This window comes from Brassica napus, chromosome C6, assembly GCF_020379485.1.
Source record: "Brassica napus cultivar Da-Ae chromosome C6, Da-Ae, whole genome shotgun sequence".
Classification (NCBI taxonomy): domain Eukaryota; kingdom Viridiplantae; phylum Streptophyta; class Magnoliopsida; order Brassicales; family Brassicaceae; genus Brassica; species Brassica napus.
Window position 1 is genome coordinate 24,006,047 of NC_063449.1, and position 144,179 is coordinate 24,150,225.

The following is a 144,179-nucleotide window of genomic DNA, read 5'->3' on the forward strand; positions in this document are numbered from 1 at the left end:
GATTACTACCTAATATCTCTACAAATCTCCCATTAATCTTCTCTAATCTACCTTTAATCTCTCAATACCTACTCTATTCTCTAAAATCATATGGTATCAGAGCCAGGTTGGGTTGTTGATGACATTGGATCCTTGCTACAAGGATGTCATCAAACACATCTTGAGATCGCCTAACCTACCATCCATGGAGAAAGTATGCGCGCAACTTCAGAAGGAAAAGGGATCTCTTGGCCTGTTTGGAGGCAAGGGTGAGCTCACTATAGCTCATCAACATCAGCCGTGTGTTTGAGCTGAAGAGAGCCATTAACTCCATGAAGCAAGATGGAGGAGAGCTCACCAAACACATGGGAAAGTTTGGATCATTATGGTCTGAACTTGAAAGTCTAAGACCTAACACCACTGATCAAGCAGTTATTATGGAAAGAAGAGAACAAGATCAAGTGTTTGGGTTGTTGATGACATTGGATCCTTGCTACAAGGATGTCATCAAACACATCTTGAGATCGCCTAACCTACCATCCATGGAGGAAGTATGCGCACAACTTCAAAAGGAAGAGGGATCTCTTGGCCTGTTTGGAGGCTATGGTGAGCTCACTATGGCTCATCAAGCTGAAGGAATGCAAGCAAACAAGGCTGCATACAGAGGCTCATAAAGGAAGTATGAAAAGTATGAGGGAAGCTGTGAGCATTGCAAGAGGACCTGTCACAAGAAGAGTGAGTGTTGGATCCTACATCCTCACCTCAGGCCACGCGGGTTCAACAGGGATAGGAAAGTAAAGGCTCATCTTTCTGCTGAAGCAAATGATGCTGGTTCATCCGGAGCTAGCTCAGGCGCTAAGGTGGGTGAAAGTGAAGGTAGAGCCTTGGCATCTCATCAACTAATTGGAACGGGTATGGATCAGGAGGTATTCAAGAGATCTGACCTTGAAGCCTTCTTCAAAGCTCTTAAGGAGTCTGGTAACACTCTCGAAAACACCCTTGGATACTCATATGCTGCTTATACATTGCCTAGTACTACTGATAAGTTACTAGACATTTTTAAAAGCTCTTACACTGCTGCTAGTAATCCTAGTAATACTGATAAGTTACTAGACATGTTTAAAAGCGCTTACACTGCTACTAGTGAGCCGAGTATAACTAGTAAGATGTTAGGATTACTAGGAAACCTGATAAAACAAAATGAGCCATCAAGGACTGAGATTATTAGAAACATGCATAAACCTTTGATCATTGATTCTGGTGCATCTCATCATATGATTAGTGATAATAACTTGATTAAAAACATAGAACCGGCTCATGGACATGTTATGATTGCTAATGGAGATAGAATTCCTATTAGAGGAATTGGTAAACTGAAACTGTTTAATAAGGACTCTAAAGCATTTTTCATGCATGAGTTTACTTCTAATCTTTTATCTGTCAAAAGATGCACCATTGATCTTCAATGGAATGTTATCTTTAGTCCTGATGATGTTAAGTTTCAGGATATTAAGAGCAGTAAGTTGATTGGGCAAGGAGCAACCAAAGGAGACCTTTATATGCTTGAAGATCTTAGTCTCATCTCTAGTTCTTGCTTCTCATTTAGTTCTGTTTCTTCCTTAAGTAAAGATGCATTGTGGCATGCTAGACTTGGACATCCACATGTTAGGGCTTTAAGCATTATGTTACCAGGTATCATGTTTAAAAATAATGATTGTGAGGCATGTATTTTGGGTAAACATTGTAAGACTGTGTTTCAAAGATTATCCAATATTTTATGAGAATTGCTTTGATTTGATTCACTCTGATGTTTGGATTGCACCTTGTTTATCTAGGGATGATTATAAGTATTATGTCACATTCATTGATGAAAAATCAAAATACACCTGGTTAACACTCATTAAAACAAAAGATATCTTGATGCATTTAAAAATTTTCAAAGCTATGTTACTAACCATTATCATGCCAAGATTAAGATTTTCAGGTCAGATAATGGTGGGGAATACATAGGCCACACATTCAAAGATCACATAGCTCAACATGAGATTCTACATCAGACTAGCTGTCCTTACACTCCACAATAGAATGGAGTTGCTGAAAGGAAGAACAGACACCTCATGGAAGTGGCCTGTTCAATGATGTTCCACAAGAGTGTCCCTAAGAGATTTTGGAGTGATGCTGTGATGACTGCTTGCTATCTGATCAACAGGATACCAATCAGAATCCTAGAGGATCAGTCTCCATTTGAGGTACTCAACAAGAGTCGACCAGTTCTGGATCACTTGTGGACATTTGGGTGTGTGTGTGCTATGTACTGGTTCAGGAGAGATGAAAAACAAACTTGAAGCAAAGAGCACCAAGGCTATGCTTATTGGATATTCCGCATCTCAAAAGGGATACAAGTGCTTTGATCCCACTGCTAGAAGAGTCTTGGTGTCTAGGGATGTGAAGTTCATGGAAGATAAAGGGTATTGTGAAGAAAAGAATTGGGAAGAGCTTGAAGAGCTTTCTCAACCATCAGATAGAGCTGCTAGTTTGAGAAACATACTAGAAGAACTCAGTATTGGTGTGTCCCAAGATCAGAGCAGGCGTGAAGAGCCTACTCAAGTGGCCGCTGAAGAACCATCCACTTTGAACATGAGGGGGGAAGTGAATATGAAGCTGAAGGGTTAAAAGATCAAGGCTCAGAAGAAGCTGGAGGTCTAGAAGATCAAGGCTCAGATTCTCATGTCCAATGTGGAGATGAATCAGTAAGAGAAGTTCAGAATGAAGGTCAGGAAGCTGTAGAAGAAATCCAGATACAAGAAGAAGCTGTTGAGGAACAAGTAGAAGTTCCTTTGAGAAGAAGCACACGGGTAATGATATGATCATGGACCAGTCAAACAAAGAAGATAATGAGAGCATGGATGATCCAGCTGATGGAGGAGCTCTAGCCATATCTGAAGGTCCTATGACTCGAGCCAGAAGCAAGCAACTCAAAGAAGCCATTGGAGGATTACTTAAGACATCACTGAAGCTTAGAAGAGAGTCTTGGAAGAAGCTTGATCAACCAAGACATACTTGCCACAATTCAAGCCATCTCTGCTCCAAGATAGACATCAAATGAGCAAGTAACATATGTGTGCTCTTTTTCCCTATCTTTGGTTTTGTCCCACTGGGTTTTCCAAAGATAGGTTTTTAATGAGGTCATATGTTGCTTTCCTATCACTCATTTGATGATCTCCGTTCAAGACTTTATTTTAATTATTTATCTTTGTTGACATGAAGCAGAATTAGGCTGCTAGACTTGAGAATTAAGCTGCTAGACTTGAGAATTAAGCTGCTAGACTTGAGAATTAAGCTGCCAGACTTGAAAACCCTTATAAGGTTTTATAAGGTTTTATAAGGTTTTATAAGGTTTATTTTTAAGGCCTATTTAGAGACCAAGGAGCCTGTTCCTTGCCTTCTCTATAAATATGTGTCTGAAAACCCTAATAGAACTATCCATCTTTTTATCAAAAACCCTTGTTTTCTCTTTTCTTCTTGCTTGTCGAGTCGATTGAGTGTTGGTGTGAAATATCCAACTTCTGGTGTGTAATATCCACAGTCTAAGGGCTTCTTATTTGGTGTGTCATATCCAGATCAGTCGCCTAGGAGTATCAAGAGATCATCCATCCCTCTTGTGTCACCATTCGATCCACATACCTTGAGAAACTTGAGTCTTTTGATTCGTTTCTGCAAGGATTATCCCATCTGTTCCAGAGCATCATCCTAGGATCTCATTATATGGTATCAGAGCAACTCTGGAAGGGAAGTGTTTTGATTTCTAACTGTTGTCAATTTGATCTCTTCATATTCTGTTGTGATTTTGATCGATCTGTGTTTCGATTGTTTAAATCTGTTAGATCTAAGTGTTTTTATCACGAATCTGTTGAAGTCTCTTCATATACTCTTTGATTTCGTGTAGATCTGTGTTCCTTGTGAAGAAATCTATCGAATTTGGGTTGATTAGATCTTGTTTTGGGTATTAGACTGTTCGGATCCTTGTTTATCAAGTTATCCGATTGCTTGATCTGAATCTGTTTGTTGATTGCAGTCGATCTGTTCTTATTGTTTTAGATCTGTTCTTGCTTGATCTAAATCTCATTATCTGTTATCATATCATCTCTGATCGTGTGTTGATTGATCTTTTGAAACCTGATCCGTGTAGTGCAAGTTTGATTGATTTCGTTTTGATATTTTTCTTTTGAAAAATCTGTGCTTGAATCTGAAATCGAAATCTATCTCTCCATTTTTTGTGTTCTAGTTTTGAAATCAATCTGATCTGATAGGCTTAACATTTATCAATTCCGTTCTGATTAGTTTTGATCTGTTTTAAATCATTGGTTGAGTTTGAATTTGTTCTGAGAATTGTCTAAAGTTTTAAGCTTCAATTTGAATCTCTGATTTTGCAATTGGTTGTTTGTTTTCTCTGTAGAACTACTTCTTTCTTTTGTCTCAGGTACCATGGCAGGAGATCAAAAAGGAGAACTCAGCAAGAAAGAAAAGCTTTTTCTTGAAGAATTCACAGCCAGTCTGGATAAAGCCTGCAAAGATCAATTGAGAAAATTCAGACAACACATACAGCAGCAAAGGAAAGGCAGATCATCCAGAGATGAGTACAAGAAAAAGGAGTTTGATCAGATGGACAGAAACCGGAAGCATGCTGGATTGAAATATCAAATTCCTTCTTTTCATGGCAAGGCTGATCCTGCTGCATATGTGGAATGGGAAGAGAAGATGAAGTTGATTTTCGACTATCAAAGCTATCATGAAGTAAAGAAGGTTCAATTAGCCACTGCTGAGTTTTTTGGTTATGCTTCAAGCTGGTGGAATCAATTGGTGTCATCTAGGAGACACTATGGAAAAGAACCTGTTGTAACCTGGCTTAAATTAAGGGCTTTGATGCGTCATAAGTATGTTCCAAGACAGTACCACAAGGAAGTGCTTCGAAAACAGTCTGAAACAAAGCCATGCTCTGCAAACTCAGTCCAGGAACAACAAGGCAGAATGAGATCAAGATCAACCGGTGTTATTGGTTTACCTAGCAAGACAACGAGCTGGTTCAGTAAGGAGGACATAAAGAAGCTGTCTCAAGTGATTATGGATGTGGAGAAACAATTCAGGGAGACCCACACTACACGTCCATCCTTAGAAGAACAGAACCAGGAGTTAATCACTTCAGTCTCAGAACTTATTTCAGCAGAGCCGGTATCATCTACATCTATTCAAGGAGATCAAGCCAAAGAATCATCAGCTGCCATTCAGAAAGATGAGCAGCCTGTTCAGAACGTCATGGTTCCTTTCAAACAAGCCATAGTACCAGAAGAGACACCCAGGGAACCACAGACAGCTTGCAAAAAGGGACAACTGATTGTCTTTGATCCGTGTGATTTCCAAAAGACATTCTTGGGTACTTTTCTGATCAATCCCTTTGTTTGGAACAAGACCAGAGAAGTAGAGCTTTCAAGACACGAACTGGGCATGGAAAATGTTGTATTTGAGCCTGGAGGAGAGTTGTGGAATCACAGGAACAATCCCAAAATGATTGAGAAGAAATCGGCAGCAACAACAATTGTTTTTGGTGATCTTTTACCATCTGAAGTTAAGGTGTTGCACGTCTCATCTCAGCAAGAGTTTCACTACGAAACCAATTGAAGAATGTTACCCACTCTTTCCTGGATCCAACAAATCAGACAACGCAGCAAATGGCCACCTGATCATCAAGATATTGTCAATTTTGCAAAACATATCGGTTTGGCTAAATTCTGTGAGCTGCTTATATCAGATTGGGCTGGAAGGTTACAGATCTACTTGTGGAAACCTGGAGCATATGACAGCATACTTATCATCTTTGGAGAGTGCTCTGCTCGTGCTAGAACCAGATTGGGTAATAAGGAGTAGGAAGCTGATCAAAATGCCTTGCTTCTTGATCATGTCAAGGTGTGGAAGCCACCAGATTTGCAAAAGCTTCAATACCATTTCAGAGATTGTAAAACCAAGAGTGGAAATGGAGATTTCACTAGAGGAAATGGTGAAGTGATTACTGGAGCAGGAGGAAAACTCATGTTTTCTTCTCAAATCAAGGAGAAACCACCATATGGACTCAGTCTAAAACAATCTCCAAATAAACCAACCCGAGGAAATTATCTAGATTCAAAGAAACGCATGAAACCTGATTTGCTTTCTATCGGTACAGGTCAAACAGTTTTGCGTGCTATACTTTTCGAAAGGAGAAGCTATGGTAATGATCAGAGTACCAAGAATGGATCCTTGGCTAAATTGGAGATGCAACAATCAAATCTTGGAAGCTGTCTAGCCACCAGCTTTGACATAGGAGCAGTCCGAGGATCATATCTCAGCAACCAGAAGGAAATAAGCAACAAAATCAACGGCAATGGAAACCTAACTCATGAGGGTCTCACATAGAATTGGAATCAGGTCCAAAACTTCTCAAATGAAAGAGTTATGGGTTCTACAAGTCGGGTGATTCTGTGTTTGCTTTGTCTGAACTTTTCTGAGTTTAGAACATCTCAATCCTATCTATGACGACCAGGTGAGCATGCTAAGGTAACTAATCATGTTTTCAAGAGTTATTTTATTAATTACACAGATATGATGCACTTGTTTTTGTCAAAAGAGTCATGTGCAGATTATATAGAAGCTTTGAAGCATGCAAAGACAAAGAACAAACGTGAGGAAGACAAACGTTTCAAGCCTCCTAATCTAACCCAGGAGAGACATCAGGACGTCAATTGCTTCATCCTCATCAAAGAAGTACCTCCATATGCAGCATACAAGCCAAAACCGAGAAAATACAACTTTGGGATAAGACTCTTACTCTATGATGATTTTGCTTGTGTTCACTTGTTTTGTTTCAATGTATCAGGTTTAAGTAATGCCTCAGGAGTAAGGAGAGCCAAATGGATCAGTCCCTTCTACATAATATAACCAGTCAGCGATAATGCCTATCAAAGAGGCTTGCAAGGTAAGTGTAATCTGATTATAAACTTTAATGTTACTGACTTGGCTCCTTTTGTTGCAGATGAGCTAGATTTGAGGACAAATCCTTTTCAAGAGGGAGGGGATGATATGATCATGGACCAGTCAAACAAAGAAGATAATGAGAGCATGGATGATCCAGCTGATGGAGGAGCTCTAGCCATATCTGAAGGTCCTATGACTCGAGCCAGAAGCAAGCAACTCAAAGAAGCCATTGGAGGATTACTTAAGACATCACTGAAGCAAGAAGAGAGTCTTGGAAGAAGCTTGATCAACCAAGACATACTTGCCACAATTCAAGCCATCTCAGCTCCAAGATAGACATCAAATGAGCAAGTAACATATGTGTGCTCTTTTTCCCTATCTTTGGTTTTGTCCCACTGGGTTTTCTAAAGATAGGTTTTTAATGAGGTCATATGTTGCTTTCCTATCACTCATTTGATGATCTCCGTTCAAGACTTTATTTTAATTATTTATCTTTGTTGACATGAAGCAGAATTAAGCTGCTAGACTTGAGAATTAAGCTGTCAGACTTGAAAACCCTTATAAGGTTTTATAAGGTTTATTTTTAAGGCCCATTTAGAGACCAATGAGCATGTTCCTTGCCTTCTCTATAAATATGTGTCTGAAAACCCTAATAGAACTATCCATCTTTTTTATCAAAAACCCTTGTTTTCTCTTTTCTTCTTGCTTGTGGAGTCGATTGAGTGTTGGTGTGTAATATCCAACTTCTGGTGTGTAATATCCACAGTCTAAGGGCTTCTTATTTGGTGTGTCATATCCAGATCAGTCGCCTAGGAGTATCAAGAGATCATCCATCCCTCTTGTGTCACCATTCGATCCACATACCTTGAGAAACTTGAGTCTTTTGATTCGTTTCTGCAAGGATTATCCCATCTGTTCCAGAGCATCATCCTAGGATCTCATTAGTGTGTCATATCCATTGGTCAAAACTTTTATGATTGTTGGTGTGTAATATCCTTCAGTCTAGCTTGGTCTAATCTAGTGTGTCATATCTAGAGGCGGCCATTCTAGGGTAGTATCAAGAGACTTTCCGCCCCTCTTGTGTCACCTTTTGATCCACATCCCTTGATCGTTTGTTGCTTTCTAGCTCATTCGGTGCAAGGCTTATCCCTTACCAATTTCAGAGTGTATTCCTTGGGAGGTTTTTTTATCATTTGGTATCAGAGCCACTCTGAAAGCGATATTCACTTCTGTTATCCACCATTCTCATCTATCCATCTTCTCAGAAAAAAAGAAAAAAAAAGTTTTGTTATTTATGTTCTACAAATCTGCTAGATTGTTTGGGAAGTGTATATTCAAGTTTTTATTTCTTTGGAGAGCAAGATTTGAGGACAAATCTTTTTGAAGAGGAGGAGTATGATGTGATCATGGGCTGGTATATGAAGCTATAGGCATGAAAGACATTCAGAATTTGATCCATGATGTTAGATATCATGTCCAACCCATTTTTTATCAATTACAAGCCCAAAAAGATTCATAAACAAGTGGTTTATTTGCTGTCCAAGAGGAGTTACGAAAATTTGGTGTTTCATTGCATGGAAAGCTTCTCTCTCTTGCATGCAAGGAATGCTTGTTTCAAGAACATTTTCTCTCCTCCATGCACTCATTTTATCATTTTCCATGTAATAAGTATTTAGCTTTCACACCAAGTTTAGTATCCTATAAATAAGTTGTAATCTTCATGAAATAAAATAAGAGTTGAGTTTATATTTTTGGAACTGTGAGAATGATTCTCAAACCTGTTTTCGATCATGGTGTGTCATATCCATTGGTCAAAACTTTTATGATTGTTGGTGTGTAATATCCTTCAGTCTAGCTTGGTCTAATCTAGTGTGTCATATCTAGAGGCGGCCATTATAGGGTAGTATCAAGAGACTTTCCGCCCCTCTTGTGTCACCTTTTGATCCACATCCCTTGATCGTTTGTTGCTTTCTAGCTCATTCGGTGCAAGGCTTATCCCTTACCAATTTCAGAGTGTATTCCTTGGGAGGTTTTTTTATCAGGTAAGGAGGGATGCTTCCGAGTGGGCAAACACGAGAAACTGGGTAAACACGAGAGTGTACTACAATGCCCAGGCTGTGGAGCATCCTTCCCAAGCTGTGTGCTCATTTGCTGAGTTTCCGGAAGAGCACTACTTCTTTATGGTAAGCTTAGATGAAAGCTATGTGCCAAGAAGCTATGAAGTAGCAATGCTGATTCAAGAGTGGAGGGATTCAGTCAATGATAAGGCTGATGCCATGATTAGAAATGATACATGGTATGAGAGTGAGTTGCCTAAGGGGAAGAGCACTGTGTCATGCAAGTGGATCGTCACCATCAAGTATTTACCTAATGGGAAGATTGATAGGCGCAAGACAAGGCTGGTAGCAAGAGGTTTCACACAAACCTATGGAGAGGATTATATTGATACTTTTGCACCTGTTACAAAGCTCCATACCATTTAGGATTGTACTATCAGTTGCAACCAACCTTGGGTGGGATCTTTGGCAAATGGATGTGAAGAATGCTTTCCTTCAAGGAGAGCTAGAAGATGAAGTCTATATGCTACCACCTCCGGATCTTGAAGGAATGGTGAAGCCAGGAAATGTTCTTAGACTGAAGAAAGCCATCTATGGATTGAAACAATCACCTAGAGCATGGTACAATAAGCTAAGCACAACACTGAATGGTAGAGGCTTCAGGAAGTCCGAGCTTGATCACACCCTCTTTACCCTCAATACTCCCTCATGCATCATTGTTTTGCTTGTGTATGTGGATGACATCATCATAACAGACAGTGATAAGGAAGGAATCCGAGCCACCAAGGAGTTTCTGAAATCAGTATTTGATATAAAGGATTTGGGAGAGATGAAGTATTTTCTTGGGATTGAGCTGTGCAGATCCAAGGAAGGGTTATTCATCTCTCAAAGGAAGTATGCATTGGATCTCTTGAAGGATGCTGGTGCGTATGGAGGAAGAACAGCCAAGATGCCCATGGAAGATGGGTACAAGGTTCCACGTGAGGCGGAGATTGAAGACAACAAGTTGTTCTATGATCCAAAGCTGTATAGGAAGCTTGTGGGGAAGCTGATATACTTGACTATCACCAGGCCAGACATATGCTTTGCTATTAACCAAGTAAGCCAGCATATGCAAGCTCCACGAGAGCATCACTGGCGCATGGTGGAGAGAGTTCTCATGTACCTGAATGGAACTCAAGGGCTTGGTATATGGATGGGAGTCAATAAGAGCACTGAAGTTGTGGGTTATTGTGATGCTGATTGGGCTGGAGATAGAGCAGATAGAAGGTCTACAACAGGCTATTGCACTTTCATTAGTGGAAACATGGTTACTTGGAAGAGTAAGAAGCATAAGGTTGTATCATGCTCTAGTGCTGAAGCTGAGTATAGAGCTATGCTAAAGCTTACCAACGAGTTGGTATGGATCAAAGGGATTCTTAGGCACTTGGAGATTGAGCAAGCAACACCAATGACTATACATTGTGACAATCATGCAGCTATTCACACTGCTACAAACTCAGTGTTTCATGAGAGGACAAAGTACATTGAAGTAGACTGCCACAAGGTGAGACAGATGATAGTCTTGGGAGTGATCTTGCCATGTTATTCAAGAAGTGAAGATCGGTTGGCAGGTGTGTTCACCAAGGCAGCAAGACAAAAGACTATGAAGTCCATTCACATCAGATTGGGACTCATAGATCTTGGGAAGAGAAGGAGCTGATCCCCTAAGTCATGAGGTCTTTACTCTTTTTCCCTCATCAAGGTTTTGTTCCAATGGGTTTTCCTTGGTGAGGTTTTTAATGAGGAAGATCTCATGGCTATCCAAGCTTAGACTTTCACAAAGCTAAGCTTGAGGGGGAGTGTTGAGATGAGATCAATATATGGGAAGAGAAAGATATGAGGAGTTGAGTATGATGAAGAGGCCGTACATGGCGTAGTAATACTAGTTACCCGAGTAACTTCCAAAGGTTAAACCAAAGTTACCCTAGTTATCCTAGTATACTAGTTATACTAGTTACCCGGGTAACTTTGGATGAAGAAGAGAAGCCCTATTCCCTTTGCTAAGGCATCAGACCGTTGCAAGGGAAGAGGAGGCGCGTGTGACAGGCTGGAGAAAAGCTGGATAAAGCAAAAGGAGCTTTATGCACAAGGAATAAGCTCATTGGATGGTTTGAATTAAAGCAAACCTTATCTCTTGTAATAGTGCATCTTTATGAAACTCTCATCCTAGTGTTGCCTCCTCATATATATTTTAAACTCTGATCAGATTGATAATTAAGAAGTTTGAGATTATCTCTCTAGACTCTATCTCTTGTTCATGATGATTCTTAAATACTCTTAAACATGATTACTACCTAATCTCTCTACAAATCTCCCATTAATCTTCTCTAATCTACCTTTAATCTCTCAATACCTACTCTATTCTTTAAAATCATAATTGTACAACTTACACATAAGCAAATTTTGAAAAATCACTTCTCAAATAATGTCTAAAAATGATGAATTTTAATGGAATTCTTTGCATTGAAAGCTTGACATTAACATTCGACTGTACCCTCTTGAGATCAATGTCAAAAATATGGACATTCATACTGGATTGCATGTTTCCACTTCATTAAACTGCTTCTGCCGCAGCAAATGAAACATAATATAGTTTGCATCAAAAGGTTATGTTTCTCATATTTTAATTTGTAACTATGGATTCCGAGACCAGCAAATAAAAATCAACACAATATTTACCCAAACCTTACAATGGATTCTCTCATTAATGTAACATCGAGAACATGGAATTTACAGATAATTCAGACTCTGGTGGATCCTCAAGATGCAAAAATAATTGAAAATATTCCATTAAGTCGAATTCTGACAGCATATAGTGATAGATGACTTTTACTAATAATGAGAGATACATGGTTAAATCTGGATATCAGTTAGAACGAGTATACCCAGATAGAGAAAGAACGCTACCAGAGTATGGTCATTCAGTCGTTCCATTGAAGGCTTTCTGCTGGAAAATGCGTTGTCCATCTAAGATGAAACATTTTTTTATGGCAATTGGTATCTGGGTATATAGCGGTTAAGAAAAAAATAAGAGCAAGAGGAATACAAGGGGATAAAGTTTTTGCATGATGTGGAGCACTTGAGGAATCCATAAATCATGTGTTTTTTTGAATGTCCACCGGCGGTTCAGGTTTGAGCATTCTCACGAATTCCATCGAATCCATACATCTTTCCCACTCAATCACTCTTTGCAAATATGGATCATTTATTTTGGAGGGTTTCTCCGGAATTAAAAATGGATCTTATGGTACATATAGAAAAGAAGAAACAACAAAATATTTAGCAATTTGGATATTGATCCTAGAGATACTCTCAAATTGGTAGAAACAGAATCATTACTTTGGGCTGAGGCACATATTTCACTTACACATGCAATCAATCAAACTTGATTACCAGTAGAAGAAACAATACCGTCTATCCCAAATAGATGGTGTTTTACGGATGGATCATGGAAAAATCAGATAACCTATTCGGGAAAAGGGTGGTATAGCACACTGGAAGGTTTTGATGGTTTAATGGGAGTGAGAAATACAAGAGCGAGTCAGCCGCCACTTCACTCGGAGGTAGAGGCTCTCATTTGGGAAATGGAATGTACGAGGAATCTAAGTCAGTTTATTGTTATATTTTCAACGAATTTTTCTTAGTTGATGAAGATGGTTTCGGAACCAGAAGAATGACAATAATTTTCAAGTTATTTGTAAGACATAAAGATCAAGAAAAAAAGTTTCACAGTTAAGAGCTCATTGATATACCACGAACACAAAATTGAAGGGCGGACTGTCTCGCACGCAGTGCAAGGAAGCATTCATGATTACTACACTTTGATGTCATGTATATATTATTGTACATACCAACAACTACAAGTACAACAGTTTCCAAGCCATTTTAATGATAGTTTCACATCTAGTATTAGACCAGCTCAAAAATATATATGCCAATTGACGTGACGGAACAGGTGCAGCCCAGTCTTGTTAATGGCGTTTCTCTCGATCTCCGTGTATTGGTAGGGACTCTGGTGTGGCGGTTCCCTATGCGAGCTCTGGCGCTTAGGTGGCTCGTCGGTTACAGCGGTGGTTATCACTGTTTGAAGGCGACGGTGATGCCGTTGGACTCCGCTAGTTAGCCATCGGGGTGTTAGGGTTTGTCCCGATTGATGTGAGATCTTAGTTTGTCGATGGCGGATCTTTTCTTGGCGATGGCGGTTCTCTGGGACCGGCATCCTCCAGCGCGACCTACACTCATGACCAGTGGATTGATGAGAGTCGCATAGATCCTCAGACTTGCGAGAAGGAGAGCTCCAGTCACGACTGCGGCGGCTAGGGTTTGTTGGGATCCAGGCAGTGTTTTTAAAACCAGATTTTTTTTGGATTATGGGTCATTGTGGTTCGACCGGGTCTGAACATGGTTTGATCGGATTTACTTAGATTAAACTAAATTTAATGATATTTTATAAATAATATGCATATTCTTAAAAAATAGATCATGTCAAATAAAATGTTTAAATAGCCATAATGTGTAGAAAAACTTAAAAATAACAGTAAAAATTTAAAATCAATATGAAAAAGCACGTTTAAACTTTATTCGCAGATCTTATCACTCTAAATCTTAATCACCTTTAAAAAAAATTATATACACATTAAGTAAAAGTTATATTTTGAAATACAAATTTCACAAACGTAAATGTTTCAATTATTTAAAGTCTTCAAAACAAGTGATCATGAAATAAAATTTAAACAAAGTGAGAAGTAGACAAAAAAATATCTTGACGTGAATATTAAACTTTGTGAATCTTGTAATTTATGAGTTGTAGAGACGACAAAAGAAAAAGACAAGAGACCATACTTTATTAATCTTTAATAAATCTTATTTTTAGTTTAAAAACAAGAAAAATTAATTGTTTCATTAACAAAATTTTGGCTTATATACGAACCGGGGTTTGGCCGGTTCATTGGGTCGCCGGTTCCCAGGGTTTTCACGGTTGAATAGGGGGTTTTAACTGGTTCGATTTTAGCTGGGTTTTAGCATTAACCCAACCCAGAATATTTTCAGTTCATGGTTCAACCCGGTCAGACCGTCGGTCAGACCGCTGGTCCGGGTTTAAAAACACTGGATCCGGATCTCCTTTGGGAACTGGTGTTGGCGGCCGCGGGGCACCTCCGACGCTGGCGTTACGCTGAAGATACACCGACGACGATCGTTCAGCTTGTTTTGGACACCCGACGACGTTGTAGTCTCGGATAATCTGATTTTGGAAGCCATCGGGGTTCAATCGGAGCAGGTAGTGATGTCCATTGTCTTCTTTCCCTTCCTTGAGTTCTCCTTTCTTGTTGGTAGTTGTATGTTTGTTAGATTTGCCATTTTTCTTCATGTAACCTAAGTCTAACGTTTAGCCGGCAAACTGGCTGCGTTCTGTTTTTTTTCGACTGTTGCGTTCTGCTTTTCTGATATCCCCTTAAAGAATTAGGAAGCGGATACGTGTTGAAAGTGTATCCATATATATACATATATAGGATTTCTTTTAAAAATCTAGAACTAAAAATTATATTATTTAAATTTGAAATAAAACATTTATTCATTTATAATAATTTTGAAATGATTTCATATTAAAACTGTGAAAATATACATAAATTAAATTTAAAATAAATTATTATATTAATTATGTTTAATGCTTTATAATTAATTGACATAATATATTTGAATATATGATTTATTTTTAATAAAAACCTCAATCCATAAATATAATTTATAGTATTAATTTTAATATATGTATATTTCTATTCTATCTATTTAATATTATTAAAATTTAGATTTTATATAAAATAAAAACTAGAATTTTATATTTTTATTGGTATAAGACATTGCGTTTCTTTTAAAGAACGGAAGTGTGATTCAAAAAGCTTCCAACGTGTTTTTAAAGAAAATATTTTAGAAGCGTTTTGGAAACGAGATTCTGTAAGCTTCCACAAGGTTCTGATTCCGATTCCGGTTTCGAAGCGGGAAGCAGACGTCCGATGAAGCTTTCATGTAACGTAGAGGACAATACTTCCCTTTCCTTTGTTTATTCATATAGCTAATTTTTATTTTTTTGTATGAAATTCTAATTATCTTCATATTCAAGTATTTTCACCCAAATAGCTCTTAAATTTAATCACATTTTTTAAGAGCATGTGAGTTTTTTTTGTCTTTAATAGCATACTAGGTTAAGATCCACGCAATTGCGTGGGATGAACGTTGTATATAAAAATAATTTTTAAATATTATTATTTATTTATGTTTGTTTATGTATTATGTATATAATTAAATTAGAATAAGCACATTAATTAAAACAATAATTCTTGTTTATTTACGATTTTTTTGGTAAATAAATCAAAACAATCATTTTTATTTATTTTATATGGTATATAACTAAATTTCAAAGACATGGACATGGACATAGATATATATTATATTTTAATATAAATATTTATTATTGAGAATTCATACTCATATGATAAACAACAAAATTTCTAATGTGGAAATTTTTCAATGCAAATTTCAAAATTAAAAAATTAAAGTTTCGATATTTTTTCAATACGAATTTAGAAATTAGCATATTTATGTATTTTTTATATGTTATATAGTTTAATTTTAAACTATACTAATATGTAATATGAATGTCTATTAAATGAAACTCATATTCATACGATTTAGGATCATTTGTAATTTGTTATTACAAAAAGTTAAACCATTGATCACAAAATTTTAGTGTGAGACATTGAACGTTTTTAGTAATTTATAGTCGTTTTAAAATTCAAAATATAACGTATAAGAAAAAAATATTATTTTTATTATATTGTTAATGTGATTGTTTAGTATCTTTTAATAATATAAGATTAAACAAAAAAGAGCTAAGATACAAAAATTGTTATCAAATATTTATTATTCATAATCATTAACTGTCATATATACGTTAATTATATTAGGTAACTCCTTAGTTCTTATTTAAGGAAAGTGCGAGAATATTATTTTGTACATTATTTATCAATTTAATAATTAGTTAAAAAAAGTATAATATAAGTTAAGATAGACTCACCTATTTTTCTAAAAAATTTGAATTTCATTCTCATTGTGACATGTGGCTACAAAACAATGTTGTAATGTTTATCAATTAATATATAATGGATTAAACTTTTGTCCTTGTTGTTCTGAATAACCATGTTTAGCTTCACTGAAACGACAACGTTTCATTCACCATCTTCTTTATCCACGCTTAAAGGCTCACGTTTCTACACACAAAGAGAGTCAAATATTTGTCCGTAGAAGCTTCAAACAGAGCTCACCTGTTTGAAATTGATGGCCAAAATTAAAATATGATAAGAAAATCCGACGGTTGGGGTTAAAATTTCATTAATGGCAGTCTTACAAATATTTCACCCATTTATTTCCCCTCATGATCCAATGTCTCTTGTTAAAACAAAGATGATATGATCAAATGATTCTTATTGACTCATCATTATTTGCAAAAAGGTCATTTACCAGCTCCTTAGTCTATGTAGAATGATTTGGTCCACGAGAGATTAAATTTTAGTCATAGTCAATTTCAAAATTTTGTCTTTATGTGTGTAATATGAAAAAATTATGAATGTATGTATGTTTTAGAACATGTTGTGAGTATATGTACATACCGAGACCGATGTTGGTTTTGATGTATAAATTAACCGTTTTCCCATCAATTCTCATCTAACCATTTAATAAAATACTTAATTCATGAAATATATAAGTTTTGTAATACCAGAATTTCATTTCATTTCATTTTATTTTTCTTCTACAATTTTACTGATAAAGTTATACAATTTTTATGGTTTCACGATGGTTCAACTAATACTAGTTATACCAGTTGTACCAATATAGTTGTGCCAAGTTATTTAAAGTTATACCATTAGTGGTGGATACGAATTGAATCAATTGGGAAACATGTAATACTTGATATAGTGTCAGGTATACATGTAATGCTTAATGTAGTCTGGATATAAATGCACACTTATAATTTGTCAAAAATTATTTAATATATTGTTGCGTACAAGTTGAATCAAATGTAAAACAAATCTGAAACAATGGTGTTCGGGAACAGAGATAAAGAACGTACCGAATATGAGAGGAGAAGGAAGAAGATGGATGAGAAAGAAAAAATAAGACGAAAATATCTGATTGGTTAAATCAAAATAAGAGCATAATTAAATTTAACTGTATGTTTTAAGAGTATGATAGATTTACTAAGACCATCTCCAAGACTCCAACTAACTTCTATTTCTATTTCTATTTCTATATTTTCCACAAAAATAGAGAAATTCTATTATAGAGGTGAAAATACTCAAATGTATGAAGACAAAAGGTAATTTTACTCTTTATTTTCTTTTAAAATAGAGGAATTCTATTATAGATACATGCATTAGAGCATTTTCAAAAGATATCTCCATTTCAGAGGAAATTATAAGACCATGTGAGATTTGTTTTTGTCTTGTATAGCATATCAGACTTGTGTCCTTGTTGTTCTGAAAAACCATATTTTTGTGACCAAAAAAAAAAAAAAAAAAAAACCATATTTTGCTTCACAGAAACGACGGCGTTTCATTCACCATCTTCCTTATCCACGCTTGAAGGCTCGGGCTTCTACACACAAACAGAGTCAAAATATTTGTGCGCAGAAGCTTCAAACAGAGCTCACCGATGGGCTGAAACAAAGTGACATAAAATATAAATAACATTTACGAGAGATGGAGTCTTGTCTCTTTCTCCAATCTCCCTCTTCTTTCTCGTCTCTCTTCACTGCAAAGTCCAAACCTTTTCCCTCTCCTAAACCCAGATTCGTCTCCATCAAAGCCTCCATAGAGAAACCTAAACCTAAACCTAAACCTAAACCCAAATCCGAGACCACGTCGTGGGTCAGCCCCGATTGGCTCACATCACTCACTCGCACCATCACCTCGGGCCAAAACGACGATTCAGGTATACCAATCGCGAGCGCGAAGCTGGACGACGTCTCGGAGCTTCTGGGAGGAGCTCTCTTCTTGCCGCTCTACAAATGGATGAACGAGTACGGACCCATCTACCGTCTCGCCGCTGGTCCTCGTAACTTCGTGGTGGTGAGCGATCCAGCGATTGCGAAACACGTTCTCAGAAACTATCCAAAGTACGCCAAAGGGTTAGTCGCTGAAGTCTCCGAGTTCCTTTTCGGGTCGGGTTTTGCCATCGCCGAAGGACCTCTTTGGACGGTAAAGATTTATTCTTTGAGGTGTACTTTTGTACCAGTTTGATTGGTCATTTCTGGTATTGGTTCGGTTTGGATTTAGCTAGTTTTGGGTTTTGGTCGGTTTGGTTTCAGAACTGAAAATAGGTTTTTGGGTTTGGTTCTGGTTTTTTTATTTTAAATCATTTGGATAAAATATCTAATATTTCAAGTAAAATATCAAGTAATTATGATTATTAAGTAATTTTGTATAATTCGGATTATTTTGGATATTTTAAATAAAAATATCTGGTTGCTTTTGAATAATTTTGGGTAGTAGGTATTTTTTGTTTTTTTTTTTAAGAAAATACTTTTGGGTATTTTTAATAAAATTTTAAATTATATATATTTTAATTTTTATATGTATATATAATTAATATTTTTGTTCGATTTCAGTTCTAAATCTATTGGGATATAAAAATATAGTAATAGAGTGTTTAATGGTTTCCGTCCATTTTGGTTAGTTTCCAATTTTTTAAGTCCAGGCCTGCCATTGAGGTTTGATTCTTGTTGTGATGTTAGGCGAGGAGAAGAGCGGTGGTTCCGTCACTTCACAAGAGGTACTTGTCTGTGATTGTGGAGAGAGTGTTCTGCAGATGTGCAGAGAGGCTCGTTGAGAAGCTGCAGCCTTATGCAGTGGAGGGAAAAGCTGTGAACATGGAAGAGAAGTTCTCTCAGTTAACTCTCGACGTTATTGGCTTATCTCTTTTTAACTACAACTTTGATTCACTCACTACCGATAGTCCTGTCATCGAAGCTGTTTACACTGCTCTCAAAGAAGCTGAGCTTCGTTCTACTGATATTCTACCCTATTGGAAGGCAAGTTTGTGTTGTTTCTTGTGTGGCGCAGACTTGGATTCTTGTTGAGCCTTTGGTTGTTTTTTCTTTGTTTCAGATCGATGCGTTGTGTAAGATAGTTCCGAGACAAGTGAAAGCAGAAAAGGCTGTGACTTTGATAAGGGAAACAGTTGAGGATCTCATTGCCAAATGCAAAGAGATTGTGGAAAGAGAAGGTGAAAGAATCAATGATGAAGAGTATGTGAATGAGTCTGACCCAAGTATCTTGCGGTTCTTGCTTGCAAGCAGAGAAGAGGTTTTACTTTCTTTTCTTTTCTATTCATCCATATGCAAAACTTGGCTTTGTTAAATGCAAAACTGATGTTGGATTGTGTGGCTTTTCAGGTGTCAAGTGTGCAGTTACGAGATGATCTTCTTTCAATGCTTGTTGCAGGTCATGAAACCACTGGTTCTGTCCTCACTTGGACACTTTATCTCCTAAGTAAGGTATCTTCTACGTCCCTAGCCACTTCTTATCTTTGATGAGTAACCTTGCATGCCTCTTAACTTGAACAGAGCCCATCTGCTTTAGCGAAAGCACAAGAGGAAGTAGACAGAGTTTTAGCCGGGAGAAACCCGGCTTATGAGGATATAAAGGAGTTGAAGTACATCACTCGTTGTATTAACGAGTCCATGCGTCTCTACCCTCATCCTCCTGTAAGCAAACCATTCTCATCTCTCTATAATCTTCATTAACTCGAACTCCTGATAGGTCTTTGTTTGTTTCTTGGTAGGTCTTGATTAGAAGAGCTCAAGTTCCAGATATCCTTCCAGGGAACTACAAGGTTAATACAGGACAAGACATTATGATCTCGGTCTATAACGTCCATCGTTCCTCCGCGGTAACGTTTCTCTTCCTTCCTTTTCTCACATAGTAACATATAAGGGGAACCTATATGATCAGCTAAACCGGTTGTGTTTGTTGTTTCCAAAGGTGTGGGAGAAAGCTGAAGAGTTTCTGCCTGAACGCTTTGAGTTAGAAGGACCGATCCCTAACGAAACAAACACAGATTTTAAGTAAACATGTTATTAATCCAAGTTTAATATATTTGATTAGATAGGTTAAAAGATGGTTAATGATTTTGTTTTTTTGTTTTCACCAGGTTTATACCGTTTAGTGGAGGGCCTAGGAAATGTGTAGGTGATCAGTTTGCATTGATGGAAGCCATAGTGGCACTCGCGGTCTTTCTCCAGCGCCTAAACGTTGAGCTTGTTCCTGATCAAACCATCAGCATGACCACTGGAGCTACCATACACACCACTAATGTATGCCAATGATTAATCAGAGTGTCTGTTCTGTTTACAATGGTTTCAGTTTTGTCTGATGCTGATGTCTTGTGTATGTAACAGGGATTGTATATGAAGGTGAGCCAAAGGTAAGCTAGAAATGTGGAAGATGAAGTTTGTATCTGTTTTCATCTGTGTTTTATGATTATTGATTAAGTTGTTATCATCATGATTCATTGTCGTTACAATAATAGTATTCCTAATGAACAGCCTATTCCAAACATGTATCATATGATCCCCTTAGTGTGAACAAACTTCAAACTTTACCTAAACAGCCGGTTCCATATGACCCAACGATCTGAGTTAAACGTGAAAACATCTGGAAGAGAATCTCCATCTCAGATCCTCAAACATGCCTCTGCCTTTCCACTCCCTTCAGTAATAGTACTGTAAGCAACCGTGCTGCATCTAACTCCAACATCTCAAGAACGATGCGTTTAACCCCATCAAATTAACCGACAGAGTTTGCAGCAAGTTGAACAACTGATGAGAACAGTAAAAGTGAACACATCTGGCTTGCAGTCACCAACCGATCTCATATATTCAAGTTTTGGCAAAGGCCTTGTCTAGAAGTTCACTTTTGCCATAAACAACTTGGTAAACATACTTCTGTTTGACTACTTATTCGGTTTGGCACACTGACGCGGATAGGAAATTAAAAATGTGTCCGAAAAGGTACTGAAAATGAAAAAAGACAAGAAAAAGAATAATGCATGAGGGTGAGTGTTGGTTTGTTAGGACAAGAGTGGTTGGTAATAATGACGCAATGTGCACAATCTAATTTTATAAAACACAAGAACGTGACATGAACCGGGGGGAACTAGTAAGTCAGAAAACCGCCAACTTCGAGAGAAACTAGCACATGCAAGAAAATGTTATTCGCATCGCCTAACAAGTACACGTGGACGGAGACTATTGGCTACGTAAACAAGTCTCCACCAAACTCTGTCGTGACCAAAAGTCAAATCGTATCGTGCACGGAGACCAAGGGCAGATACATAAAACGAAGAGGAGAAAGTTACATCCACTTGAGAAACAGTCTTTGAGTCTTTATTTCAAGAATGGAGTTCAAGGAGTTAAAGAAAGCAATAGATCAAGTAGAGCTCGTTGATGCTCACGCTCACAACATTGTCTCTCTCGACTCGTCCTTTCCCTTCATCCGAACTTTCTCAGAGGCCACCGGAGATGCCTTATCCTTCGCTCCTCATTCTCTCTCCTTCAAGGTATACATTCACACCATGTCTAACATCTGTTTTTATCAAAGGTATACATACATACAAGGCCACATGATCTCTGTGTCTATATGAAACAGAGGAATCTGAGGGAAGTTGCTCAACTCTATGGCACTGAAGTATCGCTGGAAGCTATTGAGAAACATCGTCAAACCCTGGGTTTGCACTCTCTCACTACCAAGTGTTTTTATGAAGCAAGAATCTCTGCTCTGCTCATTGATGATGGATTGAAGCTGGACAAGAAGCACGACACTGAATGGCACAGAAACTTTGTTCCATATGTTGGTCGAGTACTGCGTATTGAGACTCTTGCTGAGCAAATCCTCAACGAGGAGAGTCCTGATGACTCTTCTTGGACTTTAGATTCTTTCACAAAAGCCTTTGTTGAAAGATTGAATTCATATCCTTTTTAATACACTTGTAATGAATGTGATTACTTAGTATTTTTTTTTTGTATTTTTACCTTGACTGTGGACACGCTTGTTCCAGAGATTGTTGCTTTAAAAACAATTGCTGCTTACCGTAGCGGTTTGGATATTGATACTCATGTGAGCAAAGAAGTTGTTGAGAGTGGCCTTGTTGAAGTCTTGCAAGGTAAGAATATGAACATGGCATTTTTGGTTTTGTAGTGTATGTCAATAGTTATCAAGGTGTAAAATGATTGGTCCCTCTTCTTTATGCAGCTGGAAAGCCTGTCCGTATTGGAAACAAGGGCTTGATTGATTACATTCTTACTCTTAGTTTGGAGGTCGCTGAACGTTGTGACTTGCCCTTGCAAATTCACACAGGGTATGCAAAATTTGGTTAATCTTTTGTCCTCCAATGATTCTAAGCTCTGAGCTTTTGAGAATGTGTTTTGTGTAATCACTATGCTTAGCAGTTTGTAGTAATGAATCTCTTCATTCTTTTGTAATCAGTTTTGGTGACAAGGACTTGGATTTGAGGTTGTCAAATCCTCTTCACCTTAGAACCCTTCTTGAGGACAAAAGATTTGCAAAGTGTCGTATAGTTCTTCTTCATCATGCATCTTATCCATTCTCAAAGGAAGCATCATATCTGTCTTCAGTTTATCCTCAGGTGTTACTTCATCCACACTCCATTTATTTATGCAATGTGTTTTGGTTATTCTTGATCTATATTTTTTTGTTCCTTAAGGTATTCCTTGATTTCGGTTTGGCTGTTCCAAAACTTAGTGTCCATGGTATGGTATCTTCTGTTAAGGAACTTCTTCACTTAGCCCCAACAAAGAAGGTAAAATACACCATGTTAACATAATCCTTATACCAAAAAAGCTAACCATAAGAGATGCTGCAGGTGATGTTCAGTACTGATGGCTATGCAACTCCTGAGACCTACTATTTGGGTAAGTTCAAGTTCCTACCTCTTTTGTATTGTTTTCCAGTCTTGAACAAAGTTCTTATCTGTTTTGGTTTGTGCAGGTGCAAAGAAAGCACGAGAGGTCATCTTCTTAGTACTGCGTGATGCATGTGTCAGTGGTGATCTCTCACTCATGGAAGCTATTGATGCAGCTAAAGACATTTTATCACGGAATGCAATTGCATTTTATAAGATAGATGTAGACACAAGTTCTTCTATTCCACAAAGTAGAATATCTCCCAAGTCAGAGATGGAGGAGCCTCATGCTCAAGAAGATAGTAGTTCTTTTGTACGCGTTATTTGGGTTGATACATCAGGACAACAAAGATGCCGTGTAAGTGTTTCTCACTTGACTTTTTTCCCTAATAACCACAGAAACTTGACAAGCGTTACGTTTGTTGTACAGGTTGTTCAAGCGCAGCGTTTTAACAGAAGTGTGAAGAAGAACGGTATTGGTTTGACTCATGCATCAATGGGGATGACTTCATTTTATGATGGACCAGCAGAAGAGTCTAAATTAACTGGTATAGGTGAGATTAGACTGGTTCCAGATCTATCAACCAAGCGGATCATACCATGGTACTTTGTACAGTTAGCTTAACATTTTTTTTCTTTTCCACTTTATTACATTGATCATGTCATATTTAACACTACCATTAGGACAAAGCAAGAGAGCATGGTTTTAGCTGACATGCTCCTAAAGCCTGGTGAAGCATGGGAATACTGTCCAAGAGAGACCTTAAGAAGAGTCAGAAATGTTCTTAAAGATGAATTTGATTTGGTAAAAATCTCCATATACCCTTTTCTACGCTCTCTTTGGATACTCTTATTGGTGCATTTAGTAGCTTGAACTCCAAGTTTCCTTGTTTTCTTATAAGGTAATGAACGCTGGTTTTGAGAATGAGTTTTATCTCCTCAAGAATGTTGTGCGGTATGCGGTTATATGTTTCTTGAATCTTGGTTTCTTTGTTCAATCTAATCGGTTTCATAATAATCTCAACACTTGTCCTACACAATATTTTTTGAAGGGAAGGCAAAGAAGAGTATGTGCCTTTTGAAGTTGGTCCTTACTGTTCTACATCCTCATACGATGCTGCAGCTCAGATTTTCCATGAAATTATACCAGCTCTTGAGTCCTTGAACATCGCAGTTGAACAGGTTACAAAAAAATTCCTCACAAAGATCAAACTTGTATCAAAACTACATCATGGTTCTTAATCACTAGGTATATATTTCTTTATAGTTTCATGCTGAATCCGGGAAAGGTCAGTTTGAAGTATCTTTAGGTCACACCATTGCATTCCATGCTGCCGACAATTTGGTTTACACACGTGAAGTTATAAGATCGGTCGCAAGGAAACATGGGTTGCTCGCAACCTTTGTTCCAAAGTATGTCAGTTTCTTCTCCCATTGCATTATAAGCTTTAACATTAGGATTTGGAATAAAACAATGTATGTGTATGTGTGTTTTTATCAGGTATGATTTATGTGATATTGGTTCTGGATCACATGTGCATATAAGTCTTTGGAAAAACGGTGAAAATGTCTTCCCGGCTTCAGATAAATCATCTGCTCATGGAATGTCTTCCATTGGAGAAGAGTTCATGGCTGGAGTTTTGTTTCACCTTCCTTCAATATTTGCAGTTCTAGCTCCACTTCCAAACAGGTAACTAAAATTAACCATAGGGTTTTAGAGTAAATGCTTGGATTGTTACTAAAGTTAAATATTTGCTAAAATTTCAGCTATGACCGAATCCAACCTAATACATTTAGTGGAGCATTCCAATGCTGGGGCAAGGAGAACCGTGAGGCCGCTATAAGAACGGCTTCTCCACCAGGAGCTCCTGATGGTTTAGTTACTAACTTTGAGATAAAAGCTTGTGATGGCTCTACAAATCCTCACCTTAGTTTGGCCATTATTATGGCTGCCGGAATTGATGGTCTCCGGCGACACCTTCAACTTCCTGATCCTATAGGTAAAAAACTTCTGATTAGTTGAAATGCCGTCTTACATTTGAAACCATCCTTCAAAATACATTTTCTCTTCCCTGTGGGTGAGTTATTAAGGAGATGTCACCATTTGTTTTGCATTTTTGTGTAATGAAACATCAGATACAAACCCGGCAGATGTGGCTGCTACATTGAATAGACTTCCTGAAACGCTCTCAGAAGCTGTTGAAGCTCTGGAGAAAGATAAAGTCCTCCACGAGCTACTAGGACAAAATCTTTTAGCTGCCATAACAGGAGTCCGCAAGGTACATTACTGTTCTTTAGTTCCAGGAATACATTTACAAATTACAATGGTACTATAATGCAAAAGCTCTAATATGTTTTCTTCTATTTTTAACAGGCTGAGGTCCAGTATTATTCGAAGAACCCGGATGCATGTAAGCAACTCATTCACCGATACTAAGCGTTGGCTCTCTTGAGCCGTGGGATAGTGATCGCTGGATCATTTGCTATATTTTCGTTGTTGAGTTTATATGATAATTGCCTAGAGATTAATATCCTAATCTCTAGAACTTCTTCAATAATATCCAGATTTTCATATACTAACAATGTGTATGCTTTTTCTAAAACACCTAAAAGTAAAGTAAAAAAAAAAAAAGCAACACTAGGATACCATGACGATATAATGAAGAAGTGATGCAAAATCTAAATGATAAGCTCTGGATAATTACAAATTGATGATAAAAGATACAAACTATTACAAAAGTTGATAAAAGAAGATTACTTTACGTAATGTAGGCGTTTCAATGAATTCATGCCGTCGTTCGTGGAAAATAATGCAAGCAAGGACCTTTTTAGACATTATGATTGGTAACAATGATCTTATTGGACATGTTAGGAGGCAAAGTCTATACCAATGTTGTTTCTTTTTTTTCTCCTCCAAAGATGCCGCCTAACATCACGTAATGTTACCCTACACTTAGCTTACATTAGTAAATCTAACATCAACTTTAATAATAATCTTACAATCACGCCCATTTAAACAATCCTAATTTGTCTCAGTCTTCCACGATGTATATTTAACAAAACACACTCATGTATAACTGTGTGTCTATGTATTGATGTCGCATGTCGCCCACTTGAATGTTAGAGCACATTGTATTAGTATTGAAATTTTCAATGTAAATAAGATCTAAATTTCCTATGTATACACAAAATTTTCAACAAGAAGATTTCTTTTTTTCTTCAACAAGAAGATAGGTAAAGTGTATTTAACCAAATGATATGCACACTTAAATGTTTTTGTGTTTAATGTCATGCATGGAAATTATGGAATAATATGTTTCTGACAAGCTTGATGACACCAGCTAAACGAAACCAATTTTTCTGGTCAACAAGAAAACAACCAAGATTCATACTATATAGCTAATAGCTCGTGAGAAAATTTTACTGTAACGTCATATCATTTCGGTAATGAAAAGGTGAAAAACTGACGAAGGGATTCAAACATCAAAGCCAACCGTTTTGTTTTGTTAAACATCTGTTGAATCCTATGGATATACTCATATCTTTCTTTCTTTTTTCGTGTCTCTGTTTTAAGAGAAAGTGAAGACAGTTTCCTCGAGACAAGCAGATTCTCACACCTCGAGACTATCAGTGCAAAACAACCTTCCCTCTCTCCTCTTTTTTTTTTGTTTGAACAAACTCTCTCTCCTCTTGCAAAGGAACAAAATAAAAATAAAAAATACAAAAGCCAAGAAAAGCCACAATTACAAAAGCAAAGCCACACTCTAAAAAGCCACTCACAGACACTGGTCAGTAAACAGACAAGAGGAAGAAGAACCAGTCATGTCCCACTCAACAACTATCTTCTTCTCTCACCTTTGTAAACCCTAAATCCTAAAAATCTCCAAAACCCTAAAGTCAGTTTTGTTGTTTTACAATGATGCTTCAAAGAAGCTGCATTGTACTCTTCTCTCTTTCTCTGTTCGTTCCATACATGAGTTTGGCCATGCTCAACAAAACTCTTCTTCTCCTACCGCATCCCGACCCAGAGCTAGTCGCTCGTGATGTTCATAGGTACATCTGAGTTTTACATTTGGAAAGCTTCTCTCGTGTGTTATTGTGAATCTTGAATTTCTCTGTTTCTATAGTCTCTGTCTTTTACTTCTCATTTTCCGGTTTAACCGTACCGACTGTAATTATCCGGTTTATTTGTTTAACAGGAGAGTTAATGCCTCTCTGTCGAGACGTCAAGCTATGGACACGACGGACCAAACCGGTTCAAACCCGTGCTTCACCGGAAATCCAATCGACGACTGTTGGAAATGCGACCCGAACTGGCCCAATAACCGACAAGGGCTAGCCGATTGCGGAATCGGGTTCGGACAGTACGCATTGGGAGGCAAAGGCGGTCGGTTTTACTTCGTCACTGATTCTTCCGACGACGATGCTGTCGAGCCTAAACCGGGCACTCTCAGGTACCTTTTTGTCAGCCGGCTAAACCGGGAATGTCAGAAAGTCATGTAACAAATAGACAACAATGTCTTGGTTTTTAGTATATCATCTTTAGATTTTAATACTCGTTTGTTAACAACACAATACTCTTTATTTTAAACATGTCACTATTATTTAAAACCCTGAACCCTACATATACACTTTCAGAATTAAATTCAAATCCTCTGTGAAATAAAATTCTGTCTAGGCTCCATTTATTTATCCATTCCACAATAACTTGTTTGCTCGATGTTTAACATCATTTATTCACTCACATGCACCACACCAATCTATTACGTACCCGAATTTTTTAACACCACTATATAAGGAAATTTTCAAATAAGCCCTCCATTTAGTAGGAAACTCCCAGTGGCCCTAAAATAAGACAAGTGTATTTGGGGACCTCCCAGGACCCCGGATCTGAAATTTAGGAGATTTAAAATATTTTAGTAAAAAACATTTTTAATAGAATTTAAAGATTTATGACTATATAAAAAATTTCCAAAAATTTTGGGAGCTAAAAACAACGTTTCACAGGCCTGTGTACGTGAGACCTCCACAACTTGGAATTATTTGGGAAATCTTTATCAATGTCAAAGAAAGCGGGTTTACAATGTGAAAATACTTAAAATGAACCGTGAAAGTACTTATCTATGGCTTTTTGAAGTATTATTATTTTCTTGGCCAATGAAGTCTTCTGCTTTTGAAGCATTTGTAATTTTAAACGTTTCCTGTTTTGGTGACAGATACGGAGTGATACAAGTAGAGCCATTGTGGATAGTGTTCCCAAGCAACATGATGATAAAATTAAAGCAAGAGTTAATATTCAATAGTTACAAGACTCTTGATGGAAGAGGGGCTAATGTTCATATTGTTGGTGGTGGCTGCATCACTCTTCAATATGTCTCCAATGTTATCATTCACAACATTCATATCCACCATTGCTACCAGTCCGGTAATTTTTAATTACTTCTCATTACAGCCAATAATTGTTTTAACTCTTTTTACTTTCTTCCTAAAGATAATTATTACCCTGACCAAAATATTTTAGTAGGTACCTTTTGGTGTACATATTTTTTCTTCTCATTCATTGATGTTTTCACACTCAAGAAAATAGACGTGTCGAGCTCAGTAACAAGGGTTGTGACCCATGTGGGGACAACAAGTTGGTTGAACACTGGCTCGGTCCACAGGTGGGATCTGTTGTGGCACTGTTCTGGGCTGCCCAGTCCAAGCTGAGAGTGAACCGTCTGTGTTGAGCGAAGGCTTGGCTCAGGCGGTTCCTAAAATGGAGGACAATGCGCTAGGCTGGTTTCACAGAGCAGCGATCACCTCCCTCTTTCGGCAGTGGACGGATCACGGCTCAATGTCACTCAGGTTCACCGTGGCCTGCTGGCTCGTACCCAGCTGGACAACCATTTTTTTACCAAAAAAAAGAAAAAGAAAATAGACGTGTTTTGAATTTGATTACCAGCATTTATTGAATATGCATGAAAGCATTGTTAAAAAGAAGTAAATAACGTTCGTCCGTCTTGAAGTGAAATGTATTTGACTTATTGGTTATTCATAAAAGTATTCTGTAATTGTCTGTGCATGCTTTCACTAGGTAATACTAACGTGCGGTCAAGTCCAACGCATTATGGATTCAGAACTAAATCTGACGGTGATGGTATCTCCATCTTCGGATCAAAGGACATATGGATCGACCATTGTTCTCTCTCAAGATGTAAAGATGGTCTGATAGATGCTGTGATGGGATCTACCGGGATTACAATATCGAACAACTTCTTCTCACACCACAATGAAGTCATGCTGCTTGGTCACAGCGACCACTACGAGCCAGACAGTGGCATGCAGGTACACTAATTAGTCCATAAACATTTTTATAATGACTAATCAATTTTACTTTATATATTTTTTAAATTTGATAAATGTTTCTGTGATTTTTTTTCAGGTAACCATTGCTTTCAATCACTTTGGAGAGAAATTGATTCAAAGGATGCCAAGGTGTAGACGTGGATACATTCATGTGGTTAACAATGATTTTACTCAATGGGAAATGTATGCGATTGGCGGTAGCGGTAACCCGACAATTAATAGTCAGGGTAACCGCTTTACTGCCCCATCCAACCCGTTTGCCAAAGAGGTAACTAAACACACTTCATTCAACAATATATATTGGTCAGACCATTTTAGGTAATCTGATAATTAGAAACAACAAAAAGATTATTTTTATATGTTAGTATAATAGATAGTATGCGTGATAACACTATTCAACATCAAGAAACAAAAAAATTATTGTGTAGGTGACTAAAAGAGTTGAAACGCCGGACGGTGAGTGGAAAGGGTGGAACTGGCGATCTGAGGGAGACATTTTGGTTAATGGAGCCTTCTTCGTGGCGTCTGGAGAAGGTGCAGAAATGAGGTACGAGAAGGCGTATAGCGTCGAGCCTAAATCGGCCTCGTTCATCGACCAAATCACATTTCATTCAGGCGTTCTTGGAGTTGGCGGCAGGTTTGGATTCTACATTATTCTACCATACAAATCAATCACTCTTAGTCAACTTTTCCTTTTGACAAATATACAATGCTTTTTAACAAAAAAAAAACACTTTGACTCTTTATTTTTTCCCAGTACACCATATAAATCGTATTATATCTATGTCTCTGTATTCTTTTGTGTATATTATTTTGTTTTCTACTACTTTTGCCTTTAACTTTATCCTTTTTCTTTTGTCTAATTTCACAATCACGCTCATTAACCCTGAAAAGCCAAATGGAGCTAACTGAGGTTGTGTGGTTGTACAGGAACAACAATCTGGGGATGTGGACTACTACCGGATCCGAAGGTAATGGCGGTTTAGATTCTTATAATGACTATACGGATGAAATGTCTGGCACCGGTTCAACTAACCGGTTATCTTTTTCGGTTATAGTTTTAGCTTTCATGCTCAATTTGTTATCATATTTGGTCATTTTCTTTGAATTTTTAAGGAATTCAGGGTTTCCCCAAAGGCTTTCTAGGCCCAAAGGACTAATCCCCCTCCTGGCGCTGACGAGCTCCATGTAATAATGCCCCAGTGGCCCGAGAGAATTGTTTGCAGCGTGAGGCTTCGAACCCGGGCGTATTGGCACCATGGGCACCTCAACCACGAAATTCTAACCACTCGCCCAACTCAGTCGGGTTATATTTGGTCATTTTCACTTCTTCAACCCAAATGTTTTCTTTCCAACCCAAATGTTCATGATGTTGTAACATGAATTTACTTATTTAATCAAGGAACAAGAAAAAGATCGTTTCCAAAACACATTCTTGTTTTATTTGACCTCATAGCTCTTTTTAATGGAATTAGTTATTTATTTTTTACGTAAATACCACGTGTGTCAGTGTGTCATATTTTGCATACATGTAAACCCTGACTTTGTAGTATTCCTGTGAAAATACATCCTATATTTATTTACATAATTAACAAGATTTATTTATTATCTTCTTCCTTTTGTGTTTTCATAATTTTATACAAGAAGGCGTTTCATATATGCGTATACACTTCATATTGTAATTTACTATACTGAACATTAAATACTTTTTCCCTAAATAATTATAACTGTTAACAATTATAACAAATCATTCGGCACAAAAGTACAATAAATAACTAATTTAGTTCAGATTAAAGAAATAGCTAATAAAGGTATCAACCAAGAATGTTGACCAAAAAGAACTACCGGGGATGATTGATTGTGGCTGTAGATGCCCTGGACAGCCAAAATTTAGTCTAAAGCTATATATATCAATCAATCAAGCTTTTCTTTCCTTAAAAAATTCACAGTAAAAAAATCTCTGCAAAATCAAAATATGGCCGTACAGAGCTTTATTTCCAGAGCAAAAAATTAGTGCTTTGGAAAGTTACAATAATGAAAGGTACAACAAATAAATCTACGGATTAAATTCTAGAGCAAAAAATATAAAGCTACCATCCTTACCAATCATCTCCGGTCTGTTTGCTGATGTATATAACATGTTCTGATCATACACATCAGGGCTATATTTATTTATTTATTTATTTATTTATTTAGTTCATTTGTTATGATGGGAGTTTATATACATTCTTTGTTTTTGTTATTTAGAGAAAATTTTATCATGTGAATACTAACAACTAGATGATAACCCGCGTCCTACGCGGGGTGAATTTTTTTTAAAAAATATTGTACTTAAATATTATAAACAATATACATTTTGTTATCAATAAATTTTTTCACATTTGATTTGAGTACCAGTTAGTTCGATTCGGATCCTCGAAGATTTGGTTCGATTCGGATCCCTGAAAGTTTGGTAAGGTTCGGATCTTTGTGGGTTTGGTTCGCGTTTGTGTTCAGATAACCTATTAAAGTTCATATATATATATACTTTAAATTTTTCAAAATATAAAAATAAAAATAATATATAACATATAATTTTGAATTATGTATGCCAAAATACTATAACTTAACATAAAAATTGGTTTAGCTTAAATATTTGGATATGAAATCAATAGATATTTTAGGTATTTTAGGTATTATAAGTATGTTTAGCTATTTTAAACATGTACTTATAACTATTTTGTATATATTTTCAAGTATTTTGGACAACTTAAAAATATCTTCTATATTTTTTATATTCTTTTAGATATTAAATTTAAAATAATAAATATATTTAAGTATATAAATGTTGTTCGGATATATTCGGATACCTAAAATATTTTGGTTTTCGGTTCCGGTTCTCTAGATACCAAAATTTTGAACTCATTCAGATATCTAAACAACTTTGGTTGAAGTTCAGTACTATTCTTTGGATCGGCTTTGGTTCGGTGTTTTTGGTGGGATTTTTTGTCCAACCTTATATTTTTATTGTGACAAAATTTTAACGAAAATGACGATGGTTCATATTGATTCTGGGTATGCAATAATTTTTAAACCAAAGCATATTTTATAAAACTAAAAAACTATGATAGAAAGTGTCATCAAATATTTATATAATTCAATATCATCAAATCAAGAATTATATAAACTCAAATGTTATCAAATCATTTATTCAAGAAAGTAGGATTTTCAGTTCATCACGTAAATGTTCCCTTCAGCCATATTAAGAAAGACCCTCTTAGCAATAAAATTCTATTTAATGTATTTCCAAATATTGGTATTGACATAATTTATTACCTTAATTAAATAAACACTAAAAATACTATGTGAACTCCATTAGTTATAACTGATGGTTTTTTCTTCTCCTAGTACAATGTAATTTTTACTGTCTATGGAAGTATGACGTTGATTCATCAAATTAATGGTTTGTTCAGCCATGTCATAGAGATATAACATATCGTGCATATTTTAAATAGGTGTTCAATCTTTAAATTAATGTGTAATGGTTCTCCAATAACGTAAGGTCCATTTTCAAAAAAAAAATAAAAAAATAACGTAAGGTTGTATGAGTAATTGTTCTTCTATTGTTAATTGTAATTCAGTAAACAGAGATTGTGTTTTTTTTTTCCTGTGAAAACCAACTTTCAAATCGAATTCTGGCTTTACATAATGTGTAAACCGACTATGCACAAATAGTCACGATGCATATATTAACATCAATATTTTTGAAACATAGATATATAAAAGAGTGGTCGAACAAATATTAGTGGCAACGGTCCATATAATTTCTCTAGGAAATTTAGTGCATTTAATAGGGGCTGTGAATTGAATTGTGGTGACGATACTCACCATAGATAACAATGTTACAACTTAAACAATGTTTCTCGATTAATATATAAGAGATATTAGATTCGACTTTGACATAATTTACTGAGTAAAGTAGATTCTATGATTAATTTGAACTTTCAACTTACCATTCAAATTTCATTTTGAAGAATGATTAATTGAGTTCAATTGTACCCAACTGACGCGTCGCAAGGTTGGACATTGCAAAAACTATGTTCACTATAGTTTTATAGAATTCAATTATATGACACGTCATGACAAGAGATGTAACAATTGCAACTTTAGAAGACGTTTCATCATATATTCAAGAAACAAACTATTAAACTATGACCATAGAGAGCATGAGAACTCTTCGAAGTCCATAATCTCTTGAAACCACCAAGAACCAACGTTGATATTAATATTATTGTCAGTACTACTGCTGCTATGGTCTTCTAAGAGATTTGCGTCACTTTTGGATATCCAATCTATAATTCGGTTTTCATATGAGCCCTGTTCGTTTTGACAACGCTGCGACTAGAGTCAGCGTCAAAAAACTGTTAATGATTTCCTTCTTGACTCATCGGTGGGCTGAGAAACAGAAGACGCTGCGATTAAATAATCAAACGAATTCGGTGGTGTCGCAGCCGCTAAAAAAAGCAGCGTCAATGTTCATCTTCTTTCTCCTTTTCTAGCGACTGAAAACACATAAATTTCCTTCACTTTTGCTTTCTCTTTCCTATCAATTCATTTTGGTTCTCTTTAAATTTTGGTCGCTCCTCCCTGCCGCTGCGTTCTTGAAACGAACAGGGCTATGTAACACCGAAGCGCTCTGTTTCGCAACACCGAAGCGCTCTGTTTCGCAAATAACACCATTGGTTTCTTTATCATTCTCCATGTTTCTCTGCTTATATTCCTTCACAGTTTCATCAAAGCCATATTCTCGAGTCTTCATCCTTGTCCACATGATCTCAGTTTCCTTATACTTGTGCAACAATTCTTCACCTTTATTTCCTCTCCAGTCAATGATCTTATCTGCAAGAAAACACATCACTAATGCTGATCTAAATTTAACATATAATATATATTCAACGATGAAAGATTGATATAAGTGTGTGTATATATATATCTACCATAGTTTTGAGCTTCCACTTTCTTTCTTAAATGAGTCCTCCAGTAGTTCTTAATCTGGTTATCAGTCCTACCCGGTAATCTTCTTGCAATCTTTGACCACCTATTGATATACAATATTTAGTCCAAACTGAAAATACAATCGTTGAAGTAAAATCTTCAAGCTTTATATGTGTTTTTTTTGTCTCTTACTTGTTGCCCCAGAGAGCATGGAGCTGAAAGATGATAATTTCTTCTTCTTGGCTCAATGGTCCACACTTCAGACTCGGATTCAGATAGTTCATCCACCTTAGCCTGCAACTCTTACCACTCCTCTTCAAGCCTAAATATGATCAAAACAAACAAACAAATTAAACATATGCTTAGACATATGGAAACTTTCTATTTTGGGAAAGCAACAGAAGAAATGTTTCAAAGTGTACCGGAAACTCTAGCTAAAGAATCCCAACGACGTTCTCCCAAAAGGGTAACGAACTTTACTAGCCGTTCATCTTCTTCTTCGAGCCATGGGCCTCTACGGTGTGCTTCTTCCTTCTTACAATCCATTTTCCTTATTTTTGGGTTACTTAACTATATTCTTTCTAAACTGTAATTTGAATTGGAAGCGTACTTTGTCTTTGCTTAAATAGTAAAAGTCACGAGTTTGCCCAAATTGGGAAATGTCCAATGACAGCTGACGAACACAAATAGTTTAGTGCATGGCCGGCTCAATAATTTTATGGACTTTAGAAAAAAAATTAGAACGTTTAAACTAATATTATTTAAAGTTTTTAATAAATATTTTATTTTTCAAAATATTATAAGTATTTTTTTTATAAAATTTATGGTAAAGATAAAAATATTTTCATATTTCAAAATATTATAAGTATCTTTGGTCCTTTCTTTATACTTTTTCTAAAAATAAATATATTTCAAAAAATTATTTGAATCTTTAACTATTAAAAAGTAGGGGGCATAGGATTGGAGCCGGGGTGATCACACCACTTTCCCTCTATTTAAGCCGGCTTTGGTTTAGTGGATAATAACATCATGCATCAAGTCAGGTTCTTGTTTTTTCCTTCTTGATCATCTTTTTTTTTTTTTGATCAAATCTTCTTGATCATCTTTAAGTTATAGATTATAGATTAATTTGGATTAGGTTCCAAATATCTCTTCTTTTTAAAAGATCATCATCAAGTTGTGATTTTTCTTTTAACCTTTTTCAGGGTTTATGGCTTACGTCATCTTAAAACTTCAATTAGTTTATTCAAGAATCCAATTGGAACTTCAGTTTATTAGGGGTTTAAAAACGAAGATGAAGTATTTTAAGCGGTTCATATAAGAAGGATAAAAAAAAAGATCTTTCTGTATCTTCTCTCCACCCATTTCATAAGTGTAAGCCAACGAAGCATTCTTTCGTTTGATTATCTAAACACTAAACTAAAATCGACGCATATGGCGGCCAAAGATAAAGCTCTAAGAGTGCACACTAAGTACCAAAAATTTAACCGATGCGTTAGAACATCTTTGATAGTGACTTTATTTTTATCTTCGAAAGTTTAGTTCCGAAGAAGAAACAGATCCAAAATGTGAAGCTTTGTCATAGAAAAAAACGCAGTTGAATCAAAACTTTCATCCTTGGAAGAACAAAAACTTTCTAAATACCACGAGTGCGGTAAGAAGAACAAATGTAAGTGTAACTGATGCATTAGAATATCTCTAATCGTTGACTTCATTTTTATTTTCAAAAGTTTAGTATCTTCAAAATGAATTAGAATGAAGGAACATTTACTCGGTTTGCTTCATTTTCTTTTTGTAAAAAGAATATTCCAAGTATCTTACATATTTTATTTAAATATTTTGTTTTAACAATAATCTAATATAATTATTATTTCAAACAGATTAAATATTATCATATAACAATTTATTACATAACATGAATAAACAAACAAAGAACATCACATTTTATAAAAACACCATATATATATTTATTCTATAAATGATTAAAAAGAAAAAAAAAATTGAATTAAAAAAATGAGCTTAGTTATCTTTGGTTCTTCTTAATCAAGTTAACAGTTTTTATAAATGAATATTTTCATGCTTTTCGATACAAACATCTAATTAAATAAAATAATAGCTGAAACTTTGAAACTAATTGGATAATATTACCACATATAATTTATTTTGGTAACATATAAAAAAGTTTTTCTTAGAAAAATGAAGATATGAATAGTGTATGAATAATATATCTTCGAATTTTAAGCAACATTGTTCATTGCTTCATTTTGAAAGAAGAAATGAAGTGGGGTTGAAACAAAACTTACTTTAAAATTAAACAAAAGGTAAAAAAATGGAATATGATTGAAAATGATCTTAGAAACTTATAAGTTGCAAATTTCAGCAATTAATATGTGGGAAATATGGTCACTCAGAAGCACTTTGCCCCGGTGCCCTCACTCACTCAAGAGGGGTAGGAGTGCCAGTGAACCCTGCTGCTCCTGCTTCAAAGCGTCGATCAAGAAGTGCAGAGAGTAAAGGTAGAAGGACATCAAGGCCTAATAGGTCAACTAGACAGTGGAGAGCGGCATCTTCCAAGTCGTCTATGGAACCTCCTAATCTTATTGAAAACGCTACTGCTGCTAAGGCTGAGAATGAGGGTTCCTGAGATTACTGAGGCTAATGAGGCCATTGAGGCCAATGAGGCCACTAAAGGCGGTGAGGCTCTCTCTGAGCCAATCAATGCTGTTGATACTGAATTGATGCATAAGACATCTGCTACTGAATCAAAGGTGGCTGCAAGCCCTCCTAATATGAAGCAGGTTATCTCACTTGATCGACACTCGGGCTACTCAATGGTGCATGTCTATCATGAACATGACGGAACCTCCCCGACTACTGACGGGACTGAAGTCAAGGAATCTGAGTCACCTTTCTTCCTGGTTAACAACAGGAAGGGTAGCCGCAAGGTTACCAAAGCTTAATACCAACATTTATAATGTTTTTTGCGTGGAATGTAAGAGGCCTGAACAGCGACAGACGCCACACCTTGGTCAAAGAGTGGATTAATATTCACAGACCCCTTTTTGGAGCATATCTAGAAACTCGTATACAACCCAACAACTCTAGAAGAATAAGCAGTGCCCTTCCGGTTGGCTGGAAGTATATATCTAACGCGGAGCATCATGATAACGCCCGTGTCATTGTTGTCTGGCACCCGAGTGTAACGGTAACGGTCTATCAAGCATCGTCACATGCTATCACTTGTGGAATTTTTTATCTCGGCTGAGAATATCAACTTCACTGTCACTTTCATCTATGCCAAGAATATGGCTGAAGATAGGCAGGAATTATGGAGCTAATTGGCTCATCTCAACAGCACCACTCCTCTTGCGAGATCTCCGTGGGCTGTGGTAGGGGATTTTAATCAGATACTACAGACCAGCACTCCAATCACCTCTCGGTGGAGGTTGACCTCCGTGGGCTGTGATTTCCTTGAACCGCAGCAGTCTGATCATGCTCCGTGTCTGTTCAAGATGCCCTCGATCGCTAGAAGAGTAACTAAACCTTTTAAATTCTTCCACCATGTGATAGACCATCCGGAGTATCTGAATTCGGTCAAGGAGGCATGGAACTGTGAGTCTATTGTGGGATCTATGCAATTTAAGCTTGCCAGGTCTATGAAGCTGATGAAAAAGGTTCTCCGCAAACTTAACTCTACACACTACAGTGGAATTACACAGAGAGTTAAAGATCAGGCAGCTAAAGTCACCACTCTTCAGTGCCAGCTATTAACAGCTCCTGACCCAGCTACAGCTAGACTTGAGCATGAAGAGAGAACTAAATGGAATACTCTTGCCAAAGCTGAGGAGAAATTTTACCACCAGAGATCCAGGGTTCGGTGGCATCATCTTAGGGACAGGGATACCGCATTTTACCACAAAACTGTGGTTTAGAGAACGACCCAGAACCACATACACTATCTCAGGGATGCCGATGACCACCTCATTGCAACAACTGCGGAGATAAAAAATCACGCTGCAGAGTATTTTCAAGGTATTCTCAGATCAACCAATATGGCAGAATCTCCTTGTACTATGGACGATATATGTTCCTTGCTTCCGCTCAGATGCAGCGAAGAACAGAGACTGGAAATCCAGAAAGAAGTAACACCTGAGGAGGTAACTAAGATAGTGTTTGCTATGCCGCTGAGTAAGAGCCCTGGACCTGATGGATATTCAGTTGAATTCATAAGGTCAACCTGGGCAATTGTGTGTACAGATGTAGTTGCTGTAGTATGTGAATTTTTCAGGAATGGCAGGCTGTTGAAGGACTTGAATAATACTGCAATTGAGCTAATACCAAAGGATCCTCAAGCGTGTAAACTCAATGACTACAGACCAATCAGTTGCTGTAATATAGTGTACAAGATCATAACCAAGATTCTTGCAAAAAGGATTTAGCCTATTCTCATGGAATGTATCAGCTCCAATCAGTCTGCTTTCCTTAAAGGCCGCAGCATGGGAGAAAATGTTCTTCTTACTTCAGAACTGATTTGGAACTATAATAAATCATCATGCCTGAAAAGCTCGATGCTAAAAGTTGACATTCGGAAAGCATTCGACACAGTTTCTTGGGATTTTATTCTGAAGATTTTGGAGGCACAACAATTTCCAGCCTTGTTCAGGACTTGGATCAGAGAATGCATAACTTCTCCACGTTTTTCCATCGCCATAAATGGGGAACTTGCTGGATTCTTTAGTGGCAAGAAAGGTCTGCGTCAAGGAGACAGTATCTCTCTGTATCTCTTTTATCATGGCTATGGAAGCTCTCACACAGTTACTGAACAGAGCTGTTGACGATGGAAGAATTAAACTTCATCCAAAATGTGAGACTCCAAGAGTAACACACCTTTTGTTTGCGGACGACCTTCTAATATTCTCAGATGGATCAAGAACTTCTCACGCAGGTATTGCAAGTGTCATGAGGGAGTTCAAAGAAATGACATGGCTTGATATTAATCCTCTCAAATCGGAAATTTTCTTCGGAGGCTACTTGGATTCTGAGGCTGCAGCACTGAGTAATATGTCTGACTTCAAGATAGGGACGTTCCCAACCAGATACTTGGGACTTCCTCTAAACCCTGCGAGAATCTCGATGGCAACATTGCAACCGTTTCTTGATAAGATTACTGGCAAGCTCCAATCTTGGACTGTAAAGTACTTATCCTATGCATGAAAGGTAAGAATGGTGGCTTATGTCATATACGGGATGGTTAATTTCTGGAGTGCTGTGTTTGTTCTACCACAGACATTTTATGCTAAAATAGACTCGCTGTGTGCTGCCTTCCTATGGAGAAATCATACTGGCTCAGCTTCAGGAGCTCGGGTGGCGTGGAAAGACGTATGTAAGCCTAAGGCCGAAGGCGGCCTTGGTCTGAGACCACTAGAGGAGTTTGGAACGGTGTTCACCCTTAAAAGGGTTTGGATCTTTTTCTCTTCATCAGGTTCTCTCTGGGTTGATTGGCTGAAAAACCATGTGTTCCACAGAGAAGGGTTTTGGTCATTATCTTATTATCCTAGACTGTCTCCCACAGTTCGTAGTATGTTACAGCTGCACCATGTGGTCTCTGAGTTCATGAGATGTGAAGTGGGGAATGGTGGAACAGCCTCTTTCTGGTTTGACCACTGGACACGCTTAGGACCTCTGATTCTATTTGCAGGACAAAACACCCCTAGAAGCCTTCGTATCAGGAAGAATGCTAAGGTTATTGAAGCCACAAGGAATGGGGAATGGTTAATGCCAGCTGCTCGATCTCAAGAGCTACAGAGTATCCAAATAGAGCTTACTACAATCTCTGCGCCTATAGTGGGGAACGAACCGGACAAGTTTCTTTGGCTCAAGTCTGATGGTACCAATGGTAATCTCTTTTCCTCCTAGGTCACTTGGTTGCATCTGCGAGATCCTTCTCCTACGGTCTATTGGGCTAGGGCAATTTGGTTTAAAGAAAACATTCCTAGACACACATTCACTACCTGGCTGGCTTTGCTGCAGCGTCTTCCTACTAGGGATCGCCTGCGTCGTTGGGGATTATCAGTTCCAGAGGCGTGCATTCTTTGTTCTTCAGGACTCGAAACACACCACCACCTCTTTTTCGAATGTGAGTACTCGTCAGCGCTGTGGCAACCGTGTGCATCTACAGTGTGGCCTCTCCCTCCAACATACATCCACTCTGCTGCTTCTTGGATACTAAGACCTCAGCAAGCAAGTAACTCAAGCTCTGCAGTTATCGTCAAGCTTGTGTTCCAATCTTCAGTCTACCTGATCTGGAAAGAAAGGAATGCTCGCATCTTCACAGCTACCTCTACTCCTCCCCAAGTGCTACAGAAAGCCCTTGACCGTCTTATCCGTGACCGGTTGCTCTCTTTTCCGGCCTCGACTCCTTCATCTCCTTCGATGCTTGAACTCTACTTCTCCTTCTGTCCTCCTTGAAGGGTGCTGCTCTCCCTTTTGCTCCTTTGTTTTGAGTTGTTTTTGTTTCTTTGCTTCTAATAAGTTGTACGCAACATTCAAAAAAATAAAAATGGTATAAATCTTAACATTTTACAAAAAAAAAAAAAAAAAAGAGAAAAAAATTGTTCAATGGAACTATGATGGTAATTAAACATGAAATTAACAAACAAAAACAACATATATTCCCAATGTATTTGGAAAATTAATTACTGTTTACACTTTAGTGTATCTTAGTTTGTAACTGAAATATTATACTCATAGTTGTTATTTGAACAGGTAAAGTCTTCTATCCTAAAGGTAAACGGGCCTAATCCAATGAAAATATGAGATTCAATAGATAGTTTTTTTAAATACAAAATAATAATAATTAAAATATAGACAAAAAATTAAAATACAAATGATATAATTTATTTGGAAACAAATAAAATTTTAAACAAAAAAAAAATTATAAATAACAATATTTATTTAATTTCTGGAAAAAAACTTAAAACAATCAATTTAATACAGAGGGAGTATTCTATTTGGATCAGCTTGGTTAAAATCGGTTAAGTATCAAATCGATTGGTTTGGGTTTGGCTAGTGGTAAGTAGACTTGTGTGGTTCGAGTAGGTTCTGTCAGCGGAAGGATATCAGCATTGGCAATTCCGAAACCAAAAACATAAAAAAAAAAAAAAAATGAAAAAGCAAGAATCGAATGGAGCAAATTCTGATTTCGAATCCAACTCGAACGGTAATGTCAATTTCAAAACTGCATCGACCGACCAAAGTCTTCTAACGATTCTTGACGACATCAAATCTTCCAGGTCTCCGGTAATGACAGGCTACATTTCATAAACGCTAAGACTCAAGCTGGTTCTAGTAACTAATCTTCTTGTTTTTCTTTTGTGATCTGCAGGCTGTCATTAACTACGGGGCTTCGTGGTATGATCTTGTTCTTTTCTTTTGGTACTTTACGAAAGACAGCATGTCATGTTTACAAACTGTTCGACGAAATGCTTCAATGAGAATGGTATTTTTTTTCAGGTGTGGAGTTTGTAGCCAGATTTTTCCTGCGTACGAAGAGCTTAGCAACAATTTTAAAGGGATGAAGTTTGTTTACGCAGACATCGACGAATGCCCTGAAACCACTCGTCACATCCGTTACACACCAACGTTTCAGTTTTACAGAAACGGAGAAAAAGTTGACGAGATGTTTGGAACTGGTGAAGAGAGGCTCCGTGATCGTCTTTGGCTTCACTCCTGAAAATCATCATGTGTTTATGAAAAAAATTAATTATGAAATCTGCAACTTTTGTAAACAGTATTTTATCATTTCATTACGGAGAATCATTTTCAGGCATAATAGATTATCTTGTTACATAATCAAAAACTGAATTCAAAGAGAGAAAAATAGTTGAGACTGAACTGATTTTTCTGTTAACTTGGGTCTAGTTTAGGCCACCCCAAGTATCCTGTATCTACTCTCGTGGTCCTTAACGTGGGAAGGAGTCAAAGAATGGAATATGGAGTTTAAAGCACCATTTTGTTTAATTAAATAAAGGTTTTAGAATGTGAACAAAATTAAAAAAATAAAGGTTTTAGATTCACTCGTAAATATGATTTCCATGTGTAAATATGATTTCCATGTGTTATTTGTAAGTTCTTTTCTTTATTGAACTGGTTTGAATAATTTTATATATATAAGTTTCGTCATTTTACAGATAATATGAATTAAAAGAACAAATGAAATGTTACAAACCAAAATCTAGAACAATTAGGATAAAAAGAAGAAAAAGACAAGATTTATTTTCCATTTGATTTTTTTTTTGGGTTAAATATGTAACTAAGGAAGAGGTAAAAAAAGTTCCGGCAAATAGAAAAGGTAAATAATAACGTCAAAAAGAAAATGTTAAAAAATAAAAGAGTCGTAAAACTTAGGGTCCCCAAATTAAAAAAAAAACTTTAGTTGTTTCTAATCCTAATTCTTTCTCTCCCAGATCCTTTCGTAAACAAAGTCGTCTTTTCTAAACGGGGACGGACAGGGACAATCACGATTCATCCCCAAATTAAATAAAAAATTAGGGTCCTTCCTTTTCAAGAATCATCGAAAATGAAATAAGTCAAAAACTTTAGTTGTTTCTAATCCTAATTCTTTCTCTCCCAGATTATCCATCTTTTCACTCAAATTTTTTTATTTAGAATTCACCATTTTAATAAATTCTAGGTAAAATTGCAATGAAACACTGTGCTTCAATTTAACGATTTTCTTTCCAGAAAAGATGACTTTATTTACGGAAGGTTAAAGGCACTAAAGATTTAATAGTTAATGGTTTAAAATATAAAATTATAGTTATGGTTTTTTATCCGATTTAAAAATAGTTGAGGAATTAAATCACTAAAATATCAGTTGACTGTAAACGTCACGTGTCGTTTCTGTATTTATATGAAATGCCGCATTTTGATTTAACGGATCTCTGATGATTTTGTTAACGGAAGATTAACGGCATTAACGATTTAATAGTTGTGAGTTTAAAAACATAAAGTTTAGTCAGGTTTTCCATCCGACAAAAAAATAGTTTAGTTGGAGTTTTAAATCACTAAAAAGCTAAATATAAACTAAAAACTTTTCTCTGATGTCAAGAAACGTGTTTGTCTGTTGTATATAAAAGACACACGTGGCTGTACATATCCGCAAAAGAGACCGAACCGATCACTTCACCAAAGTATTCACAGCTGTTTGAAAGAGTTTTTTATTCTCTTTGCGAAGCTCTGTTATTCTACTTGAAAACTAGCCATGGCGAATCAACCTGAATCATCTGATCCGTAAGTAGTTGCGGATTGCAAAGTAGCTATGTTTTGTTTGTGAAGCTCTGTTCTTGTTTCGGCTTCTTATGTTTTTGTTTTTCTTTAATCTTTCAGGAAGGGAGCGAAGAGGGACTTTAGCACCGCGATTTTGGAGAAGAAGAAGGCGGTGAATCGTTTGGTTGTGGATGAGGCCATCAACGATGACAACTCCGTCGTGTCTCTACACCCTGAAACCATGGAGAAGCTACAGCTCTTTCGTGGAGATACCATCTTACTCAAGGTTTTTGTTGTCTCAAGGTTTTTGTTTTGAGAAAACACGGATAATGCACGAATTTTTTTTAAGAACATGATTTAGGCAAATACATATTTTAGAGTTAATATTTTGATTATATAAATTAATAATTTTGTAAACATTTAGACTAGTATTTTACACAACACTTTTTAGACTTGTATTTATACATCCCGTCAAAATACGATATTTTTTTTCCTCGTGTATTAAAAATGGTGTAACTTTATAGTGGAGTTGAATTTTATTCTGAACCTATTTTTATTTTGAAGTAAAAATAAAGTATTGAACAAAAATAAATTCATTATTTTATTTACTGGATAAATCCATTTTCATTGTAGAAGGAAATAGAGTAGAATTGGAACATTCAAAACTTTATTTTAAAATGAAAAATGGAATGAGTTTGGAAATGTTCATTTACTTACCTCGCTGAGTCCGAGGGTCTTTTTTTTTTTGAAACTTGTATTTATACATCCCGTCAAAATACGATATGTGAACGTGTATTCAACTGTGCGTGTGTTGACATCTTCGTTTTATCTTCTCTTTGTGTATCGTGTTGATGCAGGGGAAGAAGAGGAAGGATACTGTGTGTATTGCTTTAGCTGATGACACATGTGATGAACCAAAGATTAGGATGAACAAAGTTGTCAGGTCGAACCTGAGAGTTAGGCTCGGAGATGTAGTCTCTATCCATCAGTGCCCTGATGTCAAGTATGGGAAGCGTGTTCACATCTTACCCTTAGATGATACCATTGAAGGGATTACTGGAAATATATTTGATGCCTACCTTAAACGTGAGTGTTTTCTCTTCCTTTATTTTACCATTGTCTTGATTGTTTGCAAATATTCTAGAAGTCGGTCTTTCATAAGTCATAACGCAAATGATTTTCTTAAAATTTGATTTATAATCTGATTTATGTAGTTAAAATCGGTTAAAAAATTTAAGGTGTTTGTGCTTATGTCTCCAGGGCCCGATATGAAATTTTGGGAGCCAGAAGCATTTGCCAAGAATTTTAATAATTCCGTCTCTGTATGTCTCTTAATGTTCTATGTTTAACATATTGGGTTTCTTGCATCTTGCCAGCTTATTTCTTGGAGGCATACCGCCCAGTGAGGAAGGGTGATCTTTTCCTAGTTAGAGGAGGGATGAGAAGTGTTGAGTTTAAGGTTATTGAGACCGATCCTGATGAGTACTGTGTGGTGGCTCCAGACACAGAGATATTCTGTGAGGGTGAACCTATAAAGAGAGAGGATGAGGAGAGGTTGGATGAAGTTGGTTACGATGATGTCGGTGGTGTTAGGAAACAAATGGCTCAGATTAGGGAACTTGTTGAGCTCCCTTTGAGGCATCCACAGCTCTTCAAGTCCATCGGTGTTAAGCCTCCTAAAGGAATCTTACTCTATGGCCCTCCTGGTTCAGGCAAGACACTGATTGCTCGTGCTGTTGCTAATGAGACCGGTGCGTTTTTCTTCTGTATCAATGGTCCGGAGATCATGTCCAAGCTAGCTGGTGAGAGTGAAAGCAACCTTAGGAAAGCGTTCGAGGAGGCTGAGAAGAATGCACCTTCCATAATTTTCATTGATGAGCTTGATTCCATTGCTCCAAAACGAGAGAAGACGCATGGGGAGGTTGAGAGAAGGATTGTTTCACAGCTCTTGACGCTAATGGATGGTCTTAAATCAAGAGCTCATGTGATTGTTATGGGAGCTACCAACCGTCCTAACAGCATTGACCCGGCTTTGAGAAGGTTTGGAAGATTTGACAGGGAGATTGATATTGGTGTTCCCGATGAGATTGGTCGTCTTGAAGTTCTCAGGATTCACACCAAGAACATGAAGCTCGCAGAAGATGTAATCTTCTGTTATATATATATATATATATATAGTTATTATTCTTATTTTCTTCTGCCCTCGTTAGACTTGACATTGATTTGCTATTAAACAGGTTGATTTGGAAAGAGTATCTAAAGACACACATGGGTATGTTGGTGCGGACCTTGCGGCATTATGCACTGAAGCTGCTCTCCAATGCATCCGGGAGAAGATGGATGTGATTGACCTAGAAGATGAGGAGATAGATGCTGAGATTCTCAACTCTATGGCTGTGACTAATGAGCATTTCCAGACAGCTCTTGGTAATAGCAATCCTTCTGCTCTACGTGAGACGGTGAGTTCAATTTTTTGGTTTAATGTTTCTCAGTCTGTTAAGTACTTCCCTAGGTTTCACAAAAATATCAATTTATGATTATTTTTTGTTTGAAAAGTGTCATTTTATATTTTAAATATGGCATTACATATATACTCTATTTTTTTTCCTTCTGGAATAACAAATAGATTTTTATTTTAATCATTTTTATTCAATTAGTTACACTATTAAATAAGAGTATTATTATATTTTGTAATTTTCTTAATATGCAAGAAATGTGTGAAAGTGAAAACGGATGGAGTATCTTATCAAACTGTTATTTTCTCCTACATTCAGGTCGTTGAGGTGCCTAATGTTTCTTGGGAAGACATTGGTGGTCTTGAGAATGTCAAGAGGGAACTACAAGAGGTAAGGAGTTTCAACATTCAATATCATTTTCAAATATTCGCATGTGAATAATTAATAATGATACTGGACTAATCTTATTCAAAATTTGTTATATTTTAGACTGTTCAATATCCAGTGGAGCATCCTGAGAAGTTTGAGAAGTTTGGTATGTCGCCATCTAAAGGAGTCCTGTTCTACGGTCCTCCTGGTTGTGGAAAGACCCTTTTGGCCAAGGCCATCGCCAACGAGTGTCAAGCCAATTTCATCAGTATCAAAGGTCCCGAGCTCCTGACAATGTGGTTCGGAGAAAGTGAGGCCAATGTGAGAGAGATATTCGACAAAGCACGCCAGTCTGCTCCTTGTGTTCTTTTCTTTGATGAGCTAGACTCCATCGCCACTCAGAGAGGGAGCAGCGTTGGAGACGCCGGTGGCGCAGCAGACAGAGTATTGAACCAGCTTCTTACGGAGATGGATGGTATGTCTGCTAAGAAGACTGTCTTTATCATCGGAGCAACAAACAGACCAGATATCATCGACCCTGCGCTTCTTCGTCCCGGTCGTCTTGATCAGCTCATCTACATTCCTCTTCCTGATGAGGAGTCTCGTTACCAGATCTTTAAGTCTTGCTTGAGGAAGTCTCCAGTGGCTAAGGATGTTGACTTAAGGGCTCTTGCCAAGTACACACAAGGGTTCAGCGGTGCAGACATCACAGAGATTTGTCAGCGTGCTTGCAAGTACGCCATCAGAGAGAACATCGAGAAGGTGTCCGAATCTTGAAACATAACGGCTAATCTTGAAACATAACGACTTATGATGTTTTTTTATTTGTTTGTTTAGGATATTGAGAAGGAGAGGAAGAAGGCAGAGACACCAGAAGCAATGGAAGAGGACGAGGAGGAGATTGCAGAGATAAAAGCTAGTCATTTTGAAGAATCAATGAAGTTTGCGAGGAGGTCTGTGAGTGATGCAGACATACGCAAGTATCAGGCTTTTGCTCAGACTCTCCAGCAGTCACGTGGGATTGGGAGTGAGTTCAGGTTCCCTGATGCGACAGGCACTGGAGGTGCAGCCGCCATGGCTGGTGGAGGTGACCCGTTTGCTACTGCGGGAGGAGCAGCTGAGGACGATGATCTCTATAGTTAAATAAATATGATCACAGTCTTTTCTCTCTGTACTTTGTTCCCTAGAAAATCTTTAACTTGTTTCTGTCATGTTTTTATTTAGTGTTTTTGTATGTATAATGAATCTATTATATGGATTCATAAGGAAATAAATCTTATAGAAATGGAATCCTAAAGTTGTAAGACTGTGCATTAACATGATATAAAATCATCTCTCCAATCAATCCATAAACTCGCTCCAACTATAGTAAGTATGTAGACCACCCTGATACTGGGTGTAAATTTACTTTGTGCCTTTGTGGACTCAATTTTAAAATGGCTTTATTGTTTATGAGCCCATGCTGTATATTTAGTTCGGTCTTTATGCGTGGATTCGTTGTCGAGGCCTGTATTATGTTTATGTATTCAGATTTTCGATGAAATGGAGAAAAGAGGGTTAGAATCTTTTTGTCTTGTCGTGGGTAATTTTGATAAGTAAAAACGAGCAGGTTTTACCTTGAGCCCGCCAGGTTCTGTCAGGCTGGACCTTTTTCTTATTGTGTCAATCAATAAAAAATGAAACTGGACCTGCCTAGCTCATTTAGCAGGCAACGAAAATTTGTTGTCCTCTACGCTATATAGCCTGGTCCATTTAGCAGAAGATATAACAAAAATTTGTGCTTATACCCTCAATTTTTCACATGATTGAGTGAGACTTTGGACTCTTGATTATATTAGTTATGAATCTAGTGTTTTTTTTTTCCAGCGAATCTAGTGTTCATGATGAATCTTTTAGAATTTTGTATGCATACAATGACGTTAACCTTCAATTGCTCTATTTGTGGAAATTGAGAAAAGATTATGATTCGACACTTCTTTTTGTCGTTCTTCATTATTATATCATCACTTATTATTAGTTTTTATAAGAATTCATAAATAGTACGTATAGCTTCATAACAACTTAATAAAAAATTATAACACATTCCAAATATTCATCAGAACAGTGGCGTGGGCGTGTAAATTAACCACTGTCTTTCTTGTCTTTGTAGAATAAAAGATTGAATATTCGACAACACAAATGCTAATTTAAATGAAGTATAGAGTACACTAGAGCCATGCATTGTTCTAAACCCTCTAATGGTCTTAATTAACACTATTTCCATAGTATTTAGCATTGTGTATCCATGATTTGCCGTGTCCGCTTAAGACCATGATTAACCCGGAATTCTTAGAGTGGGATTCTTAGCGGAAGTTAAGAAACTGTTTCTTAACTTCTGCTAAGAACCATATCCTAAGAACTCGGGTTAATCATGCTCTAAGATCTCTCGACTGACTGAGCCATTTATTAAAGTTTTTTTTCCTGAATTCTGTTAGAGCCGAGTGTCACCCCGCTCCAAACCCGGTCTGAGATCTCAATCTGAGCAAAAATTGGTCCAGATCAAGTATCAGCAAAGCCCAAAAATGAACCATAGGTCCACATAGGTCTAAGCCCACCCCAGACCAAAAAAGTCTTACATAACGAGTTCGGGGAGTCAAACGAAAACGTAATGACTTTAAACGCATTAAAGACCACCATAAAAACACTTGATTCACGCCGGAGACCAAGCCGCAGTTGCGATACACTTTCAAGGACCTATAAAAGAAGAATGACAAGTTAAGGAAAGGGGATCTGATTCTCTTCATAGCTAAGCTATAGTCTCAATACTCATACTCTCTTGTTCTTAAATACTCTTTATATTCATTGTTTATTAAGTCTTAATCTTATCATCAATAAAACAAGCATTTTTCATAGTTGATCATAGCTCAGATTTTTTTTTAGATAACCCTTTTGACAAGTTAATTACCGAAAACTTAAATCCTATTTCTGGGTGAATTTTATGATTCAACAAACTCCACCATAGACAAACCATTCAAACTCAAGCCAAGTGACCAAGTGGCTCACCCTCAGAATTACATACAATAACATCGATCTTGGAACGGTAGCAAGTTAACATCCTCAGACCATATTGTTCCATCACCACTGTGCCATTATACATGGGACAAACGACACCTATCTATTCAACCAAAGTAGTCAGCCAAAATAGATAAGTACTTAACTAAGAGAAGTGTAGCTCATCTGGATCGAATGTTCGATCCTATTCAATTTTTTTTACTTAAATAGAATTTGCAGTAAAAGCAATTCCAAAAAAGACACCAGAGTAAGTTTCATTTCATTATAATTTTTTTTTTTTTGTTTTAGAAGAAAAATAACAAAAGTAACGAGAAAGGACCGCACGAGTGTCTATGCACACCTTTTTAATCCTGCCATTTGAGAAAATTATATTGCCGCAGCCCGCAAGGATCCGGTTCTCTACGCATGTCCTACATATATTCACGATCCACATATTGACATCATACGCTCAAATACTAAATAATCAGATTAATTTTTCAGAGTATCCGACAATTATCCATTGCTAATCTTTAGTCCAAAAATTATCCGTCGTTAATTAGTCTAATTGATTTTAATGTTTCGAGAGAATTTTTTTTTTGAAAAAAGATGTTAAGAATTACTCCCTCCGTTTCATATTAAGTGTCGTTGTAGAGAATTTTTTTCTTTACAAAATAAGTGTCGTTTTCGATTTTCAATGCAAAATTTATTAATTTTATGCAGTAATTTATTTTTCTATTGGTTGAAATATGATTAGGTGTATAGGTAATTGTGTTTTTATATATGAAATATACAAAATTAATTATTTTTTTAATCTGTATGCAAAAGGTCAAAATGACACTTAATATGAAACATATGGAGTAATAATCTATTTTCACTCATCGCTTGCGGCGTGTCGGAAACGATCAAGAATTGGAACAAAAGCATGCACGTGATGTTGGGTTCGTTTAGGTTTTTTTTTTTTTTGATAAAGGGCTTAGGGTTCGTTTAGGTTGTTAGCTTATTTTTGGCTTTGGATCCTTTTCACATTTTACACAGTCATAATTGTTTTTTTTTTTTTTTTGCTTAAACAATCATAATTGTTGCTATAGTTTATTAGTGTTGGGTCGTATTTTCTTTAAAGTAGTGGTAACAATGACTACATGCTTTTAACCAAAAAAAATCAATAAACCAAGAACAGTGGACTACATAATGTAGTCTACATTGGTAGTGAAATTTTCTACGTATTTAAGATCCCATTATCAATCCTTCAGTACTATATATTTTGGGGCTTGGGAGTGAAATACTGATATGTACCCTTTAGGCCTTTACATTTTGCATAAGATATGTTTTACAATGAAACATTTCAATCACCGTTCAGTAAAGGATATGATTTGACACAACTTATTTCATACTATTATATTCACTTGTTTCCTGGATGGTGCGTGTCCTGAATTCCACAACCTATTATTCTTTCGCTTTTCCTTTATTATATGCATTGAGGAATAAATTATGAACGCGTGAAAAAAAACTATAAAGATAGATTTTCAAAACGTTATATTAAATCATTTGGAAAAAATGAAAAACCCTACATGATTAACCTACTACATCATCAAACATCTGACCCCTCCCTACACCGACAAAATAGAAAAAAATAGAGCATTGTTTCGATTTGTATTATTTGTGTGAATTTGACTCGACTCACATGGACTCTCTAAGGCCATATAGTCTTTGTCTTTTTTTTTTTTTGAAACACTGCCATAGTCTTTGTCATAATTAATTTATCTCTTATTCACCTTTAGATTTATTTTCCTTTTTGGGGTCTCTCTGGCATTGTTTTTGTAATAGAACTTTTCTCTCTAGCATTGTTACTCTGTGTTTGTTATATATTTCATCATTGTATATTCAACGTGATTGAACTTCTTTTCTCTGAAAACGAGACTATTGTGCATTGATTTTGTAATAGAGACTACCAACTACTGTTGATAAGAAGTTGTTTTTTTCTTCCTTTTTTGGCTATTTCATAATTAAACATTTTGTAAATCACACATGGGTGATCTAGTGGTAAGTGGAATTTTGAAAGCTAAGCGTTTCGGGTTCAAAGCAACTACACGACACTAAACTTGAGTGATCCACACGGATATGAATCATGTTTTAGATCTCATTTAAATATCCAGAGAAAATATCCATACGTGGGTTTCACCTCTCTTTAGAGGAGCAGTCTGAGCTCTTACGTAAGTCTAAGATATCCTCAAGATCTTTTTTTTTAAAGATGAAATCTTAGTGAGTAAGGCTCAAGTCAGGGCCTTAATATCTATGATGTTTTTATAAACCTGCATAAGGTATATATTATATTGATCTATTCAAAAGTAAAACTGGAAGAACAAAGTATTTCATCACAAACATAAGTGTTCTTTTAAGTTCACTGATTGTGCTATAAAGTGTCCCTTTATTCATATATTATGATTCATGAATCATGACAATATAATGAGCATTCGGAAGCTCAATGCATGGTCTGAGTATATCTAAAATACCGTAATTAAATTTTCGTATACACTATTGCAAGTAAAGTACAGATTTTTGAGGGCCAAAGCGTTAGAGAAAAAGAGAGAGCAAATAATTAGTTACTTGAACAACTAAGAACTTTTTCAGAAGCTACCATTCAAAGTCAACCCAAAGACATAAGTCGCAAATTTATAAAGCATTTCTATGAATGCATTACATTAATACCATCATGTTATATATAACTTAAATACCAACCCTAGTCCAAATGTACTAGAAGAAAAATGAAAATGGCAACCACCAAAGAAGATACAATTAAAGAAAGACAAGAAGAAAAAATGCATAAGGTAAAAACCTAAATCGAAACACGGTATCGGTCGCGGTCACGCTCACGCCCGCAGACTAACGTGGCGATACAATGGGCAATGATGTAAAACTTGCCTCTCTGTTTCTTCATCATGTGGCTACATTTTTTTCTGAAAGTCGTGCACGGCTCGCATATCCCACTCGAGCTGTTCTCATCCTTCATTACTTTAGTTCCTCTTACTTGGTTATCTAAACAATACAAGGAAGAAATTTGTATTCAATGTCAAAAATAATGGTTTCTGTTTCAGAAAAAATGTAGTAAAGATGTGAAGCGAGAGAGAAAGAGGGAGCTTTAAGTCAATATATGGAGGGAGCAAAGCCAATGCATTAGAAAGAGGGGTTACCGGCTCTGGTACGATAAATGATTGCTAGTAACATGTTCTTTCTTTTCTTCTAGAAATACATATATTATGGATTATGGATGATTGGTTGGAGTGTAGTAGGTTAATTATAAAATTATTCATTCCGCAGAATCAATACAAACTATAAGATAAATATTTGTCTCACTCGAATTTTAATTTTGTCTCTAGTTAGTTTAGCTTTCTTCAAGTCTGATAGAGATAGAGATCTTTTTTTCAGAAAAAAAAGTTTGATATAGATTTTACATAACAGTAGCTATCATGAATATTGCAATATTATGCATTTTATAAAGTAGTAATTAAAATGTCGTATGCGTTTTTTGGTTTCCGTTCTACCGGTGAAGTTAGTTTAAGGTAACTTTTAGTGGGAAGATTACTAGATTACGTTTAAGGACTTGATTACGTATTCCATTAAGGTTTATTTTTGAGGTTAAGAATATACAAATGGAGAGAGAATTGATCAATCTTTTAAACTTCACGAAACAGAGAACTAAATACTAATCATGTTGGTCCAAAATCTAAAATATGAATTGCCAAATGTCGATATCGACCGACAATACTTTAGTTTCCCTTTTAACATTTTTTTACGAAAAAGGACTTTCATTGAGAATTTTGATAGTACTATCAAAAACTGGTTTTGAATTAGAAAAACATATTAAATTCATAACTATTAAACATACTAGTTTGAGTTTCTTTAAATCAATGTGTGAACTGAACGGTAACATTTATGACTATATTTTCTCCAGAAAAAAAACATTTTTGAATATATATTTAATAAAGACTTATTTAAAAGTTTGAGCTGTAAACATAGTATATTCAATTCGCCTCATATGACGAAGTTGCATGTGTGTAATTTGAAGAGATATAACCACATCCAGTGACGTACTTATTGGTTGATCTTTGGTGAACATCTGAAATGTGAATGGTCGGTCTCCGTAGACCGGTCCCCACAAAGGTAAATCCGATCAGCATCGGCAGTTCATTTTAGGTTCCTATGGCATAATATAAACCACACTTTCTTTTGAAGATTACGTATCAAAATTGATTGCAGTTTTCCTTTACACATATGACCCTACTGAAGTAAGAACACCTAGAATTCTTGTTTCATTTAACTTTTTCTTTTGTATTGTCACTGTAAGTAGATCAATGCATAAGAAAGCTTATTTAGAATTGATGCTCAAAAGTGCTGGTAAATAAGAAAATGAAACTGGTGATGAGATAGCTCATTTAATTTAGAGTTTTATTAAGTGCAAGAAAACAAAAGAAAGGAAAAGATTAATTATAAAAAAATAAAATTCAGTAATGCTTTGTTTGACATCATAAAATAGGATGAAGGAGATGCAACTCTCAATGTTATTTCTCTTGAACTTTTTTGTTTAAAACGGGATACCATTTCATATTAATTTCCAAGTGAAAAGTTTATGGTTACAAGGCATAAAACTATGCCCGGTGTTTGAAAATAGAAACTGAAATGAAGCAAGATATAAACTCAAGAGAGATCCTGTTATCTGTGAAAATGCTCGAAGAGAGCATCGATGGCTTTCTTTGGAGGTGGGTGTTTGAGCTGCGATGATGAGAAGAAGCTGTCTCTTGATGACTTGAACTCATTGCACACATTTATATATGAATCTATCTTTGTTAATAATTTTAGTTACATGGGGTTTTTGGATTTAATTTTAGTCATGATACTGGGCTTTTGTTATCAGGCCAACTCCAATGGGGACACCAAAACACCTTTCATCTTCAATAGAACACTAAAAATTACACAATTCCACCAAATTTGCTATAGAGTAATTAATGTTATACCAAATTTGGTGTAATACTATTTATCACACCAAATATTAATATACATATTTTATTGTGGTTTATTTTATAACATAGTTTAATTATTACTCCTTCTGTTTTTTAATGTTGCATATTCTAGATTTTTCACACATTTTAATAAAACATATTAAATTTGCATATTTTTTTGTGTTTATCTTTGTTTCATAATTTTAAACCAATAACAATTCAGTAAATGCAATTAAGTTTTTTGAAATTTGCAATTAGTTAATGAAACATGTCTTGAAAATGTAAAAAATTGATCTTTTTAAAACAAATTTTTTCCCTAGAATATGTAATATTAAGGAACAGAGGGAGTATTATTATTAATTAGTTCAAATTTGTAATTAAACATAAATATACTATTTTTACATAATTAAAATATTTTTTATTTTATTTTCAAGTAAGAAATCAATAAATGATACTTTATATTCTAAAAAATAAATATCATAAAACTTTTATCTGTTACTTTTAATAATATAAAATTTTAATTAGTATTTTATGAAATATAGAAATTAATAATATAAGCGGGATAAGATTAAAATGCATATTAAAATTGAAATAAATACTCAAAACATAAAATAAATATATTACTTTGTTATGTGCTTTTCATAATTAATACTTAGTAATTTTTAATATAATATATATATATATATATATATATATATAAAATAAATACATAAAAGTATAATATTGTTAAACCAAAAAATATAAATGTAAATAAATTTTATAAACATAAAATTGCAAAAATTTACCAAACATAATATCTAAGTATGGTAAAATAATTATTTATCAATTACAAATAATAGCAATATGAAAATAATTAAAACTAAAAATATCAAATAATATATAATATTACTTTTGGTGTAATATTTGGTATCATGGTTGGAGATGACAAAAAAAAATATGACATCAAAATAACAAATTTAGTGTAATTTCAACACCATAATTAGAGATGTCATGTGTATGGTTTAATACTCTGTAGTTGTTCAAAAAGAAAAACTCGGTAAAAAACTTGGTGTGGTGTGGGTGAAATGTACGCTCCTTGTCTAAAAGTCATTTTTTCATGTAATTTCAGTAGATGGGTTCGAACCCTATAAATGCAGCTTTAGTATTTCTTATCTAAAAAACAAAAAGTATTTTAACATACATAATTATATAACCAAGTTTAATTTTAAAATAAAAATTAAACCAATTAGCAAGCTGTGTAATGGTTTTGTATGGATATCTCAAAATTCTCATTTTATGTTTTTCATCTTTTTAATACTTTTATATTTTAAAACTATAAGATATTCACACGAAAAATTTCCAATAGCAATACTTAAAAAGAAAATATGTTAGTTCCCGTAATATGAAACCACCATTTCTATCTAGTGCGTAACATTTTCTTATACAATTTATACATTTTGTTTGTGTAATTAAAAGTTGTCAAAAGTAAAACAAAAAAAAAATCCAAATAAGAAAGTACAATGTTCTTACTGTTGTAAATGAAGTGTTGGGGAAATACTTCTGTTATTATTACTGTCGACCAGAAAGTCAATATATATACAAGGTATTAGACCGTCATAAGGTCATGTTTATCCTAACAAAATAAGGATAAGGATAAACACTATGTTAAAGATATACATGAAATATATACTAGATAAACACATAGTCTCTGGTTGTCTTTATCATGTCCCGGATTGGGCCTTCAGTACGGGCTGGTCCATGGTCGATCATCATTTGGTTTATAACACTCCCCCTTGATCGACACATCCGGTACAGGTTCGTTGCATGCTTAATGTTGCCTCATTAAAACCTCTCCTGAAAAACTCCAAAACCAATGTGGCAAAAATAGGAAACCAAGGACAGGAAAAAGAGTACAACACATGAACTCCCCCAGATGAATGCATCACTGTAGTAGATGCATTCCCATCTGGTATCCGAGTCTTCTTGAACGTTGAAGTTGCCTATGACTTGGTGAAGATGATCAGCTGGATTCTCCTTGAATGAACTTGTAAGTCTTGGACGTTGGTATGTCTTTTGGAGCTCCATTAAGGTGTGGTCAGGATGTACATCTTTGCTGCTGATCACTCCATGTCTTGGTTGAACTGATGGTGCTTCAAACGGTGCTCGGATGGACTTTATAATCTGCAATAAAACTTTACTTGCAGGTCCTTTTTCATGTCCCACGGATTCTCTTTGGTTATATGGCTTTCCCAAAACGTGGACATTCAATATATATTGAGTCATAGACCCAGAACACATACGAACAACTTTACTTCATATCTTTCGTTCATTCGGACTTATATCTCTTCGTATGTGCCAATGGCTTTATCCATTGTAACCAATCATTCTTTATTTTCTTTTGTCGATCCATGTTGAGCTATAGACCTTGTCTATATTCGTTCATAATCATGAGTGTCTAAGGTCATACCATCAATAATTATTTGCTGCAATGAAACTCATCACACAATGAATTCGCAGTCATACACTCATGTCCTTTGTACATGGTTATCGATCTTTTCTTGCTTTAGCAATGCTTATAATCATTAAGCCACGACCAGACATCCTTCTGGTCACTATCCTGGTTTATGGTTCTCACTTAGACGTGCTGACTTAATCATACACACACACACACGGCTATGATTTTTCTACAGACTTTCCATATGTAAAACATAGCCTGTTTAATCAATCGATAACTTGTATTATTGAACCTCTGAACCATTAAAACTTTTTCTCTCAGTTGGTCTTTATTATGATCACAAGGAATTATAATATTTTTTGTATGGACTGACTGCACTAAGTAAATACTTAGTCTTTCATATTACTTACAGCTGCTGTATATTACAATCCATAAACAACTTAGGAACAATGCTTGTTCTATGAGAATTTCTTTCTCATATTTCTATGGTACGTTGATACCTTTATCCAGTGATACATTTGCTGCTTACTACACCATTATTTCTTTAGTAAATATCCAGACAAAATCAAACTTGATTTTTTGTAGTAGCATCCACCATATAGGAGCATATCTGTTTATAAATTGTTCATTGGTCCTTGTGAGTATCCTTGTGTAATCAAGCTATACTTGAACGTTATTTAGAACGAACATGGACACACTATACCATGTGGTCATGTCCTTTAATCTCACGGAATTTCTTATCTCACAAGATCCATTCACTGGTTTCTTTCTTAGATGGCTTTTCTGTATGTACATGGTTACTACGCCCATCTGTCTTATAATTACTTTGAATTCTTAGAACACCCCACGTCCCTATATAGGTTTTATGAGTACTCTACGTGGGTTCATGATCCTCAGGTTATATCCTTCAAATCCCAAGTACTACAATCTTTATTGAGCTCTTATGTATGTAAATACATCTTTGGTGTTAACACTCTTTATCTTTAGTTTCATACTGTTCCAGACATGATCTAATTAGATTTTGAGATCTTATTATCCAAGACCTTTATACCTTGCAGTTTGGCGTCCCAAACTACATGGTCTGGTACCTTAGATGTGTGGTTGCGCAACCTTATTTCTCTGTCTGAACTGGTTTCTCTTATGAACTCGGATTTGTACGATTCTGAGCACCTTTCATTACTTTCCGAGGTTCCTTATTATTTGGAACTTATTTGTCTATCTCTAATAGACATTGTAGCAACTTGATTGTGTCTCTTAGACATCTAATTCGTGGTGCTTAAGCTGGTATGACATAGTCATTTTTTCTTTTCGGGTCAGTGTGTCTGGCATATATTTCTGCTAGCTTTTATATCTTTTGATCATATTCTTTTAGAACGTCTAGATCATAATCTTTGGTCTGAGGATCTTGCCAAGACAACTATGGTTGATACCATTATATTTCTCTTTTACTCTTTACTCTTTATCAGCCTGATAACTTTCTCTTTCAAAGTTGGATAATCAGATTACTATCTTTTGTAATCTGTGTTCTTGGCCACTTGATTAAATCATCCATGTTTGGCACAAGATACATTATAGTTTCGTGGAGGAAGTCTTATTTATCTAATATATATTCCCAATCCTCATCTGAGGTTCCATCTTAAATGGCACACATATATGTGGTGGAATATTCGTATTTTCTTAAGATGGTTTGTGTATATGTCTGGTTTATGACCCTTAATCATTCAGAGGTGGGAATGTCTATGCTTACATGTATGGCCTGATGTAAATCAATATTTATATACATAATGTCCTTAAGCTTTAGGCTGGACGTGGGTGATGTACCATTAGTGAGGGCTTTAAAGCTTTCCAGCCGTGTATATTATGGTTGTAAACCATGGAATCCGAATTTATGATATGATCATGGACTGTGGGTTTTAGTCCTCTCTCCCCCTCATGAACATACTCATAATTTCGTAGTGCTTAGGACAGTGGAGCCTTAATTATTTTAGTGATTTTCCCTTTTGTGTACTTATAACACATTGTGAGATTTTATGGGATCACTTTTGTGCCTTAATTAATTTTTCATCATGTTTTGGATCAAGATGGCTAATCTGGTCATGCCATAAGTGTTTATTTCGTGGTGAACCATACTGGTTACCATGGCTTTATGCCTCTTTCATACTGATCCTTAGCATAGAATAAATCAGTAGAAAATATGGGTATAGGCATTCATAATGCTTTTAGGCGATTTTTCAAAAATCTGAAAGGAATCGTATTTTCTTTGCTCACTGGTTCAATGTAGAATGTTATAAATCTTTATAACTCAATGGGTCTGAATAATGTCGTGTCTTTTGCCATTGTCAGTACCAATTAATTGATTTCAAGTGATTGTAGGAAGGTAAAGTTGAACCTATACAATCAAGATGAAGTTAAATCTATGCGAGAAATCAATCTATCAGTGAACTGACTCATTAGTCTACACCCAACAATTGATTTTATGTGATTGCAGGAAGGTAAAGTTAAACCTATACAATCAAGGTAAAGTTAAACCATGCATGAAATCAACTATCAGTGGACTGATTATCCTTTTATTAAGGTTTTATTTGTTATTTAATCAAGAATCATCAAGCAAGACCAAGCAAGATAATATATAAAAACAAAATCGTTTTTATTATTTCAATAACATAAATGAATAACAAATAAATCAAATCAGATATGAAAACATAAAATCAGAATGTCGGAAAATTATTCAATGTATAATCCGACCTCATGGTCCATGAGTGTCCACTCGGAATCCTCCTCAGATCTCTTCTTATCAAATGTGGCTTTATTAGCTTCAGGGATTTTCATCTCACTGTCTAGTACTTCATAATATATCTCCATGATGTCATTAAACCGTCTGATGTTATCCATCCTTTTCTGCTTCTTTTGCTCAATGTCTAATAAATATGAGAACATGTCATAATAGGTGGTGAAACCTTTGGCCTGATGTGATAACAACACTTCCTCTGAATGGAATGTGTCACGAGTTTTGTTTAACAAATCCTCGTTTGTTACCAATTCACCACATAGTCTAAGACTATAGGTGATTCTCATAAGATCAGAGTGATAATTGTCCACGGATTCATAATCCTGGAACCTTAGAGCTTCCCATTTTTTCTTGGATTCGTGCAACAATGGCTCACAGAATCTAGAATTCAAAAATGACCAGAGATTATGAGGATCATTAACATATCCAAACTCGTCTCTTAGGTCCTCACAGAGATGGTGTCGCATAATCATTATGGCTCTGTGTCTTTCACACGCAAGGGTGTCATTGCCATACTTGATGCACTTCCCAAGTCCTCTAGACTTCAAGACGGCTGAAGTGTTTATAGCCCAATCAAGATAATTATCTCCAGAGAGATCAAGGGCTTTGTAATCTGAGGGTATGAAACTCGACATCTGAAATCATTATTCAAAACAGGTCTTAATCAAGTAATCTTTTTGAAATTTTTCATGCTTCATATCAATGCCACACACGGACCAAAAAAAAAAATTTCTAAATGATGCATTTTCTTAAAACCATACGGTTTAAGGTGTGGATCAATGTATTTTTCAGATTTAAGGTCCTCTTATTTCAAACACAAGGTTTCAAGGCCTTTAGGGATTCTATCTTAGATGATCAGGAAAATGTTCCATATTTTCTTCATCCCATTGGATCGGATCATTTAGTATAATGATTTTTTTTTTCAGTTCAGATCAGATTGCTTGAAAACTATGAATGATCTATATCCCTAACAGTCGAGATTTCATGTTCAGTATGCAATATTAGTATGCAAACAATATGCAATCAAGCAAACCAATTCAATCATGAAATCAGGTTAGGGTTTTCGAAAAATATACCCTATATTTATTATTATTTTTTTCGAAAAATAATCAAATCAGAAATTATTGTGACTTAAAAAAATAAATCAGGAAGATTTGATTTATTCAAGCAATTTATTATATACTTTTTGATTTAAAAATAATTATATTTTCTCAGATATATCTCTGATATTTCGATTTTAAATATTAAAAAAAATATTTTTTTCAATCCTAATCAAGTTCTAGTCGTTATTAATCATCAGGAAAACAAATTTCTCAGACAAGAACAGGAAGTAAAACCTCGGATTAATTTATGAAACCATGATCAGATTTTCAAAAAAATTATGTAACATGCAGTCCTTAACAGTTCTAGTTGATTCAGATCAGATAAGAACATTAAACAGGACAATAATGATAAGTTTAAGCAAGTAACAGTCGGTTTCTTTCAACATATAGCAGTCAGATTTTTTTAAAAAATTGTTTAACTTTCAATCCTAAACAGTTCTAATGTGAAACTATCATCAGGAAAAGTTTTAAACAATTTTAAAATCAGTTTCAGATTAAGAACAGGTTCAAAACAAGTTCAGGTTCGAGATTTTAAAGAGTTTATGGTTTCTGGTTTTATTTTATTTGCCGAGACATGTTGCTAAATATAGCTACATGGCTGCAGATGGGGGTATTTAATACTTTATGGGTTTTAGATGAGTTTTCGATGATACCTGAAAACTTTTGATGGGTTGATTGGTCTATCAGTTAGAGATCTTCCTGGTTAGCTGATGGATTGCTCGGAATTATTGTTTTTGTTGTTGCTTGTTGGAATAGGAGACTGGTATATGGTTGAGAGAGATTTTAGTTTCTAGAACAAATTTTCCGCCTGTATTGTAGCTGAGCGTGGAGGCGCATCCGAACTTCGATTGATGCGGGGTTAGCGGCGTTGGCTTCGTCTCGTCAAGAGCTTTAATTTGGTATCTGGCTCGTCGTCTGGATCCATCGGAGTTGAGGGATAGAGCTGTTTGAAGTTTGTCGGGAATTAGGGTTTTTACTGCTCGGATTTATTTCTGGTTTTTAGGGTTAGGGTTTATGAGAGCAACGTCGTGCTGATAACGTGTTGTAAATGAAGTGTTGGGGAAATACTTCTGTTATTATTACTGTCGATCAGAAGGTCCATATATATACAAGGTATTAGGCCGTCATAAGGTCATGTTTATCCTAACAAGATAAAGATAAGGATAAACACTATGTTACAGATATACATGGAATATATACTAGATAAACACATAGTCTCTGGTTGTTTTATCATGTCCCGGATTGGACCTGCAGTACGGGCTGGTCCATGTCGATCATCATTTGGTTTATAACGCATACAATTATTCCATTTTTCCTATCAGCAGCATGCAACACACAAAATTTCATTAAAAAAAATCAAATTTTCAGACAATTGTCCTTCCGAATTATCTAAACCCACCACAAAGCAACAATAAGCAAATTAGCAATAATCAGTGGTAGCCCTACAAATGGGTCCAGGATTTTGCTATGGCTAAATAATCACAATTAGTGGAAGCACCGTAGCCTAATTGTTAAGGTTTAAAGGTTTTTACACCCAGGTCTGGGGTTCGAATCTCAGACTATGCAATTTACTACAGAATACAGGAAATCCAGGTTTCAAATCCCGGAGAGAGCGATTTATTACTGCAGACTGCAGAAGAAAGGCTTACAAGAGATCTTCAACATGGTGCAAGTAAATCCAGTCAGACGTGGATCTTCATAGGATGGCTCAGGTGATGCAGTTAGGCGTAGATCCTCATAAGGCAGGTAGTATTGTCGGTTGTCAAATCGTCTATGTAATCTTTCTCATAATTGTAATGCTATAATAAATCAGCGTTAAAAAATAATAATAATCACAATTAATTCACTCATATCAATTGACCAAAAAAACAAATTCACTCATATCAAAAGATTTTGAAGCGCAAAATCACTCAAACAAAGCAACCATCATGGTTGGCCAATTTGGGCTGCTTGAAGCTGCTAATAATAAAGCATGGTGGGCTTGATGCTTGAATGCCTTTAACTTTAATACATGATCATAAGCTCAATGGGCAGAAATGCACGGCCTCTGCATTACGAAGGGCATATTTGTTTTTATATTTGATGTAGCATCTAGATGTAGCATTTGAATACTATCTAGATACTGCATATACATGTTATTCATTTTTATAGTTAGTATTTTACATTCAGATATTAAATTGTTCATTTTTATTTTATAAAATCATTTGAAAAGTAGTAGTTAAAAAGAAAAAAATGACATAGTTTTTATTGCGGAAAAATTCGATTTACGGTTTTGGTGGGAAATTATAATTTTTTGATTTGAGAGGAAAACATGAATTTATGGTTTTGACGTGTTTTTTGATAGGAAAACACGATTTTTGGTTTTGGAGAGAAAAGCGATATCCGATTTTGGCGGGAAACACGATTTCTGGTTTTGACGGAGTAGAAAAACTCGATTTTACGGTTTTAGTGGAAAACAAAAAAAATACAGTTTTAGTAGGAAAACATTATTTTACGGTTTTGGTGGGAAAACATATTTTTTGGGTTTGACGAGAAAACATAATTTTTTGGGTTTGACGAGAAATTGCGGTTTTTTTTTTTTTTGGAAAAAAAATATAATTTTTGATTTTGATGGGAAATTGTGATTTTTCAGTCTTAGTGAAAAAAACACAATTTTACTGTTTTGACGGAAAAACAAGATTTTCTGGTTTCGGCAAAAAAAACACAATTTTCCGATTAAAAGTATTATATAATAATTATAATAACTAATTGAATTATTTTTTCATTTATATAAAGGTTATTTAGTTTTTTTTTAGATGCAAATGTAGTATCCAATCTTTACATTTTTTGCATCTCAAAATATCTAGATATTTTAAATTTTGTATGTAAATACTGATACAATAGTGTCCAAACGAACGTCTGAATATCAGCATTCAAATACAACGTCTGGATATAATAACAAACATGGCCTAATTCTTTTTGAATCTTCAAGGCTTTTGGAATCCTTAATTAGAGGACAACCATGTGAGTATCATCGTCTCCCACACAATTTTTTATCCAAATTTGGAGTTCTTTTACGTGTTCTCCATATTTAAATTGTAAACAATACAATTTTCTGCTGTGATACTCATTTGACTTCTTATACATCGCACATTGCATCACATGCCTTTTAGCTCTCGAGTTTCACAATGTCTTAGATATAAAATGACTGAATCATTTCTACATCCTCTGTTTTTTTTCCTTCTTTTGACCTTTTGCACTTAATGTCTTCCTCAAAGTCAATGATCTCTGGCCTAACATGGATGATAATCATGATGATGATGATGCAAGAATGTAGAAGCTGCACTGAAAGTGAAAGGCAAGGTTTGTTAGAGCTCAAGGCCTATTTTCTCTCGTTAAGTAGTGATATACATCCTGACATTGCTCGAGGATGGAGGACGACTAGTAGACGCTCTTGTTGCAGTTGGAGAAGAGTCAAGTGTGACCTGAACAACAAACGCGTGACTGGACTCTCCCTTGGGGATTTATATCCATCAGGTTACTCAGACACTCTTCCTATACTGAACCTAACCTTTTTGTATCCTTTTGAGGAGCTTCAGAGTCTCAATCTGTCGATGAGTAGCTTGGGAGGCTGGTTCGACCAAACACAAGGTCTGTATTTGTCCTCTCTTTTTATTGATCCTTCCTCTTTTAAGTGTAAAACTTAGGCCTGGGATTTTTTTTTTCTGAACTGAACCAGCCGCACCGAACCAATATTTTCGGATGGTTCGGTTTTTGGTTCAATTTTGGTTCGGTTAATTTTAGAGAAAGTTCGGTTATTGGTTCAATTTGGTTTGGTAAACTGAATTCGTCTCACTAAATAAATTTCGTATTGAAAAAATAAAACAACCAAGAGAATAAAATAATTGAAAGATCTGGGTTTAAGTAACAAATTAAACGGAAACAAAAGATTCCAGTTAATTTCAGTAGAATTTTTTTAGCTAACCGAACTACCTGAATTTCAAACCGGATCAAAAAATTTCTCAATTCATGTCAGTAAATGGTGCTAACCGAACTTGCCAAAAACCAGAACTGAATAAACCAAATAACCCGAACCCGAGTTTTACTAAAACTCCTGGTGTGTTTCTACAGGTTATAAGAGCCATGAAAGATTCAGACATCTTGAGATTCTTGATCTCAGTTACAATTTTTTCAACAGGAGTGTTTTTCTTTTATTGAATGAGGTTGTGTCGCTCAAGACTTTGTTTCTTGGTGGCAACTATATTGGAAGTGACTTTCATGTGAAAGGTATTAAATACTCCAACACAAATCAAATCTTACTGACATGGTTGACACTGAATATCATTTTCACTTAGTTTCGATATTCCTTGTGGTTACAGAACTGATTAATCTGAAAAATTTGGAGCTACTAGATCTAAAGCTCAACAATATCAGCGGCCATTTACCAGGAAAAGGTAGTTTATATGACTAAGATCTTGTAACATAGTCATCTACTTAGTTTTGACACTTTTAATATGCTATGTTCCTGAGGTTGACGTGTGTTCCATATGCATGTTTTGCTTCATGGCAGAGCTCACCAAACTGAAGAAGCTCAAAGCTTTGGATCTAAGTGAGAATCTATTATCTGGTTCACTGCAGATGACAGGCAAGTAGTGGCATATGTTAACGCCTCTCAGATTTTAGAGTGTATATATATGTCTTGATGTTTCTCTGTGCACCCATTACTTCAGGACTTTGCAAACTACAGCAGTTGCAAGAGCTTCAAGTTAGTCAAAACAGATTTGTTGGTGAAATCCCTCTCTGTTTCTCAATATTCTCCAAACTCCGAGTTCTTGATCTTTCATCAAATCACCTAAGTGGGAAGCTTCCACCTTTCATTAGTAACTTCAAATCCATGGAGTACTTATCGCTACACGATAACAACTTTGAAGGCTTGTTCTCTTTGGATTTGATCTCTGAGTTGACAGAGCTCAAGGTTTTCAAACTCTCTTCCAAGTATAGTATGCTGCAAGTAGTAGAGACAAGTGCTTCTTCCACTGGCCTAAAATCTCAGCTAAGGAGTCTCACATTGTCAAACTGCAACCTGTCTAACATCCCCGGTTTTCTCCGGTATCAGAAGGAACTGAGGGTACTAGATCTCTCCAGCAACACGCTATCCGGAGCCTTCCCCACTTGGCTGCTAAAGAATAACACAAAGCTTCAGGTTCTGTTATTGCAGAACAACTCATTCAACATCCTTACATTTCCAAGACTTCACAAGTTACAGTTTCTTGATCTTTCAGCTAACAACTTCAACCATCAACTCCCCAAAAATATCGGTTTGATGCTTCCGAGGTTAAGACATTTGAATCTCTCAAACAATGAGTTTCATGGGAACATGCCTTCCTCTGTAGACACAATGGAATATCTTGAGTTTATGGACTTATCATACAACAACTTCTCAGGGAAGTTGCCAAGAGACCTCTTCACTGGTTGCTATTCACTGAAGTGGCTTAAGCTATCTCACAACAGCTTCACTGGTCCAATCATTCCAAGATCTAGTGAAGAGACGTCGTTGATGACTTTGATCATGGACAATAACATGTTTACTGGGAAGCTCACAGAAAATCTACGCAACTTAAGACTCTTGACAGTGATAGACTTATCCAACAACTTCCTCACAGGTACCATTCCAAGATGGTTAGGTGGTTTCTTCTTAGACATTCTAAGGATCTCAAACAACCGTTTACACGGCGTAATACCTCCGTCTCTGTTCAACATACCATACCTATGGCTATTAGACCTCTCAGGAAACTTCTTGTCCGGTACCTTACCGCTGCGGTCTGACTCGGACTACGGTTATATATTGGACTTACACGACAACAATCTCACCGGTTCTGTTCCAGACACGTTGTGGAAAGGACTGGTTCTGCTTGATTTGAGGAACAACAGACTGTCTGGAAATATTCCCCGGTTCATGAGCACACCAAGCATCGATGTTGTTCTGTTGAGAGGGAATAACTTGACTGGCAAGATACCCGTTGAGCTTTGCGGTTTAATAACCCTAAGAATGTTGGATCTTTCTCACAACATGTTGAGTGAGTCCATACCTTCTTGTCTCAGTAATCTATCAGGAGATGGTGGTAATGATCCAGATTGGTATCCAGCAAACATGTTCTCAAACTTTATGGATGTGTACACCGAAGTGTATTACGAGTCTTTACTTGTGTCGGAACGGTTTGGTCTAGACTACTTGGTAGATTTTAAAGTCCAAGTCGAGTTTGCTGTGAAACAGAGATATGACTCGTACATGAGAGGAACTCTCAACCAGATGTTTGGTCTTGATCTGTCGAGTAATGAGTTAAACGGTGAGATACCTGAAGAGCTAGGAGATCTTAAGAGAGTACGTTCACTGAACCTGTCACGGAACTCATTGTCTGGTTCTATACCTGGAAGGTTTTCAAATCTTAAAAGCATAGAGAGCTTGGATGTTTCTTTTAATAAGCTACATGGACCCATACCTTCACAACTCACAATGCTGCAGTCTCTTGTTGTCTTTAATGTTTCTTACAACAATCTATCAGGTGTGATTCCGCAAGGTAAACAGTTCAACACCTTTGGTGAGAATAGTTACTTAGGTAATGTTCTTCTCTGTGGATCACCTACCAATAAAAGCTGTGGTACTACAATGAGCTCAGGAGAAAAAGGAGAAGAGGAAGAAGATGATAAAAGTGGATTGATTGATGTTGTGGTCTTGTGGTGGAGCCTTGGTTCCACATATGTCACTGTTTTGATTGGGTTTATGGTGTTTATGTTCTTTGATTCTCCATGGCGCCGAGCATGGTTCTGCCTTGTTGATGCGCTTATTGACCGTATAAAATATCTACTCGGAGATATCTAGAGAGGGTTCGAGGAAGATGTATTTTGATAAATTATCCAAACTTATTATTGATTGTTGAATGCAACCATCTCAAAATCATTTACATGGGATTCAAAAAATTTCTTTGATATTTAGAAGTCATAGGTGAATGTAGGCATGGGCACATTTATCGGAAACCGAGAAACCGCCAACTGACCCGAACGACCGGAAAAAGAGGTTTGGTTGGAGTTTGGATTTACAAATTACCTTAACGGATGTTATATCTCTAGAACCAAAGAACCCAACCAAACCAAGAACCGAATGTATATCCAAATTTCTATAATATAGTTTATATATTTATAAATATTAATTATATTTAGTTATAAAATAATCAAATAATTTAAAAATACTATTTCTAAACCGAAATACCCAAAAAATTACCATAATACTTTTTATCCAAAATATTTAAAATTATCCAAATTATCAAATTTTTATCCGAAAATCCAAAACTGATATTTAATCAGAAAAATCCAATTTTTCTGAATTTTTAATCCAAATTAACCAAAAAACAAGAACCAAAATAGGATCCAAAATTATCTCGGATATTAGCTGGTTCTTAACTTTGTTAACCGAACCGGACCAAGAACCAAAAGATCAAATTGAATTTTCTAAATATCTAAACGGATCTTAAACTTCTAAAACCACATAACCGAAGAACTAAGACCGGAACCAAAAACCGAATGCTAGGTCTGCGTTGCGGGTCAAACTTTCCCGGCCACCCCGCGGGTTGAATAACTCTTGTTAAAAAACAAACCAACACAGCCCGCAAAGAAATAAATTTATACATGCTCCGCCATAATTTGTAGATAATATTAATAATAATATAAATTTTACTTTTATATTTTTAATTTTAATTAATATAAAATATATATTTGTAATTAATAGTTTTATAAATTTCATTATTTTATTATTATATATTAAAAATGTTTCTTAAAATATATATTTTTTATTTTGCAAGTTGCGGATGCCGGCAATTTAGGTTTTACTGTGCCACGAAAAAGTAACTTAACCCGCATCATCCTTGCAATACAATATTTCAAATCATTTGACCCGCACTTGCCCCCGCTGCGAGTCAAACGGGATGGGTCCCAAGATTAAAATTTCCAGCTCTACCGAATGCCCAGGGCGGGCTAGGTGAATGCATCCATCTTTTATGAGCGAGGAGGTATCATGAGAGGTCTTAAAAACCATCCTTTCAATATTATGAATATTTATTAAGAAATAATCATAATAAATGAAATGAGAAGAATGTGGATACTGGTTACTGCCTCCCAAAATGAAGCATGGGAGAGAGTTAAGTTGGTTAGAAAATGGAATGTTGTATGATATTTTATTGAAATATTAATTAGACTTTTTTTGCAACTATATTAATTAGACTTCTTTTCAAATATTTTACAGGAGCATTTTCAAAATTTATTTTCACCAAAGATCATGTATCCTTATTCCTTATCTCATCATATCTCATCTAAGAGCATTACAGGAGCATTTTCAAAATTTATTTTCACCAAAGATCATGTATCCTTATTCCTTATCTCATCATATCTCATCTAAGAGCATCTCCAATGTATGCCTTTATATTTTTCTCTAAAATAGAAATCTCTATTATAGAGGTGGATTTGCTCCAATATATGATTCTATAATAGAGTTCCTCTATTTTAGAGTAAAATATAGAGGAATGTTACTCTTTGCCTCTATATTTAGAAGTGAAAATAGCACAGCTCTATATTTTTTCTCTATAAATACAAGAACTCTATTATAATTTCTTACATTGGAGCTAGTCCACCTCTATAATAGAGATTCTCTATTTTAGAGAAAAACTAGATCTTGATCCGCACAATCGTGCGGGTGATTATTTTCATTTCTATACATATAAATATTTGATTTACGTGATTAGTGGAATATAATTTTAACATTTATCAAATTACTAATAGTTTAATATAATATTTTCAAACACATCAATTTTAAAGTTTACATGCAGTAATTTAATTTATTATTTCAAGTGATATCTTTTTTATTAAAACATGAACATTAGTTAAAATCTTACATTATGTGATATTTACAACAAATTCCGTTCAATCTTATATATTAAAACAGAAGTCACAACTCTGATTCATGTGTGATTTTTTTTTTTAAAATGGACCTAATGGACATATTCTTAGAAAGTCATGTTATATTAAATTTCTAATCTTATCATTTAAATTTTGGGCCTACCAGAAATTTTTATTGGGCTATCAATAATTAGATTTAAACAATAGATGATCCATTGGATTTATATATAATATAAATTAAATAGATATAATTTAATGTTGTAATACTATACATACATATGTTAAATATTTAAATGTTTGTCGATGTTAACTTTTAAAATTATAAAGATTTTTTTTTAAAAAAAATAACAAAAATCATATTATCTAACAATGATTAATATTTACTATCTTAAAGGCTTAAACCAATGAAAACAAATTTTAAATTATATAGTTTTCTTTAAAACTTAAACAAAAACTAAATTTTTAATTATTTACTCGATAATGTAAATCAATGAAGCGAAAAAATTAATTTTTAAAAACTTTGTAAATTTGTGAAATGTTACAATATCTTTGACTATGAAAATAAAAAAATATTTTGTTAATATTTTTATATATAGAGTTACAACATTAATAATGAAATAATATTCCGAAAATATATATATATAGAAGAAGATACAAAACCATGTGAAAGTTTGAAACAATATATTCAGTAAAAAAAATATACCGTAAACTTATTATGTTTTAAAAATTGATAGACACATATATATTATAATATATACTAATATAGAATTGAAAACAAAATATTTATATAAAAATAAATAAAAAACAAAAACACGCGCGGTTGCGCGGATCGAGATCTAGTTTAATATTAAATTAGATATTAATTTCCTTACGATTATACTTGTATTTTAGGTTTAGGAGATACATATGTGTTAATCGAATTATTTATATGAATTAAATCTTTGACTGAATGACATATATTAAGTGTAATTTATAAAAAAATCCGCTGCATTTAAATTATTAAACCGGAAATTGTAATGCAAGTGTATTTTTTTGTTTTTTTTCAACCTGAATTTTGTCTTTATTATCTATGTTTTTTCGGTTTCTTATGTTGTTTATTGGTGATTTAGACTTTTCTACCCCAAAAGTCTTGGATTATTTACAATGAATCTCTCAATGTTAAACTTTGATTTGCAATTCTTCTTCTATCATTCATCATGTTATATAATTAACACTTAAACCTACAACTACATTTGATAATAACCACACTGAAAACAAAAATATTTACATGTAATATATTTTTCAATCATTCCTCTGTTATTTATGTTAATGACATAAATAGTTACAATACCTATTGCACAAGATAAAAGAAACAAAAACAATTACATTAATGAATAATATATAAATATGATCTATGAAAAAATAAGCTTGGTTATCTTTTTTTTAAACAAAGCAACCTTATACTTTTATTATTAAAAAAATAAAACTAAACCGGCCACTATATTTTATAACAAAAACAGAATCCATTTTCAAAATATCATTTGTAGACCGATCGTTCATATTGATAGCATATTTTCAATATTGTGGTGCAAAATTCTAAATTTAGTTGAAATATATTATTTTAAATTAATATCACAAATTTAATACAAAATTGTACTTGAGTTTAATATAATTACAAAATTAATTAGATACTTTGAAGGTTTATTTTAGTAAAAATGAAATATACATTTATATTTTAATAATTACGAAATTAATTAAATATTTAAAAGGTTTGTTTAAGTGAAAAACGAAATATAAATTTATATTATAAATTAAAAAGAAAGTAATTAAATATTTAAAATGTTTGCCTCAATGAAAAATATAATATATATATATATATATATATTTATATTTTAAATAAAAGGATATGAATGATTTTATTTAAATGTGATTCAGAAAAAATATAGAAATATCTATTTGATTTTTTAGAATAGTTAAAATAATTCATTTAAGTAATTTTCCTAAAGGACGGTCCAACTTAAAAAATCACACATGAAATTAGGTTGTGATTTCTATTTTAATAGAATAGATAATACAATTTTCTTAAAGGTTAATGTCAAGTTAATAATATTTTCTTTGGGTAATATATATTAGAATAGTTATGGGAATATGAAATGTTATTAGAATTCCAAATGGACAGGATTTTCATTTTTGTGATTTAGTATAACCGTATGCATGTGTTAAAATAGTAATTGATGTGTTATCATTTTATGCAAATATCTTGTTACGTGGTTGTTTTCTGATGTTTGAAAGGTTGTTACATGTTAATAGGTTACATTTTAAATATCCCGAAACACATTAAAATGAACTAAGATTCTGTAGATTTCGGAAATATTATTAAGGCAGAAATATTTATTTGAATTATCAAATATATATGGATTTAATAATTTCATTATAACTATTTAAACAACTTTCTAGAGAATAGTCTGTTTTAAAATATCACACATGAAAGAAGTCATTATTTCTATTCTAATATAATAGATATAAATATGAAAATAGAAGTGGGTTGGAAATGGTGTAAGTATCATACTAACTGTTCAACTTTTTACTATGAGTCGTGGAAAAAAATAAATGTATTTTGTTAATATAAGTATTAACACTAACTATTTTGAACATTTTTAATGCATCGCTATTTTCTATAAATTAGAATATTAAAAATCATAAGCTGATGATTATTCTTATAGTCCAATGATTATTTACCGTAAACTATCGTGTTATCCTTGTAAAATTCGAACCCAAATGTTTCACGATCTATGCAAATATGAGCTTCAAACTTTGTATATTCGATGGTGACATAATAATAGAGGGACACGAGGCAAAGAATGACCGCTACTAACTGTGGAAAGACACATGGGAAAGTCAAATCAAATCATTGATCTTTGGTGTAACAAGGTAGGGCTCCACAGCTAGCTCATCTATGCCCTTCTCTTTTATATATTTCCCACAAAGGAATATAAGTCACAATGGCTGTGATCTTTAAACAAAATTGACAGTAGGGTTTAAGATTTTCTCTTATAACTAGTTCCAAAGAGTCGCTAATCGATCCACATATTGGACGAGCCGAGTATGATATCAGTACATTCTTATTATCTGCCTCAGTAGATGCAAATTTTTCTGTGTGTTTCAATAATTCAGTAACGGAAGTGTTGTCTATTAAGAGAATAAAACACAAAAAATGGTAACTGATTATCCCAAACTACCCGACTAAACTCTTTCTACGCAAGATATTCAAAAAGGATTATCTGCAATTTGATATGTTTGTTCTACATACCATGCGCTGTTTTTTTTATTAGCTGTATGCATGTATCTGTATTACAATTTTGACTAAAATATTTAAGGCCAAAAGTTTCTAATCATTTTTTGTTAATAAATATATTTAATATTTTCTTTTAAAAAAAGGTGTCACTATTTTATTTTGTACGAAAGTATCAATGTTATGTTTGACGTGTATATATCAAAGAAAAAACTAATCTAAAAGGCTACAAAATTGTTTCCCCATCAAAATTGAGGTTATTCTTGAACCCAATAAATCATCTATGGTCATCAAATGAATTATTTGTAAGAAGTATGAGATTTTTAAAAGACAGGAAATACACGTTCCCACAATAAATTACATGCAGACGAAGCCAGGCTAGTTTAGATTAGAATGGCCCTCATTCTTATCCCAAACCAGTTTAACCTGTCCCAGGTCTAATGACATACCACTTCGGTCTGGTTTAAAGACGGGTCTTTTTCATGATTAAAAATTAAAATTCATAAGAACGATATGAATTTACATATAAAAGATGTTATTCTGTACTAAGGAGCCTGATAGTGATGAGATGATACGTTTAGTTTGTATTTGTATGGCTCAAAGACTTATCTAATTAAAACTGTTTTGAAATTAACATCATGATTGAAAAAAAAAACTGAAAGTGATCTATAATAGTCTGGTGAAAAGAGGCCAAATGACCAAACCATGTTTGGGTTTTGTACTAGTCATTTTTATGTCACCACTCCGGGTCAATCTGGTATAGTTCTGCATGCAGTTGACAAAAAAAATCTGAAACCAAATAGAAACAAATCCAAAAAAACTCCGAGATATAATCAGACAACCCAAAAGTTCATACAATATTTAAACTAAAACCAGCTCAAACTCTCTTTTGTTTTACGTCAAAACAAGGTTTACTTAAGATTCTGCCCTAAGTGACACCTCCTAAAAACACACACCATAAGTTCATCTTCAAAAGTTATGTATAAATAAGAATGGTTGCTCTTCTTTTATGCAACTATTTTTCTTGGGGAGGGTGGGGGGGGAAGCAGGATGAATCTGAATCCTAATGAATAATTGCTCTGCTCTGTTCTCTTTCCCAATCATACTGGACCCTGCAGAAGTTGACACTTCTGTGTTTTGCATTCCATGCATTGTAACCGTTTTACCACCCGAATCCCTAGGAAAAAGACCAGACCTACATATATAGATAGTTTATCATAGGTACATTCGACGTACCTTCAACAATACTGATCATATAATTATAATCAGTTTTAGGATTCTGGTCACCCTTGAGATTATATCCAATATCAAATGGATATCGTTGCATTTGTCCAAATGACTTAACCCAAACTATACAACTAGCTAGAATATTAACACATATGATATATCGTAATGAAGTCATTTTAAACTAGAGCCTATATCAGATACTATCTTGCTGATGAAGGCAATCCATGCATAATACATTTGGGATCACACTATGTACACAGAAAAAATTAAAATCCATACCCTTCTTCATATCTCTTATCTTTCTTATTTCTGTGTGGGTCTTATCTCCCATGCATGAAATTTCGGTTACAACTCTGATCCCAATGTGAAAAATAACATATCATAATAGACAGTGCATGTTCGTACAGTTTCAGTTTGATGAAGAAAGATAACGAAACCACACGAGTGAAACAAAAATGACAAAACAATTATTCATAATTTAAACCCCGCGTGATGTACTTTATCATATAATAAAACTTGCCCAACTAATGTCAAATTCTTTAGATTTAATATCTCTGTGGACCTTAAATCAATCATCTATAAATACACATGTCCCTCACCATTGTGCTTCTCATCATAAAACCATCTACATCTCTCTATTCTTCAGTTTTATTTGACCTCTCCTTCTATATTCTCAAAATGAAGAACAAGTTCATAAAAGCCTGTGAAAACAAATTCAAAACCATGAAGAGCAAATCTATAGTCATACAATGTTGTACTTCATTTTCCTGTGAGAGTTGCTACGAGAAGGTTTCTTGGGGTTTCAAGAAAGAAAATGAAGTCATACCCAAAGATGTTCCAAAAGGACATTTGGTAGTGTATGTAGGCGATGATTACAAGAGGTTTGTGATAAAGATGAGTTTGCTTAAACATCCGATCTTCAAGGCATTGCTTGATCTAGCTCAAGATGCTTATGACTTCAGTTCTGATTCATCTAAACTATGGATTCCATGTGATGAGAACACTTTCCTCGATGTGGTTCGTTGCAGTGGCGCTCCTCAACAACAAAGGAACTGCATTTACATGTACATGTAAGAGTGAGGATGCTCAATTTATTTTGTATTATCATCTGTGGATCTGTGTTTCTAGAGAGAATTCAATATTGGTTTAGATCGTATATAAAGTATAAACTAATTAAGTACAAAAATTATTTATAAGCGTGAATTATGTATTACAAGTATAAGCAAGAGACAATAAACATGCAGCATCTACAAATGTTTCAACATTACAAAAGATTTTTGTTTCTCACACATCTCAAGACATGAAGCAAAACTTTTAAGACATGGTTGCCTCTGTTCTCTGTCATTAAACAAACTTCAAACTCTTGTTTTATGGAGATACTGTCAAAGAATCTAGAATCATCAATTTCCAATTTCTGTTTCATATATATCATACAAAGTGACACCATTCGCCTTGCAATTATTCACTGGTTACACATTCAACTCAAACATATAAGAAAAAAAAAAAGAACAAAAAAAGCAAAAGCAATTAGAAAACAGAGTAAAACAGAGGCATGCGATCTTAGCATATCGGAATCGGAGCTCCGTTCCATTCCTTGAGACAATCCATCAGTGGATCAATAATCTTACCTTCACACATAGCAGTGAACACCTTATCAAACTCCTCTCCCGGAGACACAACCTTTTCTCCCGTCAACAACTTCGTTCCAAGCTCCTCCCTCACGAACTTATACAACGGATAAGACCGACACTCCTTAATCCTGTTCGGAATCGCTGCGTTTCCATTACCGTAAGCCTCTCTAGCCGCATCCACTTCCTTAGGAAGAACCGTCTTAAGCTCCTCCTCAAAAGCTCCAATCTTTTGAAAAATTGAAGTCTCTACGTTCTTCTCAGTCTCACCGTTGGCTAAAGCTTGATCAACAATGACTTGTCTTAGCTTCTGCATCAGTGGGTAAGTTGCGCTACAAGGATCATCCACGTACGTGAACACTTGCTCACGGTCAACGACCTTAAGCAAGTCTCTCTCACAGAACCGTGAAGGATGCATCTCCCCGTTGACTCCAGTAGTCAACACTTTCTTCGCCACTTGAGAAACTGTGTTCTTCACCGCCTGTCTCAGATTCTCCTCAAGATGTCTCAAGTCAACAGCTTGGCATATAGCAACAAGGAACGTGGTAGACATTAGCTTGAGAATGTCAACAGCTTCTGAGGTCTTACGAGATGAGATGAGTCCTAAAGAGTTAACGTCTTGGTTATGCTGTTCAGCTGATTGAACATGGCTAGTAACTGGATTCGCCAAGTACTGAAGCTCAGAGCAGTAAGAAGCCATAGCGATCTCTGCTCCTTTGAAACCGTAATCCAAACTTGGATTGTTAGAAGCTGTGAGATTCGAAGGAAGGCCATTATTGTAGAAATCGTTGACCAGCTCAGAGAACTGAGCAAACATGAGCTTCCCAATGGCTGCAACCGCTAAACGCGTGTTGTCCATCGAAACTCCAATCGGCGTCCCCTGGAAGTTACCACCGTGAATGGCTTTGTTCCTAGAAACGTCGATCAACGGATTATCGTTAACGGAGTTGATCTCACGCTCGATTGATTTCGTGGCGTAACGGATCACTTCGATCTGAGGGCCGAGCCATTGAGGAGAAGTACGGAGAGCGTAACGGTCTTGTTTGGGCTTCTGTAACGGATCCATCTCGTGAAGCTTTTGAGCTAGCTTCATGTACGAGCTTCCGTCGAGGATGTGCTCCATGATCGCCGCCGCTTCGATTTGTCCGGGGTGATGTTTGAGTCGGTGAGTCAAATGATCGGTGAACTCAGGCTTCCCGCTCATCACCTCCGCGAAGATCGCCGATAAAACCTCCGCTAAAACGGATTGAACATTCGCTTCGAATAGAACCATCGACGCCATGCCGGATCCAACCGCCGTGCCGTTAACGAGCGCGAGACCTTCCTTAGGTTGCAGATCGAAGAATCCGGAAGTGATTCCGGCTTGTTTGAAGGCTTCTTCGGCGGTTAGGGATTCGCCGTTGGGACCGGTGGCTTTGGAGTTGGGGCGTCCGGTGAGCAGACCGGCGATGTAGGAGAGGGGGACGAGATCGCCGGAGGCGGTTATGGTTCCACGTAGGGGGAGAGATGGAGAGATGTTGTGGTTGAGGAGACTGGTGATCGCTTCGAGGATTTCGAATCGGATCCCGGAGTATCCTTGGAGGAGTGTGTTGACTCGGACGAGCATGGCGGCTCGCGTGGCGGATTCCGGTAGCGTGTGGCATGTCTCCTTCGTGTTACCGAATATTCCGGCGTTCAAAAATCTGTGACGGAACAAACATAACATTTTAAAACTAAATTAAATTAAATTACTTTAGGAGTGTCATTGGTAAAAGTAGAGTAAAAAAAAAGAATTTGGTGAAAAAGAGTTGAAAATAATTAGAGTAATCTGGTGAGAAAGAAAGAGAGAGATAAAAGAAAGGGAGTAAATGTTTTCACTCTGAAAAATTATGGAGTAAAACTGAGTGTGTGTTTTTCTTTGTTTGAATAGTAACTAGAGTAATATGGTGAAAAAAATATTTCACTTGATTGGTTAAATTTTGGTGGAACATAAAGTAAAATAAAAGTTGGAGTAAATGTTTACTCTATAATAACTATACAGTACTCAAAGCCTAGGTGGTACCAGACCCGACCCGAGTCACTCACTGGCCATGCAAATGAAATGACGATCCTCATTAAAAACGTTGTCCTCGTGAGTATTGTCAGCGCCAAGTATCCGCTTAATTTACTAAATTAATATTTCTCTAATTCTAATCAAAATTTTATAAAATGGAAATAGAAAGTACAATAACATCTGGCAATTATCCGCTTAATTCACTAAATGACTAGATTAATATTTCTCTGATTCTAACCAAAATTTTATAACATGAAAACATAATAAAATAATGTTTGATTTCATGCTCTAATTATTTTGCCATAACTATTCACTAATACATAATCTAATACAATTTATTTAGTTACCTGATGAGCTCCGTCTGCAATGCAGCTCCGTTTTTCGTTCTCCGGTGAGAGGTAGCTCCAAACCCGGTGGTGACACCGTAACTGTCGGTACCTTTGCCCATACTCTCCATAACCCAATCGCTGCTAGCTTTCACTCCATCTCTCGAAGCCTCCGCTAGCTCAACCTTAACGCCGTTACCGACGGTGGAGATCGCCGCCACTTGTCCGATCGTCAGCGTCTCTCCTCCGAGGTTCACCACCGGTCTACGGTACTCCTCAACCATCCTCTTCACCTCATCCAAATGGCTCCCTTTCATCTGCTCCGCCGCAGCACCCCAGTTCAACGGATCTGCCGCCACAGCAACGTTCGTCTTCTCAACTCCGCCGCACAACATAGCTTCGATGTTGTCGTTTTGGGTCTGATCCATTGGTTTCGAATTTTGGTCTGTTAAATAGGATCAGATCTTTTGAATTGTTTTGGTGAAGGAAGAGAGAGAGCTTTTGAAGTGTTGGTGAAGTGATTTGGAGTTTGTGTTCCTGAGGAAGAAGAGAAGGAGAAGAGTTGTTTAAATAAGGAGACGATGTAGTAGTATTTGATGTTAGGTAAGCACAAGAAAGAAAAGAGAAGAGAACAAGTTTTATTTATTTATTAGCATTTTCCATTGCTAGTTTCTAATGGGTAATATATATAGTTTTTTGGTAAAAATGGGTAATATATTTCACCTTAAGAATTAATAAATTAACACAAAAAGAAAAAAAAGATTTATAGATTTCTTTATTAAAACTTTTGAGAAACTTTTTTGATATTTTTGACATATGTCTCTTTTTTTTGGTCAAAGACACATGTATCTTTGATATAAATAGTTACATCTTTATAATTTAAAATTTAATTATATAATTCAAAATATGTGAAAAATGAATAATGTATTGAAGAGATATTAATGTGTGTATCGCACTGATTTTATTTATTATTTTTTCTCGTTGCTTTCATGGAATAATCAAAAACATAAATTATAAATAAGAATGAAGGTGGGTGGAGACTGAGAGTTTAATCATGACCGTTGGATGATGTTTGATGTAAGGGTTGAAGATAGAAAACGTGAATCTGGTTTGAGCCGCAAAAAGATTTCTTTCGGAAAAGGTGGTCGCGGCTGGTGGCTGAAGGGATATAGAGTTTTGCGGTTGGTGAGACTTTACGAGTGATTATGGTTTGGTAATGAAAATGGGAGTAGGTGTGTAATAACGTAGTCGAGTCAATTTCAAAGCCCCCCAACAAATAACGCTATTTATTTTCGTTTAAAAAAAGATTATTAAAGAGAATGCAGTAATTGTTATGAATCATGAAATCGATGGTCCATAACCTAGACCATACAAGTTCAAAACTATAGTCCATTGAGGGTTTACATCCAGCCACATGGAAGATTCATCCAACCTTATGTCTTTATGAGTTTGACCATGTCATTATGTAGAGTATCTTTGTAATTAATTCTCCCTTTGACTCCACTTTGTATGAACCACTATATATAGTGGTGTAAGCAATAAGAAATATACAACACATTCTCACAAATTTTCTCTCAAATCTTAACACGTTATCAGCACGAGACTCTCTCCACCTGAGCAATCCCATATCATCTCTTTTCCGTCCATCTCTTCCGGCCCTCAGCCTTGCTCCGCCGGCGAAGTCTATCTCTCTCACGGTTTTCCGGCCAGCTCCTCCACCTCTCTCTCAACCACCTCAATCCGCGGATCACTCCCTCTCTCTCACGGTGGTCCATTCAGAATCCTTGTGGTGTAAAAGGTAAACTAATCAAAGCCTAAAGATCTAAGAACATCATATATATGAATCTTGGATCTATATGAATCCTAAAACTTATAAAAATCTATAGATCTAAAATTATCTCAAATATTAATCTTGAATCTAAGATCTATATGAATTTTGATTCTAAAATTATTTGAATCTCTAAAAACTTATAAAACTTATTAATAATCTAAGATCTATATGAATCTTGTTTCTAAGAACTATTTGAATCATAAAAAATATTAGAGAAAATCATAAAATCATAAGCCTTTAAATCGGCTCTCCCTTTTTCTCCTATTTGATCCGACCTTAAATCCGGATTGTCTAAAGGATCAAAACCCATAATCAAACCCTTTGATCATCCGCATCACCAGCTATTCTAGCAGGATGAATAAGCCGGCCATCAAAAACCTCACCATCAAAATCCTTAAATCTAAATATGTATCTTGATGCCATTATACATATCAATCCCCTAAATCCTTCTTGCTTGGTTTTCTCAACCAGCAAATCCAAAATTCAAAACAATCAAAAACATCCTGAGCCATATTCGGCTAGATTCTTTGAAAATCAGTCAAACCAAATAAAATTGAAATAAATCATAATCAATGCATATCTTTGACCATTGATGTTTGTTTTTGTAACTGATAAAATTTTAAAAACTTTTCTGATTTTATAAATGCATATTTAATTTTTATAAATGCATATTTGATTTTAATAAATGCATATCTTTGACTAGGTATTATTTTAAATATTATAACCTATAGTCTTGATTTAAACTAATATGTCATAAGATAAAATAAATTCTGGTTTGATATCATTTGATCACATTATTGTTTGTCAAAATTTATCTATATCTTAACCGGCCTTGAAATCGGTTCATTATAGTTTGAACAAATGATATAAATTTATCTTGATCTAATACCAACCTTAAAACCGGATTTTGTGATGATTAAATCATATACTGAACATTGATCACATAGTTGCTTGTTAAATTAATCTTGATCTAAAACCATCCTTGAAGACTGATTTTGTGATGATTGAATTATATACTGATCTTATATGCATACCTGATAGCGTCTATTAGATTAGTAAATCATTAAATCAAACTTGGATTATTTTGAACCAACCTTTTTCCATGCATCCGATTGTCATTTTGTTAAAACCGATCATGCATGCTTGCATATCATTGACTATTCTGATCATGGTGCATTTAAATTAAAATTTAATTGATTCATATTGCTTGCATCTAATTGATTTATATTGCTTGCATCTAATTAGATTAAATCGGTTATTGTTTAAACTAAGCATGTTTGCTTTAATTGAAATAATAAACCTGCCTTGAAACCAAATTGATTGAAAATGTAATTGAATTTGTTCTACACATATCCTGAAAATTATAAAATTTTCTTGTCTTGGTTTACCCTGTAAAATGGGGAAGGAATCGGTTTTTGCTTTTTGATCTTTGAAAACCAAATATCCTCATGCATTAGGAATCACATATAGATTGTTTAAGTCCAATGCTTAGTTCTGAACATGCATTCAGCTATTTCTTGATCCATGCATTTGCTTGATTTCATCCATCTTGCTTGATCTCATTTAATAAAATGATGATTGATCCTTATTCAAATTCTAAAGGGCCTTAATACCCTATATATATAATCAATCCAATTTGAATTATAATTAAAAGGATTACTAGATGCAATGATCAATTGATCATTCTCATACTAAGATTGCTTAAGCAAATAGATTATATGATTTGGGGAAAAGCTTTATTGAAATCATATACATTGATTTATTCTATTGCTTACATAGAATTCAATAGTGCTTGAATTACTCGTTAAATATTCAGATGTCGAGATTTGAAACCTCAGATTACTCTGCCCTAAATCTCTCTGGAGATAATTACCTATAATGGGTAAAGAATACTCTTGTTGCCCTGAGATCCAGAGGACTCGGACAATGCATCAATGAGTACAATGATATCATTGACAGTGAAAGGCATAGAGCTATAACGATTATTCGTTATCATCTCACTGAGGAATTAAGAGACCTGTATCTCCATGTTGAGGATCCTTGTGACCTTTGGTTACAGTTAAGGAAAAGGTTCAAACCGGTATCGTGGCAAAAGGCCAACCATGAATGGGAGATCCTCAGATTCCAGGATTTTGAATCCGTGGACAAATATAATTATGCTCTGATGGATATTGCTTATAGTCTTGAACTATGTGGTGAAAGGATAACACATTATTCTTTATTATATAAGACCTACTCCACATTCCATCCAAAGGATGTGCTGTTGTTACACACGGCTAAGAAGTTCACCACTTATAATGACCTTTTGTCATATCTTTTGGCTTCTGAACAAAGAAAGCAGAAAATCAAAGATACCATCAACAGATTTGACAAGTTTCAGAAAAGATACATTGAGCTAAAGAATAATGAGATGAGGCCTCCTATAGCTGATGAAGCTGAAGTTGAGCGCCATATGGCAACACATGCATTGTGAAGGCCATATTATATAATTGTCTTTTGACATTCTCATTTTCATGTTTCCTGAGTTTATGTTTCATGAATTGCTTTGATACTTTGCTTTATACACGACTTCATTAATAAAATGAATTGCTTTGAGTTCATGATCATTATCTTATTCAAACTGTTGTTTGATAAGAAACTATATTTATATGCCTTTATTGTGCCAAGATAAATATGATTGAGGATTAATACCCCAACTCACTTTTCCAAAGAGTTCAAAGAAGCCTTTGACAAATGGCACGACATGCTCTGCCATCCAGGCTCAGTTATAAAATACTCTTGAACTCAACTGGACATTCCTTGAAAGAAAGGAAAAGAAGCTCGACCAAGGCTTTGCCTAAATGGCATTATATTCACCCTATAAGGTCCATTGAATTAAGTAGAGAAAATGGTTTCCAACAATGGACAAAAGGGAATAAGAGTACCTAAATTAAAATCGCCTAAGTGGTCGAGACTACATTCTCTATTGATCTAGTGATCAATATGATATTAGGCAAATAGCCAGGGCAATCATGTTTGATTAACCCACGAAATTTATCACTTAGATGGCATTACCATACTTAGCCATTCGGATTATGATGCAAATATTTAAAAGGGCACAAATGTTATCCCATAAGATCTCACGTGTGTGCAATATATCTATGCACAAGGGAATTTATTGTCCCAAGCACCACGAATTAGAGTATGTTCATGAGGGGGAGTGAGGACAAATCCCATGATACATGACCATACTAAAATCGTTGAAACATGGTCCACAACCATATTACGTATTGGTTGAATTTGATATAAAGACCATTACCTATAAGGTTCAAATTCTAAAAGTCCATATGCTTGGGGACACCATGAGTTATAAAAGAATGAACCTGCATCAGGCCATAGTAATTATATCAGGCCATATAAGTGATCATAGATATTCCCACCTCAGACTGATACGGGTCATGAGTCCAGACATATATCATCTTAAGATATTATGAAAGAATCCACCACAAATATATGTGCCATCTAAGATCATGTGATCTTAGAATCTAATAAAGAGGATTGGAAATATATGTTGGATATATATTATGAATATACTTTCTCCATAAGTTTAAAAGAAACCTTGAGCCAAAATGGGTGATCTAATTATAGGCCAAGGAACAAGGATTACATAAGGTTTATGAATCCGAATATCCAACAATGAAAGGAGAAAAGTAATAAGCTGGTATAAAGAATGATAAAGAATGGTGTCTATCATCTGGTATCAACCATCAATGTCTTGGCAAAGATCCTCGGACTAGAAAATAATTTATAGACGTCCATATGCTACAATGATAGCAAAATAAAATGCCAGACACATTGACCCGAGAGAAAGAATGACTATGTTATCCCAGCTTAGCACCACACGGTTTTGATGTCTTAAAGACACAACCAAGTTGCTACAAAATCTATATAAGATAGACCAAATAAATGTTCCAAATAAAGTTCCATAAATTCTAAGGAACCTCGGAAAGAAAGAAAGGTGCATGTGATAAAATCCGAGTTTTATTAAAGGAAACCATTCCAGACATTGAGATATAAGGCTGGCCAGCTGAACAACTAGGTACCATACCATATAGCTTGGGACGCCAAGTTATAAGGTTATTAAGGTCCTAGATAATGAAATCTCAAATTGATTTATACCATGTCTGGAACTAAAAGGAACTATATATATATATATATATATATATATATATATATATAAGTGTGTCGACACATACATTCATAGAAAATGCGCAAGTATGTAGCACATGAATACAGAGATATGTATCGAGGATCATAAACCCACACAAGAGTACTCATAATGAATAATGAAAGAAACGTGGGGTTTAAAGTGATATATAAAAGGCGTATTTTATTGGCCACGAATATGTAAACGCCATATGATGCCCAGTGAATATATAAATCCTGAAAGAAGGATAAATCGTGAGACAAACCGGAAAAAGTCTATATAATCCAATGTGGTGGATACTACTACATATTTCACTACATATGATGTCTGGAAGAAATTCAAAAGATGTAGTATGCTATATATGACTCACTGGATGATGATGATGATAATATTATTGGTACCAAAAAGTTTACCAAACGGTATTGAGCTCAGAATCAAAAGATGAGAAAAGAAGTTCTCTGGAACAGCATTTTCCTAAAGTTGTTCATGGACTGAATTAAATTACTACATGTAAGCAAGTGAAGAGTTCTATAAGAACAATTCAAATCAGTCCATAGAGGAATTTTAAATTCCTTGTGTTTTATACTAACCAGCCTAAGATAGGTTAAATGGTTATTCATTAAACCTTAGAAAAGGTTATAGACCATCACCACAAATTAGCCAAATTTTGGTAATACTTATGGTTGGTCGAATTCTCAGCATGAACCAACCAAGCTGTGGTATGAATGAATAAGCTATCATAAAGATAAGCTATAAGATCGAAGTTCATCTTTGAACAAAAGGTATAGGACCACATTATGCGTCCATATGCGACCCAACGGGTCCGACCATCATATATGAAGATAATGCAGCTTGCATTGCTCAACTCAAAGATGGGTATATCAAAGGTGACCGAACCAAACGTATTCTACCCAAGTTCTTCTTTACCCATGAGTTGCAGAAAGCTGGAGAGGTCAACGTCCTTCAGATCCGGTCTAGTGAAAACTCAGCCGACCTCTTCACCAAATCATTGCCCTCTTGCACATTCAGGAAGTTCACGCAACAAGATTGGCACGCATAGACTCAAGGACCTTCAGTGATGTCCAAATCAGGGGGAGTGATGTCCAAATCAGGGGGAGTAATGTGTGTTGTACTCTTTTTCCTTTATCTGGTTTCCCTTTTTACCACATTGGGTTTTGGGTTTTCCGAGAGAGGTTTTAATGAGGCAACATTAGCATGTTACAAATCCTATATTGTTATGGCATCCAAGGGGGAGTGTTATGAATCATGAAGTGGGTGGTCCATAACCTAGTCCATACAAATTCAACACTAGAGTCCATTGGGGGTTTACATCCAGCCACACGGAAGACCCATTCAACCTTATGTCTTTATGAGTTTGACAATGTCATTATGTAGAGTATCTTTGTAATCAATTCTCCCTTTGACTCCACCTTGTATAATCCACTATATATAGTGGTGTAAGCAATAAGAAATATACAACACATTCTCACAAATCTTCTCTCAAATCTTAACAGTAATTTTGTTTTGTCTCATTTGATACAATTTGTTATTTGTCTCACACGTACTACCAGAATTAGCTACCTAATAGCATATTTTTCCTAACATCACGGCATCACCTAATGTTTTTTTAGCTAACACAATAGGGGTGATTGGTTGTGTCGTAAAAGAATGAGAATCCCCTATATATTAATTGAGAAGCATTTGAAAAATTAGAACCTTAATTTTGTATTAATTAAAAAAAACCCCAAATCCTAGGTGGCAATCTAAATGCCTTCTAAATTTCATTTCAAAGAATTCTAGAGCATCTAATATAAAGTACGGTTTAATCTAATGGTGTCACATTATTCCACAATTATATAACACTAGAGAACATTATATTAACTTAAAATATATGAAGTGTGTAATCTTTCCTTAAATAAAAGCTACGGAATTACCTAATATGATTTACATATATACGGAAATTAATGATTATGAATAATAAAGATTTGATAACAATTTTTGCATCCTTCTTCATTTTTGTTTAAATTTATATTATTAAAAAACTTAAACAATCACATTAACCATATAATAAAAAATTAGATTTTTTCTTATATGTTATATTTTGAATTTTTTTAAATGACTTTAAATTACAAAAATGAGGAAACCTTTATATGTTATATATTTTTTTGTAAAACGACTTTAAAATACAAAAATGAGGACACCATATATGTTATATTTTTCTTATATGTTATATTTTGAATTTTTTTAAAAAGACTTTAAATTACAAAAATGTAAGTTTTCCTTAAGTATACGACTAAAAACATTAAAATGGCATGTATCAATTCGATGGTTGATTTGAAAGCTTTCAAAACCATATGGAAGATAAAAGTCAAAATAATTCAACTGTGAAAACAATACTGTTCACTTTGTTCAAGAATGTGTTCGCTGGAAAAAATAAGGTTTTTATGTCATATTTTGTTTAATGTCCACTAGAGAACATTATATTAACCTAAAATATAAGAAGTGTGTATTCTTTCCTTAAATAAAAGCTAAAGAATTACCTAATATGATTTACATATATATGACAATTAATGATTATGAATAATAAAGATTTGATAACAATTTTTGCATCCTTCTTCATTTTTTGTTTAATTTTATATTATTAAAAAAATAAACAATCACATTAACCATATAATAAAAAATTAGATTTTTTCTTATATGTTATATTTTGAATTTTTTAAAATGACTTTAAATTACAAAAAATGAGAAAACCTTATATGTTATTTTTTTTTAAAAAACGACTTTAAAATACAAAAATGAGGACACCTTATATGTTAGATTTTTTTTACATGTTATATTTTGAATTTTTTAAAACAACTTTAAATTACAAAAATGTAAGTTTTCGTTAAGTATATGACTAAAAACATTAAAATGACATGTATCATTTCGATGGTTGATTTGAAAGCTTTCAAAACCATATGTAAGTTAAAAGTCAAAATAATTCAACTGTGAAAATAATACTATTCACTTTTTCAAAATTGTGTTCGAGGAAAAAAATAAGGTTTTTATGTCATAATTTGCTTAATGTCCACTAGAGAACATTATATTAATCTAAAATATAAGAAGTGTGTATTCGTTCCCTAAATAAAAGCTACGAAATTACCTAATATGATATACATATATATGGTAATTAATGATTATGAATAATAAAGATTTGATAACAATTTTTGCATCCTCCTTCATTTTTTTTTAATTTTATATTATTAAAAAAAATAAACAATCACATTAACCATATAATAAAAAATCATATAATAAAAAAATTAGATTTTTTCTTATATGTAATATTTTGAATTTTTTAAAATGACTTTAAATTACAAAAATGAGGAAACCTTATATGTTATTTTTTTTTAAAAACGACTTTAAAATACAAAAATGAGGACACCTTATATGTTAGATTTTTTCTTAGATGTTAGATTTTTTCTTAGATGTTATATTTTGAATTTTTTAAAACGACTTTAAATTACAAAAATGTAAGTTTTCCTTAAGTATACGACTAAAAACATTAAAATGACATGTATCAATTCGATGGTTGATTTGAAAGCTTTCAAAACCATATGGAAGATAAAAGTCAAAATAATTCAACTGTGAAAATAATACTGTTCACTTTTTTTCAAGAATGTGTTCGATGGAAAAAAGAAGATTTTTATGTTATAATTTGTTTAATGTCCAATCCGATCAATCCATGATGTATTAATTATAGTTTTGTTCCATTATTTTTAATAAAAATTGATCCGGTCCATCGGAAAAAAATTATATAATAACAACAAAAAATATTTTATATATATAAATAAAATGATCACATATATAAAAAAAACTATCGATAATATATATAAATAAACTCACCCTGCGCAAGGCGCATGTCTTATCCTAGTTATATATATTTCATTAATGAATAAGATCTTTTATAAGGTTTACAAGATAGAGATAAAAGGAAAGAGTACAAATCTTAATCCAACTAGATTTAGGATAACTACTAAATACATAAATGGAAAGATTACACATACAAGGAAAATGAAATAGGGTTTCCTTTTCTCTAAAGCTTGTGGCCGCCTCTCTCTCTCCTCTAAGGCATGCGGCCGCCTCTCTCTCCTCTCTCTAGGGTTTCAGCTATGTCTCTTTCTTCTAGGGTTTGGGCCTGTTATGGACCGGGCCGGTTATGGACATTCATCACTTGATTTATAACACCCCCCCCCCTTGGATGCCATAACCATACAGGATTGTAATACGCTTCATGTTGCCTCATTAAAACCTTATCAGGAAAACCCAGTGGGACAAAACCATGATGAAGGAAAAAGAGTACAACACGTACTACTCCCCTGATGTGAACCTCAGTGTAGGTTCTTTCGTCTACGCATCTGATGCGTGATCTTTCCTGGACGTGCAGGAAGGGAGTAATCAAATCGGCCAAGTTTATTACTGAACCGTAATTGGACCACTTTGATCTTTCCGGTCTTTTCTCATGTCTTCTGACATCGTGTGTACATGGTCAAGAAGTGAACCTTTGCTGTCGACCACTCTATACTTTGGTCAGACATGTAGGACTATGGTCCTCGACCAAAAACATTCTCACGGATACTCTCTTTGGCTATTAGCCGCCTATGACGATGTTAAAATGCTGATTGATAGGTAACAGACTGTATGAGATTTCTCTATACTACCATCGACTATGCACTAATCTGATCGATCCATGTTGAGTCATAGACTTCTTTTATACATGTTCATAACTTGTCTCATGAGTGTCCAAAATCATGACTTGATCAATGATCATTGTTGTAATGAATTTTACAATCTTATCTAACTATGGCACTGGCCAAATATACTCATGAATCTCACATGTGGTCATCGATCTCTATTGCCTTAGCTCTATTGCCTTAGGCAATGCCATATTCGTTTTTCATTGCAGTCCTATCCTTATATTGATGTCGTCTCATGACCTCTGTTGCTGTGGATCATATCACACAATGAATATATATTATTAGGTCATGGACCTCGACTACACGAGCTTATGGACTATAACACATTTGTATCCGATTGAGAAGAATAGATTAAACATCTCCTCTCAGCCTCATGACAGAGTCTTGTGGAAGTAGATGCCTTATACAGCAGCAACAAACTGTTCTGCTATGCCGGATCCTTACTTAAGGGATCTGATGTCGGATTGCAACCTAATGGCTGATCTTTCGTTTCTACTAGCCCGTACCACAATCTAGTCGGTCCATGCTAGTGTTACAGATTTAATAGATAACTTGTATCAGTCTACTAACCTCTTCTAGGTTTAGTATAATTTAAACGCAAGGAAATTTTGAATTTCTTTTGTAAATGTGAACTGAATTGGATTGTCCTTATACAATTCCTTTATATAATATATATGCAGCTGCTTTGTTTCAGTCCATGAACAACTTAGGAACAATGTTGTTCTTTATCCAGTGATCCATATGCTGTTTACTACATCATTATATGTCAATCTAATTTCTTTCTTATGACCAGACCTTTGTCAATTTCGAAATTGTGTAGCAGCATCCACTACATAGGAGTTTATCTCTTTATAATCTATTCCTTGGTCTCAGTGAGTATCCTTGTGTAACAAGCTATGATCGAATGCTGTCAGTAGGAAACATGAACACCTTTAGGGGGGTGTATTGAATTAAAAATTTGAGAATGTTTGGAGAGATTTTAGTCATGGTGGGATTTGGGAGGGTTTTGAGTAAATATAGGCGATTTTGGTAAGATTTAGAAAACAGAAAGAAAAATCATTTGATGATTTGGTAAAAGTTATTCTCAGATTTCAGAATAGTTTATATGATTTGAGTTGTATTTAAAATAGTCATTTTCCAAAGTCCAAATTCTTCAATTGACATCGTGACTTTTGCAGAGTTGCAGACAAATGATTACTCAAACCAGATAACTGCATATTTTCTTATATATCTTTTCCTTTTTAACTGAAACACAATACGAGAGAGAAACAATGTAAAATTCTTCAGTCTAATTTTATGTAATGTAAAAAATCTGGCACTTGGAAGCACATATAGTAGCTGAAGAAGAAACAGAGGATCAGCTGTTTAAAATAGTTTTACGATCTGATAGCCTAAGGAACTTGAGAGTGTGTGGGATCAGAAATCAAGGATGCTCTAAGAGGTAGAGAGACAAACTCATATATGCTAACAGTGTCTCTCTTTCCTTAGATATTTACGATTCCACATTAGAAGTGTATTTTTTGAGGAAGACGTATAAGATAAAACTCACAGAAAAAAGTGTAAAACCAAAAACAAGAATTGAAAGACAACACTTAGTGTAAAGGATTGACTGCAGAGAAGTAACTGTACGAAAAAAATCAAAGAACATAAAAGATATGAAATACATGTGTTCTAAAAGAGATCTTTTTATTTATTTTGAAGTCCCTACAAATAACTACTCGAGAGATGCAATTTCATCAGCACTATTTTTAACTACGAATGTTTGTAAAGGCTCCCGAAATCCTCTTTATAACTTATCCCTCACACATATTGTTTTGATTCCAATAACACAGGATTTGATATTAGTTTTATTAATTGTTGATTGAATAACAGGAGATTTCAAATGATTTTAAACATCTCTACCCAAATCTCATGTTCAATAACACATGATTTGAAAATATATTTAAAAATCATTGAATAACAGAAGATTTTAATAAAAATCCAAAATCTCCTAAAAGATCAAGTTCAATACACCCCCCCTTAGACCTCGTGATCATGTACCATATCTCACGGTTTCTTTTCCCTCACAAGACCCATCTATTTTACTGGTTTATATCAGATGATGTTTCTGTATATGTATGTATGGCCAATACGCCTATCTCTTCTTTATAGATACTTTAAACCCCACGTTTATCTTTTCAATCTAATCTTTAATCTTTATGAGTACTCTTTCGTGGGTTCTGATCCTCGTTTATATCTTTATGTTCAAGTGCTACTCTCTTATGTACAAATATATCTTTATGTGTCGACACTTATATATGGTTCCATTGTGTTCCAGACATGATCTAATCGATTTGAGATTTCATTATCCAGGACCTTTGTTACCTAGTAGCTTGGCGTCCCAAACTACATGGTTTGGTACCTTAGATGTTTAGCTGCGCAGCCTTTTCTCAATGTCTGGTCTGGTTTCCTTATGACCTCGGATTTGTATTCCATGAACCTTTCTCTTTTTCTTTCCGAGGTTCCTTATCTTATGGAACACTTTGGTCTATCTTGTATAGACTCTGTAGCAACTTGACTGTGTCTCTTTCTAAGACATCAGATTTCGTTTGGTGCTAAGCTGGTTATGACTTAGTCATTCTTTTCTTTTCTTTTCGGGTCAGTGTCTGGCATCTCGATTAGCTAGATATGCATAATCTTTTCTTTCTTTGGACGTCTATAAGTCTAATCCGAGGATCTTTGCCAAGACAATGATGGTTGATACCATTTTGTTTCTTATCATTCTTTACTCTTTACCAGCTTATAGCTTTCTCCATTTAATGTTGGATAGTCGGATTCATTGATCATGCAATCCGTGTACCTGGCCACTTTCTGATCACCCATATTTGGCTCAAGGTCTCTTAGAAGTCGTGGGAGAAAATCATACTCTTATCCAACATATATTCTCAATCCTCTTCTGAGGTTCCATCTTAGACGGCACATATGTCTGTGGTGGTTTATTCAAAGTCTCTTAAGATGGTGTATGTCTGGTTTATGACCCGTATTCAATCTGAGATGGGAATATCTATGCTCACTTATATGGCCTGATATATTTTTACTTCATATACATGTAAATCCATGATGTCCCTAAGCTTTAGGATGGATGTCCGATCCTTATAGGTAATGGACTGCACGGCCAAGCCGTTTATATCATGGTCATAGACCATGGTTCACGAATTTGTAGTATTGATCATGTATCACGAGTTTATCCTCTCTCCCCCTCATGAACATACTATAATTTCGTGATGCTTAGGACAATAAAGCCTAATGAGTTTCCCTTTGTGTACATGTTTCACAACGTGAGATATTATGGGATAACTCTTTGTCCCTTCTCAATGTCAATCTTTGCATCAAGTTTAGACTAGGATGGCTAATCCGGTCTTGCCATAAAGTGTATAATTTTCGTGGGATATATCAGTATGATCACCACGACTCTTGCCTCTTATCATACTGATCTGTAGCATAGTTTTGATCAGTAGATTACATAGGTATAGTCTTGACCACTTTCTTTAAAGCGTCTTAGGCGTTTTCTTTCTTTCTTAAATCTGAAGGAACTTGTTTTCTTTTGCCCATTGTTTATATTTGGAAACCATATTAACTCATTGGGTCATATATTCTTGGGTGTATATAATGCCCTTTAGACAATGCCTTAGCCAAAGATTTCTTACTAGGCTACTATACCGTACCATAATGCCTTTTAGGCGATTTTTTATCAATCATTCACATTATCAAGTAAGATCAAGCAAGATATAATAGTAATGAACTCAAATCAATTCTATTATTATATATAAAATCGTGAATGACAATTAGGTTTAAAGCAAAACACAAATCAAAGACTTAAAACACAATTAGCATGTCGAGACCTTTCTTTAGTCAATAGACATGCCGGCCACACCATCAGTTACATTGGTCACGGCTGCCTTGGATTCATCCTGATCCATATCAGTCTTATTTGCTTCAGGATATCTTATCTCACTATTTCTTTTTAGCAACTGATTACTCTGCTCAGTTAGGCATGAGAGCAGATCATTATAGGTGGTGAAACATTTTTCTCTATAGATATGTTGTAACAATAGATCTCTTGGATCGGCTGTGAGGAAGCTCTTTTCTAGTAAATCCTCCTCTGTTACCACTTCATCACATAGTCTCAGTTTGTAAACGATTTTGGACAAAGCAAAATGATATTCATCCACAGACTCAAAGTCCTGGAATCTGAGACTCATCCATTCATGCCTGACCTTTGGTAATAACACCATTGTGTATCTGGATTTTAATTTTGTCCAAAGGTCACGAGGATTCTCAATATTTAGGTACTGATTTTTTAGATCCTCAGTGAGATGATGGCGCATAATTGTTATGGCTCTTAACTTTTCACTTCTAGTTGCATAATCACCCTGAATGATACTCCTTCCGAGTCCTCTTGATTTCAGGACAACTGAAGTGTTCATTGCCCATTCTAGATAATTTTCTCCAGAGGGATTTAGAATGACATAATCCAAAGGCTCAAATCTCGGCATCTGAAACCATATTATCAATCAATTCATGATTTAGGATGCAACCAATTCAAAATAATCAGTGCATATGATTTCATAAGTCTCCCGACCAAAACATTTTACTACTCGATCATGATGCGAAACAAGTCGAGAATGCTAGGTCTATATGTGATGCTTAGGCCACACGGCCATGTAATGTGATACAAGCAAGGTCACACAACCATTCACACAACCATTCAGATATGGTGTCTCTCTAGGCCACACGGCCAAGCTATGATGCATTAAGCCACATGGCTTTCAATCACATGATGCAAACAATGTGATCTATCAAGGGCACAAGGCCGCGAGTATGAACAATGCATCGGAATGGTTAGGCCACACGGCCGTTCGGTATGGTTCATAGCAAAATCACACGGCCACAACAGAATATAATGCAAACAAGGATAATCAATTAGATGCATTCAATCTTATCATTCAGTTGCATATCAATTAGGGTTTACCAATTTCAAGGTTGGTAATATGCGGCTAGATTTTAGAGTTTCAGAATCAGAGTAATCTAGCAACCTAACTCTCATGCAATATGTAATCAATCCTAAACCTCAAATCAATCATTCAAATTTTAAGCAATATGAGATTTAAGGTTTCAAGGCCTTTAGGAATTTAAAACGAGATTTAGGGTTTTAAACATTTAAGTGGCCGATTTTATCAACATGAGGTCAAGGGTTTCAAGGCCTTAAGATTTTAGTTTCGAGATTCAATCAATTTATTAATCTTAAAACTCAGATCATCAATCATTCAATCAAGCAAGAACAATTTAAAATCGATTTCAAGCTTTAGGGTTTTAGGGTTTTCGATTCCAAGATTTAGGGTTTTTATAATTCAGATCAGAACAATCAATCAACATGTTCTAATGGAATCGATTTCAATCTAGTGATTATAAGATGATTAGTTTTAGGTTATACCAATTTTTAGGGTTTATCAAGATCATTGGATTTCCATAATAATGGATTAGGGTTTTAGGGTTTGATCATTATGTTCTTAGATTAATCGGTATACCTTTGTTTGTAGGGTTGAAACCGGACCACCAAAGAGAACGGATGAACCTCGAGCTGCGGATGGACGCGAGCTGGCTGTCGTCGGATGCTAGCTGAACGGGACGGGACGCGTCTGCTTCCTATCGGGTTTGCAAGCGGCTGATTGGGATTGCGAGCTGGTTGATCGGGAATACGAGCTGGCTGTGATGCGAACGGAAGCTGAGGTCATCTAGGATCAGGAACACCTTAGGGATGGAGCTGATCGGTTACTGACGAGCTGGAACGCGAGCTAGGACGAATTAGGGTTCGTCGGGATTAGGTTAAAGTCGCCGGCTAGGTTAGGTTTAAGGGATTGGCTATTTTAGCTTAGATTGCAGAGAACAATCGTGCTGATAACGTGTTGTAAAAGAATGAGAATTCTATATATTTCATTAATGAATAAGACATCCCTTATATAAGGTTTACAAGATAGAGATAAAAGGAAAGAGTACAAATCCTAATCCAACTAGATTTAGGATAACTACTAAGTAGGGGTTATTAGTTGTTGTATTTTAATGGATTTGAAAATCCGAACTAAATCTAGTGTTATTGGTTCTATGATTTTCAAATCTGTATTAAAATCATGTGTTATTGGTTTAATGATTCATAAATTCGGTATCAAATCAAGTGTTATTTAATCGTACAGATTTACTAATATATTTGATTTTATAATGGATTTGAATGAATTTGTTTGGATTTTTTAGTTAAAAATACAAAGACTCAAATCCGAGGGAAAACCTCCGGATTTGCATATTTTACTTGGATTTATAAATACTATATGGATTTCTAGATCAATCAAAATATATAAACCAATAACACATACAAGGAAAAGGAAATAGGGTTTCCTTTTCTCTAAAGCTTATGGCCGCCTCTTTATCTCATCTAAGGCATGCGGCCGCCTCTCTCTCCTCTCTCTAGGGTTTCGGCTATGTCTCTTTCTTCTAGGGTTTGGGCCGGTTATGGACATTCATCACTTGATTTATAACAGGTTGAGCTTTATTTCCTTACTTTAGATTTATTTACTTTTAAATCACTAAACTTTACCAATCATGTTGTAATTTTATTTTTTATAGTTAAAACCTAAATCAAGTTTCTATAAATTTTTACCAATCATGCTTTAGCTTTATTTTTAAAGCTACAGTAAAAAAAACTAAAGCAAAATTTTTTTTAACGTATTTTAGGTAAAAAAACCTATAGCTTTCTTTTATAGGCCGTAGAATCGGTGAAATAGAAAAACTATCTATAATATCAAATAAATTAGATAATCATAATTAAAAACATCTATAAATATTTAATTCAATTTTGGGTGTTGTAAAAATTACTGAAATATTTTAAATAAAATATATATTATTTACATATCACATTTTAAATAACGATAAACTTTGAGAATTTATAAAAAATATTAATATAAATTATTTAATTGATAAAGAAAATAATTATTTTATATATACATCGCAGATTTCACATATTTTATTTTAAAAATATCTACAGCCTATAATTTACAGCTACAATAAATTTAGCTATAACAAAAGTCTCTGCAAAAAAATCTACAGTAACAACTTTATAGGTACAACCAATTTACATACAACTAAACTTTTACTGCTAAATTTTTAGATTCATAGTTGAACCAGTCATCACCATTATCTCTTTTTGAGGTAATACTCTTATCACTTTATTTACATTCTCTTCTTGCTTGTTTTACATGTTTCTTTTGGTTTCACATAATAGAAGTTTAGCTTAAATCTCTTATATATTATTTGAGAATAATTTTTAAAAATGTAACCTTCTATTTTGTATTAATAACATTTTAAATTTGTAGAGTTGTCAACACTTTATGTCTTTCAATTGCTTATGTGGCAGCTTTACGTTAACTTAGACAAATTTTAGACCAACCTTTGTATTCTCTAGAGAAATTATTATTAGATCATATAATAAATGGATGGCTGCCTTAACTGATATGGAATGTACATTATCCACATATTATAATTCGATATAACTAGATTAGGTAAGAAACACACGAGTTATAGAATGACTATATATTGTGTATCTCATCATTATTATTAATTAATAACATTACATATATAAATATTATTAAAGCACACTTTTTCTATAAACTCTCTTAACCAGAATGCTTCTTTTTTCATCACAGACAATGGTTTTTGGTTTTTTTTTTTTTTTGAAAAAAAGGCTATGGTTTTGGGTATTTACGTAATGTAATCCATGTCCAAAACATCAGCTTATCGATTAAAAACAACAGTTTTTTTTTGCTAAACAGTAAACCCCACAAAAAAAATAGTAGAGTTTTACAAAACTTCAAACTCACCAAAAGAATACTCTACAAGCACACGTCGTAGAGCTGCATGACCCTATAACCATCTACAACAATGGCGTGTTGTTGATTCATAGAGTATCAAACATAAACCTATTTTTAAAATTATTTCAAAACATTATGCACATGTTAATGGTGTGTTGTTAATTCAAAAAATCAAAGTTAATAATTGTTTATTTAAAATCATATTAACCATTATATAACCCAACTTATATATTCGATGAAAGAGGTTTTTGCAAATATGACTCAAAACTTGAAGTCAAACACAAAACTAACTCATGTTTTTTTGGAACTTTGGCTTGCCTATTTCATCCTTAAAGTTCAGATTATTCACGAAAATGCCATCACTTTTTTTTTTTTTTTTTTTTCAAAAATGCATATTTTACTCTATCACCCTCATCTTCCTCAAGTATTCACAATATTGTCATTGCCATCAATACACCAACCACCATGAACAACCAATTTGAAGCTATTAATACACATAAAAATTGATTTACACTCTTTCTTTCTCAATTCTTATGAACTAAAAAAAATATCTTTCACTTTTTCTCCATATTCATCAAAAATAACCCAAAATTTTGATTCTAAAATTTGTATGGTTCATAGAGCCATTGAAGCTTACGATTTGTTGGTGGGTCACTTTTGTTTGAGATTCTGGGTGCTTGGAGAAGACTTATGTGTGCTAAACAAGTTATCTCATTGGTTGAAACTATGAAATTGAGATTTTATCTAGATCTGTTCGTCCAGACGACTTTCAGGTAAGTCGTCTACAGGTAAGTCTTCTGGCTGTAGACGACTTACCTGGAAGTCGTCTGGTCAATGCAGAGGTTAGTTTTGCAATTGACTTTTAATTTATTTTTTCTGAACGACTTACAGGTTAGTCGCCCACCTTTGTTTGATAAAAAAAAATCGAGACGACTTACATGTAAGTCGTCTAGGGAAAACGGGTTAGTTTTGCATTTGACCGGAATGTGTCAGAAATTTGACTTTTCCTGGACGACTTACAAGTTAGTCATCCAGTAGAAAATTAAAAAATTAATATTTTTTTTTCTAGACGACTTACCTCTCAGGTTAGTTTTGCAATTGAAATATTTAACTAAAAAGATTTTTTTCTAGACGACTTACACGGAAGTCGTCTTGATTTTTTTTACCAAACAAAGGTGGACGACTAACCTGTAAGTCGTCAAGGTTAAAAACCAATTGCAAAACTAACATAAATGGACGACTTCGTCCAGACGACTTCGTCCAGACGACTTCGTCCAGACGACCTCCGTGGAAGCCGTCTGCGTCAATGTTTAATAAACTCTCACTTTCTCTAAACCTAAAAAGACTTTTTAAATATATATTTTTGTTAATTCATGTATATTAGTCAATATTAGGGCTACTGAATGAAATTTATAACTTGATTGGTGATATTTATGAGGTTACCAACATTCACGTTAATTAAAGTTTCTAACTAATCCGAGAAGTCTTCTACGCTAGTTTTTAAGTCTACTACCCTAGTTCTTGAATAACTTGTATATTTAAGAGTGATAAGTAGCTTCAAGATATGTAAAACTCATATTTTCAAAATATGTTTTCTCCCTTAGTTTTACTAAATTTGACTAAGTTTTTCAACACAAACTTGTAAAAAATGTGACATGCTTTGACTAGTTACTATTGTTTGTTTCCATCTCTTAAGTATTATTGTTATAGACACCAATGATGATTATTGTTATGAGTTGGAAGAAGGGTTAAAATGCTTATTAAAATGTTGTATCAATATGAGGCTACCAATATTCTTGTTTATTAAGATGAGAAGAAGGCCATTGAAGTTTATTATTGCATATGGGAGATCCAAAGATAAGAAAATGACTATTGAAGTATATTATTTCATTGATTTGTATATGTGTAAACACATTGTTAGCACATATATTACACCTTGGGAAACATATTGTTAGCACATATATTACATCTTGGGAAACATTATTACTGATTTTACGAAAAATTCACAACTAAAAGAGTAGACATGCAAATCACAAAACAGACCACAAACAAAACTATTATAGATCATTTCTCTACAAAGACAAGCTTGGACTCCACTTGATATGGAAGAAGATTTCCTGGAAGTCGTCTGGAAGACTCCCTGGAAGTCGTCTGGAAGACTTCCTGGAAGTCGTCTAGCGCATTATATTTTAGACGATTAACAGGTAAGTCGTCCCAGAAGTCTTCCAGATCTGAAAAACCAGCATATCAAATCCAGATCTGAAAAACCTGCATATCAAATCCAGATCTAAAAAACCTGCATATAAAAAACGTTCAAATGACTTAAAAACAGAAAAAATGAGTGGAATATTAGATAAATCTACCTTTATAGAATACACAAAAATACATATCTAAAATTAATAAATCTACCTTTAAATGAGTGGAAGATGAGAACCTTCTGATTAAAAACCTGCAAAAAAAAAGATAAATGAGTGAGAAAGACATGAGATAAAACTGAAAAATTCATATAAATTTTGGTGTTTTCAAGTCAAAGAGATTAGAGTGGGTTTGGAGAGTTTTAGTTTGGAAAAAAAAGTAAGAACTTTATACAACATAAATTTACCAAATGAAGAAAAATCAGACATAAAAACTTACCAAAACGCTCAGATCTGTTATGAAAGGGAGAGACATGGGAGAAGACTCCGTCAGACGACTTCCAGGAAGTCCAGACGTCTGGAAGAGGCGTCTGGAAGACTTCCTGAAAGTCGTCTAGCGCATTATATTTTAGACGACTAACAGGTAAATCGTCCCAGACGTCTTCCAGATCTGAAAAACCTGCATATCCAAATCCAGATCTGAAAAACCTGCTTATCCAAAAACGTTCAAATGGCTTAAAAGCAGAGAAAACGAGTGGAAGATTAGATAAATCTACTTTTATAGAACACACATAAATACATATCTAAAATTGATAGATCTATCTTTAAATGAGTGGAAGATGAGAACCATGTGATGGAAAACCTGCAAAAACAAGAAAAATTAGTGAGAAAGACATAAGACAAAAACAATAAATTGATATAAAGTTTAGTGTTTATAAGTTCAAAGAGATTAAAGAGAGGTTGAAAAGTTTTAGAATGATGAACATTACATTTTTGTTGCATCCATTTGAGAGAAGGAGAGAGAATGTGTAAATTTTTATTTATATAGGGAGACAAAAAATCTAATTAGGTTAAATATTTTTGATTCAGACGACTTCCTAGAAGACTTACTTGTAAGTCACCCAGAAGATTTTAATATTTTTAGAGGGAAACTAAAATATTTTTAGCGGCACAACTAAAATAGAAGACTTCCTAGACGACTTACAGGTAAGTCGTCTGGTTTAAATTATTTAAGCGGGACAGTAATTTTTTTAATTTAGGCGGGAATATTTGGACGACTTACATGTAAGTCGTCTGGTGTAAATTATTCACCTGATGACTTACAAGTTAGTCTTCTAGACCCTAAACATAACCCCTAAACTTAATTAACTAACTAAACACTTCATAAAATCAAATTAAACTTCAAAAGTGTTTACTATACACAAAAATAAACGCTTATAGGTAAAAAATTAATTTTTAAATAAACATTCAAGATTTCCAAAATCTTACTCTAAGAATACATACAATACTACAACATATGTTGTCAAACCATAAAATCAAAAAATATCATGATTAACTACTTTCACTCATCTATGCTGAAAACTATTCAATTTATTATATCTTAATTTACATTACTTAAAACTGTTTATAATTATACGATTTTAACTTTTCATTTGTCAAAATATTTTTTTAAAAATTTATAAATTATTTTTAAGATCACCTACACCAAACGACTTCCAGCATCTCAGACGACTTACTGGGGTTATATTCGTAAAAATGGGTTATGTTTTTTGTTTGGTCACAAGGGGCTGACTGTAATTTCACGAGGCTTTTAGGTTAGTTTTGTATTTGATTCAAGTTTGGGTATACTTTTGCAATCAAAATCAAGTTTTGAGTCATATTTGGTAAATCCCCCTTGAAAAAAATACCTTATATGATATAATTACATAATATATAATATGCCAAGGTATTAATCTCTACTTTATAAATTTTTAACTATTCGTAAGTTTCTTAATTAGTCTTTATAAATTTACATTCTTTTGTTAAATATATTTAAATGTAAGGAATTAATCTCTACTTTATGAATTACTTTTCAATAAAGTGGATATTAAAAATACATTTTTTAATTTCGCGGTCTTTATAAATGTACATAAAATTGTTAATATGCTTTACTTTCAGGAGATCACATTCACATGATCATGTGTATTGATCATGTGTATGTTAAACTTAGTTTACAGATTTGTATTGTACACATTTTTGAGATATTTATTATAACAGGAAAAAAATGCATATATTGAGTATATTTGTTGCGTGTTGGAAATGCAAAAGAACTTATCAATAGTAACGTAATGAATATTTTGATGTGTGTTTTACATATTTTTTGGAAAGAAGCAAATGTACCAACTATTAATTTTTAACAAGTATGTGTGATGGAATCTAACAAGTTTGTACCATAAAAATACAGAAATTCATCATACGAAAAAGTTTTGTAAAATACAAGTCCGAAATCACTATCCTGCTAAATAAATTATTTAATCACCAAAAGTTGAAACCAACCCAATTTGATAGGAGCCAAAAATATTTGTTTTGATCAAATAAAATTTATTTTTCAATACAATATATTTTAAATATTATTCATATATATTCACCATGCGCAAGACGCAGGTCTCATTCTAGTTTTCTAATTATATTGTATTTTTATAATTTTTGTATTCTACTTCGTACCTATACAGTCTATTTTGATCAAATTGATAAATTTAATCAATCTTGAAAGATGAATTAGTATTATCAATTAGTTTTAAATTGTTAATCATTTTAATATTTGTTTTTTTCAATTATAATTCATTTGAAAATAGAGGACTATATAATATAATCAAATATATAATTATATGAATGTCAGCAGAAATTAACCGTTGACTATACATATAAATGAAAAGCGAAGACTTTATGAAGAATTAATTTAACTTTAATATATGCATATTTTTATTAAATATAATATATGTATATACATCATTAATAAATCATAATCCTGTGACTAGCAACCAATATAATAATTAGAAATAATAAAAATGGAGTAAATCAGTGTTAAAGTAGTGGAGTAAATAAAAACATAAGTCAGCACAACTAACTTTCTCTTCAAAAACGATGAGGAAAAATAAAACGTATATATCTATCTATATATATTATTAAAATAGAAGTACTCATTAAAAAATATCTCTTAGTTTTTAAAGTTAATTACACTTTTATATCTCTTAGTTTTTAAAGTTAATTACACTTTTATGCTACTGAGAATTAAATTGAATTTCCTATTTTAATGTTTGTCTTTTCAATTAGATTAATGTGTTTTCCTTAAATAAATTTGAGTTAAACGTAATTAAATCAACTTTAAAATACACATATTAACAAACTATTGAAACAACCTAAACTATGAAAACCAATTTAAAAGTTAGTTTCCACGTTTTTGGTCTTATAATACGTACATATTATCATATGTAAACAAAATTAATGTTTATTACTATAACATACCAATAAAATATTTTGCATATATATTAGACGTGATTCACTTATGTGATTCACTTATGTTTTAACCTTCTTTATTATAAACTTTTTGGAATATTATCATTAAATTTTTTTAATAAAAAAGGAATATTCCAGCAATATCAGCTTCATATTTTGAATATAAAATTAACTTTATTCTCATGATTTTAGTTAAAATAGGCAGGTCAATTTATATCCCGTCCAATTGGGTTTTTAGAATAGTTGTAACTTATTTTTAGTTTGACCCAAACGCATAATATACTAACAATACATTTCAATCATACAATTGAATATAAAAGAAATGTCAATATAAATTTAATCCAACATAATATATAAATAAATAAATATATATATATATACATCCAATCTTTTTGTATAGTTACATAACTGTTCCAATAGACATTTAATAAAAATAAATATAACACAATACAGTAACAAAATATATGATATACATAAATCATTACATAAACATCCGTGCGGTCGGATCAAGCTCTAGTCTCAGTTAAACAAGAACCAGAGTTAAACAATTACTCCCTCCATTTTTTAATATAAGCTGTTTTAAAATTGTGCAAATAGATTAAGAAATCATTAATTTTTTATATTTTCTAAACAAAAACATCATTAATTATTTACCTAACCACAAATCAACCAATAATAAAATAGAAGTTATATTATCATTGGTCATATCTTACAACATTACAAGGAGAATAAGTTCAAAGGAGAGTTATGCCACATAGGATTAAAAAATCGACCAATTATGAAGCTCTATTATGCCATGTCACTCATTTTGCAGTCGAAATAGAATGTTAACTCTCATATGGCCCATCACTAAAGAGTTCAGCTCTCCATCCAATTTCAATTTTTATCACCGTAGTCTCCGGCTCTTACAATTCACGGGCGACGTTTCCAATCGCTGCAATTAACCGTTTAATTAAGACCCATTCGATGTCATTCAATTACATTGTTTAATCCTACCTTCATGACTCACTCGCTCTCATTCTGACTTTTCTCTTCATCTCCCCAGAGTGCTTTCAGATGTGAGAGATGAAATATAAATATCAAAACTCTTCTGCTTACAAAATAAAAATAAAAGTCGCATCTAAGAGGAAGAAATAAAGAAGTTCGAGTTTTAGGTCTTTTAGTTCTTTGATTCTTCTACTCTTATGATTTTATTATTTTTCCATTCTTTGATTCTTTATTTCAATTAGGTCAAACCCTCATGTCATTATGTTTATTTCTTTGAGAGGCTTTCATGTGATTCTATGACGAGGGATATGCTCCTATATCTTTGAGATCCTCTTCACCTGCTCAAAAATCTCTTCCCCTACAGGTATGGATCTCCTTGGTCGTTTGTTTTCGTATTTAGCTGTCACTGCTATCACAAAGATTGAAAATATATGTTCTCTCTGTGTGTCATAGATCATTTGATTTGATGTGTAATTTGAAATTGCTGGACTTTTCTCAGTTTTACACTATTGCGAGGGAATCTGAAGACTCAACAGATTACTCAAGTGTAAGCTTAATAATAATAATAATAAAAGATATTACCCTGTTTGATGTGTGTTTTGCTTCTCTGATCCAACTATGGTTTTTATGATGATCTTTCAGGAAGTACGAGAATGCACCTGGACCTTTTCGATTATCTTCCCCTCATCAGACGTAATTTTCAACTACACCATTTATCACCTTCTCCCTTTTTCTTGCCCAGGTCCTTAGTTCGGATTGAATTTGAATATGAGTTTTTGATGGGTCTCTCCCTCCTTCCGCTCTCAAGGTTCAAGTGCTAACTTCCAAATTACTATTAGGTTGTTTTCTCTAAGAGCAAAATAATAACTTATTGGTTATCTATTTGGAGTATGTCTAGGTGCAACACGAAGGACCAATTTGTGATTTATTGCCTGGTCCCCTTGATCGATGTGGGTTATCTCCACTTGGTGATGGTTATTATTTGGACAGCTCAATTTCAGTGACAACAATGGACGCAGTCTCATAACAAGAGCACATCAGCTTCCCATGGAAGGATTTAACTTGTGGCATGTCATATATGCTCATCTCAATTGCTCAACGCTCTGCCAAAGGCATGATTGGTCAGTCTATCTTATCATAACTGTGGATTGAATCACTGATCTTTCAAAACATTTATGGTAACAGGAAAAGAATGTGGTGACAGTGTTTAGTGCACCAAATTATTGCTACCGGTTTGGAAACTAAGCAACGATTCTAGAGATATGAGGAGCAGATTTCCTCCAGTTTGATCCAGCTCCTCGACAAGCCGAGATACCGCTGATCCTAAAACCTACACAACGGCAACTGATCAGCATGGAAAAGAGAATCAGGCTGGGTTACTAAACACAACCGAGAGCTTTCCTTTATCTCCATCTGGTATGTTTCTAACATCAACATTCTCTAAGCGGACTAGCATGTCTTTAAAAAAACATAAGACTGAATTATAAACAATAAGAAACCCTGAAGAAACTAAATCAACAACTTCCACCCCTTGAAATTGAATTAGATGTAGGGAATTCTCTTTTTCGGTTGATTCTTTGGCAAAACATTAGAAGCATAAGGCAAAGTTGTGTCATGTGCAAGTATATTGCACCGGCTTTCCAGTAACTTCTACCAAATGTTTCCTCCCATTGTGCAGTTGTATTAAAAACTAAGTATCGAGGTTGTTACCTTTTCCTCGGGTAGAATCTTTGTAATCATGCTTCTCCAAATTATTACAGTAAGCTACCGGGTGGAGCTGATGTGTGTGTCAAATAAGATCAACATCATAAGTCGGAACGCAAAACCATTTCAAAAAATGTACCACAGAACCGTTCTCAGTTTTTTACATATAGAAACATCGTGGATTGTTTCCTTAGTCTCGCTTATTTTAAAACAGAACCAAAACTGGAGAAAACAACAAGTGATCAAAGCTCTGATCTTTATTCAAAATGTCTCAATAAATTTACCATATTGAACTTAAATTGGATTTTTTCCCGAAAATGGGAATTTTTTATACAAGAGGAACTTCAGGGTTTGGCTTGGTTAATCTTCTGGTCTTTTTCTGTGCTGAGAAAACATAGACCAGACAGCAAAGAATAAGGACATATTGGCTTCTTGGGATGATGATGATGATGTATAGGTCTGCCATTGCCATGAGGAGCACGACAAAGAGATCTAATAACCACAATTCTTTAAACTCTGATTAGTTTTAAAATTAGGTTAAATTGTTTTCACTGCGAGAAAAAGAAACCACAAGAAACAGATCAGAGGAACAAAGGAAGTATAGTAATAGAGAAGCTAGATTTTACCGTGAACTGAACCAGCATTCATGAGTAAAGCGTTAGTTCTTTTGTGTTTTGTTGTCTGACTTGGGTTGCCTAAATCATCTTCAGTGACAACCTGAATATTTTGCGTTGTACCTGCAAGAGTAGGAGGGAAAAAATTCAGGTATTCATTTCATGTATACAAACAAGGTTTTCATCAAATACGAGGAAACACAGAAATGATTAATTGTTATGAAATAATTTATAATTTATAGTATCGAGAAATTTAAATAAGAATAGAATTTAATACCCGTAGGAAGCAAATAACACTAATATAAGTGAGAGAGTTTATTATAAGGAAGAAGAAGAAGATGTAATGGTGTACAAAAGAGTGAGATGAGTGATGGTATTTATAGTGAGCAACAATACATAAAATATCAAAGATGGTGCTTGATTTGGTAAATGAGTGGGTGATCATAGTGCTTGATGAGTAGATGATCATAGTGCTTGAGTTGGTAAAGGAGTGGAGGATCATTTCAAAGTTTATCTTATCACACTCCCCCTTGATCATCCATCTTGTATTAAATTAAGTTTCGTAACACTCCCCTTTGGGGACCGGTGTCACTCTCTGCTCTCGCTTAACGTTTTTGTTGCCTCGTTAAAAACCTTTCTAGGAAAACCCCAATGGGAAAAACCATAGTTAGGTAAAAAGAGTACAACTACGTAAGCTCCCCCTCGATTGGGCAGTCATAGATCCTTCTGATGACGCATTCCAATGTTATGGACATGTTTTCTGAATACCGAAGTAGGAAGTGCTTTTGTGAAGAGGTCGGCTGCATTGTCGCATGATCGGACATATCTTACTTCAATCTCTTTCTTCTTCTCGAGCTCTTGAGTGTATGAGAAGAACTTTGGATGTATATGTTTTGTTCTATCACTTTTGATATATCATTCCTTCGTTTGAGCAACACATGCCGCGTTATCTTCATATAGAATAGTTGGCCCCGTACTTTTGTCAATCCCACTACTTGAACAAATGTGTTGGCTTATTGATCTTAGCCATACACATTCTTTACTTGCTTCATGGAGTGCGATGATCTCAGCATGATTTGAAGAGGTAGCCACAAGCGTTTGTTTCTGAGAACGCCAAGATATAGCAGTGCCTCCGATCGTAAAAACATATCCTGTTTGCGATCGGGCTTTGTGTGGATCTGAAAGATATCCTGCATCTGCAAAACCAACCATTTGACCATTTGAATCTTTAGGGTAAAATAAGCCTAAATCAATAGTCCCTTGTAGGTAACGAAAGACATGTTTAATTCCATTCCAATGTCTTCGTGTTGGAGATGAGCTAAATCTTGCTAGAAGATTAACAGTGAATGATATATCAGGCCGTGTACAATTTGCAAGGTACATCAACGCTCCAATTGCACTTAGATATGGTACTTCCGGACCAAGTATCTCTTCTTTTTCCTCAGGTGGTCGAAATGGATCACTTTCAATGTTAAGTGATCTAACGACCATCGGGGTGCTAAGAGGAGTTGATTTATCCATGTTAAATCGTTTCAACACTCTTTTAGTGTATGTGGATTGATGCACAAATATACCATTTTGTGAATGTTCTATTTGTAGGCCAAGACAATACTGTGTCTGTCCAAGATCTTTCATCTCAAATTCTCCTTTGAGATAGTCTGATGCCTTTTGTATTTCTTTTTGAGTTCCAATAATATTTAGATCATCAACATATACCGCGATTATCACAAATCCGGATGTTGTTTTCTTGATGAAAACACATGGGCATATAGGATCATTCACATATCCTTCTTTTGTTAAATGTTCACTGAGACGATTGTACCACATACGTCCAGATTGTTTTAACCCATATAATGATCTTTGCAATTTTATTGCACATAACTCTTTAGGTTTGGAACTTAATGCTTCTGGCATTTTAAATCCATCAGGGATTTTCATGTAGATATCAGTATCTAATGATCCGTATAGATAAGCTGTAACAACATCCATGAGACGCATCTCAAGATTTTTATCAGCGGCTAGACTCATCAGGAATCTAAATGTGATCGCATCCATTACAGGAGAATATGTTTCCTCATAATCAATACCAGGTCTTTGAGAAAATCCTTGGGCTACAAGGCGAGCTTTATACCTTGTAATCTCATTTTTCTCATTTCGTTTTCGAACGAAAATCCATCTGTACCCAACTGGTCTCACATCTTCAGGTGTGAGTACAATAGATCCAAACACTTTTCGTTTGTTAAGCGAATCAAGTTCGATTTGTATTGCTTCTTTCCATTTATTCCAATCATGTCTCTTTTGACATTCATATATGGATTTCGGTTCTGGATCATCGGTATCTTCATTTACCTCACTTGACACGATATATGAGAAAGCATCATCAAGGTCATTTTGTTCATTTCTATTCCATATCCTTTTATTATGGATGTAATTAATAGAAATCTCATGATTATCTTTCGATTCATGATGCTCTGATTCATCAGAGTCCTTATCATTTATTTCTTCCAAAATATTTTCTGCTATTTTGGGTGCATCATATATTTCAGCTTTCTTCTGTTTCCTAGGATTCTTATCCTTAGAACCAGCAGGTCTACCACGCTTCAGGCGTGTTTTTGGCTCTCGTGTGTCATCCTCCTTTTCTTGTTCATTTGGCATTTTGATACGAGCAGGAGCATTTGCAGCTGGTATATGAGATTTAGTTACCGTCTTGGTATCTGCAAATGCATCAGGTAGCTGGTTAGCTATACTCTGTAAATGCATAATTCGTCAAACTTCTAGTTCTGACTCTTTAGTAGGAGGATCAAGATATAACAATGATGGTACACTCCATTTTATATCACTTCCAACATTTTTGTTTTCTCCCCCTAGAACTGGGAATACATTTTCGTCAAAATGACAATCAGCAAAACGTGCTGTAAAGACGTCACCAGTCTGTGGTTCTAGGTATCTTATAATTGATGGAGAATCACAACCAACATATATTCCCAACCTTCTTTGTGGTCCCATCTTTGTTCGTTGTGGTGGTGCTACAGGCACATATACCGCGCAACCAAAGATTCTAAAGTGGGAAATGTTTGGTTCTCGAAAAAACGCTAACTGTAGTGGGAAATACTTATGGTATGCACTCGGTCTGATCCGAATGAGTGCTTCTGCATGCAAAATGGCATGTCCCCATACAGAGGTTGGAAGTTTTGATCTCATGATCAATGGTCTTGCAATCAATTGCAGACGCTTAATTAAAGATTCAGCCAAACCATTTTGCGTATGAACATGAGTAACCGAATGTTCAACTTCAATTCCCATTACCATACAATAGTCATTGAATGCTTGGGATGTGAATTCACCATCGTTGTCTAGTCTAACTCTTTTAATAGTATAATCAGGAAACTGTGCTCGCAGTTTGATTATCTGAGTTAGAAATCTCGCAAATGCCACATTTCGAGATGATAATAGACAAACGTGTGACCATCTACTGGATGCGTCAATTAATACCATAAAATAGTGGAATGGTCCACATGGTGGATGTATCGGTCCACATATATCACCTTGAATTCTTTCAAGGAACTTTGGTGATTCTTTATCGATTTTGGTTGGCGATGGCCTTACGATCAATTTTCCTAGAGAACATGCAACACATGTAATTTTATTCCCTTGAGAAATCTCCTGGATTTTCAATGGATGACCATGTGAAATTTCTATGATTTTACGCATCATTGTAGTGCCTAGGTGGCCAAGGCGATCATGCCATAACGTGAACTCTTCTGGGTTCCGTTTTACTACAAGATTTGATTCGATCTCATCAATATAAGTATGATGTAATCCCGAAGGAAGTTCTGGAAACTTTTCCAATATGTGTTTTCTGCCACATTTTTCAGAAATTACATACATGTATTTCTTTCCATCCTCAGTTGCAGACTGAGTATCATATCCGTGAAGATATATGTCTTTAAAACTCAACAAATTCCTTTTAGAACTCGGAGAATATAAATAATTATTTATGGAAAATTTTGTTCCATTTGGCAAAGTAAAGTTTGCTTTACCAGTTCCTTCAATCACGTCTGCAGGACCTGATATTGTATTGACGACAATTCTTGTTGGTTTTATATCAGAGAAATATCTCTTTTGTCTCAAATAGTGTGCGTTGTTCCACTATCTGGTATGCATATTTCACGAATCCGTTTCTTGGATTTTGCTCCATTAGTATTTTGATCCATTTCTGAAATTATCATAAACATTAAATAAAAGTGAAACGTGAAATTTATTCATTGATTATATAAAGAAAACACACAATAATTATACATATATTGTTGTTAAAACAACATTATTCTTTGAAAACATAATTATTATACATTACAAATGAGGACTATTCAGCAGTCTTATTAGAAACATTTCCGTACTCTTCAAGAGTATTCTAGTCCAGCTCATTTGCGAAATCAGAGGATTCAAGGTATGAGGTCCCTTCAACGTTTTCCGTGAGGTTCACCTCTTTAGCCTTTCCTTTTATGGATTCTTGATATAACTTGCACAAATGTGGGGGAGTACGACAGGTACGGGACCAATGTCCTTTACATCCACATCTGTAACATACAGTCTCACTTTTCTTTGTGGTATCCTCTTCGGTTTCTTTGCCTTTATGAGGTTGTTCAGATCTAACCCATTTGCTAGATCTAATACTTTTAGGATAGTATGGCTTTCCACGTTTGTTGTTGAAACGCCGACCACGACCTCGGTTGGTATGGTTTCTCCTTCCCGAATATTCTACCGCCGTAGCATTCACTTCGGAAAATGCCTTGGCTCCCGTAGGTCGGGAATTATGGTTTTTGATTAGTAACTCATCGTTCTTTTCAGCCAACATGAGTGTTACCATCAATTCAGAAAATTTGGTGTACCCACATTTTCTGTAAATTCGGGATAAAACGTTGTGTTCTTTGTGGAAAGTATTGTATGTCTTGTCAAGCATTTCTGCTTCGGTGACAGGGTTACCACAATATTTTAATTGTGCAACTATCCTCAAGATAGTGGAATTGTAATCTCTAACCCTTTGGAAATCCTGAAACCTCAGGGTTTTCCACTCTTCAAGAGCGTGAGGGAGATTGATTTCCTTCTGATTATCGAATCTGTCTTTCAAGGCTTGCCATAGTACGGCTGGGTCATCAACGTCTCCATAGTCGTGAGTTAGATTCTCATCTAAATGCTTCTTCAGGAAGATTATCGCTTCGGCTATATGCTCGGGTGGCGATTTGTTACCGACTTTTATAGCTTCGGTTATTTTTTTTTATTACAAGATAAGGTTTCACATTTGTGACCCATCTGACATAATTTTCGCCGGTTATTTTCAGAGCCGGGAACTGGAGTTTCTCGACGTTTGCCATTTGTATTTCTAAAACACAAAATAATAATTTTATTAGAAACTTCATAATTTAAAAACCGTGTACATTAATCATACAAACAATAACAAATAAATATAATGTAAACAAACATAAGGTGATATTAATGCCAAAATATTTATCAGTGGTTCCTCCAACAAAAATAAAATACATAGCCGAAAAAATATAAATCGCACATAAAATTAAAGCTAAGCGACTCATCTTCATTGCAATTGAAAAACCGAAATATGGCGATTTGAAAATTTTGAGAGGAGATGAAATGTTTTGGATGAGTGAATGAAGTGAAGAATGAGTTGTATTTATAGATGAAAATCACTGTTCATGACCGTTGGAAAAAGGGTAAAAATTTGAAAAATTTTCTTTGTGACCGTTGGGGTTAAATCGAGTGCACCGAAAATCAGTCTGAAAATATCGTATTAAACGATCAATCAAATCTATTAAATTTCATAAAATTTTGATAAAAATAAAAATTATGGTGAATAAATATTTTTTGTTATGATAATAAATTATGCGACGGCTCAGCCGGTCAATGCAGAATAATATTATACGGCGGCTCGGCCGACCAATTAGCAATAAACAAAATATAAGGTGGCTCAGCCGACCAGTTAACAACAAACAGAAAATAAAGGCGGCTCGGCCGTCCAGTTAACAACAAACAAAAAATAAAGGCGGCTCGGCCGTCCAGTTAACAATAAATAGAATATAAGGCGGCTCGGTCGACCAATAAATTAATTAAAATATTAATAATATAGGCGGTATTCCGGCCATTATAACATAATATAAATAATAGTACAGACGGTATACCGACCATTATAGCAGGGTATATATGATACAATAAATTTTACCGAATTGCAGAACGATCGTGCTGATAACGTGTTATGAAATAATTTATAATTTATAGTATCAAGAAATTTAAATAAGAATAGAATTTAATACCCGTAGAAAGCAAATAACACTAATATAAGTGAGAGAGTTTATTATAAGGAAGAAGAAGAAGATGTAATAGTGTACAAAAGAGTGAGATGAGTAATGGTATTTATAGTGAGCAACAATACATAAAATATCAAAGATGGTGTTTGATTTGGTAAATGAGTAGGTGATCATAGTGTTTGATAAGTAGATGATCATAGTGCTTGAATTGGTAAAGGAGTGGAGGATCATTTCAAAGTTTATCTTATAACATTAATTTAATTACATTGGAGGTGCATAACACAAAGGAAACGCGTCGTTACATCTAAATGTAGTTCCCTTTGTTAAACCAGTGTCTCATGAAATATGTTCATATAAATAATTGTACTATACTTTTTTTTTGAGCAAATCGTACTATACTTTTAGAATAAGAAATATAAATAACTTGAAGCCTTTTTCAAAAAAAAAAGAAAGAAATAACTATTAAAAGTAATCTTAGTGACATGTTTCGTTGGATGATGTGCAAAAGAAATTTACATCCGAAAACTGTTTAGAAAACGAAACAATAATAAAAAATCTGCATAGTTAAAAGTAGTTTTCACGAGGTTTTGGTTTAAATAATAATAAAAAACTATATACAATATTGTAAATAAAGTGTTAAAAATAATTTTTGATGTAATATTATTGCCAATAATGTAATCTACAGTATGTTTCTATCAATATTTCATTTTTGCATTCCCATAATTTATTTTTTCGTTTTATAATTTTTTTTATAAAATACATAACATATGTATTATACATTCAAATACATAATTGGCAGTTTTAAAGTTAAAATACATTCATATAATTATAAAGTAATATAATCGAAGCTACCTTTGTAATAGTTGAATCTAGGTAGCAATAAGCTCCAACGAACTGGTTAGGGTGTGGCTTTACGTGGTCTAGAAACCACTGAAGTTCACATTGGGTGATTTTAAAATTTGTTTTTTTTATTATTAGTGGAGACTATATATAACATGACCATGAGGAAGCAGAATAAAAATAAATAAATCTTAGTTACCATCTAAATATAGATATGTTATCTTCTTATCTAGATGTTTATGTAAAACATATGTCAAATTAAGAATTAATCTTTGTTTTAGTTTAAAAATCATTAAATTCTCTTTTTAGTTTTTATTGGCTTACGTCTTCAAAACAAAATACAAACAAACGTGTAAGCATAATGTTTTTGGTTTAATTTAACCGATTGATTAGGTTCATCAGTTTCACAAAAAGTATGGTTATGCAATATTGGTTTGATATACACAACAAAACTATGTTATTAGCTTAACAAAATAAACTAAAAATAATTCTAGCTAGATTATTACAATAAAAATTAGTTAAACCAAAATTTTGGTTTAATATAGATACCAAAATTCTCTTACGGTCAGTTTCAAAAACAATTCTCTTACAGTTAATGAAAATGAAGTTCTAATGAATTAATTACTCACTGATTCACAAATATGCTACTCCCTCTGTTTTTTAAAGATGAATGTTCTAGGATTTTCACACTTATTAAGAAACCATATTAAAACTTAGTTATTAATGCATAGTTTTTTGTAACTTTATATTTTTTATATTTTTAAACCAATAGGATTAAAAGAAATGTAATTAATATTTTTGAAACACACAATTTTTCATTATTAGTTGACAAAATATGCTTTGAAAACATGAAAAATACATCTTTTGGAAACAAAATATTTCTCTAGAACATCCATCTTTAAAAAACAGAGGGAGTAATATTTATATGGGATGAACTAGCAAAGCAACAACCAAAAAAATTATAAATGTAAAAAATATTTCATTAACCATGTATGTTATATTTAAAAACTAATCAAAAGAATACAAAAAATTATTGTTCGTCTCAACATCATCCAAAATATTTTACAACAACTTCATAAACATTATTCAAAGCTTCAAAGAAAAAATTAAAACTAAATAGAAAACAAAAAAAATCAAACTACAGTATTCATGTTTACGGTGTTAGATGTGTTATTCTTTCTTATTTCAAAAATTATGAACCTACTTTATACTAACAAAAACTTTGTGATGAAAAAGTAAAAAATTCAAAGTCATAGTAAAAATTCAGAAAAATTAAAATAATGTACAAATATTCAGTTAAAATTGGTAAAAAGACAGTTATAAATATTTTTAGAAAATAAATACAAATAACAAATGTTGCCTATTAATTACAAATATAAAAACAATAAATTTAAATATATTATCCGCGCGTAGCGCGGTCACGATTCTAGTAACATTAAATGTTAATAAATTTTACATAGAAAACCGAAAACTACGCGCGGTCACGATTCTAGTAATATTAAATGTTAATAAATTTTACATAAAAAACCGAAAACGTCATATAATTTAGAACTTAATTTTTTTTTTAAAATGATTTATATTAAAAAACGGAGGGAGTAAAAAATATAAAAACTTCTTTCCATTTGATTGGTTATTTTAGCAGCTGGTCTGAGAGTAATAAATTTCTCGCCAGAATATTTATTCTTTTTTTTTGTCAACCCAGAACATTTATTCTATTTGTGACTTACGGTCACATCCTAAATATAACCATTTTCTAAATGTTGAATACATCTTGCATTTTATATGACGATCGATGTCTTAATACTTTGTTGTTAGACCAATGGGCTCGACATGTTGATCGAAACCTAATCAAACCAAATCAAAATCAACATAACAATATTTCTCATATTAATTCAATAATATTATACTCCACCAACCAAACCAGCATAGACAATTATTTTAATTATATTTTTCTCTATTGGTTAGATAAAAATCATAAAATCTTCTAAATAATAAACTCTAATTAGACGACTTCGTTGACTCCAAAAGCTTCCTTATAAGCTTAGATATTATTAGGTTAAAAGAGATTCTATATAATTTGCTATTTAGTCTATCTTGCTTGAAACGATTGTATGTCGTGAAATTGTCTTAGAACTTATCGGTCGTCGTAATTTTTTTCTTTTAATTATAAAGATGTACTGAGAGGTCGATGGTTATATAGACTTGATTGCTTCTACTAAGCCGAAAAGTAATTTCTAAAGTTTGGTATAAATATATGGCTAATTCAGAGATTAATATAGCAAATGTAAATCAACTGAAGACGTAGATGTTAGAGCTTTTTTTTTTTTTCGAAAAAAAGATGTTAGAGCCTTAGAGGGTCTCTATATTAAGCTATGCTATAACTCAAAGAAGTAGTGGGTCAGTAAGCTGAGTTCATTCAAACACTTGAATGAGTGGGCGATGACTCCGATATGAAATTAAAATTTTGTAACATTTTACATTATATTTCGGGAGATATTTGACTAGACGATACCTATCTTTTACTGAAAGATGGTGGTATTTTCGTAAGTGTCGTACTAGTACCAGGGTCAACGCGGTTTCCCTGCCGGAAAATGGGAGTCAAAGTTGACAAATCAAACTCTAATTAAACTCGTAGCTGTTATAAAACAATCGGTGGATGTCTTTAACCGGCCCGGTCCAAACCCTAGAGAGAAAGACGGTTCAAACCCTAGAGAGAGAGGCGGCGGCTGCGGCATGGAGAGAGAGGGAAAGTCGGCTAGAGACTTTCCATTCTTCTAGTTTTCTTATTTCATCTATGTTTATGATTTGTAATCTTTTCATTTATGTATTTTCATTTATCTCTCATGTAAACCTTATATAAAGGGAATTCTTATTCATTAATAAAACACATAAATATTCAGACTAAAACCTTCGTTTTACAACACGTTATCATCACGATAGCTTCTAACACCCTGAGCCTAAAACCAAACCCCTATAACCCTAAAAAAAAAGAATCTACCTCAGGACTTCAAAGAGGTCGTTCTCCCAAACCGTGAGGATCCAGAAAACTATCAAGATATCAAATCGAAGCTCTTGCCAAGACGAATCAGTCAGTGCAAACCGTTTGTCGATCTGACCACCGACGCGCCCTCACGCACGATACAGTGCGCGCCAATTTGCTTTGGAACCCTAATCCGAACCCGACGAACCCTAATCTGTTCTTGCAAGCGTTCCAGCTCGTGTTCATCCGATCAGCCCCAGCCCTAAGGCGTTCCTGATACTAGACGAACTCAGCCTCAGCTCCATCCGTTCTCAGCTTACATCCGGGACAGCTACAGCTCGCGTTCCCGATCAGACGCGTTCCGTTCCAGCTCGCGCCTCAGCACGCATCCGTTCTAGCTCGTTCCAGCTCGCGTTCCAGCTTGTTCCAGTTCGCGTCCCATCCAGCTCGAGGTTCTCTTGGTGGTCCGGTTCTACAATCTTCAAAACCTAAAGGTAATTCGAATTCTGAAAATATGAATCGAATCTGGTTGTTTTGTAAAGATTGAAACCCTAAAATATAATCTCTAAAAGGATGAAAGCCATAGGATAATAGATCGATACCCTATGAGTAAATCGAAGCTCTATAAGTTCGATCCAAACCCTAAAATCGAGATTTGATCCATTGATCAATAAAAATCAGAACCTTGAAAGTTTTGAATCCCAAAATTAAACTCCCTTGATCTAAGATCAAATCGAATTCCCAAAACCCTAATTTGAAAAATCGATTTTAATTGTTTGGATTTTAAAATTTTTTGTTTGATTGATTGATCACCTAGAACTATTATTAGGATTGTTTAAACTTGAATCTTGAATCTGAAGTAATTGGCTTGTTTTAATCAAAACCCTAATGATCTAGTTTAGATTGTTTAAAATCAAAATCTGAAACTATATGATTAGGTTAAACTGTTCTAGACATAATCATACTTGTGGCCGTGTGGCCTTGTTGCATTCATACCTAAACCTAATCACATTGATTGATTGCAATTGCACTTAGAATCTCATGTTAGGATGGTATTGAAATTGAAATTGAAATCAAGTATGATTGTTCTTTGCTTGGCCGATTAGTTTGCTTGTGTTGAGTACATTGTATAAACTGATAGAATGCATCTATGCTAGGATTGCAATTACACAACAAACTATATAGAATTGAATCATTAGCCGTGCGGCTTGTTTTCCTGTTTTGGCAGTGTGGCTTCCTCATGGCCGTGTGGCTTCTTCTTGGCCGTGAGGCATAAACCTTAGCCATAAGGCTTGCTTGCTTGATTGATTCTATTGATTGTGAGTTAAGTCGGCTAGATTGATTGCATATTGAATCTGAAACCCTAAATCTCGAATTTGAATCCCTAAGGGCCTTGAAACCCTAAATCGCATGATATTGATCCAAATTGTGTTTAGGTTTGATTCCTGTTATTTTGACTGATCTAATTGATGTCTTGAAAGCTAAGGTGCTAGATTATTTTGATTCTCATAAAATCTGAAACCCTAGCCACATTTTGTATTGCTAAGATGATAAAACCCTAATTGGATCAACATAGACTGTTTGCATCATAGCTTGGCCGTGTGGCCTTTATTGCACCTTACTATCATAGCCGTGTGGCTTGCATACATCATATCACCTTGATCACATATAGAATCCAAAAGCTAAGATCGTATGCATCATATATCTATCTAGCTGTGTGGCCTCTTTGCTTGAATCATGACTGTATGACCGTGTGGCCTTGATTGTATTGCATTAAACCCTCATAGCCGTGTGGCTTACTTACTGATGCATTGATCATTACTTGATTGTTTGCTTGGCCGCATCATACATCACCTAGGCCGTGTGGCCTCATTGCACATCACCCCTATAGTCGTGTGGCTTGTTTATTAGGAATGCATTAACTTGATTGTTTACTTGGTCACACGATTTATTTTCTTATAAAGATTGAGTGATATATGATTACAGATGTCGAAAATCAGCAATCTAGATTATGCTGCCCTAAATCTCTTTGGAAATAACTATTTACAATGGACATTAGACACAGAGATTGTCCTGAAATCAAAGGGCCTCGGTGAATAGATAATAATGCAAGTGAAAGTAATAGATACATGGCGATAATGATTACTCGCCAACCCTAAGCCAATGAGGCTGCAGAAAAAAAAATTTAAAGAAAGCAACCACGTCCATCATGATAAACCATACGGCTGTAACCGTGATGGATGGAAAGGACGTGGGCATAGCCAAATCACCTTATACGACCATGGACATAGGAATCACTATAACCGTGGTTGTGGACCCAGTTTTGGCCATGGTTAAGGGAGAGGAGGCTGTGGCATTTCTAAGCCACCACACTCGACCAAGTCAGTGTGCCATAAGATATGTAATGGGGAATCATTAGGCTAAAACATCTGATTGTCTAAAAAGAATAATGTTGATTTCGACTTCTGTGTTTGTTTTGCTTTATGTTTGTGATTTTCTTGAATTAAGAACTTATATTATAAGATGAATGAATGATTTTAGATATGACTAAGAAAACGCCAATATATAAGGCAATGTTGCGGGTATAGTCAGTCAGATAAGGGCCTGCGACCAGTATAGAATTGCCTAAAGGGCTACGACTAGACTTAGTACATTGGCGCCTAAAGAGGCTAAGTACATTGGTGCCTAAAAAGAGCACGCAGGCTTGAAAGACCTAATGCTATATATCCACCCATAGAAGCCCATTGAGTTTATAAGATATATGATATAAGAATGGTTTCCATATAGAAACAATGGGCAAAAGAAACAAAGAGTGGTCGAAACTATACCTGCATTCTCTACTGATCTAGACTATACAAAGATCAATATGATAAGAGGCAAGAGCCATGGTAACCAGATTGGTATACCCCACGAAAATTATACACTATATGGCATGACCGGATTAGCCATCCTGGTCTAAACTTGATGAAAAAGATTGATATTAAAAGGGCTATAATGTCCCAAGCATCTGCAGATTATAGTATGATCATGAGGGGGAGTGAGGACAAACCCGTGGTCCATGACCATACTATAAACACGGATATAACAGCTTGATAACAGCTTGGCCGTACAGGCTATTACCTATAAGGTTCAGACTCTAAAGTCTATAAGCTTGGGGACATCACGAGTTTTACATGTATATAAGGTTAATATGCATCAGGCCATATAAGTGAGCATAGATATTCCCATCTCAGATTGAATACGGGTCATGAGCCAGACATATACCATCTTAAGAGACTATTGAATAAACCACCACATACATATGTGCCGTCTAAGATGGAACCTCAGAAGAGGATTGAGAATATATCTTGGAAAAAAGTATGTCTTTCTCCCATGAGTTTTAAGAGACCTTGAGCCAAATATGAGTGATCAGATTGAGGCCAGGTGCACAGATTGCATGACTAATGAACCCGACTATCCAACATTAGAAGGAGAAAGTTATAAGATGGTAAAGATTAAAAGAATGATAAGAGAAATAGAATGGTATCAACCATCATTGTCTTGGCAAGATCCTCGGACTAAAAGTATGATTTAAGACGTCCAAAGAAAGATTATACAAAGCTAGCTAATCTAGATGCCAGACACTGACCCGAAAAGAAAAGAAAAGAATGACTAAGTCATAACCAGCTTAGCACCAAACGAAACTGATGTCCTAGAGACACAGTCAAGTTGCTACAGAGTCTATACAAGATAGACCAAAGTGTTCCATAAGATAAGGAACCTCGGAAAGAAAGGATGCATAGAATACAGATCCGAGGTCAAAATAGAAACCATACCAGACATTGAGAAAAGGCTGCGCAGCTAAACATCTAAGGTACCAAACCATGTAGCTTGGGACGCCAAGCTACTAGGTAACAAAGGTCCTGGATAATGAAATCTCAAATCGATTAGATCATGTCTGGAACACAATGGAACCACACATATATATATAAGTGTCGACACATGAGAGTTATATTTGTATAAGGATACATAAAGTAGTAGCACTTGAGTTTAAAGATATAAACGAGGATCATGAACCCACGAAAGAGTACTCATAAAGATTAAAGATTAGATTGAAAGATAAACGTGGGGTTCAAGGTATCTAAAGAAGAGATAGGCGTATTGGCCATACACATATATAGAAACACCATCTGATAAACCAGTGAAATAGATGGGTCTTGTGAGGGAAAAGAAACCGTGAGAGATGGTACATGATCACAAGGTGTAAAGGTGTTCATGTTTTCCTACTAACAACATTCGATCATAGCTTGTTACACAAGGATACTCACAGAGACCAAAGGAACAAATTATAAGGAGATAAACTCCTATGTGGTGGATGCTGCTACAGATTTTCGAAATTGACAAAAGGTCTGGTCATAAGAAAGAAATTAGATTGACATACACTGATGTAGTAAGCAACATATGGATCACTGGATAAAGAACAATATTGTTCCTAAGCTGTTCATGGACTGAAACAAAGCAGCTGCATATATTATGTAAATGAGTTGTATAAGAACAATCCAATTCAGTCCATATACTTATAAAAGAGATTTGAATTCCTTGTGTTTACTTATACTAAACCAGCCTAAAGAAAGGTTAGTTGATTGATACAGATTATCTATTAAATCTGTGTGGGTGTCCGGCTAGAGGCGTCCGGCTCTTCTTCTTTGATCATGGCTAGTGAAAAGAAAGATCAGCCATCGTGTTGTAGTCCATAAACACATGTGGCCGAGGTCCATGACCTATGCGTGATATGGTCCACGGCAAGAAAGGTCATGGGACGCCATCATATATCAAGATAGGACTGCAAAGACTAATGAATGTAGCATTGCCAAAGGCAAGAAGAGTCGATGGTCATGTATGAGGTCCATGAGTGTATTTGGTTGCAGAGCCATAGTTCAATGAGATCGTAAAACTCATTACAGCAATAATCATTGATCACATCTTGATCTTAGACACTCATGAGACAAGTTATAAACATGTATAGGCGAGATCTATGACTCAACATGAATCGATCAGATTAGAGTGTGGTTGATATACATTCGTGTAGAAAAGATGCACCAGGACATATACTTATGACTTGAGATTACAAGTTCATGGCACCATGCTCAGCATGTATATTGTTTGTAAGTCTGACCGACCAAATTAAGAGTAGTCGATAGCAAAGATTCACTTATTGACCATGCACACACGATGTCATAAGACATGAGAAAAGACCGGAGATGTCAAAGTAGTCCAGTTACGGTTCAGTAATAAACTTGGCCGATTTGTTTACTTCCTACCTGCACGTCCAGGAAGCTCACGCATCAGATGCGTAGGCTGAAGAACTTCCACTGAGGTTCACATCAGGGGGAGTAGTACGTGTTGTACTCTTTTTCCTTCATTATGGTTTTGTCCCACTGAGTTTTCCTGATAAGGTTTTAATGAGGCAACATTAAGCGTATTACAATCCCTAAATGGTTATGGCATCCAAGGGGGAGTGTTATAAATCAATTGGTGGATGTCCATAACCGGCCCAAACCCTAGAGAGAGAGACGGTCCAAACCCTAGAGAGAGAGGCGGCGGCCGAGGCATGGAGAGAGAGGGAAAGTCGGCTAGAGACTTTCTATTCTTCTAGTTTTCCTATTTCATCTATGTTTATGATTTGTAATATTTCCATTTATGTATTTCTATTTATCTCTCATGTAACCCTTATATAAAGGGATCTCTTATTCATTAATAAAACACATAAATATTCAGACCTAAAAGCTTCGTTTTACAACAGTAGCATTGATAGAGTAATTTTCATGATTACCACTTTTTCGGACTATAATTCATGTTTATTATCACTAAAGAAATATTTTCTAAAATATATTTTTCGTTAAAAAACAAAACAATCTTATATTCTTGTTCTATATATATATATAATGAATAATTATTTAAATAAATAATTTCTTTTATGTCTTCGTATTATAATTTTTTTATAATTTGCTTTTTGAATTTTCTTTTTTTCGAATTTTTTTTCCAAATTTTTTTTTGAAAATCGAAAATTAGTTTTGAATAGTTTTTTAAATATATTTTTTATGTATTTATTAGAATCTTAAATTTCACATTCCAAAAACTCTACTTCACCCTTCAATTCTAAACCCTAAATTTATATTAGTTAATTCTAGGATTTTAAATGTTTTTTTCTCTTTTTAAAGGTGAGGATAAAAATGGTTAGTGTAAACATGAAAAATTATATTATGAATATGGTATTTTTAGCAATTTCCTTTGATTAAAACAGTGACCAAAAGTTTTCTAACCAAACATCTAATATTTCTTGAGCGGAGCATGATAGGCTTGCAAAGAGATCGTCTGGTGAGGCGACAGGTTAATTAACAACAAAGTTAATATTAGTTAATATATAGTATCATTGAAAACACGGTTCCCTGCTGAAAAATGGGAGTTGGGACGAAGGGGTATTCAAGTCTTTCTTTTTAATCCTGATAATCTTCATGAATTTAAAACCTTGGACCGTAACACATTGATTAAATATTAGTGAACGACGTATTCTCCTTTTAGTTGCTACTCAGCCCGATTATTCTTCGTATTAGACTCGCCGACCTAATATGTTTTTGACTAAGAGAAAAGAAGACTCGAAATAAAAAATGTAAAAAATAAAAAATTGGTGATCCCCTGTGTGGACTCTCGATAAAGGACCATGAAGGCAACAACCACAGTGGCAAAGGTCCAGCAAACACCGCTCGTCTCACCACCAACCCCTTCCCATATTATCTCAATATATTCAATCATCAAAATACACCTCGGACAGTTATGACGTATCTACGAAAAAAATAAAGCCGTCAACATCTATATAATTATATTCAGTAATATTATGTAAACTCGATAAAAATACAGTAAACCAGATCTCTCTATCATTGGAAAACTATATAATAAACACATGTACTCGAAAATATGACAAAAATATATTTCCATTTATTAAGAAAAAAGCAACATTACTCCCAATTGTTAGATACTGAGTTCACAAGCAAACTAACTAATAATCTTTTCTCCTAATCAGCATCTTGCTCTCTTCATTTAAAAAGATCAGTGTTGTAGCTCCTGACTCTGATAAAATTTCAGAACCATAAGATAAAACATTTGATCTGAAGTCTAATCAAACCAAATCAAAATTTACCTGTAAATGCCATGTCTATAGAGGGCTTTTTCATTAGCAGTCATCCATAAAATCTTGTCGCTGGTTGAGTGCAATGTCCAAATCAGCTGTGGGAAAGTAAGCGGTCAAGCTCACCAAACCCATCATCTTCATCTTCATCTCCATCATCATCATGTTCAACATCTTTCAGAAGTTTCTGTGTCGTATCAAGACCGTCAAACTTGGTTTTTTCACAAAATGAAAGTTTTTGTGAATCCCATTCCTCTTTCAGTTTCTCAACCTTCTCTCCCATCAACTCTTTCTCTTCCGCTATGTGCTTTATGTCCCCAATCTCCACTATCTCTCCTGCACCTTAACATTACCCAAAAAAACAAGCGATATTAAACATAAAGAACCATTGATATGGTAGTACCACATATGCTTAAAATCTCATATGCTAACAAAACAGTTCAAATGAAGTAGCATACTTTTCATTGCGCGCTTCTTGGCTTCTGCATACTCTATAGACTGTTTATGTATGGAGCTCAAATCAACTTCTTTACCCTGATAATAAGAAAAATAATCAGCATACCCGTTTATATATATTCTTCTGTCTTCTATCTTAAGGAAAGGTTATCTCGTACTCACCATATCGAAATGAATAAACTTCTCAATCTCGGTTTCAGAGGTTAACCTATTTCAAGTCAAGATTGAGAATCATATCAGTGAAAATGTTATATTAATAAATAACGATTAGGTAGTCTTACTGAAAAAATTTCAAGGGACGAAGTGACATACTTTTTGTAAGCACACCGCACAAGTCTGTTCTGTAGCTCTATCGATTGATGAAGTTTCTCGGTTGTAGACGTTTCATCAAAGTCCACAGCTCCAAATATAAACAAGTTTTTATCAAGCATTTGTTTCCCCACAGCAGTAGCTATCTCTACACCTTTCTCTTTTGCCTCAACTATAAGATCCCTAAATTTCCCAAGCTCCTCTGCAAATATGAGAACCGTGCTAGTTAATTATGATTATAAACGGTAAAGATAAGATTCAACAAATGGCGAAGACTTACGAAGTGAGATATAAATCCGGAACTTGGGTTTAAAAGGCTGGATCTCATGAAGGCAATAGAGGCAGTAAAGACCTCCAAGCCTCCGTGAAAAAGAATCAATACTAACCATGTGGCCTGTAGACATAAGGCTTAGCTTGTGAGCTTAGCTAAGAGAATAATCAAAATGTGGAAACAGACAGACAGCAACGGATAATTAGTGTTCCCAAAACTTACCAATGGTATGAGCATATAGTGACTGAATGAAAAATGCTAAGTTGGTGTTAGGGAAGGCTTCATATATGTAAGAAAACTTTCGAGATAGCCACACCCTCTTCATATCATCAAACGTTGTCAAATCACCCTGCAAGTAAAACCAGAGACACAACAAGTTTGAAAGCCTGAAAAACAATTTGAAACAACTAATAAATAAATAAATAAATAAATAAAAGGTACCTCCACAAACTCGTCTATGAGTTCATCGATGTCTCTCTTGAACAGAGAAAGATTCGTCCCTGACATGCACAAACAAGTAAGAGAATTCAAGAAACAGAAAAGTATAAAAGGAACCAAATACTCTAAATCAAAGATCCATGTGTTCATAACAGAGCGTCTTCCCTTCAACAGAAAGGTTACAAGATTCAATGTTTGATATCTCACCTGAAGTACGCGGCTTCATCTTCTTTTGCGTCCTTCCATTAACGGGAACAAGCTTCCAGTTTTTCCTCTTGTTCATTATGGTTTCCTTCTCTCCTTTATGCTAAAGTTTGGAACCTAAAACACCAAATCAAACCCGAAGCACCCTCCGCAACAATAAGCTTCAACCTTTCGTTCTCTATGGAGATTTATGAGACAACAAAAAGAACCTTTGAATCTAACGATCATTGGCACTGAATCTAAAAGTCAGTTACCTGAATCAAACTAGACGGTGGACGGTGGACGGAGGACGGAGGACGGAGGAGGGGAGGCAGAGCGTAGCAGAAGCGAGAAAATCAGCCGGGCCGTTTTCTTTTAAATAATATATTTGGGCTAAGCCCAAGATACACGGCCCATCTAGTTGTTCATTTATTTTGATAATGAAATAAATTAGAGAATGCTACAACATTGAACCGGATTAGACCAAAAATCTTGTATTCTCAACTAGGATTCTCCTCTGCTACATTCGGAAACGAACAAGTTGACTTTTGCGATCTTTATGAAATAATACAAGTTGCAAATAACTTATGATGTTCTAACTTCTAAGTACAAGAAATCATCGTTTAAAGTCAATAAGTAACCGTTGAATTCAAATAAACAAAATTGCGAAAGCAGCTCCCACCAAATAAAAATGTCACACTAAGATTTGAACTAGTGTATCTTTTAATACACTAATACTAGATTAATTAAGATAATGAACATCGTATATATAAAGTATTTTATGTATTTTATATTTTTTATATATTATAAAATAATATATATTAGATAATGAAAAAGTCAGTAACTATTACATATATAATTAAATTGGTATGAATACGTAAATAAATTTTATTAATCCAAACGATCACTTTTTCTATTTTCTATTTTATATAATTAAATTTACATAATATATACATAGATAAATAGTATATTTTTAATATTGATATATTGTTAAATGATGCGTTGTACTTATTTGTATCTTTTTTTAACAAAAAATTAAATATCTGATAACAAATTTTCATTGAGCAATGTTTTTGAAAGTTTTAGTAATTTATAATTTTTATAAACATTCAATGCAAATTTTAAATATTAAGTTGTCGGTATTTGTTCAAAGATTTTATCAAAAAAAATATTGATAAAAATATTGCGATCTTTATGAAATAGTACAAGTTGTAAATAACTTATGATGTTCTAAGTACAAGAAATCACTGTTTAAAGTCAATAAAGAACCGTTGAATTCAAATAAACAAAATTGCGAAAGCAGCTCCCACCAAATAAAAATGTCACACTAAGATTTAAATAGAAAAATAATAAATACTGAAGGGAACAATTATTCAATTTTTGAGAGAGAGTGAGGATGGTGAAGAAGAAATGACCAAGATTGTTTTGGAAAAAAAAGATTACCGTGTAAAATGTATATAAGAATGTGTTATTTTATTCACCAATAAATATTAAAAAGAATTAAATTTTTGAAAAAAATATAGCATAATTCTGAAATATGATAAAAAAACACCATAAATCTAGAAAAACATTTAGCATATAACTTCGACAGCAAGCTTTCTAGTAGCACCACTGCAATCTGGTGCTCCAAATTTTTCCTTAGAGACTTCAATCGAACATTTCTCTTTTCCAATGCATTCTTGTGCGAGAATATCAACCGCGTTGTTACTTGATTCACAAGTTCCTTTTTCAAAAGATCCACAATTGCCATCTGGATTACCAAAGGATGCAAATTTGATGGCAGAAATGGGTTTTCTATCGCATAAAAGCTCAATAATTGTTTTCTCGTAGACGTTAGCACATACACTTCCCACTCTAGTAGTTTGGAAACTGACAAGCGATGGGTTTCCTCCCATTTCCTCAAACAAAACTAGTGTGTTATCTCCTTCTGCATTCAAGAAAGAACGAGGGACATAGTACCTGCTCAAGAAAAGAACAAAGCAAAAAAAATCCCAGTAAAGATTTCTCAGGTTTAACATTAACATATTTGATTCTAGAACCTAATAAGATGTGGAAAATGTACCATCTTTGTGTGGGTTCTCCACAATTGGTGAGACATTTTTCAGCATGATAAGCACCTCTATAATTACATTTTGCATCACAACCATTTTCGCTTGAAATGAATGCCGGCCAATAACGTCCAATGTTGTTTCCATTGACCCAAGCTGTACCTTTCCCGAGTCCCATATGATCGACAACAACTGGATCATTTCCAAGGGGAGAATTGAATGTATCCTGAAAGACAAAATGGAATGATGTGATTTGATATTAAATCAACAAGTGTTTGGTTTGTTATCTTATAGATAATAACATATCTTTACCTTATACCAAGTCATGGTTCGGTTAAACGGTACACTTTCAACTGACCATTTAAACATTGATTTTGTTCTAAAGAGTTGGTTCTCAAACCCATTTAAACCAGTTTTATAGCTCCATTTATGAGCAGACAAGTCTTTAACTATAGTTTCATCACCATTTATTCCAGTAATAAAAATGGGTCCAGTGATTCCAGCCGGCTTACTTTCAAAGAAAGCACCATAATTCTATCAAAAAATTGACAAATTTTTATTTTCAGTTAAAATTAAAAAAAAAAGAGTTTTAACTTAAAAAAATACAAGATAAAATAATATCTAAGAACTTACCGCAAGTCCCACAGTTATGCTAAGAAGAGCAATCACATTACGACCAGACTTAAACTTCACATCTTTCTCAAATACATAGTTAAATTTTTCATTCTCAGCGTGTTGATTACCTAAAAATATAAATCAAGTACTTTTTGGTAAGTTGGTGTTATTGAGATTTGTAAAACATATATATGAGATACTTACCAATATGTTTTCCATTGACAAAAAAACGTGAAGGACATGAGCATTACTGTTGACGCGAAGAGACATGCTTTTACCCAAAAATGGATCTCGTTTTTTAAACTTAACGGTAGTCATATACCATAGATAATCACTTTGATCATTGGTTACTACTTTCTGATCAAATAGTTGTGTCTGTGTAGATTCTCCTTTTCCTTTCAAAAGGAAATTGTCCATGTTCTCTGGTCTCCATGACCATTTCAGAGTTGAAAGGGTATTCTCAGCTTCATTTGGTTTCTTAACCATCATTGAAGTCTGAGTGGTAATCTGAAAATATAAAGCCAACAAAAAAATGAATTTTGGTTACAAATTTGAATGAATATTGGTTGTTAGTATGAAAATTTAAAATCCACACAATAAAATGTAAAATAAAAAACCTCGGCGGTGTTATAAGCCTCATTTTTGCAATCCAGTAAAATGGTAACAGACCAAGCCGGGACAACGTAATATTCTCCTTGGAAACTAATTGTTGCATCTGAATTTTCATTTCCATTTCCAAAAAATCAGCTTGATCCTTCTTCGGTTTTATAAATTGTTGCCTATGTAATATTTTCATGATAAGTAATTAGTTCAAGAATAACATGTACAATAGTGATAAAAAAATAAAAAAAATATTACCGATGTAGAGTTTCCAAAGTCAATGGTGGAGATGTTTCGTATGTGAGAGCTCTCTCCATAGAGTGAAGAACATCATGAAGTTGTTTCAAATGCCCGTATTTTGGTTGATTCAAATTACCTAATAGATTTTCCCATGTTAGTAAAAATAGAAACTTCTAAAATATTTTTAAATATGAATATACTTTAAATTTACCATATTCGTCAAGCGGAACATCATAATCATATGAAGTTGTGATGTATGGACCACATGCGGTTCTGTCAAAGCTGGTGCCTCCATGGGACTACAATAATAAAAGCATTTCAATTACTCTTTCTAGTTAATGTCGATTTTCTATGAGCTTATTTTAATAAATAAGTTAAATTGTATATTGTAATTACCATATAATAATTATTAAAAGTTCCTCCTCTTTGGAAGAATCTTGCAAAAGAAAATGCGACATCTTCAGTTGTTCTATGAGGATTTTTTCCACCCCATTGCTTAAACCTAAACAAACAGATGACAAAATAAATATATAGTGATAAAATATTTACAAAATAATAAAAGTATAATCATACTGAAAATAAAACTTACCATCCGGTCCAATTCTCAGTCAACATCTTAGGAGTGTTGGGATTGTTTGGTACAAAATTGTCACAGTAAAAGCCATTACATGTGTTCAACTATAAAAATAAAACGATATTAAATAGTCAACCTTTGAATATATTAAATAAATATTCATTATAACTACACTGATTTTATTACCATAGGCTGAGGAGCATCATTTTGTTGACACATTATCCATGGAACACCAACATCAAGAGACTGAGCCATGTTTGCACACCACTTAATGTATTCTTTACCTGATTCTCCATAGGATCCCATTACATTTCCTTACTCATTAACTATCAGCAAGATTAGTAAACCAAAAAAGATAAATATTGTTAGAATTGTATATAACATTACGAAATACCAGATAATGTATTTAAAAGATTAAATTGATTACCTGAGCAAGAATTATTGGGCCTCCTTGTGATGCAAATAAATTTTCTTTCTTGACCATGTCTACTATCATAGTTGTGAAGTTTTGCATCTCATCCTATACATAAATCATTCATATAAAAATTTAATTAAAAAAATAACACTATATATATGATAAAAGAATATTGATCATCAGGTAAGACTACCATATGCTTTATTTGTAGTTCTGAACACCATTCCAGGCATGTTGTGCAGGCACACTGGGAATCCTCTGTTTAAAATAATTAAAACATTGCAGGTCAAAAATATTACATGAGAAATAGTAATATCCTCTAACAAGAAGCCAACTCATTATGACAATTTATTAAAAATATATACTATAATTAAAAGGCTAGTACTGGCATTTACAATACATATTTTTGGTAAACTAATTAATAAAATCAATTTATTAGACTATTTATCGGCCAAAACATTATATGGAAAACCATATAATTACCATACAAGAAGTTAACTTATTATGAAAATATATTAAACTGGTATATATTGCACTTAAATAGACTAGCTAAATCCATTTTAGTATATTACCCGTAATTCCACTCAGCACATGCATATGGTCCTATGCGAAGAAACGCCATACAATCATTCATCTTGAATGGTTTTCAGGAATCAAATAAGATCTAATTTTCCAAAAAAGTCATATTGACGGCGAGTAGGCTCATGCGCATTCCAGAAGACATATGTTTCAATCGCATCAAGACCTCCTTCTTTACCCCTTTTGATTAGATTCCGCCACATCTAAACATATTAACAAAAATGATTATATTAGTAGCAAAAATAAAAGATTAAGACCACACATACTGTTGGATGTAAGGTAGATTAAATACCTCAGGAGTGCTTCCAGGATAATGGATCGAACCAGAAAGGAGAACTCGGCGGTGGCCATCAATGGTAATTGCTCGGCCATCATGAGAAACTATTGTGGCATAGACACTACTTACGAAAAGAAAAAATAAAAGAAATCTTAAAGAACCCATATTTACTTAGAAGAATGTTTTTTTAATGAAAAAATATGAAAAGAAACAAAGCTTTTATAGGGCTATAAAATCGTTACCTAAAGATAATATAGATAATTATAGATATTCCGGAAAAAAAAAATTGTAACTGACATATTATTTAATTATAAATTTTGTTTATCTTTTAACTAATTTTGTGAATTTTGTAACAAAAAAAATCATTTATCTTGATTTTCAACTAAAATTTGATTTGGATAATAACAGATTTTATGCCAAAAATCTGAATCGATGTACTTGGTTGTAGAAATTTGTTTTCAATTCATTATATCTTAAAACATGTCTGAATATGAAAAACTATTTTTTGTGAATAATGTAAATATTAAAAGCATCATATTTATTTATATATTTTCATCTACTTTTTAATTCAGTTTAAGTCTGAATAATTTTTTTTGATACTTTCCATTTTTCACAAAGAAGATAAAAATAATTGTCTTGACTACCTCTCTTTTTATATAATAAATATCTTGTTTGTGTTAATCAAATTTGTGTATGAGCACTGAATAATTGTTATACTAACTTAATGACGAGGAATGTATTTTATGATTTAGGAGACCCATTAATATATACAAAAAATGATTTGGATTATCCCCTCTTCTGATTCAAAATAGTTAGATTTTAACATTTTGGCTAATATGTTAGTAAAGAGTTTGATTTAATTTGTTATATGTTAGCTATAAAAACGCAATGCTCTATGTCTAGTTTTGTTTAACTAAAATTAAAACATACTCCTTCACACTTCTGTTTACAAATAAAAATTAAAAAATGTTGTTGAAAAGAAATAGCATATATCATTTCCAAACATCTAAACCATTTAGCCTCTCTAGCTTTCTATGGCAATCAAAATTTAAGGTAATATAACTATCAAATTTATTGCGTACTTTGTAAATTGTAAAGGTTTAAGGTGCTATGGCAAATGGTATAAGTTCTTTGGACACTGAGGATGTTTCAGGAATTAAAGTTATAATTTAACAGCTAAAGTTGGAGACCATAATCTAATGGCTGAACTTGCAGTCCCGGTGTAACAAAAGAAATGTCAATAGTTAAAAAAAAAAGGTTTATCTACTTATTTAAGCTACTAAATTGTTTTTATTCTTTTTCTCTTTTTTGAAACCTAATTCTTACTATAATATTCAAAATTTTCATTGGAGGCCAACAAAATTTGTGAAAAATTAGCAAATGAATGGAAAGAAATTCTTTTTGCCAACAATAAGATCTGGGATCAAAATGGTTTCAATAAGCTTGTTGGAGACAGATAGACTCATCTGTTGATTAAGATAATTAACTATTTAAAGCTTATGATGGAAGCCTCAAGATTTAAATTTTGTATGTATGCATATTTTTCGTCAAACAAATCGAAACAACTTTAGGAAACTGAGTAAGAATATATAAAACCATCAAAGGAGAACATAAGAGAAGAGACAGAGCCAAGAGTGATACAGCATCGTCCACTTTCTCTCCTCTTAGTATCACTGTCTCTCTCAACTCTCTCCTCTCTCCTATCAGCATAGCCCTCACTCTCATATCTCCTCCCGGCATCACCCTCTCTCTATCATCTCTCCACATCCAGCATCGGCCATTGTCTCCTCTCTCATTCAGTATCGCCCGTTCATTTTCTGAGAATCGCCCATTGCCTCCTCTCACGTTCAGCATCACATGTAACTCCTCCTCACTCCTCACCATCTCCCTTACCTCCTAATATATCGGTTAATCCTTTGGATCACAAGGCGGTTCCAGTCAATATCCTCACCGTAGGTAGTGGCGGCAAACAAACGACTGAAGAAGAAAATGCTTCACTCTCTTCCAAAACTCATTCTCTCGCCAAAATCACCTTCGTTGGAAAATCTTGCCGAGTGCGGTGACAAGCTCCTGTTCGTATACGTTAAAACAAAGAATGGGGAAGAAGAAGGGTTAAAGATTTTATTTAATGCAAAAAAATGTGTTGTAACACACTAAAATTAGTTATTTTAGTTTGGTGTAGTGAGTATTAATGGAAAAAAATTATTTATATATATAAAAGATGACACATCTCAATTTAACGGTTGGCTAACTATATGTTAGTCAGAACAGTTTTAAGTATAACGATAACGAGTTGAGGAAGAAAACTTGAATTATAATGAGATTGGAGTTGTATTAGCATGTATCATTTGTTTAAGTTGTATAAGGTACAATTGAAATTGTTAAGATCGTTATTACCCTTTTCGCAAGTTAGCATAGACTTTTATCACTGAATCTTCAAAATAATCTCTTTATAACGCTAATTTTAATTTTAATCAGTGGAAGTTTTTTAATGGAAAAATGTTAATTAATATTTGCCTAAGTTTAAAGCTGGGAATTTTAATTTTTACCCACTTGACCCCTCCCGTTTGATCTGCTGTGAGGCAATGATTTGGAATATTTGTATTGCGGCATGGGTGCGGGTTAAGTTATTTTCTCACGGGACAGGTGCAGATCATTAAAAAATATTTATAAACGTATTCTTAAAATTAAATCATAAAAATAATGAAATTTACAAAAAATATTAAATATAAATATTTTATATTATTTTATTAAAAATAAAACAAAAATATATAGAATAAATATTTATATTATTATTAATATTATTTGCAGGTCTCGTGGGTTATCCGTAAATTTTGACTAGACGAATCTGGATATAAATTTTTTTCTTTGTGGATTATGCGGATTGGAACTTTTAACAAAAATTATTCAACCTGCTGTTGGCGGTCAAGCAGGACGGATCTGAGCCGCAACCCAGCACTGCCTCTGTTTGAGAACTAAGAAGAACGTGGGGATATAACCACCATACCACGTACATAAATAGTTGAATGTAATTTACATTTTTTTTATAACCACAATCTAGCGTCATGTAATTTGTTTTTACGTAAAAAAATATCGCGTCACGTAATTTTTTTTTTGACCAAGGACTAGTTTACCCGGTAAACCTCATATCGACGTACGGTAGAGATGCATGAACACAAACGCTTCACCTAACCCTATTGTTATGTGAAGGTTATTGTATTGAAATTTATTAATCGATTTGGATCAATTTGGAATTTAAGAAAAAAAATCCAAAGTCGTTCGTCTAGTAGTTGAGCTTTTGTGATGGCTTGAGCTTAGAATCTAATGTTTACGGCTTTTTGTGATGGCTTAAGCCTTAGATAATATCTCATTGATCGATGTTTTTGATAAACATCGAATATTTCATTTCTTGACCAATGTGCTGTATGCAACACATATAAGTACCAGCCATATATATGATACTCAACAAATACATGTTTACCGCTTATAGCGCCATCTATGTACTAGCGAAGCTGGTGCATGTTGAGAGGGATACTGCACATGCATGCATCCATAATATTTTCAAAGAAATAGTATATTTCTTCACAAATTTCATATATTTACCTATTATAATTCATAAGTTTACCTATATATTAGAGTATTTGTGGCACATGCATCCATAATATTTTCAAAGAAATAGTATATTTCTTCACAAATTTCATATATTTACCTATTATAATTCATAAGTTTAGACCTATATATCCTTTATATATTAAAGGAGAAGCATTGTAATAAATACATTCACACTAAATTGGATATTATGTCACGTGTAGAAGCATTGTAAAAATGCGTTCACACTAAAATGGACACATGTCACATGTAGAGAGTTTCTCAGCCAAACTCTACATAAATATATTCACACTATGTACTTTACGTTTTTTTTAATATAAAACTCACATGCATGGTTCTTCTTTACGTTATTTTTACTGTTTACAAATAGGGTTGACAAATTATTCATAAATTTTGATTCGGTTCGTTATCCATTTTGATTCGAACCGAAAAATCCGGATATTCGTTACTTTACGAAGCAAATCAAATACTAAAATGCAATATCCGTAAAAAAAAAAGCAAATCACAAATATCAATATTTATAGGAACGAATATCCAATTTGATCCGTTATATGCATATATATACATATATTTAAAGAATTATATATAAGTTATATATTATAGTTTATATAAATCTTACAATATTTTTGCTTTTAAATAATTTCATTTTAAGAATTTTATTTTTCATGTATTATTTTGAAAAAATGTAATTTAATATTAATTAACAGTATCTTTATATATTTATCAACCATCTTTATATACGTTTACATACACATACATGTGCACATTGATGTGAGCACCTTACAAGTAAGTATTTACCACAACTGAAATATCTAATTTTTTTGGAAGTTAAAATATTCTTTTTCTTAATGTTTCTTTCACTATCGAGCAAATTGTAGTAAAATGATTTGTCTTAATAATTTTTTTTATAACTATTATCCGTTTAGAAACTATAATATGAAACCATTGGTTCGACATCACGACTATCTAAGATTTATAACATGAAAACAAACAAATAATAGTAATTTTTGATTAACACAGAAAAAAAACCAAAAACATCAAACATTTTAACCGAACAAACCAAATAAATATTGATTTAAAAATAAATATTGATTTAAAATGATAGTTATATTTTCAAAGATTAAAAACAAAAAAAAACAACCTAAAACCGAACAGATATCCAGATTAAACAGATTAATGTTTCCTTATTAAAAAAACAAAACTAATAATTACATTCCACGCAAGGTGCGGGTTATTACCTAGTATTAGAGTATTTGTGCATCCAGTAAAATATACTATTGTACATCAGTTTTTTTACCAGAATAAAAATTTGTTGCGTAGAGACGTTTTCAATTCAAAGCTAGTTACCATTTATGGAAAAGTTCATGTAATTTATATACATATAAAATTATAACGCCGAATTTTCATATGCATTTATCTGTAGGTTTTCTCTAGATTAAGGATAATTTCTATCTGCTCAGAGTAGAGGAAAACAAACATTGGAACAAAACTCAAGGGATGATAAACTACATAGCCACGTCCAAGTATGTGGTCACTTTTCATGGCAACAGAAGAGGTCAAGTAGAAGCATTCAGATTACGACTCTATATCGGTGATTTTTTTCCTCTTTTCAGACTCTTATCTGTCCTGGATTACGTACGCACAAACGGAGAAGATTTTTTCAGCTATATTAACTCTTTTTATATCAAGAATTTTTATTTTCACAAACAAAAACAGTAACCAGAATATTATTATTGTTGGGATATTAAATTGAAAAAATCAGGTCGAATACTTATCAATATTCGTCCAAAAGATTCAAAGAATCTAAGTAAACTTTTGAGACAGCTATGGTGTTCTATCCGAAATTCTACGTGTTGCAAATAAATCGTGTCTTTCTCAGAAAATCAAAATCAATAATATTTTAAAGTCAATAGAGAAATATACTAAATTGCTTAAAAATCATGTTCGTAAATAAATATTTGAATATCTTATATATTAAAACATAAGTCACAACCTTGATTCATGTATGATTTTTTAAAAAATAGACCTAATAGACCTATTCCTATAAAGTCATATTACATTTAATATCTAATCTTATCATTTAAATTTTGGGCATACCAGAAATTTTTATTGAGTTATCTATAATTGGATTTAAACAATAGATGATCCATTGGATTTATAGATGCTATAAATTAAATAGATATAATTTAATGTTGTAATACTATACCTCTATATGCTAAATATTTAAATATTTGTCGATGTTAACTTTTAAAATTATAAAGATTTTTTTAAAATAACAAAAATCATATTATCTAACAATGATTAATCTTTACTACATTAAACCAATGAAAATTTTTTTTAAACTATATGGTTTATTTAAAAAAAATTAAACAAAAACTAAATGTTTAATTATTTACACGATAATATAAATCTAAGAATCGAAAAGTTTAAATTTTTAAAAACTTTCTAAATTTGTAAAATGTTACAATATCTTTAAATATGACAATAAAACAATATTTTACTAATCTTTATATATATAGTTATGATTTTAATAATGAAATAATAATCCGAAAATATATATATAGAAGAAGATACAAATACATGTGAAAGTTTGAAACAATCTATTCAATGAAAAAAATATACAATAAACTTATTATGTTTTAAAAATTGATAGACACATATATATTATAATACATACCAATTTAGAATTGAAAACAAAATATTATATAAAAATAAATGAAAACAAAAACTCGTGCGGTTGCGTGGATCGAGATCTAGTATAATTTTATTACCACTGTCTTTTCTATCCTGGATTACGTAGGTACAAACGGAGAAGATTTTTTCAGCTATGTAAACTCTTTTTATATCAAGAATTTTTATTTTCACAAACAAAAATAGTACCAGAATATTATTATTGGTGGGATATTATGCTGAAAAGAAAAAAAACAGGTCGAATACTTATCAATATTCGTCCAAAAGATTCAAAGAAAATAAGTAAACTTTTGAGACAGCTACGGTGTTCTATCCGAAATTCTGCGTGTTGCAAATAAATTGTGTCTTTCTCAGAAAATCAAAATCAAAAATCTTTTAAAGTCAATAGAGAATTGTTGAATTGACATACTAAAATGCTTAAAAAATCATGTTCGTAAAGAAATATTTGAATAGATAATTTTATTACCACAGTCTTTTCTTTTGTCATAAACAACTTGTTTGGAGGCTGTTTGAACATGACTCATATACGCGGTAAACCTCATATATTGCCTTAGAAACGCTTACAATATTATACAACTATCTATAATTAAATAGAATGTAAGAAATAGTTGGGTTAATAACTCAAATCAACAGGTACGACCGTGATTAATGTATGCTGTGACGGTAAGGAATGATTAGAAATGTTCATTACGATGTATACCCTCAAGTTACAATAAGAAATTGATAGAATGGAAATAAATAGAATGATAGGAATGAAATACATCAAAAAATGAACATTCATAACCAAATTCCAAATTTGTTTTGGAATCATTCATCTTTGTATTTATCTATTTTTTTTTTGGAATTGATAGAATGAGTAATCAATTCTATTAATGTCAAATAGTAAAAAAAATTTAGAGTTAATGGAACAAGACATTCCACATCATTTCATTCCAAAAATCAGTAATCCAGTTGTTATTAATTAATTGCTGTTCGTACAGTTGAACACTTATATATTTATATATATACAATATGAATGGTGAATTTTTATTTGAGTTTATATATATATAGATTGAAACCAATTTAGTGTTATTAATAAAAAAAAAATGGAGGGTAAGAAAATAATAAATTGATTTAGTCAAAACCCAGCCAAATGCATTGCCTCAGTGAATATATATATTGCATCTTTGAGAACTCATTAATTACTCTTCACTTCAAACACAGACCAAAAGAAAGAAAGCCAAACATAATCAAGAACAATGTCTATCTTCATTTGTTTTCTCTTACTCTTCCCTCTCTTGTTGATTTTCTCTAAAAAGTTTTTACCTTCGAAAGAGAAGCTTCCACCTGGACCTACCGGTCTACCGATAATCGGAAACTTGCACCAGTTTGGAAGATTTCTTCACAAATCTCTTCACAAAATCTCCCAAGAATATGGACCGGTGATGCTTCTCCATTTCGGGGTAGTCCCCGTGATCATTGTCTCTTCCAAAGAAGGAGCTGAGGAAGTGCTCAAGACTCATGATCTTGAGACCTGTAGCCGACCTAAGACGGTAGGGACGGGGTTGTTTACTTACAACTTTAAAGACGTTGGTTTTGCTCCTTTTGGTGAGAACTGGAGAGAGATGAGGAAAATCATGGTGCTCGAGCTCTTTAGCCAGAAAAAACTGAAGTCCTTCAGGTATATTAGAGAGGAAGAGAGCGAGTTGTTGGTCAAGAAGGTGTCAAATTCAGCTAATGAGAAACCAACCTCATCAGTTGATTTGAGAAAAGTCATTTTCTCCTACGCGGCCAGCATCATTTGTAGACTCGCTTTTGGACAGAACTTCCACGAGTGTGATTTTGTGGATATGGAGAGAGTAGAAGAGTTGGTCCTTGAGTCAGAGACCAACCTCGGCTCGTTGTCGTTGGCCGACTTCTTCCCTGCGGGATGGCTCATTGACCGGATCTCCGGCCAGCACTCGAGGCTGAACAAAGCCTTTGCCAAACTCACCACTTTCTTTGAGCATGTGATTGATGATCATTTGAAGACTGGACAGCCCCAAGATCACTCAGACATCATCAGTGTCATGTTGGATATGATCAATAAGCCCAATAAAGTCGGCTCCTTTAAAGTCACCGATGACCATCTCAGAGGAGTCATGTCGGTTAGTATGAATAATCCCTTCCCTTTAGTAAAATCTCTAAAGTTTTAGAGGTGACTTGAGGAATACAACTATCGCGTGTGGGAAGCAAGTTAACTTATGATATAACAAATACCTTATTTATTGGTCCATATTAGTTTTTCGTCTTCTCACTTGATTCATATTGCTCTTAGTTTTATAGATTTTATTTTTCATGAGAAATATTCTATGAAAAAATTAAAACTTTTTGTCCCAAAAATAGTACACACAGAAAAAATTCCCTAATTATAATATTAACTTCGTTATTTTTTATTTTATTTTATTTTATATTTGGTTTAGTGATTGAAATTTAGAATTTACCATTTAGTGGATGAGATTAAGGTAAGAGTTTAGAGTTTGGAGTAATTTAGTCATTTTACCTGTTAATTAATACTATTTTGGAGATTTTTATTTTTGTGTGCTTTTTTTCCAAGTATTTGAATTTCATTGAGAATTAATGTTTTGTAGTGTTTTACAAAAGGTGATAAGTTTTAGATGCAGCCTAGGCAATAAAAAAAAATTAAAAACAGGGCTGATTTTAATACATTTCAAAAGGTGATAAGTTATTTTTGTGCTATTTTCATTGTTTTTTGTATTTTAATATTTTTACCCTATATTTTTATCTTCTTTCAAACCCAAATTCATGAATCATTCTATGTCTTTTCACCAGGACGTATTTTTGGCTGGAGTAAACGCAGGAGCCATCACAATGATATGGACAATGACAGAGCTAAGCAGACATCCGTTAGTTATGAAAAAACTCCAAGAAAAAATTCGAGCAACACTCGGACCCAACAAAGAGAGAATCACAGAAGAAGATCTAGAGAAAGTTGAGTACTTGAAGCTGGTGATCGAGGAAACATTCAGATTACACCCACCAGCTCCTCTCTTGCTCCCAAGGCTTACAATGTCCGACATCAAGATTCAAGGCTATAACATCCCCAAGAACACCATGATCCAAATCAACACTTACACGATAGGACGCGATCCCAAAAACTATACAAAACCAGAAGAGTTCATCCCCGAGAGGTTTGTAGATAACCCTATAGAATATAAAGGTAAGCATTTTGAGCTATTGCCGTTCGGATCCGGACGTAGGGTCTGTCCTGGGATGGCCACGGGGATCGCCATGGTTGAGCTCTGCCTTCTCAGCCTTCTTTACTTCTTTGATTGGACTTTGCCTGAGGGAATGACCATTAAAGACATTGACATGGAGGAAGACGGATCTTTCGTCATCGCCAAGAAAGTTCCTCTAGAACTCGTACCAACTCTTCATCGCTGGTGAAGAATGTAATAAACTAATAATTTAAATAAGGTCAATATTTCTCTATATTTCTCTACTTTATTATCGGTATGGCTTTTTTTTTTTTTATGTTTTATATCCTTTCTTGTAATAAGTGTATTTCATGTTTGTAACAATGTTTAAAATAATTTTAATAAACTTATAGTTTAATCTAATAGTGTATCTTCAATTTTTTTATTGAAAGGGTTCCATTGTATAAATCCCCATTTTAATTTAACATATCCTTTGCAAAAAAAATTAGTCAACAACAGAATAATTAAAGCAATTTTCCGAAAATTTAATTAATAAATGGCAAAATGTAAATTAATGACACAACTATATAAATATCGTAACCGAAGAAACTGAACTTCAATACGGTAGAACCTCTATAAATTAATAATGTTGAGACTTTGAAATTTATTAATTTATAGAGATATTAATTTACAAAAGTTTCTTTATTTAGATTTCTTATTTTAAGATAGATTTATTCTAAGATAAGAAAAATATTTGATTTTTAGTGTATAAACATTAACTGTTATTTTTTGAAATTTGACATTTATATTAATTTTATTATATTATTTTGTGTAAATAATATATATTGCATAGAATTTAAATGTGGTTTTAGATATAATATTACTAAATCTCATCAAAAATATATTAAGTCTTAAGAAAATATAAAGATAATAACATTGTGAGTATTAAAAAATATAATAATAGGTTATCACTTATATAAAATATGTATATATATAAATTATTAATTTATAATTTAATGGGACCCTATATTTACATAGAATTTTCTAAAAAAATTATTATCTTATTATTTTATCGATTTATGTCAAATTTGAATCAACCCAAGTTGGGACCAGCGAAATTTATTAATTTATATAAATTATTAGTTTATCGAGTATTAATTTATAGAATAGGTTATTGTGTATAATTTTCGGACATGGAACAAAAGGAAAGTTGTATTTAACTACTTTTAATACAAACTGAGTGTTCTAAAGATATAAGTTTGACAACATTTAAGTTACATATTGATACTGAAGAGTACCTGATTCACACTTATGACGACGATCACATATATAGCACGATATAGTAAAATCTAGGGTTGGACAAAAAACCCGAACCGAACCCAATTAAACCGAACCAACCGAACCGAAACCGATTCAAACCGAACCAAAGTCTATTTCAAACCATTGAGTTGAATATTTCTCCAACCCGAATGGTTCAGTTTGGTTCAGTTTTAAACCAAACCGAATCGAGAAACCGATGTGTTTTTGTAATTATTTAAATTAAAAATATTAGCAATACCAATATACTAAAATTATAATATTAAACCACATATTTTCTATTTTTTATTGATTAACATATATTCTTCTAACCTAATATGTAATCATCAAAATATTTGCTTTAAAATATTTCATTCATTGGAGGCTTTTTAATTTCAATGATGTTGTTTTTTTTTTCTTTAGTTAACTTTCATTTGTTTTAATTCTTATGTATACTTTTTCTGACTTTTTAAAGGTTTTTGTTTGAGTTTTATATTTAATTTAGTTCACATAGTTTATGTTTACATAATTTATGTTGTAACATAATTTCTCTTAGAAAAAATAAACTAAAAAGAATCTAATTAAACCGATTCAAAAAATAAACCGAACTGAATATATATCAAACCGAATACAAATCGAACCGAACACAAACCGAACCAAACTAACTATGGTTTACTTCTGTTGAAAAAATACTAGAACCGAACTAACCAACCTGAACCGAACCGAGAAAATAACTGAAGTGTCCACCCCTAAAATCCACTAGAAACGAGCGATAAGATTCACTACAGGAAATAATTTAATTTTACCTTTATTTTCATTAAAAATGGTCAAAACACTCTATTTTAACAAATGTTTTACTAAATAAAATCGTCAAAAAAGCTCCGTCAGAAATTGATTTTTGTCCGAAAGTGGTCAAAATTTATCGACCATATTAAAAGGTCAGAAATATCGTCAAAATAAATAGTCAGAAAATGGTCAAAAAATAATTATCTATTTTTTTATGAATTTCTGACCACTCTTTTGTGTTTATTTTTTACTATTTATTTATTTATTTCTTATAATGTGAGGTATGCACATACTAAATAATTATTTTTGTTTATTTCTTATAATAACAGAAAATGTAACAAACCAACTCTAGATTTACCGAAGTGTCTGAACAACCCTAACTTTTAGGACTAGGAAAAATATCCATAAATTTTGATTCGATTTGTTATCCATTTTGATTCGAACAAAAAAATCTGGATATCTGTAATTCTTTGAAGAAAAACAAATACTGATATGCAATATCCGTTAGAGTCGAAACAAATCACAAATACTTATATTTCTAGAAACGGATATCCAATCAAGTTATATTCATATATATACATATATTTAAAGAATGATATAAAAGTTATAAAAATATTATATTATATATGAGTTTTACAGTTTTTTATTTACCATATTTATTAAATTAGTTATTAGAATTTTAAAAAGTAAATAACTTTTAATTTTTTGTAATAAAATATTATTATTTATAAAAAATTTAAATTCTTTTTATTTTTGATTATTTATTTATCTTTAAGGATCAAATCGAAAATTTGGTCAAAAACCTAAAATTTTACGGATATCCGGGATACCAAATATCCGGATAACTACGAATCGAATCAAACCGGATAATTTATTATTTGGACGAAACGGATCGGATCACAAATACCTCCAAAAATTCGATATCCGATTCATGCCCACCACTAAGATTATTTAAAATCAAATGTTCTAAAAACAAATTGTGGGTCTGGTGGAAATTATGGACAAAAAACTATAACTTCAACGTTTTTTTAATATATAACTTCAACGTTAATAAAAAGAAATGTGGCTAACTTTTTTATTTATAGGATTTACTCCATGAAAACTAATGGTAACTAGGGCTGGACATTTTATCCGTTAAATTTGATTCGAATCGTTATTCGTTTCGATTCGATCCGGAAAATCTGGATATCCGTAAGTCATCCAAGCAAAACAAATATTAAAAGTCAATATCCGTTTAAAACAAGCAAATCAAAAATGCTAAAAAATTTAGAGCCGGATATCCGATCCACTCCGACTTTCATACAAGTAGATGCATATATATTTAAGTATAAATTCTTAAATGTATAATTTTCTTATAATTATTATTTTAACGTATCATTTATTAATTTTTATTTATAAAACTACTTATAAACGTAGTAAATTAATAAAGGAATATAAATCTTTATAAAAACTACATTTTTCTAAAATTTTGTGTTTTATTAAAAATAGATTAATTTTAAAAATTGATGGAACATATAGTTTCCTAATTTTTATTTTTATTATTTTATAATATGTAAAATGTATTTTTGGAAAACAAATTTGTATTATTTTTTCTACATTTACTTGTATTAAATAAAGTGCATTTGAGATATCCGTAAATATCCGTAAATATTTGCGTATATTCAAAAAATTATGGATATCCAGAAAACCAGATATCTGTATTTCTCCGAAGTAAAGCAAATCGAAAAGTCAAATATCTGTAAAGTACGAATCAAATCAAAAATACTGAAAATTATGGTATTATTCGATCCGTGCACATCCCTAACGGTGACCACTCACCATAAGAAAATTATCAGATTTACATATTTTCAACCTAAAGAATAAAATAGAAATTTATACTCCCTCTGTATTTTTTTACATGACGTTTTAGACTCTTTTTCTTGTCTCGTTATATTTGACGTTTTCAAAACACTATGCATAATATGATAAGATATGACTTTATTTACCCTCATGTTATTATTTCTAGTCAACAAACTCGAGTTTCAATGTGCAATAATGTGTTACGAGAGATGATGGTCAATTGATGATGAAGGATAGAAATGACTTTGTAGCAAGTGCCTTAATTTGTGTAAAAGTTATAGAACGTCATGTAAAAAAATACGGAGGGAGTAATAAACTATCTGAATTTCAACTTCATTTTCCAAAATTCGATGGGCACATGAGTCAATTAGGGTTTCGAGGTGAAATCTGCCAAATGTCAAAATGATCGACATGGAATGAGCATGCATGAAAGACTTTGTCAAAGAGTTTGTAAAAGGGCCCTTTGTAAAATGTCAAGCCCTTTCTCAAAAAAAAAAAAAGTTTGTAAAATGTCAAAACTGATGTATAGACATGGAAAATTAAGTATTGACTTATCCACATTGATGGCCCTCGCCAAACCGTCTCTGACTTACGAAACTTGGTGAGAGCGAAACATCTGGCACCACAGAGTCACATATACACATGTACACAACGAGCGATACT

General features: G+C 34.0%; 15 protein-coding genes across 19 annotated transcripts; 9 read left to right on the top strand and 6 right to left on the bottom strand.

The window, feature by feature from the left end:
• Nucleotides 1-17,524: 17,524 nt before the first annotated feature.
• LOC106452442 (carotene epsilon-monooxygenase, chloroplastic-like) lies at nt 17,525-20,695 on the top strand. Its single transcript, XM_048761038.1, has 9 exons — nt 17,525-18,334; nt 18,871-19,167; nt 19,244-19,441; nt 19,531-19,632; nt 19,702-19,842; nt 19,920-20,027; nt 20,120-20,202; nt 20,289-20,451; nt 20,536-20,695. The coding sequence occupies exons 1-9, from the start codon at nt 17,837-17,839 to the stop codon at nt 20,563-20,565; spliced, it is 1,620 nt and encodes a 539-aa protein (XP_048616995.1). The 5' UTR covers nt 17,525-17,836; the 3' UTR covers nt 20,566-20,695.
• Nucleotides 20,696-21,420: 725 nt separating this feature from the next.
• LOC106452443 (protein fluG) lies at nt 21,421-25,703 on the top strand. Of its 2 annotated transcripts, XM_013894556.3 has the most exons (17): nt 21,431-21,695; nt 21,785-22,104; nt 22,183-22,298; nt 22,388-22,493; nt 22,622-22,781; nt 22,860-22,955; nt 23,019-23,067; nt 23,144-23,415; nt 23,488-23,660; nt 23,742-23,862; nt 23,960-24,012; nt 24,110-24,239; nt 24,325-24,470; nt 24,559-24,747; nt 24,825-25,057; nt 25,194-25,336; nt 25,432-25,703. In XM_013894556.3, exons 1-17 carry the CDS (start codon nt 21,534-21,536, stop codon nt 25,492-25,494), a joined length of 2,532 nt encoding a protein of 843 aa, XP_013750010.1. In that variant the 5' UTR covers nt 21,431-21,533; the 3' UTR covers nt 25,495-25,703. The 2 variants fall into 2 exon arrangements, with proteins under 2 accessions (XP_048616994.1, XP_013750010.1); XM_048761037.1 differs by having other exon boundaries at nt 21,421-21,695; nt 22,622-22,955.
• A 696-nt stretch (nt 25,704-26,399) lies between these two features.
• On the top strand, nt 26,400-30,835 carry LOC106452444 (probable pectate lyase 12). Its single transcript, XM_048761039.1, has 8 exons — nt 26,400-27,110; nt 27,257-27,511; nt 28,274-28,482; nt 29,134-29,384; nt 29,482-29,673; nt 29,834-30,042; nt 30,336-30,376; nt 30,522-30,835. The coding sequence occupies exons 1-8, from the start codon at nt 26,974-26,976 to the stop codon at nt 30,563-30,565; spliced, it is 1,338 nt and encodes a 445-aa protein (XP_048616996.1). The 5' UTR covers nt 26,400-26,973; the 3' UTR covers nt 30,566-30,835.
• A 3,155-nt stretch (nt 30,836-33,990) lies between these two features.
• Nucleotides 33,991-34,925, bottom strand: LOC106345455 (transcription factor MYB27). Its single transcript, XM_013784660.2, has 4 exons — nt 34,802-34,925; nt 34,572-34,701; nt 34,382-34,482; nt 33,991-34,283 (listed from the first exon to the last, which is right to left on the bottom strand). The coding sequence occupies exons 1-4, from the start codon at nt 34,923-34,925 to the stop codon at nt 33,991-33,993; spliced, it is 648 nt and encodes a 215-aa protein (XP_013640114.2).
• A 4,167-nt stretch (nt 34,926-39,092) lies between these two features.
• Nucleotides 39,093-40,847, top strand: LOC125588418. The gene is made up of 3 exons (XM_048759753.1): nt 39,093-39,569; nt 39,666-40,275; nt 40,483-40,847. The coding sequence occupies exons 1-3, from the start codon at nt 39,093-39,095 to the stop codon at nt 40,845-40,847; spliced, it is 1,452 nt and encodes a 483-aa protein (XP_048615710.1).
• Nucleotides 40,848-41,468: 621 nt separating this feature from the next.
• Nucleotides 41,469-42,210, top strand: LOC106345456 (thioredoxin-like 3-3). Its single transcript, XM_013784661.3, has 3 exons — nt 41,469-41,678; nt 41,764-41,789; nt 41,892-42,210. Exons 1-3 carry the CDS (start codon nt 41,544-41,546, stop codon nt 42,109-42,111), a joined length of 381 nt encoding a protein of 126 aa, XP_013640115.1. The 5' UTR covers nt 41,469-41,543; the 3' UTR covers nt 42,112-42,210.
• Nucleotides 42,211-43,514: 1,304 nt separating this feature from the next.
• Nucleotides 43,515-47,757, top strand: LOC106452445 (cell division control protein 48 homolog D). The gene is made up of 8 exons (XM_013894558.3): nt 43,515-43,670; nt 43,767-43,932; nt 44,504-44,732; nt 45,023-45,789; nt 45,884-46,105; nt 46,421-46,492; nt 46,592-47,233; nt 47,309-47,757. The coding sequence occupies exons 1-8, from the start codon at nt 43,642-43,644 to the stop codon at nt 47,612-47,614; spliced, it is 2,433 nt and encodes an 810-aa protein (XP_013750012.1). The 5' UTR covers nt 43,515-43,641; the 3' UTR covers nt 47,615-47,757.
• Nucleotides 47,758-50,433: 2,676 nt separating this feature from the next.
• LOC106345457 (small polypeptide DEVIL 20-like) lies at nt 50,434-55,031 on the bottom strand. Its single transcript, XM_048761041.1, has one exon. The coding sequence runs from the start codon at nt 52,506-52,508 to the stop codon at nt 52,335-52,337; it is 174 nt and encodes a 57-aa protein (XP_048616998.1). The 5' UTR covers nt 52,509-55,031; the 3' UTR covers nt 50,434-52,334.
• A 4,622-nt stretch (nt 55,032-59,653) lies between these two features.
• On the bottom strand, nt 59,654-60,352 carry LOC125588419. Its single transcript, XM_048759754.1, has one exon. The coding sequence runs from the start codon at nt 60,350-60,352 to the stop codon at nt 59,654-59,656; it is 699 nt and encodes a 232-aa protein (XP_048615711.1).
• A 2,279-nt stretch (nt 60,353-62,631) lies between these two features.
• On the top strand, nt 62,632-68,652 carry LOC106454140 (receptor-like protein 45). Its single transcript, XM_048761042.1, has 5 exons — nt 62,632-64,450; nt 64,931-65,086; nt 65,179-65,253; nt 65,370-65,444; nt 65,530-68,652. Exons 1-5 carry the CDS (start codon nt 64,063-64,065, stop codon nt 67,677-67,679), a joined length of 2,844 nt encoding a protein of 947 aa, XP_048616999.1. The 5' UTR covers nt 62,632-64,062; the 3' UTR covers nt 67,680-68,652.
• A 5,765-nt stretch (nt 68,653-74,417) lies between these two features.
• Nucleotides 74,418-75,811, top strand: LOC106454141. The gene has a single exon (XM_013896312.3). The coding sequence runs from the start codon at nt 74,832-74,834 to the stop codon at nt 75,315-75,317; it is 486 nt and encodes a 161-aa protein (XP_013751766.2). The 5' UTR covers nt 74,418-74,831; the 3' UTR covers nt 75,318-75,811.
• On the bottom strand, nt 75,632-78,885 carry LOC106452446 (phenylalanine ammonia-lyase 2-like). Its single transcript, XM_013894559.3, has 2 exons — nt 78,251-78,885; nt 75,632-77,553 (listed from the first exon to the last, which is right to left on the bottom strand). Exons 1-2 carry the CDS (start codon nt 78,655-78,657, stop codon nt 75,804-75,806), a joined length of 2,157 nt encoding a protein of 718 aa, XP_013750013.2. The 5' UTR covers nt 78,658-78,885; the 3' UTR covers nt 75,632-75,803.
• Nucleotides 78,886-122,444: 43,559 nt separating this feature from the next.
• On the bottom strand, nt 122,445-125,158 carry BNAC06G14520D. 4 transcript variants are annotated; one of them, XM_013894560.3, is made up of 10 exons: nt 125,047-125,158; nt 124,796-124,970; nt 124,592-124,650; nt 124,373-124,499; nt 124,160-124,273; nt 123,883-124,081; nt 123,733-123,778; nt 123,573-123,648; nt 123,127-123,456; nt 122,842-123,056 (listed from the first exon to the last, which is right to left on the bottom strand). In XM_013894560.3, exons 2-9 carry the CDS (start codon nt 124,869-124,871, stop codon nt 123,209-123,211), a joined length of 945 nt encoding a protein of 314 aa, XP_013750014.1. In that variant the 5' UTR covers nt 124,872-124,970; nt 125,047-125,158; the 3' UTR covers nt 122,842-123,056; nt 123,127-123,208. The 4 variants fall into 4 exon arrangements, with proteins under 4 accessions (XP_013750017.1, XP_013750014.1, XP_013750015.1 ...); XM_013894561.3 differs by having other exon boundaries at nt 124,796-124,909; nt 125,047-125,153; XM_013894562.3 differs by having other exon boundaries at nt 124,796-124,938; nt 125,047-125,065.
• Nucleotides 125,159-126,342: 1,184 nt separating this feature from the next.
• Nucleotides 126,343-129,103, bottom strand: LOC106345459 (beta-galactosidase 15-like). The gene is made up of 10 exons (XM_048759755.1): nt 129,035-129,103; nt 128,864-128,952; nt 128,671-128,776; nt 128,486-128,573; nt 128,052-128,149; nt 127,686-127,941; nt 127,453-127,562; nt 127,132-127,353; nt 126,834-127,045; nt 126,343-126,730 (listed from the first exon to the last, which is right to left on the bottom strand). Exons 1-10 carry the CDS (start codon nt 129,101-129,103, stop codon nt 126,343-126,345), a joined length of 1,638 nt encoding a protein of 545 aa, XP_048615712.1.
• Nucleotides 129,104-136,603: 7,500 nt separating this feature from the next.
• Nucleotides 136,604-140,102, top strand: LOC106345460 (cytochrome P450 71B5). Its single transcript, XM_013784664.3, has 2 exons — nt 136,604-138,545; nt 139,231-140,102. The coding sequence occupies exons 1-2, from the start codon at nt 137,658-137,660 to the stop codon at nt 139,843-139,845; spliced, it is 1,503 nt and encodes a 500-aa protein (XP_013640118.2). The 5' UTR covers nt 136,604-137,657; the 3' UTR covers nt 139,846-140,102.
• Nucleotides 140,103-144,179: the final 4,077 nt, after the last annotated feature.

Bases quoted from the DNA above. Each gene is read 5' to 3' on its own strand.
- LOC106452442 (XM_048761038.1), top strand. From the start codon at position 17,837: ATGGAGTCTTGTCTCTTTCTCCAATCTCCCTCTTCTTTCTCGTCTCTC. The intron at 20,028-20,119 runs GTAACGTTTCTC...TTGTTTCCAAAG, and splicing joins ACGTCCATCGTTCCTCCGCG to GTGTGGGAGAAAGCTGAAGA. The intron at 20,203-20,288 runs GTAAACATGTTA...TGTTTTCACCAG, and splicing joins GAAACAAACACAGATTTTAA to GTTTATACCGTTTAGTGGAG.
- LOC106452443 (XM_048761037.1), top strand. From the start codon at position 21,534: ATGGAGTTCAAGGAGTTAAAGAAAGCAATAGATCAAGTAGAGCTCGTT. The intron at 21,696-21,784 runs GTATACATTCAC...TATATGAAACAG, and splicing joins CTCATTCTCTCTCCTTCAAG to AGGAATCTGAGGGAAGTTGC. The intron at 25,058-25,193 runs GTAAAAAACTTC...ATGAAACATCAG, and splicing joins TCAACTTCCTGATCCTATAG to ATACAAACCCGGCAGATGTG.
- LOC106452444 (XM_048761039.1), top strand. From the start codon at position 26,974: ATGATGCTTCAAAGAAGCTGCATTGTACTCTTCTCTCTTTCTCTGTTC. The intron at 27,111-27,256 runs GTACATCTGAGT...TTTGTTTAACAG, and splicing joins GTCGCTCGTGATGTTCATAG to GAGAGTTAATGCCTCTCTGT. The intron at 30,377-30,521 runs GTAATGGCGGTT...TGAATTTTTAAG, and splicing joins GACTACTACCGGATCCGAAG to GAATTCAGGGTTTCCCCAAA.
- LOC106345455 (XM_013784660.2), bottom strand. From the start codon at position 34,925: ATGGATTGTAAGAAGGAAGAAGCACACCGTAGAGGCCCATGGCTCGAA. The intron at 34,483-34,571 runs GTAAGAGACAAA...GTATATCAATAG, and splicing joins CATGCTCTCTGGGGCAACAA to GTGGTCAAAGATTGCAAGAA. The intron at 34,284-34,381 runs GTAGATATATAT...GTTTTCTTGCAG, and splicing joins AGTGGAAGCTCAAAACTATG to ATAAGATCATTGACTGGAGA.
- LOC125588418 (XM_048759753.1), top strand. From the start codon at position 39,093: ATGGGGAACTTGCTGGATTCTTTAGTGGCAAGAAAGGTCTGCGTCAAG. The intron at 39,570-39,665 runs GTAAAGTACTTA...GTTCTACCACAG, and splicing joins GCAAGCTCCAATCTTGGACT to ACATTTTATGCTAAAATAGA. The intron at 40,276-40,482 runs GTAATCTCTTTT...TTTGTTCTTCAG, and splicing joins CAAGTCTGATGGTACCAATG to GACTCGAAACACACCACCAC.
- LOC106345456 (XM_013784661.3), top strand. From the start codon at position 41,544: ATGAAAAAGCAAGAATCGAATGGAGCAAATTCTGATTTCGAATCCAAC. The intron at 41,679-41,763 runs GTAATGACAGGC...TGTGATCTGCAG, and splicing joins TCAAATCTTCCAGGTCTCCG to GCTGTCATTAACTACGGGGC. The intron at 41,790-41,891 runs GTATGATCTTGT...ATTTTTTTTCAG, and splicing joins ATTAACTACGGGGCTTCGTG to GTGTGGAGTTTGTAGCCAGA.
- LOC106452445 (XM_013894558.3), top strand. From the start codon at position 43,642: ATGGCGAATCAACCTGAATCATCTGATCC. The intron at 43,933-44,503 runs GTTTTTGTTGTC...GTGTTGATGCAG, and splicing joins GAGATACCATCTTACTCAAG to GGGAAGAAGAGGAAGGATAC. The intron at 45,790-45,883 runs GTAATCTTCTGT...GCTATTAAACAG, and splicing joins ACATGAAGCTCGCAGAAGAT to GTTGATTTGGAAAGAGTATC.
- LOC106345457 (XM_048761041.1), bottom strand. From the start codon at position 52,508: ATGAAGGATGAGAACAGCTCGAGTGGGATATGCGAGCCGTGCACGACT.
- LOC125588419 (XM_048759754.1), bottom strand. From the start codon at position 60,352: ATGTCGAGTTTCATACCCTCAGATTACAAAGCCCTTGATCTCTCTGGA.
- LOC106454140 (XM_048761042.1), top strand. From the start codon at position 64,063: ATGTCTTCCTCAAAGTCAATGATCTCTGGCCTAACATGGATGATAATC. The intron at 65,087-65,178 runs GTATTAAATACT...TTGTGGTTACAG, and splicing joins AAGTGACTTTCATGTGAAAG to AACTGATTAATCTGAAAAAT. The intron at 65,445-65,529 runs GCAAGTAGTGGC...CCATTACTTCAG, and splicing joins TGGTTCACTGCAGATGACAG to GACTTTGCAAACTACAGCAG.
- LOC106454141 (XM_013896312.3), top strand. From the start codon at position 74,832: ATGTCCCTCACCATTGTGCTTCTCATCATAAAACCATCTACATCTCTC.
- LOC106452446 (XM_013894559.3), bottom strand. From the start codon at position 78,657: ATGGATCAGACCCAAAACGACAACATCGAAGCTATGTTGTGCGGCGGA. The intron at 77,554-78,250 runs GTAACTAAATAA...GTTCCGTCACAG, and splicing joins TTGCAGACGGAGCTCATCAG to ATTTTTGAACGCCGGAATAT.
- BNAC06G14520D (XM_013894563.3), bottom strand. From the start codon at position 124,871: ATGAACAAGAGGAAAAACTGGAAGCTTGTTCCCGTTAATGGAAGGACG. The intron at 124,082-124,159 runs GTAAGTCTTCGC...TCATATTTGCAG, and splicing joins CCGGATTTATATCTCACTTC to AGGAGCTTGGGAAATTTAGG. The intron at 123,649-123,732 runs GTGAGTACGAGA...TCTTATTATCAG, and splicing joins AGTTTATTCATTTCGATATG to GGTAAAGAAGTTGATTTGAG.
- LOC106345459 (XM_048759755.1), bottom strand. From the start codon at position 129,103: ATGGCTCAGTCTCTTGATGTTGGTGTTCCATGGATAATGTGTCAACAA. The intron at 127,942-128,051 runs GTTTTTTATTTT...TTATATTTTCAG, and splicing joins AGGCTTATAACACCGCCGAG to ATTACCACTCAGACTTCAAT. The intron at 126,731-126,833 runs GTACATTTTCCA...TTTCTTGAGCAG, and splicing joins GGAGAACCCACACAAAGATG to GTACTATGTCCCTCGTTCTT.
- LOC106345460 (XM_013784664.3), top strand. From the start codon at position 137,658: ATGTCTATCTTCATTTGTTTTCTCTTACTCTTCCCTCTCTTGTTGATT. The intron at 138,546-139,230 runs GTTAGTATGAAT...TCTTTTCACCAG, and splicing joins ATCTCAGAGGAGTCATGTCG to GACGTATTTTTGGCTGGAGT.